Consider the following 144179-nt stretch of genomic DNA (forward strand, 5'->3'; position numbering starts at 1 on the left):
AAGCTAACTGGGCCTAATGTGACTATTGAGGGCCCCAAGATGTTTCATTAGGTCGGCTTTCCTTTGTTGTGTGCTTAGGGTAAGCTATATGGACTTATTGACTTGGGCTTAAGGATACAAGCTTCAGAGCCTATCCTTAAGTCGGCTTTCTTTTTGCTATGTGCATAAAGTAAGCTATATGGAAAATAATTTTGGGAACTACTGATGGTGTACCGGAAAAGGGTTAAACTATGATTTTCAAAAAGTTAAACTCTTTTACGAATTTGTGAGATTACTGGACTATGATTTGTACCTATTGTGATTTTATGGAAATGTTGGGACACACTGAGCCTAGCTCACCTTTTGAAAATGTTTTCCCCTTTCAGATATTGTTGGTTAGATACATTGGTTCGAGCACTTGGAGGATCAACATATCTCTTGAAGTAAATCAGATTGTAATGTTTTTATCTGGTAAGTTGACTTTATTTTGGTGACATGGACCTTATTTTAAAATATCGGATTTTATAATGATAACTCTTTTGCTAATACTGCTCGGTTTATTGTGATATTGAATTTGAAGACATGTTTTAAATTAAATTATTATTTATTGGTACTATATTTACGAGTTGGATTTTGATAGTATAATTTGTTTATAATTTCATGTTATTTATAATGTGATTTTATATTGATGGAATAACGGTTTCGAAAAATGTCTTTAATAATCATAATGTGATCCACTAGACTTAGTCGAAACGCATAGGCCGGGTCTAGGGGGTGACAAATTTTATAAAAAATATACAAATATATATTTAATTATTTTTTGTTCTCGGATGAAGCAAAAACAATTTAATCTTTAATTAAGTAATTATATAAATTAAATATAAAATCGGTGACTTCTAAACAAATAAATAGACTAGTTGAATGGTTGGATGCTAATTTTCTTGGAGAGATCTACGTCCGAGTAGGGCTGTAAATGAGACGAGACAGATCACGAGCTATCGACTCGATAAATACTCGGATCGAATGGACTTGACTCGAGCTTGAGCTCAACTCGAGTTCTTAACGAGCCGAATCAAGATACTTGATATTCGACTCGGAAAGCTCGTGAGCAACTTAAAAATATAATATATTAAGATTTTATTTTAAAAAATAAATTATTAATAATATTAATATTTATGTACTGATTTTTTTAATTAAGTAAGATTTTCATGTATTTAAAGTTCAGGTTCGAGTTTAAGGCTTCAATCGAGTTAAGTTTAAGAATTTTTTTTCCATTTCGAGCTGCTCACGAGCTTCAGTTCAGGATTTCGAGTTCAAGTCGAGCTTGAAAATTTTAAGCTAGCGAGTTTTCGAGTTGAGTCGAGTTCAGCAATACTCGAACTCGACTCGGCTCGTTTACACCTCTAGGTCCGAGTCTTATTTTTTAGGGTAAACTACAAGTTTAGTATCTAAACTATAAGTTTTAGTTCGTTTTAGTATCTAAACTTTTTATTTATTTTCAAGAACATACCTAAAGTTTAGTTTTTATTTCATTTTAGTACTCCATCGTTAAAAACTTAAAGGACGGGCTCGCTAATTGTCGTATTTGTTGCCCAATGAAGCTCAAACTTTCTAGCCTGTGCTTTTTTTGACCCCATAAACGCAATTTCAGCCTCCGTTTCACCAGGACCTCGATCTCCCCAAATCGACGATGAACTCTTTGCTTTCTTCATCCTATGATCTCCATGGTCCACCTTCGATGGGCCTAAAAATTGGACTATGTTGATCGACTCGTCATTCTCCATGGTCCACCGTTCTGATTGATCGTTCGTCCACCAGAGCTATGCCACGTTAGCCCGTCCGTTAAGTTTTTAACGACGAGATACTAAAATGAAACAAAAACTAAACGTTGGGTATGATTTTGAAAAATGAAAGTTTAGGTACTAAAATGGACTAAAACTGATAGTTCAGGTACTAAATGCTTAGTTTATCCTATTTTCTAATTATAATTTATTGTTTTATGATTCTAATACAATATTTTTTAATGGTTTGTGATGATTACAATATAATATTAGTTCATAATTTTCTTAACCAACTGACAACGCACACTTACTCTGAGATGAAGTTGCTCAAACCCAAGACCTCTAGGGAGAACATCATTCCCTCGTTAATGTGAAAATTAAAAAATATATATTTAAAAATACCATGTTGGTATAACCATTAATTTTTAACGACGGATAACCAAAATTAAACTAAAACGCAATGTTAGGCATGAATTTGAATAAAAAAATAATTTGGTGACGAAAATGGAACAAAAGTGGTAGATGGGATAGTAAACGTGTAGTTTTACCCTCGTTATATTATTGTATCATTAAATAACTAAATTTAAAATTAAAATCGCCATGATTAAATATCTAGAACATGGATAATTAATAATTTAATTCAAATAATAAAATAATTAATACACTAAAATAATATAAATACAACATAGATATATAAAAAATTAAAATATATAAAAAGAACTATTAACCTATAAAAATTGTATAAATTAATATTTTTTAGCACAAAAGCACTACATATATATTGAATACATTAAATTTTATTTAAACTAAATCACAAGAATAAATTATTCAAAATATATTATAAACTTATATATACATGGATATATATTTTTAAAAGTAAGCTACAATGTTAAAGTATAAAATATGTAAATAAAATAAATACAAAAAATTGAAATAAAGTAAAAATAATTAACAAAAACTCAATTGTAAGATTTTATTTACTTAAAGGTATAATGTCAAAATTAACCTCCAATATTGATCAAAATGGTCATTTTGACATATATTTTTTTTCTAAAACATTTTAGCTTCGAACGTTTTATTTTAGGACAAAAACGCCTATAACATTTGACAGGATAATTACTTTGACAATTATTCTTTTTTTCTTGAACATTTAGCTCTCAAAGTTTTAATTTTAGATAAAAATGCTCATATTTTAGAGCGTTAATCGTGTGTTAACTACAATTTTCATACATAAAGGGGCCTTTACCCTAAAATAAAACAGTTGAGGCCAAAACGCTTCCAAAAAAAGGTGCGATAATGACATTTTAGTAAACGTTGGAGGCTAATTTTGGTAAATTTCTTATTTAAATACCTAAAAAGAAAGAAATTACTTAATCCCAAAAAAGATTAAGCCTAAATTTGGCACGAACCAAGTGACATCGGTATTAAAAGAATTGTTATTATTCCGTCTCGAGTTCATGCACCAAGAACGTCAGGGGTACGAGCTTTCAATGTCAAATGGTTAAAAGTTTTATTTAAATAAATATTATCTTATACAAGCCTCATATTAATAAAAAAAAAGAAATTGATTATTCTAATCTAATTAAAAGTCTTAATAACCACTACTAATTATGCCTCTTAAATTACAATTTTTCCATTCACTTAGTAGTCTACAAATCATCCCGTCCCAAATCAAAATCCAACCATCATATTGGATTATGCTTTTCATTCAGATTATTATTTTAATACTTCTCTCTACTGGAATTTCACCCAAGCTCTTCTTGCTTTAGGATTTTAGTTTTGCCCTTTGCCCATTGTCATGTCAAAGTAAATTGGTCAAATAGCCATAATTATCCAACTTCTGCCCCCCCCCCCCCCCAATTTAAGCTTGGTACCCACCTCTTGATTTATTTAATAATGCAAATTTTTTCCTCACCTTTGTTGGAATAACCAAACCAATATGAGCCAACTAAAACTCAAATTTAATAATTTTGAATATCAGGAAAAAACATAAATAAAAGTATTTAAAATGAATCCAATTTAATCTGACCCGGTATTCTTTTGGGCTTACATGAAATTTTTATAATTTAAAGAATATTTTCCACTTAAATAACGCGTTCACATTACTAATTTTAATGTGTGAAATATATTATTTGTGTGCTCCAATTTTGTGTTTATGCGGCTTTTATGCTGCTTGATTAAAAAGAAAATACATCTATTTTTTAGAATTTTTAAATTGATGTGACACATTCCTAACTATATGAATACTATTCTATACATACGAATGAAATTAAAACTGTGATTTATGGATGAGAAATTTATAATTCCACAAACTGATTATTGAGACACCAATTTAAAGATAAACGAAATTTCAATTTTATTGATTTTTTTTTTCATTCATGATTATGTCAAAGATTAAATTCAGTTTTAAAGATTAGAATGTGAACCATCTTAGACTCTTCTTGCCTTAAAAATAGTTTAACAAGAAATGACAGTCGCTGAAACCCAAAATCTTTCACTTGGCCATTATTTAAAAAAAAAATCTGGCATGCATCCAGATGCTCATACATGAATATCAGAATATAAAATCTTCGAAAATAAAAAATAAAAATAAAGACTTAAGCATACCGATTTGAATATACTGTAACTGGGGTGTTAAAGTACCTGGTTCGAACTATTTGTCCCTTCAACCCTGTGTAAAATTACTGGATATTTTAGAAATAAATATCCAATTTTGTAGGTCGGGTATCCGGTCCATTATTTTTTATAGTTTTTTAATTGGGCCCAGATCACAAAAATACCCTTAATTAGATACCCTCCGATCTAGTACCATTTTTTTATTTTAAATTAAAATTTTCATTTATAATTTCAAAATCATTTCACTCTAACATTATAAATCTCTATTTTTCAAATTATTTCGCCTTAATATTTAACTTATTTCTTTTTAGTCTCCAATTATTTTAAATTTAATTATAATTTCATCATTTCATTTCATTTCATTTTTTGTATTTTTAAAATTTATTTTTAGATTATATAATTTAGATTGATAAATTTTATGTTTATGTAATATAAACTTTTAAATTTTAAATTTAATGTTTTTATAGAGATTTTAAAAAAATTAATATGAATTAAAAAAATAAAATAAAATAAACATTAATCGGGTACCTGCGATCTGAAAATGCAGATACCCGACTTACGAATACCCACCTTTACAGGCCAGGCCACAGGCAGAGTTTCGATGACCTGAAAGTCACGGGTACCCAGCATTTCGGATACCCAAAAATGCAGGTACCTGGATTTGAACACCTGTAACTGTACCCAAGACTCCACCTCACAAGTCATTGTACTGAAGCACATATTCTGGAGTCAATAGTAGTAATAAAACATTATGAAAATCAGAACAATGTAAAGTCGTGCGAGTGTTGTATGATACCGACCAACACACTCTCAAGTACATGATCTTTCCACTCGTCTATGGGGGCAATTTCTTCTGTCCGTAATGAAAAAAACACCAGTCGTACAGAATCTCATCATATGCTAATGCTATTCAATGATATCATAACAATGACTAATGCGAGGTTAGCTCATGGGAAGTTCAGCCAAACTCTTAGTGGATGCACCAAAACTATTGTAAACAGAAATCAAACTGAACAATCATACCCGACTGCCGGGGAGTATAGGTAGCAACGATTCTACAGTACAAATAGTCCCCACATGTCATCAGGTGATCCATTCTAACTCTTCAATTCAGAGTCCAAAGTAGCCGTCGGTTCATTGCAGGTGGTGCTAATCCCGGAATATCGCGGATGTCCTTGTTGTTTGGATTCACAATCTGAAAAAGAAAACCCAGTAATTGAGCATAGGTATAGAAAACATGTACAACTCGAAACGATAAATTAACACAGGCAGCTTTCAATCTGGAATTTCACTGGCAATCTAGAGAAAATGCTTTTAATCTTATACACAATCCACAATACAATATTAGTTCAGTGATCAATGTTGGAGCGAGGAAAACAATTGTACCTTCACAATTATGATGGCTATAACTCCAACGACAATAAGAAACAACAATGCCATAATGCACTTATCAGTAGCAATCTATTCACAAAAGGATAATAAAATTAGTAAATACAAGTTAACACGATACGGATCATAAGAATGAAAAGAGGTAGATGTTTCAGAGATTGACCTGCCTACCGATTTCTTTGACCAATTTAGATGCTTTCTGTATTGAGAAATGGATAGAATCCAGCTCATTAACTATCCTGCTCATTTGTTCAGTCTAGATATGATAGAAATAACATGGCTTAGTTTGAATATCGCTGTATAATCTCAAAAGATTAATACAATCTAAGTGTAAAACACTTGATGACCATGATGTTGATAATTCTTAATGCTTTTAAGTTGTGTACCTGAGCCTTGAGAGCTGCAGCAGTTTCTGATCCAACATCAACAGTATCTTGAACAACCTAATATTAAAAAGGGTCAGGCAAAATTAGTCTATCATTCTCAATAGCCCATCCATCGAGACGTGATAATGAAGGAAGGAATTAATACAAATCGTTGTACATCCCAAGACTTTTGCATTTTGTTGATTTTAAGTTTAATATAGAAAGAATATAGAAGGACATTTCAAGATCTAAGGATCTGAATGTACAACCAATTATTTCTCTCTACAGAAAATGTACGGGCTGTCATATAATCAGATGCAGAAAAAGTTTTGATACCAACCTTCTTAGCCCTGTCAATGGCTTGATCAGTCTGATCCATCATTTGGTTTCCTCTATCCATTAGCTGTTGATTTGTCATAGCTGCAGAACATACAGTTTGTCTCAGAAGAAGTTCAAAATTGAAGAAAAATATGATACCTACAAATCATTTCCAGTACATTCCAACAGCATCCCAAAAATCAATGTAAAGGAGTCAGAATTGGATCAGGCAGAACAGTAGAACAAAGCTTCATAGTAAGATTATTTCTGGAAATTCATGCTGCCATACCAACAGAATATATTAACCATTAGATACAACTCTGATCAACGCTCAAGTAGTTCCTCATAGCAAAGTTTACACTATTCCTTCCCAGTTTGACAAACACAAAATTACAAAAACAAATAGCTTGACTTTATTTATAAAGAGGAAAATAATGCTGAATCAAGTGATCAGAGGTTTCTTTGACAAGCTTCTCATCCCTCGTCAAATTATTGTGTTTGACAACATATATTCTAGCAATAGCACAAAATTACTGGCACATCTTACAGCCACTATCATTGGACAATCACTCTAAAATAAACGAGAAACTGAGAATTGTTAAGGCATGCGTAAAATTAAAAAGGAAAATAAAAGAGGCAAACAATGTTTGGCGTGAATTGATGCATCTGTGTATATTGTCAATTTCAGAAAGAAACACTGATTGGTGAAGAGCAATGTCTACCTAAGTAACTATAATAAACACATTTTAATTTTCAACTTGAACTTCACATCAGGTATAATAAGAAACTGATATACTTACATGAAGCTAGCAAGACATTTTCTTCCCCAAAGCCTTCACTAGGCCCATCAAAGAGATCAACTCGTTTGTTGTTCTCAAGATTGCTTTGATGTCTGTAACATAAGAAAAACAATGTCAGACTCAGACCAAGCCACATTACACATCAACAAAAGAACCAAACATTTAACAAAAAGTAGCAATTATGATAGGAATGAATTTATTATTGAATAATATCTATAGTAATTGCCTTTACAAATGACCAGTTTAAATCAATAACAACTTTAATTTAGTAGCACAAGATCACAAGGATGACCAAAAGAAAAGCTCCATCAATAACAACTTTAGTCTAGTAGCACAAGATCACAAAATTGATCAAAAGAAAAGCTTAAAACAGAAAGAAGGGAGAATTTGGAAATAGGGAAAGGAGCCTGTGATCCAGATAAAAGGGATAAACTCAATCAATATGAAATAAGAATGATTTATACAACTAGTAAGAGCATGATTCATGAACATGAATAAAGTTATCCCTTCATTTCACAAGAAACAAAATGGATAAGTTCTACTACTTACTGCTTCTTAAGGGCAACGTATGAATTCAACTCCTTGATCTGCAAGAGAATCCCATAAGGTTGAGAAAACTTTGAACATAAGTTGAGTATCTAACTTAAAAAATGTAAAAGAGAAAATAAAATGAAAGTTCTAAAGCACCATTGACTGCTTCTTTTCGTTCAGCATTTTGCGGGTGTTTGCATCATTTCTACTCTCTGTTTCCTTAACTTCCTTATCGAATTCTTTGATGAGCCTGAAAAGAACAAGGTGGAAACTATTTTGATTCCAACTGATGGGAAAACAGTTTTAAATAACCACACAACAACCAACAGTATGGTAGACCAATTTCTTACAACCTTAAATTCTTAGTTAAGAAACAACACAATAACAGATGGGTTTTCTAGTTCGTTTTCTTTTCTTTCCTTTTTTTTATAAAAAAAATAGTGAATAAACCAAAGCTTTATCATTGAGATTTATTCAAACTAAAGGTAGAGAGGCTTTCATAAACATAATGCGAGTCTCGTCACTGTTTTACTTCTTCACCATACAATTATTCAGGAAAACAAAAAGGAGAAGTTTCGAGGATGAATCTGAAATACCTCTTACACTCTCTCATCTTGTCGGTAAGCTCTTCCAATTGCCTACTCTGCCTATTAACATCCTTAATCTTCTCCAGTTTCTGGAATCCATTTCTGCAATAAAAAATACAACAGCAGTTTAAAAAACGTGGGAAAAAATCGTAATCGATATAAAATCCACAATGCCTAAGCTCAAGTTACTTCAAATAGAGATTTACGAAAGAAAGCAGAAGTTTACATCATAACAATCTGATCGGAATCAACATTGCAGAGTCAACGAAAGAAATATAAGAATTAAAATCTTACGATAAAGCTCGAAAAATGTCGGCGATTTGTCCTTCGATATCCGCTAGCTCTTCGCTGACCGCAGCTAAATCCATCTTTCAACCACAGAGGTAACCGGGTAACTTCTCTCTCTCAAATTTTGATTCAATGTTCACGCATTAAATGCATTCACGGAGTAAAGGAAACTTTAAATTCCTCCAGCTATTTATTAAAAGGAATGACGATTCAAAGACACGAGACGCCAAAACAGCAGATCCAAATCAAGGATATTATCCGATCCGACGGGTTTACAGTAAGCAAAACTCGAAATGCGTAGACTGTTGAGCCAGTGGAAGAGAAAACTCGAGACGAATCTTTAAATCCAGATCAAAGAACCAAACAGCATCGAGATTTCAAAAAGGAACCAAAATTTGAAAGGCGAGAAAAGAAGTACGAGATTTACATTTATTATGTGCTATGTAAAGGCTTCTTCATTTGGAAAACAAAAATGAAAAAAAAAAACAGGAAGGAAGGTTGGTTGGTTGTTTGCTTAAACGTTAGAGACGATTGCTTCTATTCCCGATCTAAAACAAACTTACTATACAATGGTCTTCTCGTGATTTACAGAAATTTTTCTATTTTTTAAAATATTTGTTTTCCAATTTTTTTAAATAATAATAATAATATCGTTAGGTGGTTATGGATTGGAGAGAGCCGGGAGGTGTCATCTGGCTGGCAGAGATGGAGGGCGAAGAAGGTTTAAATATCTTTGCGATAATTAAGGCGTTGAAACGGGAAATTACAAATTAGGAACTAGGATGAAGTGGGAGCCAACTACTTATGAAGCATTTCAAGAAATTATTAACTTCTTTAAATTTACTTAAAGGGTAAACTATCGAAATGTCTCACTTATTTTTTATATTGTGCACTTTTATTCACCAAATTCAAAAAATTTCAATTTTGATCAATGAGACATTAAATGATGTTGGTTTGATGATATGATATGTTAGTAAAATGGTTTAATTTTTTTTTGGATAAATTTGAAATTTATTCAAAAACTCTAAATCATTTTACAATGGACGCCTATACTCATATTACCCCTTACTCTTATTCTATTTTTTTTAATAATCTAAAGTGATTATAATATAATATATGTTCAAAAAAATCATCCTATTGATAATATATACCCTGAAGATACCACTCTTTTACCATATCCTCTTTTACCATATAGATCAATTGATTTGATATCGTTTATGTATGAGTCTACAGTGCACGTCGCACACCGCAACATACCACTAAAGTGACACACCGAAATACACCTTATCCTTATTATATAAATATTAAAAAGAATAATAGTTTATTGAAAATTAATAATTTATTAAAATTTAATTTTAATTTTAATAGAATTATGATTTTTTATTAAAAATAATAATTAATTTAATAAGTTTAATTTGTTTAGAATTAAAATATCAAACTTATATAATATTAGAGTTCATCCAAGTCAACTAGGGACCACCTTCACCAACCCTTGTCTCACTGAAAAATCATTTTAAACACCATTCACCCCTTTCATGGAGTCGCTTAAAGAGTAAACCGGACTTTCTAGTCACCAAATAATTTCTTCTTAACGAACATATATTTTTTTCCGGTTCAAAAATCAATTCAGTAAATAAAAACACGTTCTCTGTATTTTCATTTGGATAAATTTACCCAACTCTTTAAGAAAAATTGTTAAATAAATAAATGGAGCTAAGACCGTTATTGTTTGTTGTTTTTTAAGAATATTTTTAAATTTTACTTTAAAAAACATTTTAAAAAATATATATGATACTCAAGTAATATGCAAAAGTAATTTTTTTTCGGGTGGAATCATACCATCAACATTGAAGTAAATTTTATACATTATTCAACCATACAATACTCAATCTTCAAACAGAGACACCAATGAATACGTAGCAAACAAATCAAACACCTCCAAAGGAACATGCGACATTTTCAACAGATTTGATCTCAGCATTTTTCATCTCAACCTTAGGGACGGTAACAGTAAGAACCCCGTTCTCCATCGAAGCCTTCACGTCATCCATTTTACATTCTCCGACAACCTAAACCTCCTCGAGAACTTCCCGCTACTCCTCTCCACTCGATGCCACATGTCATTCTTGTTTTCCTTCACGTGCCTCTCTCTACTGATTTGAAGCACCCTATCGTCTTCGATCTCCACCTTCACTTCCTCTTTCTTCAGCCCTGGAAGTTCCGCCTTGAACACACGTGCGTTCGAAGTCTCCTTCCAGTCCACACGACAGTTGACGAAAACGAAATTTTCTCGGAAAAGTTGAGGGAATGATATGAGCTTTGGGGAATTGATTTCCTTGAATGGATCCCATAAATCCATCGAAAATGGGTCGAGAACGCTGTTGCTACGTCGATTGCGGAAGAAGTCAGGAATCACTGCCATTTTTTGAGCGAAAGTCAGTGTTTGGATGCCGAGAAAGTTATTTAACATTTTTTTTTCTGTTTTCGGATCGTTGATGATATATAAATTCTAAATTTGTATTAATAAAATTTGATTTACACATAACAAACAACGTTGAAGCGTTTAGTTAAAGAACACACTGAAACACGTACGATGACGAATATTTACTTTCTGGCAACGGTAACCGGTGTTTAAAATGATTTTTCGGAGAGACAAAATGATTGTCGACGAGGAGTGATGGTGATTACTTATTCATTGGGATGAACCCTATATTTATATAAGCTAAATATTTCAATTTTAAATAATTAAACTTATTAAATTAATTATTATTTTTAATAAAAAATTAAATTAATTTTTAATAAATAAATAATTTTTAAGAAACTGTTACACAATAAATAAACTTTAACTTTTTATTATGTGTTTTAATATATCGTTTTAATAGTATGTTACAGTGTATGACGTGCATAGTAGACTTTTCCCTTTTATTTATGAATTTTCTACGTTTAATATAAAATTTAAAATATGGTTAAAACTTTAACCAAAATCCGGTAGCTACTAACTGCATATACATGAGGAAAATAAGATAAGTAGTTGCAGGCTCTTTAAAACACCTTTAGCGCATTCTTCACTCGTAAGCTCAACCTATATATATATATATATATATTACCGAAGCCATTAGGAAAAAAAAGAAGGAAAACCCATTTCTTGCTCCATGATCAACCATCTTCTCGAATGATTAAACATGGTTCCAAGCAGATAACTTCTTACTGTTATAGACCGTTACGACCACACATATGACGAACAATATCAGAAACAATGCACCATTTGGGATCCTTGTATTATACAATTGCAGTTGAAGGATCAACATCATCAGTGTTGTGCTGATGCATTCGTTTTTGTACGGCTTTCACGGCTACTACTCTGGCAGCATTGGCTGCTTTGTTTGCAGCTGCGATTGCTTTGTGCACTCTCTCATCAATCTTTGCAATGCCGTAAGCTTTCTCCGCAGCTCTCTGCGCTTCCTGTACGCAGCGCAGCATATTATAAGAGAACACAGAATTTATGTGCATTATGCACATTTACATTGAATATGAACACGGAATTCTTAGGAATACACATCAGCTGCTAGTGAAGCCGGTAAATGCCAGATAAATGATATGAAAAATACCTGAACGACATTATCGACTCGAGATTGAGTGACAGCATTGGGAGATCCAAGATAGATGCTTTGTGTGCTATGAACATCAAGAACCCCATTTTGCCAGTGACCAGACTGTGTCTCTCCATTTCTGAAAGTGTATGTGCCAAATCCCTGCCTTTTTCCCTCATGCCAGGCTCCCTCATACTGGTGTCCATTTCCAAATTGATAAACCCCAAAGCCATGCATCTTGTCAGCAAAATACTCTCCTAAATATATGTCCCCATTTCTGCATTTCAATTCATAAAGCTTACCAGTCATTAAAACTGAAATCTACATCAAAAGTATGGTTATATCCCTAACTTTCTCAACGAATGATGACTCAAAAGTTCGGAATAATTTTAATCCAGTTCAATTGAAAAATAATCTGCACACCTCAACACTAGTCTCAATGACAAGTGCATGAATCCCTGGCTCAAATAGCTGGATTCAAGCCCCTTTCACTCAACACACACACACACATATATATACATACATATATGCGTGTGTGCGTGTATAACCCTGATATTATAGTACTCCCCACAAGGCAGCCATTTGAAGAAATCTTGAAGGGATTCATGGCTAAGAAGATTGCAAGGATATGCTCAACCAATGTTATGAAAATGAAGAAACAAATAGATATCATAAAACAAGACCGCTAAAACAGTTAAACTTTAAACAACAACAAATAAACTGCCTAGGATGTTACTGTTAGTAATATACACCAAACATATACCAAGAATATGACTAGAATCTATAGAGCAAAGAACCCTGATCCACTTTTTCACTTACCAAGTTTTAAGCTAATGAAGACTATTTCTCATATGAACTTATTAAATGATTAAAGAGAGATGTGGGTTAGGTGTAAAGGTAAAACTTCACCAGGTCAGAAGTAGTTCACTAATCGAAAATAGATAATCGAATTCGGAACCATCTAAAGACAAGCATAACGCAAGCTTTAACTACCACTACCAAAATCTGTAATTGGAACAAACATCATACATTGATATAAACACAAACAATGCAGACTCCAGAATCCCAAAGTTTCAGTTCTTTCCCGCCATTCGATGATTGAATACATACCAGACAAGGCAACATCAAAATCTAATACTGTTTCTTCACTCAAATCTATCCAAAGAAGAAAGAACAATAATTCACCTGAAATGGTAACGGCCAAGCCCATGTTTTACACCCCACTTGAACTCCCCTACATAGTTGCTGCCATCTGCACCAGTATGCACTCCACATCCATGGCAATGCCCATTAGACCACTCCCCTGCATAAACATCACCAGTAAAAACCTGTACACACCAATTCCATGCCTCAATCCCTGCCTAAATTGACCACGATATCGACTCCCTTTCGCCCATGTTTCCACACCATAACCATCGTATTTCCCATCAATCCAATCCCCCTCATATCTCCCTTTCATGTAGTAATAATAAACCCCACTCCCTGAACATTTCCCTTTATGAAATTCGCCCTCATATACATCCCCATTACTATAAACCTGCACCCATGTCCCTGAATTCGGCTTCTTCTCCGAATTCGGCTTGGATCCAATAGACCAAACAACAGTTTTCGAATATTTAGAAGACGACCCTAGTTGGCTAAACTTAGCAGGTAACGAACGAGCGAGAAGCAATCGAATCGAAGGCAAGCGAGGGAGTGCAAGATTAAGGGAAACCAAAAGGGTAAGCGAGAAAGCAAGCAAAGCAACGATATTCAACACGAAAACCCGCCGAGGAACCGAAACCAAAAAGTAAAGCGATGGGAGAGAGAGCAAAAAAAGGAAACGTAAGTGGAAACAAAGCAAACGGCCACGGTTCAAATGATGAACAAGTTTCCTACCAAGACAAGCAGAACAAGAGAAATACTGGGAAAGATTGAATCTTTCAACCCTTTCGCAGTGGACACGGTGATTCTTGAAAGAAGAAAGGGTAGGGGAACGAGAAAAAGAATTGTGGGTCATTATAGGCCGCTTATGAGGAGTCGAAAGAAGGGCATGTGGTGGGGAAGGGTTATCGGAGGAGGAGGGTTTTTGATGGTGAAAGTTGGGTTCTTTGTGACGGTGGGCTTCTGCTGCTGGTGGCGTTGGTGAAGGTTTGGCACTCGGATGGTGAGATGTGGCTTAATTTGAATGGCAAAATCAGGGCTTTGATGATTGAACTGAGACCAAAACCAGTGTGGGTTGTTGAAATCGGAAGAGATTATGCCTGCTTTTCTGATCTCTTCTTGTTGTTGGTCAGATTTCTTCTGATACATTTACATAATTCAAACAACTCTTCTATTTCTTGATTTCTCTGTGTTTATAACGGCAAGTGAAACTGAAAAGTGTTTGTTTGAACTTCGAAGGCAATTTCGTCTATGTTTCTTGAGTCTGATTGAGTTGTGTTTTCTGCCTACTAATTATGGGTTGTTTGGTTTTGGCTTTTCGATGTCTGGTTTTCGAATTTCGACATTCCATTCTTACTCGAGCAACATTATAAATTTGTTGGTTGACACGGCTTCTGTAACTAAACCCCCTGCTTTTCATTTTATTTTCTCAAATGCCACTGCCTCCTTTTTCCTTCCATTTCCATTTGTTTTTTGTGTTATTTTCGCCCAAAAATTACGATTAGTTTAAAATTCCCAATTTGTATAATTCCGAAAGAATAAAATAGTGAGGCAATCACATTGAGGAAGGGTTCTTTAAAATATATTTTTCTGTTTTAGAAAATATGAAAACTGGAGAGAAAAAATCTAAAGTAATTTTATAAATATGGGTACAATTAGGGGCAATTACATTGAGGAAGGCGCTTTGCCTTGGTCACATCTCCAAGTATCAAAACCCGTTCAAATGGGGGAAGTGCCGGGTGGCGTTCAACCAGTCTATCTGCTGACGAGGCCTCTTACTTTATTCCACGTGGCAGTTTAATGAATTTAGCACTCACTTTTTTAGTTTTTATTTTTTAATTTGAGAAATTAATGAATCGAAAACCTTTATAATTCCTTAATCAATACACTATAAACAAATATAAAGATAATGCATGCCAGACTTTCCAGTCTCAGAATTAATGTAAAATAAAATTTAGTTGATCTTATTCCCGTATGTAATGAGATAAGGGGAGGTAAGATAGTAGGCTGCCCCTAACGCCAGGTTGAGAACAGTTTCCGTGGGAGATCTCCAACAATCAGAATTATGAATTAATATAAAATAATAACACATAAATCAAATAAATTTAAATAAGATTAAAGTAAATCAGAAATCCACACATAGGTTTCTCGGTAATAATTTATCAGATATATATATATATATATATATCAATTGAATCAATGAAAATATAAAAACGTTAAAATTGTAAATAAATTGATATTTCAACGTTAAAATAGACCATTGTTGTTCTTAGAGATTTTGAATTCAAGTGCTACCGTTTATAGAGGTGGTTGAACGTTCATTGTCAAATAATTTAGAATTTTTAAAACATATATTACCTTGTGAGAAAAATAATTTTAAAAAAATCTTTAAAACGTTATTAAATGACATCAAAAGATTATAAAATAAAGTCATTTTATTAAAATAAAATTTTAATAAATGTAACACTAAAAGTTAATATAAAAAATAAAACCAAGGAAAAACAAATTAAATTAGATGGTTAAAAAATTCAAGAAACTCGACTAAACTGATCCTCTGGTCAGATCTCAATCTATGTTACCTTTCATTTTGCTATATTGTTGTGGTCGAAGGGGAATTGTTCAACTCTAGAGGTCTATTTAAAATTTAAGAGACTTCAAGTAAAAATATTAGATTTAAAAAATAAATTTGGATGAAAATATGAATAAGTTTAAATATTTAGATTTCAAATTCGATTTGATTCTTTACGTTCATAAAATAACATATTATTTTATTTTTATGTATTATATAATTTATATTTCGGAGAAAATAAATCTATAACAATGCATAATAGTATGGCATAAACATTAAAAATATGATACTTTTTATATTTAAAGGTACATAAAATAAAAATATTAAATACAAAAGTTAAAAGCAACATAACTATTTAATAATTAAATAAAATAATATGAAGAAATTAAAATAGAATTGAGTTAATCATTTACAAATATAATCAGGTTTGAAAAATTGTTAAAACTCATATTTCGAGTCAAGTTGAATGATTTTTATATAATTCCTAGTCTATTTGAATTTCTCATCACTTTCAAATAAAAAATAAAAAATATTAAATATTTAAATATATTCGATTTTTAAAAAAAAATATTATGAAATAAGAGAACAAAACAAGAGTTAAACAAGAGCTTCTATAAAACGACCAATGTAATCCTGTTGCAAGAGAGAAGCAACTTCCAAAGGTGGCATGGAGGACACCATATCTGCAACACCTCCTATTCCAGCCATCTTGGATAACTTATCAGCAACCTAGTTAGTGACTCTGTTGACATGTCTCAGATTCACGTTCCACTCGCAGTTTAGCAGCTTTGTAATTCAGTCCAGAAGGGTAAAAGAAGAGCATCTGTGAGAGTTTTGCTGTAACATCCTAAAAACCTTCAAATTATCCACTTTCACCATCACTTGTCTCTCGCCAAGGTTCCATATTTATTACACCATCAACAATTTCTTATCTGTTACACCATCAACCTTCAATCCACTCACCATCACTTCTCTCGCCAAGGTTCCATATTTATTACACCATCAACAATTTCTTATCTGTTACACCATCAACAATCTCGATCAAATTAAATTCAGTAAATTTAAATAAATATAAAATATTAATATCATATTTGTCACTAATGGGATTGGTTTAAGTGATAAGCAGTTTGATATCGTTTAAGCATGTTTCAAGTTTGATTCGTTGTGTGTGCAAAAAATTATTATATTAGGAGACTAACCTATCAAAATTAGAAGTGTAACACGAATCGATCTCACTAGTAAAACCTAAAAAGGTACTTTTGGATTCTTTAGTACTCCACTCGAAAATGGACCGCTAAATGCTTTGAACAAATTATGCTCATATATTGACATTAACCTTTTTTTGTCAGGTCATGAACATGTGCTAATCTTGTTTATACCAAAGTTTTAACACATATTTATATTAAAATAGGAAGAAACTAATAAAATCTAAAATGAAGTGTTTAAGACAACACATGATTAAGGGTGTTCATAATTCGGTTAAAATCAAATTATCTGAACGAAGTAATTTTTTTTCGATTAATCGACCCATTAATGTTGGGTTCAGTCCATTGACAATTAATTCAAAATTTAAAATCAGTTAATTAATCAAATTAATTAAATTATTAAATATTTAATGTATTATATATTATTTAGATTTAGGAGCATTTATACTTTGATCTTAACAGAATTAATAAAAAATATAAAAAATTAACATATATATTTATAAAATTTGATTAATTCGGTTAACTGACGAAATTAACCGAATTTAGTTTGATTCAACTATTTTTTTTTTAAAAAAAAGTTCTATTTAATTAATAATTAAAGAAAACAAATCGATTAATTCGTCTAATAATGATTCGATTCTGATAAGTGTAGTAAGGTGGTTTGTAAGTGTCTGAAGAAGTATATAATAAATGCAATTAATTGGTCAAAAAGAGGAGGAGGTGAAGCCTCCACATCCAATGACAAAGCAAGTAACTGGTCCTACCACCATGTTCCCTTATCCACATATTTAGTATATTACTCCAAAATCAAATACTACTATTTGTCCACGTCGTCCTCATCTCTTATCACTTCCTCTTATCTATTTTGGGAGCATCCATGCATGTCACTGTTTCTGTTTTCTTATCCATATTGCTATTTATTTTGGTTTTTTCTATGCCCAGTCAAATTCTTAAAGTGTGAGGTTTTAATTTAATTTTTCCTATAATTACTGATTTTTTTAATAGATTTGTTAAGTTGATGTCATTTATATTATCCATTTGTCAATATCAACATTAATCATTCTTATTTTTTCGTAAAAATTAAAGATTGACATCGGTTCGGGCCACTGTTGGTACCCTAACTCTTATTACACATACCGACTTAACGGATAGCTATTGTCAGGTACCTAATTGTTTGTGTTTTGGGTGTACAAACAAAACAAATCTGTATCTAAATGCTAAGAAGTGGGCCTCTTTGTTCAAATGAAGTATTTAAAAGCCCTTCTCTAACACCAAAAATACTATATTTTCTAAACAAGTAAAACCACTAAATTTTCCAATAAATTGGAGCCAAATATCCTACAAATAATTTTATTTTGTTATGAGATTACCCAGAGTCTTAATCTCGTTTCCATGAACACAAGGTCACACACCAGAAATCAGAAGACTAAAACACGTTCATCCTACAAGTGAACAAATTGATACAAAAATATCTTTAAGTAACGATAAACACATAATACAAAGGTAACACACGAGACCAAACAGCCATCAAATAATAATCAATTAAGACTACTTTGGAGAGTAATCTCTACCCACAAACAATTCCAGCTAAGAACACCAAAGTAAAAAGCTGCTCAATTAACACTTGCTGCTAGCAAATATGCTTTATGGTAATACTTTTTTAGAACATTTAAAATCGGCTCTAAAACATGATTTACTTGAGAGGGACTGTCAAACTATACCTCATCGTTCAAAACCATTACTTCCAAAGTAGAAGCTCGGGATACAAACTTGTGTGCCCGGAAGTGATCTTTGATTCCGATATATCATGGCTTGTGCATCTTGAACCCGAATACTCTTGGAACGTAGCTTTGTGTTGCCTTCTGTGGCTTCAGGTGCCCGTATGTCATCAGGAACAGGTGTGGAAATGTGGTCCCAAAGTAGGCTCCATCGATGTCTTACATAGAATTAAGTTCACTACAAACTCAAATCAAAACATGCCAAAGCAAAGTTGGAAATATGAATGTTTATCTTATGACAATATATCACAACATTTATGTCGTATTGGCAGATTTTCTTATCAAATAGAGTCCTTTCAACCATATTTAACAAAATGGTTCTGCAGCTCGAGGGGACTAGTTCATGTCGTTTTTTGAAGAAAATAGTCTACATCCCCCCTCTCTCTGAGGTCATGAAACAAGTTATTCCTAGGAACATTGCAAGATGCTGAGAGAAGAGGTCCTAATGCAAGCAATGTCAAGATAATATATGAATATAATAAACTTTTAGTAGTGACAAAAAAACAAAATCTATTTATGACATGCATGTTATCTCCCCCACAAAATCCATGCAACAAGAAGAAGCAAATAAGTTCAATGGCCTAAAGGATACTGCCTTGATACTTGGACCGAGGGTAGTAGATATCTTCACATCTAGGGCAGTATATTTTTACAGTGCTTGACCGAGGGATATCTGATTGACCAGCTGGAAGACAAGGTTGTCCACAGCAGTAAACTCTGGGGCATCTTCCAAAATCATAGATCTTGTACTTATCTAGCTGTAAAAGTTTTCAAAAGTATTGATATAATCTGGTTGTTCAATTTACGTATTATCAAAATATGAAATTATCACATCAAATAAAATGTCGAACATCTCACCATAGCAGCCATTCCTTTGCTTGTCAATATGTATCTGGCATGAATCAGACCATAAAGCATTTCTGCTGCAGATTCAACTAATTCATTTTGCTCCTCTGTAAACATATCTCCTATCAATTTCAGCCCAACAAAATTACGGGTTGCAAGAAAATATTAAGAAAAAGGACACTTTCCATGTTGCTAGATGACAAATAATATGTTTCACTTAAACTAAAGTATTATTATCAAGGACTTAAATATAGAAAAACGTTTTAAATTTTTGCCTTCATCAAGATCTGAAGCAGACAGATTAGAATTAAGCATGTCGTAAAACTATCTGCTTTGAAGAAGGAGAATGAGACTAGCATTTACACTCAAGTCTCCAAAAACTAATAGCAGAATGGAACAAAAGGCTTCAACAAGAACAAGAAGTAACAAAAAATCACACAACGTAACAACTTGAGAAGAGAAAGAAACAGTAAGCTTACCATGGGAAGATTCAACATCCAAAATTAAATCAAGGGCATAATCGTAATAAGGAACCTGGCTGCTTAGCCCACAAAGGTTAAAATCATCTTGTATGTAGTCATCATCCACTTCGCAAAAGAATTCATTTCCACGTAGGTTGCAAAACCATGAGATCCAAGATGTATCATCCCCATCAGAACCACTAACATCCGACTCTTCGCTGTCTGTTTCAGATTCATCTACAGTCAATGCAACAAAAACTTGCATCAGCATATGTCCCTAACAAGTAAAATTGGAAAGAAATGTCACCAAACACCAAAATTTAATCATCCCTCGCTTTGAAAACATGGTTCACAGAAGAGTAAAACAAGAATAAACTGAATTAGTAACCATGAATAAACACAAATATAATGTTACAGTTCATAAAGCTGAATGTTTAGAGGTTCATAAAACATAAATGTATTCAACATCATTTGATTTTGGAAATGCCCCCCACCCCTTTTTTCTTGATGAAGGGTAATCGCAGAACGCAAAAACAAACTTAGGATTCAAGTAATTGAAATGATGGTTCGTTTGAACGACAAACAAACATCCATATGATCTCCTCACACCAAAGCTGAGGCAATTTTATTTACATCCATATGAATAAGCTTCAATGTCTATTTGTCATTAATGTGTTTTTCCACAATATTCATATTAATAACAATAAAAAAATCGTATTTTATTTACATCCGGCTCCAATTACATATCCATATCAAGAACAATGGTAGATAACTTAATTTCTCGAATTCAAAATACTGTCAAAACCTAGATGTAGAAAGAATAAAAAAACACCTCAATTTCTCTATTTTTCTCATTTCAAAAGGGAAAAGTCCATTTTTTTAAACAAAATAATCCGAATTTAGATATCAAAAGAGGGAGGGAGAAGTTGTTACGTATACACCTTCGGCGTCTGCTTTGGGTAGAGAAACGGAGCGAGAGTCGCGATGATGATCGGTTGGGGGCTTCCCCGTGAGGAGGTAACGTGCGGACTTATCCTTGCCGTTGGTCACTCTCGAAGTGGAGGGCGACGATCGTTCCAGCTGCTTATCAAGCACCTCGTTGACCCGCTTCCGATCCGCCGCCCCAATCCCTCTGTCTCCTCTGTACATCTTCTCTCTAATCTTTCCTTCTTCGTAGGCAATGGTATTAGTCGCTCCCGTTATCGCCGATGCTAAACGTGAAATGACGCGAACAACCTTAGCCGCCGAAAATATAGGGTCTTCTTTTGGTTTTAAAATCAGATATAGATGAGGGGTGTAAACAGGTTATTTATTGTGTAGATTTTTTTTTTTGAGCGGTTTCACTTTATATTTGCTGGATGTGAAAACAAACAGGATAGAGAGAAGGGTAATTTCTAGAAAGTTAAAAGGTTAAATAGGTACAGAAGTTATATGTCCGGTGAGATGGCCGATTATCGGCGGCGATAGCTTCGGGACTGCTTTTAAGTTTTTAAAGGGCGGTGGCGTCTACTCTCCGGTACCAAAATATCACACGTGGCGCTTGATTAGCTAGTCACAACTCACCAATTGAACAATGCATAATACATATATATATATATATATATATGGGTAAACTATACTTTTAGTATCCATACTATCTCTTTTGTTCCATTTGAGTCACTTAACTATTTTATTTTATAAGGCACAATACCAAAATTAGCCCCCAATATTTACCAAAATAGTCATTTTACCTCCTATTCTAATTTTGGAGATTTTAGCCCCTAGCGTTTCATTTTAGGATAAAAACTCTAACATTTGACAAAATAATTTATTTGTCCCTTGTTCTTTTTTCTAGAGTATTTTAGCCCTTAACGTATCATTTTAGGTTAAAAAAAGCTTTTATTTTGGAGAGTGTGTTAACTATTGGTTTTTATCTAAATGGGTAAACTACATGTTTAGTATTTCTACTATCACTTTTGTTATGTTTTGTCACTTAACTATTTTATTTTTTAAAATCATACCTATCATTTAGTTTTGATTTCATTTTGGTCACTTGTTGTTAAAATATTAACGGTACTACTAACATGTCACCATAAGATAATGTCACATCTTCATTGAGGAAAAAAAAATATCTTGTTAACAGTTCTGTTTATTTTTTAACGGTAAGTGACTAAAATGTAACGTTGGGTATAATTTAAAAATAAAATTGTTAAATGACCAAAACAGAATAAAAATAATAATTGAATTACTAAACGTGTAGTTTACCCTATATATTTATGTACCAATCCAATGAATAAACAAAAATTAATTGAACTCATTACTAGAAGATTATGAGTTTTTCTATTGGGAGTACCGTCAACATTTATTACTTCTCTTTAATCATTTTTTAATAATTCAATCTTATAATCATGTTGTGATTATTTAACCATATGATAGGAATTTTAGTCCTCACATCATAATTAAGTCTATTTAATGATCCGTCTACCTCCAAAAAAAAAAAAGGATTAATTACTACCACCAACAATAAACACCTTGATTCAAACCAAAAATATCTTTATAATTTTATATGTAAAATAAAGTAAGATAAAAGTACATAAATCATCATTGAGTCTCTAACTATTAAAATTATAAAATGGCCCTCCTATTATGTGATGCTATTTTGTTGAGTATCATACTATTAAAAGTTACAAAATGATCATTCAAACTCTTTTTTTTTCTGTTAAAACATTAGTGATCATCTGAGCTAGATGTTAATATACTGATTGAGATACAATAAAATTTAATCCTAAAACCTTTTAAGTTATATTTTATGGTTCGAGTTTCTGTTAAAATGGAATTGTAATTTTTTACTATTTTCATCGTAGGTGTGAAAGTAACATCAATGGTCGAAATGAGGCAAGGAAAGAAAAGAAGAATCTTGAAGAAATGTGGCGAGTACTGGGGACGAACCAGCTAACAGGGCAAATAGGCCAGCCGGAGACCGTGTAATGTATAGATTCTTGATTTATTCTCCATCGGTCGATTCGAACAATTACTATGGAAACTGTATCCACTACCACTAATTTTTATATGTTTGTGTTGGAACCAGCTTAAGATGCAATAAAATTGTAAGAGTAGGACAGGGGGTTATCTATTAAGGACCCATGTTTCCATTCTGTCCTACATAAAATATATGAATGCTTCATTAGAATATGAAGCACAAAGCTTAAGGTTTTTTTATTATTTCTTTTTACTTTTTTCTTCCGCATAGTTTTTCCTTCTAATCAGAAGAAGAATGAAGCCGTTTATCCGAGAGATATAGATAAGTTTCCCTTGCCTTCATTCGTGATAAAAATAAATGTTATTCTCTTTGGATTCAAGCAATTGCTTTTGCATAATGTTTGTGTGTTGTCAATTGATTAAAATAATTCTAAACATATACTATTTTATAATAACCCTAAACTATTAAAAAAAAACGCACAATATAGCCATCTTTCCCAGTAATGAATGTTCTTCCCAAGATGCTTTACTTACCATGCTCTAAAATTTTCTCATCTTGTAAAACTGTTAAATATAACCTAAACTAGAACTTGTATGTACTGCAATTACATTCAAGCCAACCCATGAGACTTGTGGAACTTATTACCGCAGTGTAAAAAGCAACATTTTGAAGCTCTTTTTTTCCTCCAGATTCAAGAGGATTGCAAGTCTGTTATGAAGTAATTGAAGAACAAACTGCTCAGCACATTATATACACAATAATAGGTTGGTTCGGATGCATCTTAAGAAAAGAGTGATTCCTATTACCCTAAGCTCAGAAATGTACGATCCCAATCCCCGATCCAACTGATTCCATTGCAGTTTAATTTTGGAAGTAGGATTAATAACAATAGTGCAGCACAGCAGAGTCGGAAACAGCATCTACCTCTCATGAGTTTCAACTTTCAATAGTACACTTAAGTAGGAGCTTTTAAATCTAATAATTGATTACCAAGGAATTTTGTTTCCCTTCCTTTTGAATCTACCAACACCAAGTTGGGGTTCTTTGACTTTACAACGCTACAAATATTTTCTCAAAAAGGCTGAACTTGGAGAGTACTTTATCATGTGTGATGTAATGTTCGTCTGCAAAGTGCTGAGTTGGTAAAATATAAACCATCCTCTTTAATCCTGTATTTGAACTATCTGGATCACAAACTAACAAGAAACCTGCCAACGACTACGATTGTTCGACCTGGTTAGTAATTGCATCGGGGCAAGACTGCGCTTGTAGAAGTTCTAACCGGTTGAATGGTGGTGCGAACTGCAGTATGTAGTCCTCGTCTAATGCCCAACAAAAGAAATCAGAACAAGGAGCTAGAAAACTTCCATCATGCTCGATGTTGATTTTTACTCGGTCATACAAACAACTATACATTTTCAATTAGAAACAAAAATCAAGCACATTTGAAGGGGAAATGGAAGTTAGAATCTTACTCTCTTTGACTGTTCCGTAAAGCCAGCACAATACCTCATCAGCAAATGCCAGGCAGACTCCTCCCTAAAGATAAACAAGGAAAAAGGTTTACTTTATAGCACAATGAATCAATGAAATTCCAAAATGGGAGAAAAATCAGCTTGGTGCATGTATATAAAACCATAAAATCATTGTTGCACATGAGTAGTTCTTCACTATCACAGCGTAATATCTTTGATTATGCCAATGAGAATACAATTTAAAAAAAAGATTAATCAACTAATTAGATGCTTTTGCTGTAATATATAATACCTGCCAGTAGTTCTTCATCTTCACTCGATGAGTAATATCTTTGGTTCTTAGTCTCTCAGTACGTACAAGTCGCCCTGAATCATCCCTACATCAAACACGCCAATGGAAACTTCATTTTAATTGAAAGAGAAAAACCTACTACAAAGAGAACCATGGAACTGAACGCAGCTCAACATTGTTTTCTGGATAAATACAGCTCGGCATTTTTAGAGGAGATTGCACACACACACTGAAACAGTTTTTTTTTTTTATCATCATTATGTCTGAACTAAACTTGGTTTTGGAACAAAGTGATTTTCTAGTCACACAAGTAAAGAATGAGAGACATTTTAAGGCAATTGAAGTTAGTAGGAAATGCCAACTGAAATTACCTAAACCCAATAACAATATACGGAACACCTGCCAGGAATGATTGAATCTGTGACGACAAAACAATAAAGTTATTTTCTCCACAAACAAAGGCTAACTTGAAAAGGAAGAACACCATTTCTCAATATAAATTTTTAAAATGCCATTTCCCAAGAATTTCTGATAAAATAAAATAATGAAGTAAGAATCTGAAAGTAATATATATAATTTGCATGCAGAACTTCAAAGTAAGAACAATCCATGAACAGCCAACAGTCCATTGGAAAAAAGAACATACCCAAAACTTCAGCAGTTTCTCTCTTTCATATCTTTCCTCCGTATGATAATCCAACTGCAAAGGAAGGGACACATTCACGAATTATACCAGTAAAAACTGTTACAAATAATGAGAAGGCAGCAAGCGAAGCATTGAGCATCACGAACCATTAAGCTAGTTGCATCTTTACCTCACGGCTCGTTTTCAACTCCACATAAAATCTTCTTCCCTCATCAGTTGAATCACAGCAATCCATTTCAGCACCCATCAGAATACGGTGAGCCCCTAATTTCGTTTTAATCACCGAACAGTATTCAACATTGGCATCAACATGATGTATCTCTTCACCATCATCACTCCTTGGATCTTCAGTAGCAAGGCTCTCAAAACAATACCCCCAATAACATCTAAATCAAAAAGCAAAAGTGATGCAATTAGAACTTGAAGTTAAATAAGCAATAAAAGAAATCAGCAGGGCTACACGCCACCTCAAAGCATTTGATTCCTTCATGTTGCTGACCCATAGGGAATAATAGTAAGGAGGTGCTATAAAAGTTTTGGTACCTTCGACGATCCAACTCACTCCGTGGTCTCTCAGGCAGTTTATGCAGGTCGAGATAGACAACACCATTCCGCTTGTGAACTCCCATTTCCCAAGGCTCATTTTTAATGTAAGCAGTAGCCATTATCTGCATGACAACAAGAGACAGTCCAATGAAATACATAAAAAAATGTGGTGTATCATCCATCAAATTCATAAATGAAAACTCGGATAAATGCCATCACTTATTAGTGAAAAAGATTAGTGGTTTTGACATTGTTCATATAGAAGGTAAAAAAAACTGATGAACATAGATTCTCTATGCTTGTGTAATTCGAGTCATACAAAAGAAAGGAGGTGTGTGCATTCTTACTAGAAAGCAATTACCTTATTCAGATTGTTGCGAAAAGTCTGCAAAGGAGTATGGAATATTGTTAGATGATATCCTTAACAAAAGCATTAAATGGCAAATTCATATTTCAAAGAATATCATTTTCCATACCACAAAATGAATGTTTTGAAGGGGGATATTTTTGTCTCTTATGCAAGCAAGAAGATCACCAAAACCCTCTGAACCTAATTCTGGTCCAGGAAATCACAAGGTTGGCAGCATTGATTAGACCTCATACGAAATGCCAAAGAAATGTGAATAACATAAGAAATGGTAGCATAATGTACATCACCAAAACACAAGACAATTTCAACATGAACAATTTCCAACTTTTCATGAATAAACCATACCTTTTTTCTCAGTAAAGGTATCAAAACCTTGATTGAGATCAGCTCCAATCTCTTCAGTAATAAGACGTTTAAAAAGCCTCTGATGATGCAAACATTAAAGAAACATAAAAAAATGAGCTAATGAGAAGGAGGACAACAATGACAATATAAGACCTGCTGAAAGTTACAATGCTGATATCCATAAATCTTACCAAGCTGCGGTCATCAAAGTAGACATCTCCACCTTCTACACGGCTATAGCAAGCGAGTTCGCATGGCTGCCAAATTTGGTTACCACATTTAGCAAAAGGTAGCCCACAAAAAAATTACCTGACAACATGGTGTATGTGCATGTATACAGAAGTAAATAATTTACAGGCTTTAAAGGGTATCTAAAGGTATAAAATAACTCCAAACAAACACTACTGGTCACATCAACAAGCTATAAAAAAGTATATAAACCAAAAAAAGCCATGTGAAATATCCTGACAACCACCTTCACTACATCTAAAAGGGAAAAAGATAATTTGGTATAATAACTTTGCCTTGCTTTGGTATATCAAACTATATTATTTGATGGATCATTAAAGAAAAAAGAAAAAGTAATTTACTCACTTCCTGAAATGCGATGCATTTTCTAGATAATGTCTCTTCACTCTTTAAGAACTTTAGCTCAGAAACAAAGCGGTCATCACGATATCCATTACCAAATTTGTTGCCATAGCCATAACCTTGTCTGGGAGGATAACCAGGACGGCCAAGGATACCAGCTCCTCTATCATTGTGCCAGCGACCTCGTCGGAAACCTCCTCTGCCTGGGTTATTAGTATTACGAATAACAGGCAATACTGTAAAACAATAGTGATAAAGAAGATTAGTTACCATTTAAGCAGGAAACAAAAGGTTCAACCAAAGATCAATTCAATTATTCAGTGTATATTACAAGAATTGCAGGCGCAGCTAGTTAAAATATTCCTGCATAACATTGTCACATTTCATCAAATAAAGCAATATAATAGCTCATATTTCATTCTTATGATCTTAGAATTTAAAAACATTCAGTAAACATATAAAAAGGACTCCATAACAACTCCTCTTTAACTTATATATTAAATTTAGCTGTTAATAGCTAGCTGCCCGTATACTTAAAATTACTTGCACATTGAGATTACTCCATAAAACTTAAATAGCAGAATTCTAGCCCAAAGGTTTCTTTTTTCATAGATAAATCTCAAATAAAAGGAATTGGTACACTTCAAAATCCCTAATTACGGGTCAAAATGAGTGAATCTAATAGAGATATAATGAATTAAAGAATTACCAGGAATAGAGAAAGGGCTAGTGGCAGGGGTTTTATAGTACTCTTCATTATCAGACCCAAAAAGATCGCTTTCATCCTCTTCATAGCCAAAAATACCCCTTTCGATATTCTCATTATAATCGTAATTAATGGCATTAACATTGCTTACTTCTTCACCGTTTTCATCTTCTCCTCCGCTGCTAGCGCTTCCACTAGCACTGCTGCTGTCTCCGCCGCCGCCGCCGTTGGAGGAAGAAGAAGCCGACGACGACGATGAAGCAGAGGACGTTGAGGAAGATGATTCGCGGGAGCCATCACGATTGTCGTTGTTGTTGTCGTCTTCTCCAAAGAGGTCGACGTCTTGTTCTGAGAAATCCATGTCGGAGATTGCTCTTTACCCTTCCTTTTTTGCTGTCTCAAAAACAAAACGAGCAAAGCGAATTTCTGCTTTTGAGGTTTTGGCCCTTTTGATTTTAACAGTTCCTTTTGGTGTCGACTCGGTGACAAATCAAGCGAGTTGACTCAGTTTTACCGCAGTGCTTCATCTTTGTTGGGCTTTTACTACGCATATTCGGATATCATTGGGCCAAGATGAGGACTTCATGCTCTTGCAATCTAAAACTGATTTAATTTCAATAACTATTATTTATTTTGTGTATCTCAATATTTTATTCAAGAAATCTTAAAATTATAATAAATTTTGCAAGGAGTTTTATTGATATTTTCTTTCATTTATTATAAAAAATTTAAGTATTATTTTGAATAAAAAAAGTATAATTATAATTTTGATCAAGTTAAATTCCTGTATCTAACTAGACAAATAAAAGTTCATATACCTAATGTGACAAAAGAAAAAAGCATAGGAATTAAATCGAATCGTCAAGTCAATTTCAAGTACCAAAATATATATTAACCCTTAAAATAATATATCAACTCTCAATTGGTGTGGCGTGACGAAACGCAATATTTTTTAAACAATTTCAAGCGAACATAAAGTATATTATCTTTTTATAGCCAAATGCCTAAGTACATTTATAGTATGAAACTACACATTTAATACTCAATTATTATTTTTATTCTGTTTTGATCATCAAATCTTAAAATATTAAGAGTAGCATAACTTTATAACATACTACTCTCTCCATCTCATAATTTGTCTTATATTGATTATGCACATATTTTTAAGAGACATATTTAACCAAGAAAAATGATAAAATTATCCCAAAAATGATTGATAAATTTAGTAGATTTATTTCGATAAGAAAATATACAACAATAGAAAAGGAAATGCAAGTAATGTTATTTGTTAAAAGGATATTTTGAATGAAACAAATTTAAAAATAAAAAAATATACATTTAATGGAACAAAAGGAGTATTATGTACGTCAGTGGAACAGACAGAGTATTATTTTGTGGTGACATGTTAGTATTACCGTTAATTTTTAACAATAGAAGACCAAAATGAAATTAAAATCAAACGTTAAATATGATTTTTTTTACTAAACGTGCTAGCTTACCCATTCACGTATTTGGTAGTTGGAATTTGTTGAACCGTTTACAGTCAAACAAACTTATTTAACCAAGTCCACTACGCGATCAATCAGAATAGGATAGGTTGACTTATTTAACCAAGTCAAAGTATTCAAGCAATCCATCAACATGAAAACCAAAATCTAACATTTACAACTACAAAATCAATTATTACAAATGAGAAAGACCCGAAGTGGTCAACTTCAATGCCTGTATATTTGAGTAAAAACTACCAACCCTAATCATATTTAGCCTTTGGCTCTCTTACAGGCTTTTACTTTATTCACAGAGACAATCAGTGTCAACATATCATGCAAAAAATATCGAAATGCTAAACCGGGTACATACGCCCTTATCATGTAACAACCTCGTCTACTTTGGAATTAAAAATGAAGCTTGGAAATGTTGTTGTTATGTCCCTGCATGATTCGTATTTGTGGGACGGATGAGCTTTCAGGCAAGTAATGTTTCTAGGTAAGCCGGGAATAGTATCGGTAAAAACATACCTGAGATAAGGGAGAGTCATGATTTTCAACAACGAAGGATTACGGGCCACAAAGTTTTGCCATTCAAATATGTCTATCTTTCCATCCTGATTAATGTCAGCATCCGAGAATGTCTGCTCATAAATCCCCATGTCTCAGTAAAAAATTGCATTGGGAAACAAATAACCGTATTAGATAAGACCACTGTTTTACCACACATATTCTCACCTTATCAAGAATGGCCTCGATAATTTCATCAGCTACTTTCATTTCAGATTCACCTAAAAGTTCAATCAGCATCAGCTTGACCTGCAAAAATCACATAAAATGAAGTTGCCTGCAAAGAAGTTTGTGTGATATACAAAATAAATAGTGTATCAGGCTCAAAATACCTCATTACGCTCAATAAAACCTGTTCCATCCATGTCATAAAGTTTAAATGCAACTGCAATGTAAACAATCAAATTAAAATTGAGATGGTAGATCAACATTTTTTTTATGCGATTCAAGATTATTACACCAACTGTATACTTACAATCTGTCTTGACCTCTTGTGAGGCATTTGGATGGAAGACGGTGAGTGCACGGACAAAGTCACCAAAATCAATGATTCCCTTCTTCTTGGCATCAAATAAATCAAAGATCTGCATGTATTAGAAGGCTGCATAACAACAACGTTAAAAGAAGCTGGTCTGAGAGGCATCTCTCATAAAGCTTAGAATTATATACAAAACAAATTACGAGATAAAAGTGATAAATACATGCCCTAAAAACAAAATTCGATTCTATAGATTATTATGCAGCTCAATCATTAGTTGCTAGTCATCACATGCACCTCAAACACAATTTACACAAAAGAATAATGGAACTCAAAACTTTACATAATATTTATTTCCCCATAAGGATCTAAAGCAACAAAATAAAATACCCGATTAGCAAAAATGTTTTCCTTCTTTCTATTCATAAACAGAGCTAACTGAAACTCTTCCTGCAAATCAAACAGCAATGTCATGAAAACCATGCAACACATCAGATGTAATAATATTTATCTTAAACCACATTAAAGAAAAGAAAAGAAAATCTCTCGTTGACACAAAGGAAGCCCTGAACATTACCTTGTTAATCAGCCCATCATCGATCACAGAACCGCTGATGCTCTTGAATAGCTCAAAGAGTGCTTCAACTTCACTAACAGTAACTGCATATACAAGCAAAACCAACTGAGAAAGATTAGAACACTACTCCAAACTGAATAAACAACCCTTTTTTTTCAGGAAATAAGATTTCCAAGGTCATAAAGATCAACAAGAAACCAAGAATAATTTGGAATTTATCCTTCTTAGTTTGCATATTTGTTGACTGATGATTGAAAAATGCTCAGAAACGTCGTGTTTCACCTCATGAAACAAATCAAACAATTGGGTACACCCAATGAAGAGAAAGCTGTAATAATTTGCCAACTTACAGGCAGTTTGTGAAGCGAGTACAATGGCATCTTCGTGTTGTGGGTATTCTCTTGTTACTTTAGAATGAAAGCAGCCCATTTAAGGCAAAAAAAAAAAAGTACATAAAAAATCTAAACAAAATGGCTGTTCTGGACTATAGCTTCAAGGTTTTACTCTGTTCTCCCTGCAAAGACATTATAAACATGCATATTTATTAACAACATTAATTAAAAATGGGATACCCAGAATTGAATTCAAAAAATATATTAGAAAAAAACAAAGAAAAATAAAATAAAATCCTAAAGTTTTTAGAAAATTCATCGAAATTGTGCTGAACACATGAGAAGGATTTAAAACATAAGGTGGAGTAGCGATGTCGCGGTAACGGCATCATCGACCATCACTAAAGATCTCAACAGCGCTGTGAGCACATTTCACATCAAAAGCGACGATGAGTCGAACCAAAACTCAAAATCAGATGAACCGGAAAGATTAGGGTCTAACAAATTACCTTATATAATAATTTTCTGGTTTGGCCTGTAAGAAACTTGAAGGCAAAAGAGGGTACGGGTCAGGGACTGGAGGAGGAGAGACATAATATCGGAGGAAAAGGAGAGGTCGGTCGGGAATTTTTTAAAACCTTTTGGGTAAACTACACGCTTAATACCTAAATTATTAATTATGTTCCGTTTTGGTATTTAAATTTTATTTTTTTTAAATCATACCTAATGTTTAGTTTAAGATTCATTTTAATACATTACCGTAAATTTCTAACGTTGATATTGACATGATACCATAAAGTAATGACATGTCAACATTAAAAAAATATCAGATCAGAGTTTTATTATTTTTTAACGGTTAGTACAAATTGAAACATAAACTAAACATTAGATATAATTTTTAAAAATAAAAAATTATAAATACCAAAATAAAATAATAATAATAATTTAGATACTAAAATATGATTTACCCAAAACGTTTTCATATATCATTTTATTTGGAGGAAAGGAAACACAAAGGAATTCTTAATACACAATTATTTAAATATTTATAATATGTTAACTCTTTAAAAGTTATTGGTGTAGACGAACGTAGAATTTTATGTTAAGAAAGATAAAATAGTAAAATTTAAATTAAACATTTTATAAAATTTTAAGAGAAAATAAAAAAAAAATTCTCAAAAAATATATCTAAAATACGTGGAATGAGAACACTTCTAAAACCTTACATTATTCACCACTTGTCATTAGATCACAATTTTTTATTAAAAGGAAAATTATTTTTGATTATTCTTACATATACTTACAACGAATTTTAATCTTTTAAATATATTTATTGATCAATTGCATATAATTGTTTGATAGTATAAATTATAATTATAAAATTATAAAAAAAAAATTAATTATAAAATTAAATAACGTAATTAGAAATATTTCATTACTTCCTATTCAACCAGATCTATATATTAAGATTAAAAAAACGAGATACATAAATTAGGATAATTGTCCAAATATATCACAACTATATAATTATACTTAAATTTTAATCACAAAAAACTTTTCAAACACATTCTAAATATATTTTATAATATTTTTAGATACTTAGTGTAATTACATAATGTAAAAATTGTATTTTATATGTTACAAGTTTTTTTAGTAACTTGAGTGATAAAGATGTAGTATATGTTTAGAATTTTTTAATTTATGGGCATCTCACATATTCTGCAGACGTAATTGTTCGAACTCAAAATCTCTAGATAAAATAACATTTCTTTTTATCATTGAGACTATTTGGTAGATCCAAACCGGGCCGGGGCTAGGACGTTGGAGGCCCTTTGTAAATTCTTAAAAAGAGACCCTTTCTCGTAAAGTAGAGTTAGACCCAAAAAAATGAGATAAGTTTTATAGTTGTAGTACAGTACTAATTATTGGTATTTCTCATATGACTTTAATAAAATTCAACAGTAGGTTATGTGGTTTTGGGCTTAAAATTTTTATCATTGATCTATAATATTTTGTTTGATTTTTTATTGTAACAATAGTAATAAATCTAATTTTTTTGGGCCTTGCTATTCTGGGCATTGTTCCGTCTCGCATTTTGTGCCTCCCTAAGCTCCGCCTCTGGATTCAAATTATATATATATATATATATATATGTATATATATATGTATGTGTTAAATTTATAAAAACTTTCATATCAATACATGTTTTACGTGTTTTATCATGATAGTTTAATTATGTATCTTTATCAAGTTAACGTTATTTATGTCTCATTAAAATTATTAAAATCGTTTAGATTTTATGACAAAAAGTATAATCTCTTACACATTAATATTATATTAAGTAATTATCTTGAACACACAAATCATGTTACTTCAATAGTCAAAGAAATTGTTATTTCTAAAGACCATATATGCAAGGATCAATAAATGAATGATGTTGAAACTTCCAAATAAACAATAATTCAATTCTGGGAAATTGTTCAAAAATAATTCAATTCTGGGAAATTGTTCAAAAAGTATTAAAAAGACGATTTATTTTAAGCAATTATGGAAATAATTGACACGTCTCCAAGTTGATACTTAAAAAATAAATAAATTCTCATTAAATGAAGAAAAAAAAAAAGAGGACAGACAAAATAAAGTAACTCATGCGTTGACAAAATGCGAAACAGCGAAGTGACATTAATATAGTATTATCAAGGAAATTGTCGTGTATATACAAAAGAAATGAAAGAAAAAGAGGACAGACAACATAAAGTAACCCATGCCGTTCGAGACATGAACGAAATAATATGCCGTTCGAGACATGAACGAAATAAGTAATTTTAGTAGTTAAAAATTTGTTGTTATTGTTTAAATTTTGAATACAAGCATCACGTATATAGGGACAACGTTAATTATCAAATAACTTTAATACAAACATTACATATATAGGGATATATGAACTTTTATTATCAAATGATTTGAATATAAACATCACATTTATAGGGACATATGTCAAATAATTGAGAGACTTTGAATATATACTATTGTGTTCACCCACAATAATAATAATAATAATAATATCATTAAATTTAATATAACAACTCTATTTCTATCCAGAATTATTAAAATGATTCAAAGTGTTAAATTGAATCGTTTTAATAACCAATCAATATATATAAACTCTTCTATTCTAATTTAATTAAAAGCGTTCTTAATCAAAAATGAAATTTCAAATCTTAAAAATAAAATAAAATTACAAGAGGTATTGGTAAAATTTAAAGTTTTGTTATTTAAAATCAAATACTAAAAAGAAATCACAGTTTTAAAGAATTATGAGCATGACTCATTAAGGTTTCATGATATACATGTTCATTAGAATAAATAATTATTAAAATTTGAGATTTACAAGTTCAGTTGTGTATATCTATTTTGTTACACTTTATGAACTACATAAATATACTGACCACAATAATATAAGCAAGAAAGTTAAAGGGGTAACTAACCTATCACATGAGTAAGATATCTCCGCTTAGAAGTACAAAAGTGTAGGTTAATAGTAATTTGAGAAGCAAACAATTAAGGCATTAACTTAAGATTCACTTTTAGCATGTCATCATTTAGTGGGTCATACATATAATCACTAATCTTACAAAATAGTCAGATTTACTAATCATGCTTCATATCAATACATGGTTAAGCATATACTTGTACTAGTGTCCCAGGTTATTCTCCTATGAAGTTAATTTTACATGATGATCATTATCATAACACAAAATCAAGTATATATTTAATTTTACATTAGCCCAGATATACCAACTAAAAATACATTGGACAAGACATACATTAATCATGATTTAAACCCTTGTAACAAGATATTATTCTTAAATCAGATGCATTCATCAAACATTAACACAATCAACACATGTCCAAAATTTTACCTCTAGTGTCATCATTTGAAATAAGAATTCGTCGGGATATAAATAAGTAAACATTCGAGTGCGACGAAACTAAAAGGAATGCTTTTTTGTCCAATAAAATTGGACCATGTCTTCAGGCCCAAGACCTACCAATGACAAATAGTACTATGTGACAACATTTGATTTCACCTCTCATAACTCACCCATTCGTAGCAATCAACGTATAATTTTATATAAAAATGAATTAATTTTTATAATTTTAAAAGAAAATAAATCTATAAAATCTATAAAAATGGGTTTAGAGTTTAAGGTTTAGATTTTTTTTATCAAACTAAAGGTGTTTACAAAGTAGTATCTACTCTAAGTATTATCAACTATTTGACAATACTTGTGACATTTAGGAATAACAACGATTCCTTTAACTATTGAGGTAAGTTGGTTCATGCAGGATTTAGAATTTAAGGTTTATGATTTAGTCTATTTATGTAATGATACATATTAGTGATAAGAGGAAAAAATATTCTCAAAGTTATATATTTAAATAGTTATATCGGTAAGATATATATTATAAGTAGATTAAAAAAATTGTAAATATATATTATCTTATAATCATCTCATATGATATATATTATTAATAGATTAAAAAATTGTAAACATATATTATCTTATAATCATATTATATTATTTAAAAATATATTTTAAAAAATAAAACCGTAATTAGGTAAAACTTTGGTAATTTATTTTTTATTGAAACCATATTCTTGTTAAGGTTATTGAAAATTGTTTTTTGGTTCCAAACCTGGTTAAGATCTTGAAATACGAAAAGATTAGTGATGATGTAATAAAATAATATAGCAGTAGCACCATAGATTGGGTACACCTACCTTATCTTTCATTTTTCTACTCAAGATTGGTTGAATCAACACTTATATTCCTTCAATCATTATATTTTTAGTGTATTTTAATACAAGTTACGATATCCATTTGTATTATAATATTTAAGGTTATTTTAAAAAATATATATATTTAAAATGTATTAAAAACATAAAATAATAAATATTTAAAATAAATAAAAGTATATGTTCTACAAAACTGATAGATTAACAGTCCAAACCACAAGATAAGAAAATAAATAAGTAGGAGATGTTATTATGTCGTGATAATTCATCTCGGTCAACATAATCTCAAAAATAAATGATAACATAATGCTCCCCGATTTATATACCTAAAAAAGGAAATCCGAACTCAATTAATTACTTTTGTCTCTAGTGATGAAGAAATAACTGAATCGAATTTTTAGTCAAAATAAAGAACTCGAGAAGAAGCTATTGCCGAGAAAAAAAAATAATGAGATAAATAAAAGAAAGTGGAAATGAATTAGCAGCATATTTTGTAGAAGGGAGAAGTAGGAACAAAAAGGTCTAAAAATCTCAATAAAATCTCTTCTGGTTTCACTACAGTCAAACGTTTAGAATTTAAGAATTAGAAAGTGTTTTGATTTCACCACAACCACATGTTTAGAATTCAAATATTATTAACCATATATGCGTAACACAGCAATATAAAAATATATTTGAATTACTCACATATATATATATTAAAATAATAAATTGACTAGTCTTATCAATTTCTCTCTAATCAACCATTTTAGCTTTGCTCATTACTTATTTTTATTCGAATTTTTTGTTTTTTTAAGTGTAAAACATAGCATTTCATTCTTCCTTTCACTATTCCATCGCCTTTGTACCTAATTCAAGTGAAAATTTGCGCAAGTAAATGTGTGTATTTGTCGGTAAAACAAACACAACAATATTGATAACTTTGCTTTGTTATAACGACGTTCTACACTAAACTTTAAATTCATACTTCTATTTTAGATTTTTAAGATTTATGGAAAGGACGAAGGTTTAATTCTTTCAGCCAATGAATTTATGAAAATCGATTATTTTTAAATATTTTTCTATCAAATGAAACTCTAATTTTATTTTTTAACATTTTTTTAAAAAATAATTATTTTTTATAAATATTTTTTAAAAATATATAATGATATTATCGTTGATATAAAACAAAAGCATATATTATTATATCGCACTATTAAAAAAACTAAAATAGTAACATATAAAACTTTAAATACTGATTTAAAAATGTTGATGATAATAACTTTATCTCGTTAACTATGGCTGATTCACCTTTTCTTGTTTATGTGGAGAGTCGCAGTCGATGAGGTAATAGTCGTTGGTCAATGTTTTTCAATGGGAGAGATGAAAGTATAAGAGAAAATAAGAGTGAAGAATAAGAAGTGAAGATCCCCCTTTTAGCTTTTTCTCGGTATGAATACCTCGACTATAAGACGGTTGATGTCAAATCTATGATGACGATGATTTTATGTAGGCTGACTTAAACTAAATGGTTATGGTTGTTGGAGCATGTTTGACTTTGATAAATCATGTGAGACTGTTGAAGGTCTAATCATGGGATTGTAGTCATCCGAGGAGTATGTGACTCTGGATGAATCTCTGGAGGTATAACACTTGTTACCCTTGATCGAGGGAATACCGTAAAGTGACTTGATTTAAGACCATCTTTCAATTTTGTTAAATAGTGGAGGCATCATAACACTCTCATTCTCAGGATAAATAAGATTCATTTTCTTTTTTAAAGAACTCGATTGATAGGTCGAATCATCTTTGCATTGACAAAGGCATCTCAATGCTCATGCTCAAGCAGAGGATAATAGCTCTGTGTGGGACAGTAAATGATATGTCTTAATCTCAACACCTTATAATGACAGTGGATAATTTTCTACTACCGGATCGAAGACATCTCGACTCTCTTAATTAGAGGTGAGGCAATTCAATATTTTTCAGAAAAATCTAGAATAGGCATCTTTACACCAATAAAAGAGGTATGAACATCTAAATGCTTTGCGGAAGCGGAAGATAATAATCTTTATTTAGTAGAGGAGTTATAACTTTTTCAAAAGACGTTTCCGGAGGCATAAGCTCACTTAGATGATAGACTCTTGCAAAGAATGATTTTCTTATAAAGAACAACATCTCACGTCGAGGATAACTTCTTTCATAGAGGATAATATTTCACGCAAATAATGAATTTTTCGTAGAGGATGACTTCTGTCATGGAGGATAACATCTCACGTGGAGGATGATTTCTCTCGTGAAGGATAAGGAGGATGATGTTCGCATCTCAATGCTGCAGAGAAAGGGGTATGTTGTCAACGCTTATGATGTAAATGATCTCTACATTCTTATGAACTTGTATCCAAATTTTAGATCTGGGTGAAATTATCTCTACACTCAAATATACCCCACGAAAGATTATTAATGCTTAAATGGTATAGTAAAAAGATTGATGTTATCTCAACAATATATTTTTAAAAGGTTGTTATAACACTCCTTTTCTTTCTTTTGATTTTCATCAAAATTTCTACACCTATTTTATTCACTAATTTCTTTAAATTCTTTTCAACTGTATATCGTTTGATAGCTAAATAATCTTCTATATATTTTAAGAACTTCCAAACACTTTATTCTCTAAAAAATAAGAGTGCAATCGCACGCCATACGTCTAATAGACCACTTAGTTCGGGTGAGATACAAGCTCTCAATCATATAACCAAACATAAATTTATAAAATGAAGTTCTAGTTATCACGATAACGATATAAAAATTGTAATTGTTAAAATTGTACCTCTAATCTTATTTTCTACTCGATCAACAACCTGCTATCTTGGAACTCATCCATAATCTAACAACTTAAATTTGTTGAACACCTATTTAACATGAAAAAAAAACACATAATCTCTAACGAAAAATTATCATTTGAATAATTGTTTATTTTCATGTCAAATAAGAAATGAAATTACCTAAGTACGAGAGGGAAGACAAATGGCTTATCAACACGTGGACATAAGAAAAGGCACTCGATACCACATCCAAGGCCACAAAAGCAGTAAGCATCCACCAATAGCATTTTTTCTCAGGCTGCTTGCTTTATACGATTTTCTACAGAAAAATTTCAAAATCACTGATCTCGATTTGAATGCTCATACTTCTCTAAAATCTATGAGGTGGCACACCCACATTGCATGAACTTGTTTACAAAATTTTTTGGATATAAAAATCCTTCCTATAATCCGTAAAATAGAAGCATGTGTGAATGCTTGTGCCTTATCTCCATAACAATATTCATCCAAACTCTTTAAATTTTCGTTGGAGCGATGTTAATAGGATTCAACCACCATTGAATTGATTTGAGACATTCCCAAGATAGTTGTAGCACAAAATATCTCAATTATCAACACTTATACCAGTCACAATGCTTCCATCAACTGAGAGTCTTGATTGGAGTAAAACATCATCCGAAGTGATAGTGCACTCCTCACATGGAAGATGAAATATGTATCTTTGGTCTCTACCTTTCAATTAGTGCAAAAATTAGTGTTGGTAGTAATTTACAACGTTAGAGCACTCAATAAATATATTCAAATATGGTTTGACTTAAGTGTCTCACATTGTGATTAGAAGAAGATTTTTCACGTTGTGAATAAATACTTCAAGAATGCGATTTTTAGAATAAATTTATTCAAAAATAATATTAAATAATAAATAATAAAGTTTAATTAATAAAACTAATAATTTCTTATCACATGTGATTAATGAGTCGTAATGTATTTTGTATTTAATCTAAATATTTCAATTTTTAACTGGAAAATATATAAAAAATGATTACTAAAAAAATATTCAAAATACTATATATGAATTAAATATATATCAACTAGCTAATTAAAATAATTAAATAACTAACACTAGATAAAACATTATCAAAGCTTTCTAGAAACTCAAATGATATCTCAACCCTCTTTCATATACATTAAAATGTATACAAACGAAGAGGGGGAGGTGGAGAGGCGTGAAAGGCGAGTGAGTGAGGAAACGCTTTTCATATCTCGTTTTTTAAAAATAATTTAACATTCTTTGAGATATATATATATATATATTTGTAGAAAGTATCTTTTAAAAGGATTACTGACTAGTCTACCATGCAAGAAAAATTCTAGTTATATGGAAAACACCTTCCAAAGACGTTTATGATGGGGATCATCTTTCAAATACGCTTTTGACAGTTAACGTTTTCTATATACATGATCTAAAATAAAATTATAAATGATTAATAAAATATATGCTAATTTTTTAATGTATGATATTTAATTCGAGCCAAATTTAGATTCTATATATTTTCAAAAAAATACTTTTTACTCATATAAAATATTTAATTTATTATTTTGTATTTCTTATAAATAATATGAATGCCTAGTACAGAATATAAATAAATAATTATTATAAAATTTAACCTTTTGTTTTATTAAGTAAAATTTCATGTAAAATTATTTATTAACAAAAACAATTATTTGTTAACAATTAATTAAAATTTAAAAATAATGAATATTTAAAACTTTAATTAATTAATAGAGCTTGGCGTTGATGAGTAGATCAAAGACTCGTAAACTGATATTTTCTTAAGCATTAACAAAAGGCGGCTTTATAGACGTAAAAATTTATATTAGGAGATACAAATTTAAGAAATTTATTAAAAAAATTAAGGAGTGTGAAATCATAAAATTTCAATAAATGAAAAATTAAATAATTTAAATAAAAAAAAATTCTTAAAGTTACGACTGTACCCCCTCAATCCATCCCTATCTTCGGGGACACCTCATTATTAGAGGAAAAAGATATTCCGCGTATTTTCTTACAAAACTTTTACATTACATCATAGTCAAACAAACCCCACGTTACATTTTGTTCATTTATCAGTGGGCCCTATGCTGACATTACCCTCAGTAGTATTTCCTTTTCAAATATAGAAAAATACTTTCCATTCAACCCAAGCCGCTCTCATATGACATGGTTCATATTAAATTTTAACGTCTTTGTTCCCATTATCCGACACTTCACAAAATTACAACGACACCCCTCAATCCTATACGTGTTTTTCAAAATCCTTATTTAAGAAAAAAAAAACCCCACTTTCTAAAGGGTAAATATAGAAATGATTCTTTAATATTATTGTTTTGTTAAATCTACGTCAATTAAAAATTATAAAATAATTTTTATTTATAGAACATTGTTTTATTGAATTATTATTATTAAAGTTATAAAATGATTATTTAATTATTTATATATTTTAAACTCGTTATTTTTGTAAAAAAATTGACGATCATCTAATCTAATTTAAACGTTAACATACTGACTGTCATATAATAAATCATATTTTAATAATATTTATTGACAATGACGTTGCTTTCAAGCACTGACTATATGACATTATATTTCAAGCATTAGTTTGATGACATAATGTAAGCGGAAAATAAATCGACAAAATACAATTCAAATGATTTTGAGATAAAATTTTATCGTATCCTAATTAATAGGTTGAGATTCAGCTCAAATGACCACTAATTTTTTAGCAAAAATAAACAAATTGAAAATATTAAAATAATCAAATAATTATTTTATAATTTTTAATAATTATTAACTCAATAAAATAATATTCTATAATCAAAAAATTATTTTATAACTTTTAATAGTTAGAATTCAACAAAAATAACATCATAGGGGGAAACCATTTGCTTACTTTATTTTTTTTAACTTGTTTGCTTTTAGAGTATATGAAACGTTAATAGTTTTTGTTTTCGTCTTGTTGGTTCTGTAATATTTTTTGTTTGTTTGATAAATATAAGAAGTGTATAAAATGGCTCGACTTGTAAACTTGTAACAGAAGAGTTGGCTGGTTAGGCAGTCTTCTTGCTTTCAAGGACTATTTCTTCCTAATTTTCTCTCTTGTTTAAATATATATATATATATATATATATATCGTATTTTCTTGGTCTTGGTCTTATTTTTTTTCCCTGTAACTCCTAAAAATAACCATTTCTCTTTAATAGCTTTTCATCTCTGGCGTCTTGTTTTCAGTTGAAGTTTTCACATTTTCTTTCGGTGGCGATGGAGGAGAGATACGAGCCATTGAAGGAGCTTGGATCGGGGAATTTTGGAGTCGCAAGGCTTGTGAAAGATAAGAAAACAAAGGAGCTTGTCGCGGTCAAATATATTGAAAGAGGAAAGAAGGTAATCTTATTCTTAATTTTTATCTGAATTGACAGCAATTATAGGAGCATATAATCTAGGTAAATTTTATGTCTGATGATCGGTTTTTGACATGGAAGATTGTTTATCTTTGATTTTGAACATGGCTGACCACTTGCTTGCATATATTACAATGAGAGATTTACAGTTTATAGATGTGGTTTGCTAATTGGTCAACTTCTGGTCTTTCAGAGAAAGTTGTTTTGATTTTCCATGTCTGAAGATTGGTTAAATCAGGCTTGTTGATCTCTCTGCTTGAGCTACGAAACTTTGCACTTATAATATTCTAATAATGTGCCATAATCACATGGTGAAAGTGAAGTTATTCTTGTGAAGAAAGATGGATTGTTGAAAATTGTCAAGCTACATAAATTTACTTTTTTTTGCTTATAAATCTACTAATAATGTTTTACCGAAAAGGCGATGACATTGCATGTCTAAAGGTGCAACTTTTTAACAAGCTTTATTTTCAGTTTTGCATTTGTCAGTGTCATTCCTGTGGGAACAGTTTTTCTGATGGGGAATATGTAAACTTGAAGGGGTGTAAGATGGTTTGTGTTTTAGAATCTCTACATTTAGTTGTAGATGAAAAGAACTGAGATGAATTATCGTTGAAAGGAATTTCAAGTTCCTCAAGTTCATAAGGTGAACTATGTTACTTGAATTAGCTGGGATAAGGGTATTTTCCGCTTTTTTTCAAGGTTTCCCATGTACTTAGAGGGCATATCATCACGTTCATGTCCAATATGCCTCGGAGATCGGTACTTCAAGCAAAATGAGAGCAATATATGGTGAATGTCCTTGGGTCCAAGTCCATGATATTTCATATTCTTCTTGACATGATTTATGATGTTTTACTCTTCCCATCTGATGCTGCCTTTCTTTCTTTCGCAGTTTTCCTCAATGGTCGTGGTGCTTGTCTTTTCGGTTTTCTATGTGTGAAACAGTGTTGCCTTTTGAATGTATTTGAATCTCATTTTCACAGTACATATAAATGTACCGTTTCTGTTTTCCGATTTCAGATTGATGAAAATGTTCAGAGGGAAATCATTAACCACCGATCTTTAAGACATCCAAACATAATCAGGTTTAAAGAGGTGAGAAATTTATTTTATTAAATGTTATAGCTATACTGATGGAATTTTGGGTTCGAACATTTTATGCTTAGCTTTATACTACACATTTTCTGCAGGTTTTGGTGACTCCAACACATTTAGCTATCGTTATGGAGTATGCTTCCGGAGGTGAACTCTTCGAGAGAATATGCAGCGCTGGTCGATTTAGCGAAGACGAAGTGAGTTTCTATACACATTCAATTAAATGGGCTAATCTTTCTTCCTCACCTGTCTTGGAATTATTTTGAATTCATGTTTACTTACGATATTTTGTTTGTCGAAAGGCAAGGTTTTTCTTCCAGCAGTTAATATCTGGAGTCAGCTACTGTCATTCAATGGTAAGTTATGAAAACAAAAGTAACCTTTTCGGATTATGGTGACTTTCATGTCTCATTCTATAGTTCTCTCGCAGCAAATTTGTCACAGGGATCTGAAACTAGAAAACACACTCCTGGATGGAAGTCCGACACCACGACTTAAAATATGTGACTTCGGATACTCCAAGGTTCATTCCCAAATTCGAAATAAACCCTATCTTTGATGGACTCTACTATTCTTGCTCTATTTTTCAATATTCAGTTCTCTATTTTCTTTACTGAACAGTCTGCAGTGCTGCATTCACAACCAAAATCAACTGTTGGAACACCCGCGTATATTGCCCCTGAAGTCCTATCACGAAAGGAATACGACGGAAAGGTATATATTTTCTGTTTTCTGATCAAATGTAACACGGATAATCTCTTCCTTATTATTTGGTTAATTGGATCATTTGCTAGCTGTTATAGATTGCAGATGTTTGGTCCTGTGGTGTGACATTATACGTAATGTTGGTTGGATCATACCCTTTTGAAGATCCTGATGATCCTCGGAATTTCCGTAAGACCATTGGCGTAAGTTCTCAAATCTGGCCCTGACATGAGTTATCATTTCCATTTTTCTTGATGTGAAGTTGAATTATTTTTGTTGTAACAGAGAATAATGAGTGTTCAATACACCATACCCGATTATGTACGGGTGTCTGCGGATTGCCAACATCTTCTTTCCCGTGTCTTCGTTGCCAATCCTGCCAAGGTATCATTTCTTTTTCTTATTTGTAAACTTCGTGGTTCAACAAAAACCTTTGTTGCATCTAATTTAAATGATATACACACTTCGATTACATAAAGAGGATTAGCATCCCGGAGATTAAGCAGCATCCTTGGTTTCTGAAAAATTTACCAAAAGAACTGGTTGAAATCGAAACAAAAAACTTTGCGGAATCAGATCGTGACCAACCGTCTCAAAGCGTAGAAGAAATAATGCGTATCATACAAGAGGCAAAGATAACAACAGCAGAAGGGCCCAAAGTTGGCGAACAAGCTGTTGCTGGTACCTCCGATCCTGATGATGCTGAAGGGGATTTAGAATCTGAAATCGATGTCAGTGGTGACTTTGATGCCACTGTGTGAGAACATGATGTTTAAGTTGTTGAAGAAGATTTGGTCTGTAGTTTCTTTGGGATTACAGTTTAGGTATGCGTTTTTATAATACTGGAAAATGATGTACGGCATACTTGCACTGGATGGGTGTCGCATTGCCTTCGTGTGTGTGCAATATGGTTAATGGATGTCCCCTATTGTAGATTGCATACTTTGTGAAACATCTTTCAGATCTTGTATTGTTTTGCATTACTTTGGATGCTAACAATATTACAGTCGGATTTTGTAATCAATCCAGTTGCTTATCCAATATGCAACCTTCTAACACAGGGCATTACCAGTTCTCTCTCTCTTTTTCCTTTCTTCTAGTCGAACAACATCGTCGTAAGTCGACTAACAGCCTTTTCCATCTGCTATAAAATATAAAACCCCACAATCACAGGCTACGTGATAAGTATCAAAAGAGGATAATAGTTCAGAGCTCCATTCGAGAAGGCGAGTCATTCATAATAGTACTTACAAGCTTCCTTTGCAGGCATAAGACACTGATTAACAAAATAACCAAATTAATATTCTCAAGAAAATCAAGGTTTGAGCAATTGACTAGCTTATGCTATAGATCAACTAATTAACTTTGCTAGCATTGAGAAATTCATTAGAACACTAGAGCCTTCTCTTCCTCAATCTCTCTGATATGGCAAAGGCTAGTTCTAATGACTGGGACGCATTTAACCTGGGGTCAAAATGTGTGTGATACCGAGAGTTCAAGTCGTCGAAAGTCACAGTATTTGACCCTCCAATGCATTCTGTAACATTCTGTCCCGTCATTTCCAGATGAACACCACCTGGATAGCTCCCTTCTTGTTCGTGAACATCAAAGAATGCCCTCAACTCAGCCTGAGGGCAACGTAAAAAAAGGACAAAAACATGTCTCATTCAGCTTCGTCATGTTCCAAAAAATGTTTGCAAAAGATGCAAGTTTAAGAGTTCTTACCCTGATTGCATCAAACGGACGAGTTTTGAGACCACACGGAGCTTTAATTGTGTTTCCATGCATGGGATCACCGACCAGGTAACAATAAGCCCAGCCTGGCGGACAGCCCTAATAAGATGTGGGAGCTTTATCCGCATGTTATCAGCTCACATTCGGGTGATTATTGTCAGTCTTCCGGGTTTGTTCTGAGGGTTAAGAATCTCACACAATTTGACAAGTTCCTTTGGGTCCATCTTATCACTCACCTACATCATGCATGGACATATCAGCAACCAAAAAGTATTATTCCAACATAAGTAAAACTATGTCAATCTCTTTCTCCCTCCACTCACTGATTAGAAAAAATGGAAAATGAAAAAAAAAAAGCCAAGGTTAGGCGTTCCGAAAATAAAAAATGATGTGCACTTGGGCTTCACCTAGTCAAATCAACTAAACGACTTCAAAAATTAGAATAATGAAATCCTCAACTTGTTCACAGAATTTTTCAAGGTTTGACATCTTGACACCATAAATTAGAAAGTTAGAAACTATGTGAAACTAGAGTTGCACAGTTCCATAATCAAACAGGACCAATCGGCATATTCAATCAATACAAAGCGAAGCGCCAAATTCATGAAAGCCCCCAAGAGTTCAAATTCATGAACTAATTCTTAATAGTACACAGAAAGGAAATAATATTTCACCAAGAAGATCCAGAAAAAGGGTTAATGCCACAATGAGTCTCAAAAACAGCAAGATCCATAAAATTGTTATGCATGAATAAGATCAAGTATTTCATGCATAGATGGCATACTTACTGATCATGCTGAGTACCACATGCTTATTACCTTCAATTAACATATGGTTCACTAATAGAACCAAATTTCATTGTTACATGACAACAAATTCCATTTTAATATAAAGGAAGCAAAAGTATCTAAGCAAAGATTATAAACAATTGGAAATGCCTTTCAGGCTCCAAACATGTACCTTTATGCCAAGAGGATTCAATATGCCTCGAAGAAACTCAACATGTGCTCCATCCAACTGCCGATCCTCTCACCTACCCAAAGCAAGTGAGCAGAACAGTCATAATAGAGGCTAGTAGTAGAATCCTCTCTGGTCAAGGCTTTCTCATATGGTAAATGGAGGCATTCATGGGATGTCCAAAAATCAACTGTGTTCATTTGAGGGTCGTCAATGGCTATCCCCGCTGCAGCCATGAATCCCAAAGCTTCATCAACTCTCTGAGCAAGCTCCATGTACCTAATAACAAATCAAAAGTCAGATTCCTGAAGAAAACGGCAAGTGAAAAACATAAAAACTTAAATATAACACTAAAACCCAGAAAGTTCAAGAATTTTACCTGTCTCCTTGTTCACTATGCTTAACAAAATCGAGATTCCACTGTGAAACTCTTTGCATAGCAGCATAACCACCGGTAGCAAATGCTCTAAGGAGATTCAACGTACCAACAGATTGAAGATAAGCTCTAATCAATCTTTGAGGGTCAGGCACTCAAGATTTTTCATCAAAAGCATCACCATTTACATTATCTCCTCGATAACTCGGCAACTTAACACCGTCTTTAATCTCAAATGGGTCTGACATTGGCTTTGCAAATTGCCCCGCCATCCTACCTACCTGCAAAAACAAATTAAAGTTTTTTTTATACTCGTCTTAAAATGGGTCAAGATTAGATGGACAAAAATAGGATTTTGTTTGAATAAACAGCCAGTGATGACGGGCATTTGGGCACCAAAAGTGAGGACAATGCCCATCTGCAAAAGGACTCTGAAAGTGTCTCTAATGTTGGTCCCATTGAATTCTTTGAAACTCTCAGCACAGTCACCGCCCTGTAACAGAAACGCTTTCCCAACGGCTGCATTGGATAGCTTTTCCTCGAGCTTTCTTGCCTCCCCGGCGAACACAATTGGCGGGAAGGACCCGATTGTTTTGAGTACCGAGTCGCGCTCAACCGCGTCAGGATATTCAGGAAGTTGGTGGGCCGTTTTTGACATCCAGGAATTGAGAGACCACTGGGTTTGACCGGTGGAAGGAGAAGAGGAGGCGGAAACGGAAGCGACAATGGCGGCATTGGGTCTTCTGTTGACGTGGAAAGAAAGGAATGGAGGAGAAAGAGGGAGGCGGGTGGTAGTACCGAGAAGAGAGGATTTTGGGTTGGTGAGATTAGCGGAGCCAGAGAATGCGACGGCCATGCTTCTCAATGTTGATTGCCGGAGCAGAATTAGAGATAAGGGAATGGTGTTAGGATGAAGATTCTTATAATGGATTCGAGGTAAATTACCTTTTCTCTCGGTTCAATATATTTTCGATTTTATATAATAACACGTTCAATTAAATAAATTTTAATTAAAAATAATTTAATAAATTTAGCTTTTAATATTTATAAATGATTTTTTATTATAGTTATAAATAATTTAATAAATTTAATCATTTAGTAAAAATATCAAAATGTGTCATTTTTATATAAATAGATTTGAGAGTAAAGTTGAAACTTGACGAACAATGCTTAAAAACACATCAAGTTAAATAAATTATGGCTTCAGAAAAACACAATAAAAGAAAATAATTACATGACATAAAAAAAATATTCTAGAATAAATATCACATACCGAAATATACTACTAATATGATATATCGAAATAAATCACTAAATAAATCGTTCTTATTAAGAAAATATTAAAAAATTCAAAGATTCTTCCATGATTAATCCTTTTATAAAAAATTTAATTCTAATACAATTGTACATTTATTTATTTTATTGAAAAACATAATTAATATAAAACTTTAATTTTGCTTTAAAAGTAAACTAAAAATCAAGCTTCTCCCATCGCCGATTGTAATAGTCTCAAAATGTATAGGCAGCAACCCTTTGTTTACCGGAAAATTAAACTGGATTTTTCAACAAACAAAGGGTCGCCGACTGTAGATTTCTGACAAAATTAGCTTATCGCACATCCTTTATAAGTTATATTAATAAATTATTACATTCAAAAGATTAATTTAATTTTCCGAAATGAAATTCTAATGGGTAATGATAACAATAATTGTGAAAAGACTGATAGAAAACTCAAATAAACATCTCAGGCTACGACGACCATGACCAAATGCTCACCAATAATTTAAATATCTTTCCCCTGTGATACAATGAAATAAAAAAAGTATTGGTGAAATTTTTGAACTTGTTTTTGACTAAACATGATGGGTTACAACAAGGTTGGATACTTGGCATCAAGGAAATCTCTTAGACTCTGGGCAGCTTTTCGTCCACCCATTAGTTCAGCTAGCTTCTCTATAGGAACGACTGCAAGTTCAGCCAAGCTTTTACATCCATCCATTATCGTCCTGTAGTTCGAATCTGTAACTCCTGGGAGTCTTCTCAGAAACTCAACAGCAGATGTATTGTAGTTTTCACCTCTGTTACAGGGGAACTCGGTAAGTTTCTTATACTGGAAGATGAATTAAATCCAGATAAAGTGTAAAGAAAAAAAAAGACCATCAGCTCACCTAACATCATTTTCTATGATACCCTCTTCCGAGGGTACACCAACTCTCATGGCCTTTGTCACGTCAGGTTCATCCTGATTCGCCTTGAGTGAAGCAAATATTTCGGCAGTTGCATGCAAGCTGCGAGACCATATGATTCGTAGGCGTGGGAAATGCAGAACAAGCAATGACAGTTTGGATATTATATTAGTTGGTGTTACATCATCACCTATATCACTTGCAGACTGCATATACCAAAATCCAATAAACATTAAAGGGAAATCCCCTGGCTTTCTTTTTATCATATAGCCATTGCAGAAGATTTAATTCAGATACCTGAAATGAAAAGCTTTTGTCCTGTGAAAACTCAATTAGAAGCACAGGTATTCGGTAATAACGAACAATTGTTTCCACTTGGTGGTAAAGACGGCCTGATGTGAAACTCATAAAAAGATCTTGAATGCTTTTCCTCTCGACACAAATAAGTGGTGAGAGAACATAATCACCGACTTCTAAGGTTACTGGAATTATATGCATGCCCTTCTGGTGAAGGACATTCGGAAGACTACTCATGAACTCCCTCATGTCCACTATTACCTGCAGATAAAGTGAATCCGAATTCAACAAATTTTCAAGCAAGCAAACAAGAAAAAAGTACCTTCATTTAATTCAATTATGACAAGGTGTACTTAGGAGAGGAAAAACCATCCACCTGCATTTCCTTCTCAGCATCCTTTCTTCCACCAGCCTTTCTGGTGATTGAGTTCTGAGAACTTGACCCTTGTAACTCAGATGAAGAATTTACACCAAGGCACAAATCATTCTGAATAAAATAGGGAAAGCATGCAAGGCAGAAAAATGAGTTATCACTATTTAACCCAAATATATATATATATATATATATATAAACTTAAATTGTAAGCTAAATATTTCAGTAATTATCCGTTAGTTCTACATATAGCATTCTAAAGTTTATCAATGGCTGATCATTCAAAATGAATGCATGTCAAAATAGGCCCCACTATCGGTGACAGAAATACATAAATATAAAAAATCCATACCTGATCAACTGGGATCATCATCATTGATTTCTGCCTGATCAAAGATTCAAATGCTCCATTTTCTCTACGGATGCTTGCTTCAAACTTTTGGACTTCAGTAGAAGCATCATAGAATAGAAAATAGACCTTCACCTTTTTCCTAGGATTCTCTGCTTTGTAGACTTCAATCTCCCTAACAAAAGTCATATCTGGATGGTAAACAATTATTACATGTGGCTTCAAAACATCTAGTATAGGCTGTTTTCTCTCCAGAGCATGAAAGTGAACTGGTGGTAATTGCTTAGTGTTGTCCGTTTTTGTATCATCAATCCTGTCAATATGCTTTCCAGGGATCCCATTGCCAATAACTGGAGGGTTTATTTCATTTAGCTGGCCTTCATTTTCTGAACCATGAATTTCAGGTCTATCATCTTTTGCTACCTCAGTATCATTGAAGGCGTCGTTATTCCTAGAATGCTTTTTACACGCAGCGCCTTTTTTAGTCCTTCCTCTTCCCTTTCCTTTCCCATTGCCGTGGCTGCCAACTTGAGGTTCAGGATCTTCAGCAGCATCCTTTTCCATCTTAACCTGGTTTCTTTTTATCTCTGCTGCTGCTGCTAATAATGCTTCATGTTCCTGCTTGCATGCACTGCTAACTTCTGCATTCTGGGCAGGTGTTAACGGAACAACACCATCAAGAATCCCATAACCTTTAGGACCTTTAGGTTTTTTCTTCTGAGGCACTTGCATCCCCCGCAGTTCTACTTTGCTTAAGAGGTACTTCTGCCATTCATCCCTCATGACCTTCAAAAGAAAATATCCGCTATCAATTCTAACTAGCAAATGTGAAAACCTTATTGGTCTTTCTGTAAGCTTAGATACTCAAGCTGGAATAGCATCAAAGGTTATACCACTGTACCATTCAACAAAAAACAATACACTATATGAAAAATGTGATTTTTGGAAGTACAAGAAGTAAACCCCCACCTTCCCCTCCCCTCCAACTCAATATATATATATATATGTTTGTGTGTGTTAAAGTTTCTATCTGCCAAAGTGCAATTCTAGCCTTAAATAAGTTCCAGAATAATTTTATATGAATTTACTAAAAAATAATAAAACCTTCTGTGCACCGTTAGTGATGCAATCTTCAAGTTGCATGCATAAGCGTTCATCTTTGCATGCCACTAAAATAATGCCATTATTCTCCTCCTCAACATCCAACAATGCTTCTCCCGACGATGCTTGCTTCTGTCTTTCCTCTTCTATCTCTCCAAGGATCTCCTATAATAAAATATTTAAATTATATAAGAGAACAGAAAAGAAGAGTATCATCCCAGATTGAAGTGACTGGAGAAAGCATATGACACACAGATAATGGAACTCACTCACACGTAACACCTTCCACTTCGGAGACTCTTCCAAAACTTCTTGAAGAACAAGTCTATTATTTGTACTTGTTGATGAAGTACCAGCGATTGCTACATGTACAATTCAGTGAGAAGGGCTTACAGAATCAAAAAGCTTCAAGTGCAGCTTTTGTTTTTGGTATAACATGGTTAGAATTTTGAAATGAAAACCACATTAATGAAAACAGAAGAATGAATTCAATTGACCTGCATCATTATTATTGTCATCCTCATTCAATTTTCTCTTTTTTCCAGACACGTTCTTACTAGGCTTATTACTTTTGGTATCACCTGACCTTGCAAACAGATAGACTCGCTTTTTTGCATAGTCGAAGATCTTATAACTGGACTCTGCAAATATCCAAACGGATCGAAAACTCTCCGACACTCTAAGTGTATCCAAATACTTCAAATAACTCACTGCATCATACCTACCCACATAAATATATAAGAAATTAAATCCCAAATTCATAAACAAAATCCTTCAGTTATCAACTCAAATGCATTACAAAATCACAATTAACATGAATTTGGATAAATAAAGAAAGGGATCTTTTGTTTAGTACCTAACAAGATAATCCAACAACTTCCTCAAAGTTCTCAAATCCGAAACGAGCTGCTTCGTCTTCTTCCCCAAAGTATGCCAAATGGGATCCAATTGCCTCCTAACGATCTCATCAAACGACTTAAACAACCCATTCTCCACCGTCAGATCCTCCACATCAACCTTATTAGTCTTCCTCATTTCCTTCAAACAAGCATCCATGACTTCCACAATGGCCTTTTGAATCCCCACCATGTATTTACTCATCGGCACCCGTATATCCACCACTTCCGGCGGATACCTCTCCAATTCCTCCGACACATTCACTTGAAACCTCGGCCAAAGATGAAGCTTCTTGATGAACAAACTTTTCATTGTCCTCTCCGTCTTCGCGAACCCAGAAACCATAGAGTGGGGCTTTTCGGAGAACGCGTAAACGGAGACATTCTTATTGAAAGTCTTGATGATCCTCACAATGAAAGACTCAGTCGAGCTTTCCGAGAGCGAATGCGCGTTCAGAAAAATGATACCGGAGATTAAGGAAGTTTGTGCCTTTTGGGTTAAGAGGTCGACGATGAGGATACGAGGGGAGAGGAGGATGATGCGGTTGGAGGAGTAGAGGGAGAGACGGTTAGAGGAAGGGAGGTCGGCGGTTATTTCGGAGAGAGGGAGGTCCGGGGAAAGGGAAAGGAGGAGGGATTTGAGGGAGGAGGAGAGTTGAGGGGGTTGGAGGAGGAGGAGGGAGCCGTTGGATTGGGAGTGAAAAGAGAGGAAACAAGAGAGGAGTTTCGGGAGGGAAAGGCCGGAGGAGAGGACAACGAGGCCGCCGTTTGGGTCTTCGACGAGATCGGAGACTATTTGTTCGTGGAATTTTAGGACCATTTTTCAGGTCTAGGGTTTGGCGGCAAGACGACCGCAATGGTCAGAGAGGACAATTTGGGGTTTTAATTTGCACTTTGGATAAGTAACACTGTTCATGTTAGGGATAAATATTCTATCGAATTAAAAAGTCAAAAACAAGTTCGAATTATTAAAATTTACATATTTATTTTATAATGCAAACGTTATTTTTAATTCCTTTTAATTGACTTTGTGAAATACGACTTGTTTAAATTTAAGAGTAAATTACAAAATTAATTATTTTTATTTTACTTTTGTATATTTTTCTCGTTAAATTTAAAAAATATAATATTCAGAAAGTTTTATTTTTATTTAATTAAAATATGATTATTAAGATTAACTATGGTTAGACTTTTAAAAGATTGTTAACGTAAATATATAAAATTAAAAAAGATAAATTATACAAATAGTCACCAATATTTAAATAAATTATCGTTTTTACTATTAAAATTTAAAAAATAACAAATTGATCAAGACCATTTTATAAACATATATCCGAGAATGATCCGAACTAATTCAGAACCCCACCGACACAAAATGAAGCAGTCTAAGAATTTCCGGTGGTACATACACGTATATGTGACAAAAAGACAACCAGGTTTAGAGTATTTTCTTTGTATTAAGTTTGTGTTGTATGTATCGATGAACAACGAATGTAGGCCATACTATCGGTCCAAGAGCATCACTATTTCAGTGTGGAGTATGTGGGAAAAGATCAACAACCATTGCTTTTACAGGTTGGAAAGACTCTGAAATAGGCCATACCAAGTTTGACTTTTGTAAACGTAGACTTCCCATCACCCCTGTTAAATGCTGCTACTAAGTTCACACGAAATGCTTCGACTGCTGCTCTTTGTGCTGGAGAGATTTCACATCGATTCAGTCAATTTTTTAACATATACTAGTAAATCAAATTTTTTTATTTTTGAAATTTTAGTGAAAATATAAAAATTTACTCAAATATTAGTTACTATTTCTATAGCTTATCTTTTTTAATTTTATGCCTGCATTGATATTCCGTTAAAACTCTAATGGTAGTTAACTCTCAGTGATCACATTTTAATTAAATAAAAAATAAAGTACTCAAATATTATATTTTTTGAATTTAGCGAGGAAAAATATACAAAACTTAAATAAAAGTAATCAATCTTGTAGTTTATCTTAAATTTAATTATAAATATTTATAATATTACTGTATTAATTTATTCTAATTTAAATGATTTTTTATAACCATATATAATATACATATGTATTTCTTAATATATATATATATATATATATATATATATATATATATATATATATATGTATATTATAGTATTGAGGGACTCACTTAAATTTAAAAATTAATTCATTAATTATTCAAGTTTTATTTTATAATTCAATTTTTTTTCAAATCGAGCTTATTTAAAATCGAATTAAATCAAAAATATGATTTCTTCAAATCCAGTTTAATTTTGATCACTCACAAAATCAAAAGCTATGACTATGAAATGTCGACGTTTGGGCTGAATTTAAACTACGTCTAATTCTGCCCCAATCCCCTACATTTTGAGACTTTTTGACATTTAGACCAACCTCTTCTAGTTCGAGGAATTAAATCCTTCTACTTGCCTGATTTAAAAATTAACGCCAAACCGATAACATTTTTAACTGGCTTTTGTTGAATTCATTGTATGTGTTCTCAAATCGACTTTAATTTTTAAATCAGACCTTAAAATGGCATAATATTCAAATTTAACGAGTAGTGTTATCAAATTGGGATTGGGACTAAATTCAGTCGAATGAATCACTTTCTAGAGAAAGTCCTGGGTTAGACCAGTTACGCTTTTAAATTGTATGTAAGTTGTCAATTAGTAAAAAAACATATAATACATTGTAATCACGCCGGATTATTAAAAAAATATAACAAAAGTAGGGCATATTTAAACACTATACATAGCCATAACCATTGAAAGAAGACGATCCAAGTTTTACTCCCCCCCCCCCCTATTCTTAATGCAAACTTAGCTTAATTATCAAGAACAACAAAATGGCCAGCGCCTTCATGTTACTGTTTGAAGGAGGCAAGAAAAGGCAAATATGAATAATAAATATTATAGTGTAGGAACAAGAAAATACAAGTGTATCCCAGTCTTCACTCTGATTTCACATTTGTGTCAACATCTCCAAGACTCTTCTTCATTCTTCGCATAACCAAGGGAACAGGCTTTTGCAACACAGACACGTTAATGTTGTTCCAAATATCGGATTTCGCAGGAAGTTGAGCGATTTTCTCCGCAATCTCCATGTCTTCCGGAAGAACGGAACCGAATACGGTATACGAGTTCTTCCATTCTTCGTGGTTCGCTAGGCTTATAAAGAACTCTGGACCAGAGCCAACCCAGGCAACTGATCCCCTTCTTATGGTAGGGCAAGCCTCTGCTGGAATCTTTTTGAATGGGGTTCCTAAAGCTTCAAGAGTTCCTTGAATCAGTGCAAATGGAGGGCCGTAAGGAGCCTGTAAAGATGAGAGAAAACTTCGGATTAGAAACATATCGATCTTCAATATCTGGAAGCTTTTGCTATGAATAATTTCCATACATCTTTTATGTGATTTCCTTGTCTATCCCAAGACTGTCCTCGGCTTTCTGCGCGATATATTTGACAACCCGCACAATGGCGCAAATTCAACAACTCAAGAATGTAGGTCACAGAATGTGGAGCACAGTCCGGGAAAAGCTGCATCAAAAAAGAATAATTAGTGACTGCAAGGATCTTTTCTTTTCTCTGAGATGCTCTCCATTTATATTTGTATCTCTTATATATAACTCCAAACCTTGTTTCGAAAAGGTCGTATTAAGCCAGTGACTTCACAACAAGAATCATCTTCATTGTAAATTGAACATGTCAACCTTAAAAAAGTGAAAGAAACAGGAGAAAACAAATTCTAACTCGCAAGAGCTGATCAGATGAAACATATTAATCCTAAGTTCGTTTATGTTCATCTTTCTTTATAACTTTTCTTCCAACAACAACTAACACAAGAAACCGAAAATGGGGCTGAAAACGGCGAAGCAATATAAAAGAAAATAGCTTCTGATTGAGCTTGTAACTAACAGTGCCAAAAGATTAGACAAGATAAAACAAGAGAATCATAGAATTCTAAGAGTAAAAGTACTCACTTTTATATGAAGAGTACCATACTCTGTTTCCATCTCAACAACGCCCTGAATGGGATGGTACAAAAATGATCATCAACGCCAAAGAAATGTGATTGATATGATAAACTTCAACAATCAGATTTTACATTCAGTGACAAAAAGAACTAGTAAAAAATTAGTGAAACTTATATCCTATACCTCTCCTTTGCCGAAAATGATCCCAGACGTCCAACTGACCGATTTCCCTGCCTCTTGCCTATCAGGAGACAAAGTATCCTTTTGTTTCTTCAACCAACACTGGGGAAACAAAAATGATAAATATAAGATTATGGTTATCCTGATTCAAAATTTAGCAAGATATTTGCATTAACTTATGCAACGAATAGAAGATGACTAAGGCACTATGCAGAAAAATAAATTGCTCGGGTCAACTTAAAAGTGCATTTAGTAATGTGAATGTGAGATAGTTCCAGCTTAATTTCTTCAAAATGATGAACTATATAAGCCGACTTTCTTTGTAATAAACAGGTAAACAGTCTTGAGCAAATCTATTAATCATTCTATTACACTACATTAAACACAAGATAAAGCAAATCATAACCAATACTAATCTATTCACCAGGTCAACTCAAGCAACCATGACCAGAAACATCAAATGAAGCGAACGATTAAGAACAGTTAACAATAGAATACAACATTCCAGATTCACCTAAAAAGAAACCTTTAAAATCCAATAAGAAAAAGAAAACTAAGCCAAGGAAGAACTCACCTCTCCAAATCTCGACCCGCAAGCCTCCTTGTTCCCACAGAAAACCCAAGTATCGCACAAGCAAGGCCCATCATTTCCAGTACACATGGCCTTACAAGCCTGGCAACATTCCACGGAAGAATTAAACTTGAAGTCGGAGCCCCACTTCACAGCTGCACCCCACAGCTCCAAATTCTCAATGCCTCTGCAACACTCACCCTTCTTTCCCCCAAAATCAATACTGCCAGCCGATTCCAAAGACTCAAAGTTGGAATCCTCAGAATTTACGGTGGGATTCAATAGTGTAGAAACGACTGCATAGACCAGAAGACAGGAGAACAGAGATACCAAAAGGAGGACGAGAGAGGCGAAACGGGAGTGTTCCGGGTCGTTTGGTCTACGACCCATTTCAGATTGAGTGCTGAAGAGAAAAACCCAGAAAGCAATTCGGAAACTTTGGATCGTGAAATGAGAAAAGCGATTTGGATTCTCGAGAGAGCGTTGACTGTGAAAACAGGGGAGAAGCTGAGAAGAAGCACTCCTTGGCAACTACTATTATCAATTATAATTAACTAAAGTCCTTTTTGTTTGGCGTTTCTTATCAATATTATTATTATTATATTACGTAAACTACACAATTAGTCACTATTGTTTGAGAAAGTTTTATTTTTTTCACTTAAATTTAAATTGGTCACGAACATTATCGATTTATAACAAAATGGTCACTAACGTTATTGATTTGTAACAAAATGGTAACTTCACTATCATCTCCGTTAAAATGATGACATGATAATATTAATCAAAAGATAAATATTTAGTGTTATCCTTAAACTACTGCTAAAATATCAAATAGGTCATTTAACAATGATTTTATATCTAATTTACCCCAGAACTTTCTAATTTTCAAAATGAATTCTAAAAATTATAATTATAATTTAATAAATTTTTAAAAAAATTAAAACATTAAAAGTTAAAATTAAAATTAAAATTAAAAGATCTTGAAAATACTAAAAAAGTTATGAGTTTATAAAAAATTAATATCAAATATATTTTTATTACTTTAATTAACCCTAATTTTTATTATTTAGAATAATATTATTTCAAATAGACAATCATAACTGTCCAAATTGGGGTTAATTAAGATAATAAAAATATATTTAGTATTTATTTTCTTATACACTCGTTACCTTTTTAGATATTTTAATTTTTTAATATTTTTATAGATTTTTTAAAATTTATTCAAGTATAATTATAATTCTTAGATTTTTTTAAAATTATAAAATTTTGGGGGTTAAATTAGATGTAAAATCATTGTTCAAGGATATATTTGATGTTTTAGTAATTTAGGGGCAAAACTAAATATTTACCTTTTATTAATGTTGTCACATCATCAATTTAACGGATATGACGATAGAGTGATCATTTTGTTATAAATGGATAACGTTGTGACCATTTTGTTACAAATTGATAACATTAGTGATCAATTTGTTACTTTTAAAACTGTAATATAGACAATAAAAACTTACTAAAACGTTAGTGACCATTTGTGTAGTTTACCCTTTTCTATTAGTTGTTATTACAATGTAGTCTTGAGAATTTTTTTAATCAAATTGACTAAGATTAAACTTAGGATATTTAGAGAGAACAATATCTCTTTCTTCACTAAGGTCATTTAATCATTAAAACCATTTGATAGGTTGAATCTTTTTTATTTTTAAGTGGTGTGCAAAAAATATTTTGAATAGTGCCCTTGAATGTTATGTTTAGATTATTTAGTTTGAAACTTATATTTATAACATTGTTATAACAACAATTTTTAAATAGATTAAGTATTTATTTTAAACATTATTTTTAAAATTATAAAAGAAATAAAAATATAAACAAAGATAAATAAATAAATTTACTGAAAATTAGATTTGTGTTTTTATAAAAATTATGAATTTTAGCTTTTGATAAGTATATTTCAACCTCTATTGAAAAGTATTTTTAACATGAAGAGTTAATGTTCATTTCTTTTTTTTTAAAAAATTATTTATAACTTTAAAAACTTTTTTGAAAAGAAATACTACAAAACATGGTCTAGTTTTTGTAAGGAGTGGGAAATAGAATTGGTGGAGTTCACTTTCTAAGTTATGTAATAAGTTTTATTACTTTAATTTGGAAGATAAAATTTGATCTGTTTTGTTTAATTTAAGTTATAATTTTTATAATATAAAATGAAAATGTGTCGTATCATATCTATTTTTGAAAGCATGATTGATAAGGATCCATTTTATCTTACATGACATTTTTTTTCGTTTATTTTAATTAAAATATCATTACATAGAAAGAGTCCAAAAGTACTAAATTATTAAATTTTTAATGACTTAGAATAAGAGTGGATGTTTGATCGAGTTGAATTAATTTGTTTTAATTAGATAAATTGACAAGTCTTATTCTATTATTTAAATTTAATTAAAAATAGACTTAAATCGAATTTATATTTAATAAATAAAAAATCAAAAGTAAAATAATAAAAAATAAAAGTGTTGTGAAAAAAAATTAAAACTACATAATTTACTCTACATTAATTTAAGAACATATACTTTAAATTTAATCAAACTAAACTTAAATTAAATCATGCATAGGCAAACAAAGAAATAGACCAAATCATAGTCTAAAATTTAAAATTTAATATCAAATTAATTCAAATAATTTAAAATTGAAAAATAATCAAGTGAATTAATTTTGGGTAACTACACATTTAATACCTAAACTACTAACTTTGGTCATTTTAGTATCTAAACTTTTCAGCTAGTATATTTTCGACCCTGTTAACACGATTTCGACGTTCGTTTCATCGAAAAACGCCTAATCTCCCCAAATCAACGATGAACCCTTCGATTTCTTCATCATTTGATCTCTATAATCTACCGTCTTGTCGACTAGTCATTCTCTTGTGGTCCAACATTCGGATTGGCCGTCCATCCACCAGAACTATGTCATGTCAACTCGTCCATTAAGTTTTCAACGGAAATGTACTAAAATGAAAACAAAAACTAAATATTATGTAATATTTTAAAAATATCAGTTTAGATACTAAAACAGATAAAAAATGATAATTTAGGTACTTAACGCTTAGTTTTACCCATTAAATTTTATAGCCCCTAATTTAAAGTCAAAATGTTGGATGGCTGATAGCCTCAAATAACACACCCTTGTCCATACAAACTAAAAACTCACCATGATCTGAAACTGAAAAAGGTAAGTCATCACTTCTTCATCGTCATCATCAAATCCCCAAACCTCAAAAGCAAAACAGAAGTGAAAATACAAAAAAATAAAAAATGTCCATATCCATGGCCTTGTTTTCTCCTCCTCCAACACCCTTCTCTGTCAAACCCAATCTTACCCACAAATCCACTCCTTTTCTCCCTCTTAAGACACCCTTTCTTTTGCTTTCCACTCCCAAGTCTCTACCAGACAATGGAGCTGGAGTTTCAGCTTCAGTTGCTGCCGTTGAAGACTCGAAGCCCAACCAGGAAGATCCCGTCGTTGAAAAGGCCGTCGAGGGGTCTCTTGTGCCTAACGGGGTGGCTACGAGCGCTGAAGTCGAGGTTTTGAGCAAGTTTGAGGACCCTAGGTGGATTGGTGGAACTTGGGACTTGAAACAGTTTGAGAAAAATGGTCGCACCGACTGGGATGCTGTTATTGATGCTGGTAACTTTTTCATTTATAATTTACTTGCTCGTCGATGCTTAATGATTCTATTTTCATGGATGAATTGACCTATTCTTGTTTTCAGCTCAAGAAAATAAACGAATATAAAGTGTTGAATTCTCATTCTTTTCACTTTTCTGCATGTAAAACTTGAATCAATTGTTAATTTGTTTATTGGTTGCCTGAAAGGATCTTTATCAAACTAATGTGAAATACATTTTGATGTAATGAGAATTGTAGTTGAATATTTATTTCAGATTACCCTGAAAGGCAATATTTCCTTAAAGTTCTGAATGGTTAGATATTTGGTACTTGTTGGGATGGCAGCTCAAAATGCGTAAAGCTTTCTCCTTTTGTTGCCATCTTTGGTGCTCTACAACTGTGTTGTTTAGCTGAAATAGGGGGGGTACAAATGGTGGATTTCCTCAATAATTGTTTGTTCACATATGCATTAAGTTTGAGTGGTTGAGTATTGATTCTAAACAGATTTTCCATAAAGGCTGTATATTCTCAAAGTTCTGAAGGGTTAGATATGGATATTTGGTAGTTGTTATGTGCTATGGGTTTGTACTCATTTCAAGCTCTACTTCCTCATGTGAAACTGAATTAACGAAAATTATTACTTCAACAAACACTTTCTTTTGTTAAAGAAAAGCTTATGTGGGCTTGTGCTCTAGCAACATCTAAATAGAAAAGGATATTCATCAAAAGAACCCTACTTGGAGACCACCAACATGAAATCAAAGTCATTGGTTAGTGGCTAGGCCTGAAGATGAGCAAGAATCCTTTTCGTGAGTGTACTAATTGCCTCGAGTTTCTTTTTCTCTTGTGGAGTTTAACTGAGTTCCCGTGAAAAATATGCTCTTCACTGAATTCATATATATTAGCTTCATCAATGAAAGTCATTTGGGAAAAAAAGGCATAGGGTTTTAGTGTCTCCTATACATGTTTGCATTTATTAGTTTCTTCAACAAAAGTCATTAGGGGAAGAGACAAGCATATTTGTTGATTCTATCATTCATTTTGCCGTAACAAACTTGAACTCCTTCTCAGAGGTCCGGAGGAGAAAAGGGCTCCAGGATAATCCAGAAACTACCAGTAACGACGACCCTGTAGTGTTTGATACTTCCATCATACCTTGGTGGGCATGGATGAAAAGGTTCCATCTACCCGAAGCTGAATTGCTTAATGGTTAGTGCAAATCTATGTTAGTCTGATAGTGTGGCTCACGAAATCGCATGACCGGTTTGTTTAATCTCGATTCGTTTTTATGAGCTTTATGCAGGCCGTGCGGCAATGATAGGGTTCTTCATGGCGTATCTGGTCGATAGCCTGACCGGAGTAGGTTTGGTTGACCAAATGGGCAACTTCTTTTGCAAGACTCTATTATTTGTAGCTGTTTCGGGAGTGCTTTTAATCAGGAAGAATGAAGATTTAGATAACATCAAGAAGCTGATTGAAGAGACAACCTTTTATGACAAGCAATGGCAAGCAACTTGGCAAGATGACACCACTTCCAACAATGACTAGTTCAATTGCAGTTTCCTTGTCTTAACAATTCTCGTCTCTTTTACTTTTTGTTTTTCCTTTCACAAATGCTGGTTTTGTGAGGAAACAGAACTTGAAATCTGACTACTTTCAATATGCCTAGTGTGTGCTTGATATTAGCATTAATGAATATATGGCATGAAAGTTTCACCTATTGCTTTCACTCCTATTTAGTAAATCTCAGAAACAACGGAAAACTTTACGTTTATTTTTTTGGCTTAATATAAAAAAATGTCTAAATTATACATATTTTCTTCATTTATGTGCCTAATTTTTCCCCGGTAAATATATATGCCTAGTGTTACAAATGTTATTGTTTTAAGCTGTAATATTCGTTAAAAAATTATGTTATCTTACACGTGCCGCATGTGTCCATTTAATGATTTCTTGAATTCTATGCATATTTTTAGGTGTGAATAACCACCTGTGCTCTTACCCGCAAAACCTTTCTTATAACCTTGCAAATTGCTTTGATTCATTGTTCTTTTAAAGTGGTTTCAAACTTGCAAAGTCAATCTTCTCTTACCGCCACGAACCATACAATTTTGATCATTATTAGTTTGAACATGTTTTTCTTTTTTGTTATTGTTGATTCTCCGGTATGCACTGCTATATTCTACATAACCAATGAAAATGCAATTCAAAATTTTAGGATCTATTTTTATTTGCTTGGTAATGAGTTCATTATCTTGGCAATACTTTTTCACATTTTCAAATATTTTTTATAAAGGTTTATGATATTTTCATAATTCATATGGTGTCTTGTCTCTTTTCTTTCAGGGTACCTTATTTAAAAGGTAATTATCTAAAATGATAGCTTCCTCACATGTTTTGTGATAACCAAGAACTTCTTAACAAGGCATTTATCATCTCTTTTAGAGTCCGATTTTTTCGCTCGGCTCGGCTACTTCATTTGATTGAAGAGAATGTGATGGTGTTACTTCGTGAACAATACCATGCTACGAACAAAATTCATTAAACGGTTCAACGTATTCACCATCATGATCACTTCTCACCATCTTAATCTTTTTATCAAGTTGTTTTTCAATTTCTTGTTTATAGAGAATAAAATTCTCTATAACTTCTTCTTTGCTATTTTAACAATTACACATAACAATACTTTTGGTATCATCAATGAAGGTAATAAAATATTACTTCCAATAACAAATTCTATTAGACATATTTATTCATATAAAATTGAATAAAACATATTTATTCATATTGTTTCTTGTTTGAGAAAAAGTAGATCAAGTAACCCGTTAAAACAACATGAATTAAATTTCTGAAACTAGATTTATTTACATGATCCCACTTTACAAACATATCGAGATTTTCAAGAATAAATTTAATGATTTATTTCTTTTTATAAAATAGAACCATACTTGATTCTAAAGAAATAAATTGAACGATTTAATTTATTTTACAAACATAATCATATAAGATTCTACATAAATAAATTCAACAATTTATTTCCTTCTACAAAATAGAATCGTTCAAAATTTCTAAGAAAATAAATTTGAGGATTTATTTACTTCTACAAACCAGAATCATATAAGATTCACAGTTACAAAATTGAATCATTCAAGAGTCCAAGAAAACAACTTCAACGATTTATTTTTCTTTTACAAAATAGAATCATTTATGATTTATTTTCCTTACAAAGTTAGAATCAACGCAAGATTATAAGGTAAAATAAATTCAATAATTCATTTTCTTTTTCCAATGTTATATCTTCTGTTAAACGACAAAATTTGTTGCACTAAAGTCCAACACATATATATCAAGACAATTCAATTTTGCTTAACTAGAAAGAAATGAACTAATCATTTGATTTTAAATTTGGTAACCCAATATTCAAAAGCTTTGAATTAAACTTCGAATATATTTGTATTTATAATTATATTACCAAATAATACCATAACATATAAAGAATTACATTGATTTTTTATTTTCAATTTTATTATCAGACAAAATCAATGTTCTGAAATAAAATCAGTAATCAATGTTACTTTAACGACAATTTCTATTAAATAGATTTGTCCATTTTGAGGTTAAACAAATTCGTTAAAATGGCATGATAAATCCCGAAAATAGATTTATTTGTTATCTCGATTTTCCCACGATTTTCGAATCATCCCAAATTAAAAATAAAGGTTGAAGAAAAGAAATCTATCTTATGATTTTTAAACAAAATAATAATCCGAGATGAAAATCAAACTTGAGAAACAACAACGATTCTTTTAACCACCGATGTAAGTTTGTTCATGCTTATAAAGCATTAGATAATCACCAAAGTCATTCTATAGAATTTATCAAATTATGGTCGATAGGACAAACATTATTAAGGACAGAATTGAGAAAGAAGCAGAGGCAAGAGGGACTTGCATTTGTCTTCAAAAGTCGACATTTGACATTTTTTTATGGCCTTGAGCAATTCGTAAAACAATTTAGGATTTAAGCTCTTGCTTCCACCAAGGAAACAAGGACAAATGGAGCTTCGGTTAACACTTCTACTTGACAGAGACTCAGCGCTCATTCAGTGACAAGAAGCAATAGCTGAAATTACTTGAGTTGCAGCAATGGGTGAAAATACAGTATGTTCTAAACACTTTCTGTGTTTGGAGAAAAAGAATTGAACAGTCACAAGTTGTTCCGAGTGTTTAAACACAATGATACTTTGAGGTTGAATTGTTCAAGGCTTAAGAGGCAAAGCAATCAAGAAGAGAAAAGAGAAAAAACAGTGGTTCACATTAGAATTCCAGTCCAATGGAAAAGACCAGAAAAGTTTTTGGCATTGGATATTAAACAACGGCTTAATTAAGAAGAGAAAATGAGCAGGAAATCCATCAAGAAGGCTGAGGTTTGACTTGAAATTCAGGTGAACAAAGCGATGGAAAAACAATGCCAATTTCATGCCGAATATGAAACTGGCCGGCATTCAATAACCTACACTCTGCAATTCCCGTGTCCAGTATAATTCAGTCTCAATATGCTGTAACTTTGAACAAGAGTCAAAGAAGATATAATAAGAAACTACTTGATTCAATAACAAACTCAACTTTGAAGCTTTACATGGATTGAGCAAAAGTGTTCTAATTAATATGCAAAATATAAAAATGTTTTATCATTGTCTCTAACATACATCCCATTTTGTAGACTTAATATTCATATCCAATAGTTACAGTTGGAGAACTTCCTTAATAATGATTTACTATCTAACCTATTGTAACTATTGGCATAGGGAAAAAGGAAGTAAAATGCTCATGAAAAGACTCAACCTACTATATTTTTTAAATATTATTAAATACGCACGCACCACCGTCTCTGCCCGACTTGTACAATTACATTTTTCGACATACACCTTGTTCTTTCGGAACAAAATTCATATAATTTTGTTTTATATTTTGGTCTCTATATTTCTATCTTCAGGAGTTCCGAACCACACGAATCGCTTTTGAAATGTGTTTCTCGCAAAAAAATGCCTTTCTTACATGAAATCAAAGGATGCTAGATTGAAAAATAATCTCGATTGAGTGTCGGATTGGGAAATTATTTTAAAATGGGTCGAGTAAAAAAGCCAAGAAAACCATAAAGATAACAAATATGCTAGAATTGCAGTGAGGGCGATAAATAAATTTTAACCACGGGAATTGCCCAACATATGAACATGTTATCCATTTGACGCACCAACCATAAAAAAGATGCAGAAAACGACAAGGCACATCTTTTTTAGGTATATTACTATGGTGCTTCAGTACAAAAAGCAAGAAAACAACTTGTATTGATCATCCCAAACTTCATCTTTCTTAAAGGGAGAAAAAAAAGATCAGATGAGCAAAACTTTCCCAGCTACTGTTTTACCATGATTTAGTCACGCCTCTTCTTCTTCTTCTCACTCTTCTCAGCTGAATTTTTCAACTGAAACAAGTAGGTTCCATATTATTTCGGGTATATCGGAACAACATATATATGTCCAAAATGCTTAAGAAATCAAAAAGAAAGTCCAGCCAGATATTCTAGCTTGACTTACCATAATTATCAGAATGCGGGCAAATACAGCAACAAAATCAGTGAAAAGGGTAAGGGCATGCTTGACATAGTCGAGGTCACCCAAGTGAGCCTTCTCAATTATGTCCTGAGTGTCCACTACCATGTAACCCACAAACACCAAAAGGCCAAAGTAGATCTGGAAGAAGAATCAAATTCCGCCCGAGGAATGTCAATCAAAGCCACTAGGAGTTTTTCACGTACTACTACAAGACGAACTATATGACTAATATCACTCACCTCAAACATGAAGAGGGCTGTGGAACCACCAAAGATGGAGGAAGCAAAATGCAACCAGAGAAGCATAGACACACCAGATGAAAGCAAGCCAACAAGGAAAAGGTACTCTTGGCGCTTTGCTAACATAGCAGCTCCAGAAAAACATGCAAAGGCTAATGCTGTTCCCACAAATGCAGCTACCAGAACACTGTCATAATGCAACAACACAATAAGCACAATTCATTATTTTTCTTTATTTATTGATTGTGGAAGGGAAGAGAACACAATTGGTCACCCATCCAAAATGAAATTTACAAGTGTAAATAAGAGTAGAAGTAAAATAAAAATTAAGCATAATCATTCATCACTAGAAAGAGCGCCCCCTAACCTTTAAAAGTGTCCACTTAATCATACGTAGTATTTCAATTTAGGAAAGAACAAAACCCTCGGCAATATTAAATATGATTGCAAACACTATTCCAAACCTAAGTACTTCCATGAAATTGGGTATATTATTATTTTATTAATAATACATAGATTATTCATTGAACAGTGTAAGAGAAATACCTTGGGTCAATCTGAATGGCCAAGTCAATCAGAGGACCAAATGAAGCCCCTTCAAACACCGCGGATGCCGTCAAAAGAGAAACTCTCTTTTGCTGCAAATGTTTCAATACCAAAAGCAACATATGAGTTCTAAGCATGCACAAAGGACCATAATATTTCAAGACAAATCAAGATAGACTATTTACCTCTTGATAAGGAGGGATAGAGAGGAGCCAAATTATGGTTCCAAAGCTTGCAAATGTTGTGAGGTAACCTCCAATGTTCCAAAGGATATGAAGATAAGCCCCAACAGCAGAGCCAACCAGTGCACAGCATAAGGTCAAATAAACCTGCCAAATAAAAACAGTTCAGTTCAGATAATCAAGAAAACAAAATTCGGAAACAGAGAACAAGAAAATAGATAAATTTATCATAAAAATTAGAATCATAAGAAATAGCTAACTTTTTTTTCAGATTCAGAACCGAGGAAAGATGGAATCCAAAAACAAGTAAATTTCCGAAACCCTAAGTTACAAAATAGGGGGCATATTCAAAAGAAATGAAAATGACAGAAAATTGAATTGAAAGATTACCCTTTTGAGATGCGTCTGAACGATGGGGGAAATGTGGCGGAAATTCTTGAGAGTATCGTAACTCCAGTTGCTTCTCGATTGAGAATCGAAGAACGCGTCCATTGTCTGCTGAGAGAGAAAGCAACAGAAATTGTAAATATTGTTCGGCAGAGAGTAAGAAACCGCCTTGGTATATTGTATTAAGATCGTTTATATTTGTGGATCGCCGACATTTCAAGTGTCTCGTTTCAGATACTTTCGCGGAAATTTCTTGATGGCTAAATTACTAAAAGACCCTTGTAAAAGATATATATGGTAAACTACACCTTTAGTATTTCAACTATCACTTTGGTCACCTATTATTTGTTTCAAAATCATACGTTTTGGTTTCATTTTGGTCAGCCACTATGAAAAAATTAATGGTTATGCTGATGTGTCACTATAAGGTAATGTAACATCATCATTGATTTTTTTTATAAATATCACGTCAACACTTTTGTTATTTTTTTAAATAGTAAGTGACTAAATGAAATTAAAATGCAACGTTAAGTTAATTTTGAAACAAAAAATAATTAGGTGAATAAAACAAAACAAAAATGATAATTGAGATACTGAACATATAGTTTACCCTATATCATTATGTATTGAAATTGAAATTTCTCTAAGCTTGGCTACAGCCTATAAGAGGAATTCTTCCTTTATTTAGTAACTTAGAATACAAAATAATCTTTAAATTTAACAAGTTTGATTAAATTAGTTTTTAATTTAAATTAATCTTAAATATATTTTTAGGTCAAATTAAATTCTTATAGTAATTTATAAGTTTAAAGGATTCTTTGAAAAAATTAAAAAAGGTTTAAGACTCAATTTAATTGAACTTATTAAGTTGAGGAATTCTTTTGTATTATAAGCCCATTTATAATTAGTATTAAATTTAAATTTTAAAATATGAAATGATAGTTAATCAATCGTAAGAGAATTTGTAATGTTTTAAAATTGGCAACCAGCTAAGAACTGATATAAAGTTGATTTTTTTAAATGAAAGAATAGATTGGAGAAAAGCAAAACTCGGAAAATTCGAGTAGATGATCAATAATCACAAGTTAATCTACTTAAACTGCATTATCGGTTTTCAATAAATGAATATTTTTCTGTATTACTTTAAAAAAACTACATTGTCGGTAAAGAAAAATCAGCGTGACATAAACTAATAGAATGTTTATATTTAGGGTTTGTTTGTTTGCCGTAAAATGAATTACGAAATTGGTTTTCCTCGAAATCCTGTGTTTGTTTCACGTAGTTCGTTTTTTGGAAAATGTTTTCCGTGTTTATTTCACATAATTCGTTTTTCGAAAAATGTTTTCCAGTATTTGGTTGGAGGAAAACTGGTTGGTCAACGTAATTCATTTTCCTGGTCAACAGAATTTCCTTTGTATTTTCTGAAAAATGACTTACTGTTTGATTTTTCGTAAGTCATTTTCCGAATTTTTCACTTCAAAAAATAAATACTCAAAATAATTTTATTTTATGAATTTAATATTAATAAAATATTTTAATATCATTTTCATCAAAATATTAATTATTAAAATATTTAAAATATATTTATTAATATTTATAATAATATTATATTATATTTTTAATATTATAGTAAAATAATCAATTATATTATAATAATATAAGATATTATATTTTTATTTTAATAAATATATATTATATTTTAATATATTTAATAATGAGTAATATTATTTATATATTTAATATTAATATAATAATCTAATAATATTTCAATAAAGATATTTAAAATATACTAATTAATATTTTTAAAATATAATATAACACTATTACTTTAATAAATAATTAATATAATTTATAATATTTTTATTTCACTAAAATATACCAATATTAATATTTTTATTAATAAAATTATAAAAATTATATTTAATAATAAATAAATTATTTTAATATTTTAAAGTAATAATATTAAGTTTTATAATAAATAATATTATTTATTGTATTTAATATTTATAATAAATAATTTTTAAAAAACTCATCAACTAGTGGAAAAAATGTTTAAATAACATCTTCCAAACATCATAAAATGTTTTCCACATGTTTTTAGAAAAATGTAATTCATTTTACGGAAAATATTTTCCGGAAAACGTTTTCCAGAAACGTAATTCATTTTCCAGAATTTAAATTTCAGTAATTCAAATTCTAGTAATTCAAATTCTAGTAATTGATTTTCCAGAAAATCAATTACAGCCAAACAAACAGACCCTAAATGTAAATTAAAAATTTAAGTGTTCAACGAACTTTATTTCCCCTATGTAGAGCCCCAGCATTGAACCTTTTCCTGTCGATAATGTATGTGTATTCCCGTATGTGGCACAGACGAGGATATATACATATAATTTAGAGTGAACACATATGTTAATAATATAAATATTTTGTAGTAAACACAATTAGTAAAATAAATAAACTAAGTATTAAAGAAAATTCGAATTCAGAGTCAGAGAGAATGAATGAGTGAAAATTCTTTGCGTAGTAAAAGGTTAAAGTTTAACCCAAGGAATAGGACAAGTATCTCTCTCTTTTCCCCTTTCATTTTATTTCCCATATTCTTCAGCATGGCCAATTTTAATTTGGCAATGATGATGCATGCATACATATTATATTTATACATCAGGGAATGAGGATTCACGAGTATGTAACTTGGCAACTTCTCCTTGTATGGGGAAAGAACTTCAGGCCTATTCCCATTAAACCAAATTTTTTCATCCACACACACCAAACCATACCTTGTGTCTAAAACATTTACTTCTCTGTTCAACCATACACTTTTCCATTAAACCAAAATAAGAAATTAACAATTTATTCATAACATATCAACTTATGAATTGAATGAAAATACCTTCGGAAAAAGCACTAATACGGTAAAGATTTAAGAAAAAATACATAAAATTAAAGGAAATTTGCACTCTCCATCCAACAGTAACATTCAGCATTGTACAACCAAGTAGACAAAATTACTGGTTACCATACTTTATAAAGGGGCATCTATCTTTCTTCTGTAGACGAATCTACAGATGTGGATGCTGGTGGCGGAAATGGTGTAAATGAATCTACATATGGTGGCACTGGGGGTGGAAATGGTGTAGATGAACCTAGAGATGGTGGTGGGGGTGATAATGGTTATGATGACAATGAAAGATTCAACACAAACCCACATAATATCCCTATCAGTCCCACAACAAATGCATATATTAAGGGGAAGCCGGAGTCATTCCTACGTTGTCGTCGTCTCTTCAGAAAATCCTGTTTCAGCAAAACAGGAGTGTTTACTTATCGATCACAGCTGCTGTAGTAAGTTAATGTTGTACTTCAGAATATAAACTAGAAGAAAATCATGAGTAAGTTTGGCCTTCTTTTTTCTGGCTTCTCTTAAACTGTTAAGTTGAAGACTTTCTGTGGATGATAAGGGTTTAGTGGTTCGGATTGGCAATCTGAAACCCAAACATACCAGTTCCTGTTGCAGCTGCAGTGTTTGCCGAACGGCTGCATCTCTTTCATCCTTCAGGTGCTGCACATTCTGGTTCATGAATGCAAAAAAGGAAATGTAAAAATGAAGACATAAAAATCAGATTCTGGGTTTTCATTTTCAAGTTACCTTCACCAGAAAATAGCAATCAAGTAGAAGGCAAAAACAGAAAGCTTATAACAATCAGTTATGCAAATGCAAAAAACCAGACGTGTCTGCAAGGAACTCAAATTATGAGCATACATAAACCAGACAAGATTAATGTCTTCTTCTTTTTTTATAGGAATTGAAGGCCTCGTTAAAAACCTCCTTCATGATTAAAGGAACTTATAGATAAGCTTCTTAATCAGCGGGAGGAGGAAAAGAGTGCCTTAAGATTTCATTAATCATTAGAAAATACAAGATACAACCTGAGAGCCACCCCCAACATAAACATAACACCAAAAGCAGCCGCAAACAACCCTAAACAACAACATAGACTCAGCCTAATCCAACTTAGCAACAACATTAGCCTAAAAAACAGACTGACTATACTAAAAGCCTAAACGTGGCCTGAAAGACGCCACAAAGATTAATGTCTTCTTCATTCAAACAATGAATTGTAGATCAAATAAAACCAGGCTTCAAACATAATTGATACCACAACCGCATTAAAAACAAATAGGTTGGGAGGAAAGCTTTGAGTTGCTTATATCAGTACTGATTTCTAGGCCTATTCCAATCGTCCGGTCAATCAACTGAACCTTTACTGGAAACCTCAAATTGTATGTATGTGATTGTGAGGTTAAGCGATTGCAAGCATGTGCATATAAATATTGCATAAAACAAAAAAAATAATAATAACTAAACAGATTAATGACTAGACTCACGGAGTTTGAATCAGTGCCTTTTTCTGGATAGCTTTTAAACCCTTCATCATCTGAATTTCCTCGAGTGGAAGGAGTTACATAGAAAACTTTAAGCTTGCACTCCTGTATCTCCCTAGTGCCATCCTTATTAAACTGAATGCAAAGACAAGGATGCAATTCCAAATATCATACAGAACTATGATTGGTAACATAAATGTAGGTAATGAAAAACATTATTCTCGCTGACAGTATTCTTACAGTATCAGCCGGGAGATCATCCACATCAGTATTTGAAGGGACTACGGTACTTTGTAGAAGAAATTTGTCTTTGCATTGCATATCTGGAGGATATTCCCGTTGAGCTTGGAGAGTGACTGGCATTCAAGCAGAAAAACGAAAATCAATATCACCCATATGAGAATCTCAATGAACCAAGAAAAAGCAATGGATGGAAGCAGATTGTGAAAATTTTAATTTATGAGATGGTGTTAGGACGGAGCGGTTTATAGATAAAACCTCTAATGACAGATGAATCCAGAGGCTGTACAACACCGGTATTTGGTCGCACAAAATACTTCTTAGGTGAAGTCGTTTTAACCTAACATGATAATGAATTGAGAGAATTAAAATCACACAAACATAAAAATGTCCCAGAACGGAAAAGAGAATCCACATAACAAGTATTCGGATGCATTTGCAATGGTAACAGAAACTCTGTTTACCTTAAATGCCACATGGTGTTCTGTGTTGTTCACCACTTTAAGATCACAAAAGCTTGGCTTTTCAAGCTCAACTGAAAACACGAACAGCACAAACAAAAGGTAACTAAAACTTAAAATTTGTTCCACAAAGCTTCTCAAGAATTAACAAAATGCCAATGACATGAAGATTACGATCACAATGACATTTACTCTCAAGCATTTCAAATAAACCAGAATCTAAAACCGAAATTAAAACTAGCTAAACATTGATGAAATGTTAAAAAGATTAAGAACTATTAAATAAACTGCTTTTCTTTTCCTAGCATCCTCTAAAGAAGATTATGTCTTCACAAATTAAAATTCACTGTGGCTCTGGTTGGAAGAGATGCTGAATTGGTATGTGCTAGAATCCAAAAAAATTGGCAATGATGACAATTCGAGATCAACGGAATGAAGTAAAGAGATTAATTAAATAAATCAACATATATGTCACTAGAATCTCCACAAATCTAAATCCATAAAATTGTCAAAAAAAATAATAATCTCCAATGCATTGCATCCCTACCAATCATCAACAGAAATTCAACACAGCATTGATCTTTAGCACCTATGCATCCAATGGGACTCTACATTTACAGTTTCACGATACATAAGAATTACATGTGTGCATAGAAGCAGGAATGGACCGAGGGGGCGGTTGGCCCCAGAAAATTTCAAATTATCATATAATTTAGATTTTCTTTCTTCGTATTGATGATCTGTTATCGGCCTTAGAATTTTATAAATTCTTCCCCTTTCAAATTTTAAAAATTCGCACCTAACTTAAAATCCTAAGAATGTCAGTGCATACAAGTATAAACATAGATAGGGTGGAACTTACAAACGAACTTGAGGTCATTGGGTTGAACAGAAATCAACTGATTATTCCCATCAGCAGTCATGACTGGGTCCACCAACCTCCACCGCCAACACTAGATCTTCACTCTCTTAGGAAAAAGAGAAAACAATCAATCAAAAAAAAAAAAAAAGAAAAGAAGAGAGAGAGAGATGAATGATAAATCTTCAAACAGAACCCACAAAACATAGAAAAACCAATTATCCAACAAAGGTTTCTAGTTTTGTTTTGTTTGAAGAGAGAGGAATTGAGTCAATATTAATGAGCGGAACTAACATGTGGTGCAAACTGCAACTTACTCGGACTAAATCCGAGCCTTCTTCTTTGGTTTTTCCCTTTTTTCTGTTGGGTTTGGTAAACGGATTCACCGAAATAGCCGCCACCAAAGCTGGAGTCCTTCAAGTTGGAGAAAGATTTCAAGTTTCCTTTTTATATATAATGCATTTTAGATATATTTTAAAAAAATGGTATGGAGGTTTTGTTCAACCTGGTAATGGGTGCATTTTCCATGGATAGATGGAAGAAGGGATGTTGACAGGTGTCAATTCAATAGGGTTCATCGACGCGGGACTCTATTAAGTCACCTCTTACGTGTCACTTCAATATTATCAGATCTTTCTTCTAAATGCTTAGGTAAATGTTTAGGGTATTTATTCATCCAATTATTCACATAATATTATTTCGGTCACTTAATTATTTTTTAAAATAATATTTATTTTTATATTTTAGTTTTATTTTATTAATGATGTATAATTATAAAATAATTTTACATAATTATTGAAAAAATTAAAATATTTCACGTTAACGGTTCTATTTATTTTATAGTAATAAGTGTCTAAAGTGAAACTAAAACGTAACGTCAAATATGATTTTAAAAATAAAAATAATTGGATGAACAAAATAAAATTACATGAATAGTTGGATGACTAAAATTACATGAATATTTTTCTAACATCATCCTACTATTCTATTTAAAATTTGAATTTTCATCATATATTTTAATTTTTTATGTAATACAATTTTATAATATAATGTCATCGGCGTTAAAAAATTGAAATACATTCAAATGTTAATAAAAGTTTTGAAGACCAAATTAGAAAATGTTGATAATTTTTTGGACTGGATGTTTAATATTTAAAAGAATGTTAATATTTTTATGTTTTTCTAAAAGAAAATCTAAGAACTAAGTTATATTTCTTTGAGATGACATTGTTTAATGTTTTTGAAAAGGCGAAATGGTCATTTTGGTTCCTCAATCTTATTAGTTTAGATATATTAATCCTTAAAATTTTATTTAATTTTTCTGTCTTATAATTTTATTATATTTTTGTCTAATTAACTTTTTAACACAGTAAAATAGTAACCAACTGTTAACCGGCAGGCAACCTACACTAGACTTGTGTGCCGATGCGGACTCCGATAAGGCGATAACCCACACTTTTAGCACATTTGGGTAAATTATTCTTTTGGTCCCTCTTCCTTTGTATGTGTTATAATTTAATCTTAATTTCACTTGAATTAATTTAATCCTAATTTTTAATCAACCAAACTAATTTGGTTTTCAATAATTAACTTAACAGTTCATAATTATAATATATAACAAATAAAATTGATTGTATTCTACTTAAATTAAAATTTATCTTAATACCGATTTAATTCTAATTCTTTTTACCGGATCGTTAACCTGCAATCTATTTTTTTATAATTATCATAATCTATGTACTATTCATTAAATTGTTATCAGGTAAACTATTACAAACCTGTTTTAAGCATAGTTTATACCAAAATACTATTAATGGCTATATACATGCCAACTAGAAAATCAAAATACATCAGAAAGATGTCATTACTGATACTGAAGATATACTCCTCGATAGGTATGATTTCGAATACTCCTAAACTCCGACTTCTGCTTTTTACATACACATGAAAGTCATCACACGCTAAGTATACACTTAGTGACACAATTATAGTAATAATCAATGCAATACAACACAAAAATAAAAATAAATAAATAACAATATTAAATGCATTATGATACTTTAGTTGTATTTCAATCATGTTACCATATATTAACATGATATAAACCACATATAAAATTTCTTAGCAACATACTTGTCATTCATTCCAAAAGTTCATAAGCTTGTTCACATGCTTATCATTTAATAACCAATAAACCATAGCCCAAATATAAGCCTATGAAAACCTTGGGTACACGAGTCAAATATGCACCGAAGTGCTAATACACATAAGGTTGTGCCCCCCATAATACACATAAGGTCGTGCCCACCATATGCACTAAGTGTCCTTTATATACACTATAGTGCTAAATCAAATATGCAACCTGCTGCTGGACTCTATGGCATGCCAACTATACCACTGTCCCTCCATGACATACATGTGCATATAGTCTATATTTATTTCATCAATGGCAATTTATATCAACATAATTCAATATTGGGCAATTCATACCCGAAATAACATCCACTATAAATAACATCCATCATAAATAACTAGAGATCAATGCATTTTATATTAACTTTTGACATATTCATAACATGTCAAATATATGATTAATGACATAGATATCATGTCAATATAAATAAGGCACACTCATCGCAAGTCTTCTTAATGATGTATAAAACATCCATGTATTACGTTATGTATGTATTGCACTCACTTTGACACTTTTTATACAAGTCAAAATACAAGTCTCACTAAGCTTTAAGATCATTTTTCCTTTCTTTTGTTGCTAGTTAGATCTCGGTTTTGATTGATGTCTATAAATACATCAAACATATAACACAAATAGTCAAAAGCACATGTTAGAATTCATCTAACCCATGCACATATAGTGTAGGAAAAAATCATAATATTCATTCCAATACAACGTTGTAATTACAATGTTTCCTACACTTCATTTTCACCTTAACTTACTTGAATTCACCTTTAAAATCACAATTTCACCTTAAGCCCTTATTTGTCTCTTTTAGGCTTTAAGGAATAATCATAAAAATTTCACATTTCAATTTTAATTCCAATAATTTAATCATTAAATTAATCATTAAAAGATAACAAATATCATAAATAAGCCACTTAAATTTTCTTATAAATTTTTCCTTAAGAAACCCATATGACCTAATATAATGCATCACATTCTAAAGTGTTTTCAAGTTCCAAACAACACATTTAAACATGTATTGTAATTTTCTACCATAACCTTCATCAAATTCAAACTTTTGAATATAATTCCAAATTTTTTCTTAAAATGTCGTTTTGGTCACTATTAAGATTCAATCATTCTTTCTCATTTTTCAAGCTTGAATAAACAAGCTAACACATAAAACATAATATTCTCATCATATCTAACATAAAAATTAATTCAAAACATCAACCCTTAACTTTTCATATTTTCCAAATGGATCCCTAAAGGAAAACTAATGGATTTTTCATTACTTAGAACATGAAATCAACATCACAACACTTATATCATCATTTTCAAGTCTTGAAACCTCAAATTTCATCCCTTCATCCATCATTTTCATAAATTTAGGGTTATAAGCATGAACAACATGAACAAATGGTACCAAATGAAAGATAATTCAACGGAGAACAAAATTAGGTTTCATGTTTTAACCTTAAACCTAACTCAAAAAGCTTAAAAAAATACTTATGTTTTTGATGTACTTCACGACAGCAGTAGATTCAAGGGCGAATTTCTTGAAAAATCACCCTTATAATCATTATTTTCCCGTCAGACACCGTTTCCACTTTATTTCCTGATCTAACACCCTTTATAGGAAGTCACAGCTCCTACATCGCGCCTTACGCTGATGTGGCGCTAGGGGTAAGGCGTGCACCCTGAAACGCGCCTTGCGAAAGGTGTAAAAAATTTGGGTGTTAATTTTGTAAATATTTTTAAAATAGTACCTAATATGTAATTAATTTTTATTAAGGTGATATTTATGTAAAAAAGTCAACTTTATTTATTTTTTTGGTAAAAAAACTTTCTACCTTAAAATCTTTAAATTTTCTTTTGTAAATTATTTTATAACTCGATAAATTTTGATTTTTGTATAAAATTACACAATACGTATAATCTAGTATAGGAAAACTATGAGGGTAAGTATTTTAAAATATGAATAATTTTATAAAAAATTTATAACTAATATTTATTTTACAAAATGATGATGATGATGATAAATATTTTATAATTTAAAAATTATAAATTTCATATATTTTTGAAAATTTTATTGACTTTTAAAATTAATTGTTTAAAAATATAAAAAATATTAAAATAAACTTTTAATTACATTTGAGGGATCAAATGAATAATTATTCATTAATTATTATTTTTAACAACAGTTAATAATGTTTATTCATTTTTAATAAAATTATTTTGATTTTTGCATGAAATTACACAATACATATAATCTAGTATAGAAAAACTTTGAAGGTAAGTATTTCAAAATATGAATAATTTTATAAAAGTTTTATAACTAGGATTTATTTTACAAAATGATGATGATGATAAATATATTATAATTTTAAAAATTATAAATTTCATATATTTTTGAAAAGTTTATTGACTTTTAAAATTAATTGTTTAAAAATATAAAAATATATTAAAATAAGCTTTTAATTACATTTGAGGGATCAAATGAATTATTATTCATTAATTATTATTTTTTAACAACAATTAATAATGTTTATTCATTTTAATAAAATTATTTTGATTTTTGAATGAAATTACACAATATGTATAATCTAGTATAAGAAAACTTTGAGGGTAAGAATTTTAAAATATGAATAATTTTATAAAAGTTTTATAACTATTATTTATTTTACAAAATGATGATGATGATGATGATGATAAATATTTTATAATTTAAAAAGTATAAATTTCATATATTTTTGAAAAATTTATTGACTTTTAAAATTAATTGTTTAAAAATATAAAAAAATATTAAAATAAACTTTTAATTACATTTGAGGGATCAAATGAATTATTATTCATTAATTATTATTTTTTAACAACAGTTATTAATATTTATTCATTTTTAATAAAATTATAATTTAATATTTATTTTATGTTTTTTAAAATTAATATTAGAAAGAATATTTTAAATAAAGAGGTGATATTTTTTTATCTTTACATTATTTTTTTTATTGAATTTTAATATTTTTTAGCTTTACATTCTTTTTTTATTGAATTTTATTCACTTTCAATTATTTTTTATTGTATTTTTATTGATTTTATATAAAAAAGTGAATAATAATTCATTTAATCCCTCAATTGTAATTAAAAGTTTATTTTAATATTTTTAAATAATTAATTTTAAAAGTCAATAAACATTATTAACTAGGGTTAAAAAATAATATGACACAAAAAATAAACAAAATAAAGTTAGCTTTTTTACACAAATATCACCCTAAAATAAATTAATTACATATTAGACACTATTTAAAAAATATTTACAAAATTGACACCCTTTTTTTACACCGTTCGCAAGGCGCGTCCCACGTGGCGTAAAGCGCGGTGCATGAGCGGCATCTTCTTGCAAAGGGTGTTAGATAGAGAAATAAAGTGAAAACGGTGTCTGACAGAGAAATAATGATTATAAGGGTGATTTTTCGGGAAATTCGCTAGATTCAAGAACTCTCTTGAATTTTATTTTATTTTACTTAAATCTTTTTTGGATTTTATAACCTAAATGAATTTAAAATTCTTTTTAGTCCAAAATGACTATTATGACCTTAAAATCCGATGATCCTAATCATGCCACATACCAAATTTATCATCCAAGGGTTGAAATTAAACAATGAAGTTAGTGGTTTACAACTTTACCCTTGTAAAGTTCCAAAATTACAATCTTATCCTTTTTAATCCAATGGCTAAGATTCAACATGGAAATCAACTTAAATCCAATGGTCCACATTAAATCTTATCATTTTAAAGTTTGGAAAAGACATTTTTTTTCCTTGCTTTATCATCTAGCAAAAATTCCGAAATTTTCGATTTGATCCGATTATTCTAATTTTTTTCGAACTTTTATACTTTATAGCTTTTAACACAAAATTTGTATGAAAAATCTGAAACCACAAAAACATCATTCTTTGCGGTAAACTATTTATTTACGGGATCATGTTATACAACTTTTTAAAAATTATACTCTGGTCCCGAGCTTTCTTTATACTTTACCCACCAAACTTTCAATTTATTTATTTTGGTCACTAACCATATTTTTAGGGTATTACAGTATTCATTCATGTTCGCTCGTTAAAATGATAAACGAACACAAACGAATGATCTTAAATTTAATTGGGTTTGTATTTGAACTTTTTTTTCTTTCCAAATAATTTTAGAGTTTATATTTTCTTTAATTGATTTCAATATTTTTTATTTGGGTTTAAAATTAATCGGGTTTTAAAATATTAATGGGTTTAAGGTTAAAATTTATTAGGTCTTAATATTTTAAATGAGTTTGGCGATTGAGTTGATTATAAATTAACGAGCATAAACGAATAAACATAAATGAACAAACATAAACAAACAAAATATTGAATGTTCACGAACGTAAATGAACGAATAAGCCCTTTGTTCATGTTTGTTCATTTAATTAAATGAACATAAAATTTTGTTCATGTGCATTTGTTTAATACATAAATAAACTTCCTGCAGGACAATTCAAGAACAATTCACTAAAGATCCAGTTTATTTACAAGCCTATTCGTGGAGTTTTCCATGCTTCCGCCACTCCGCATTGTCTATGGAACTGCTTGGACGTGTGATATGTGCTTTTTAGAGGGAAAACTAGATTATAAATATATACGAGCTAGTCAAAGGTCCCTGCACAAAAACATAATCAATTCTTCTTGTGAATTTATACCCAGTAGTGAGGGTTTTTACGTGTTCGATAACGCTGTCTCAAATTTTGATATTTAGTTTAGACAATATTAGAGGAATAGAAACAATGTGAAAAATACTTGTATTAATCAAGCTTAACCAGATCGTACAATATGATAGGCTATTGAAGGAGCTAAGAAACAAATGATTAACTACCCTCCAGCTCCAGCTGCTGCAACAGCATAACAGTATGGCCAGGTATAACAACTGCCTAACAAATCAGGCACGTGTGCCATTAACCTAACCTCTTTTAATATAGGTTTAACAGACAATAACCAAAAATATTTATATTCGATCTTTTTTATTACGAGTTGCTGTTTGATTTACTGTTGCAAAAGCTTTTTGAACGCTGCCAATAATATTCTCTTGTGATTTCTTCTTCTCCCTTTTAAAGGTTTGGAGTGAATCCATGAGTTCATCAAGCCTCCATTGTCCTACTTTTTGGAATGTAATGATCAAATTAATGTCATCGCCAATTTCATCTTGGTGAGAAAAGGGTTTGTTAGAAATCTCACATGGATGAATATAGAATTCAAAAATAATTTCATCTTCATCCATTCTCAAACCTACAAGTAAGGATTTGGAGTTTGACATATGAACAGCCTTCAATTTTTTTTATAACGTAGGACCTCCCAAGGCCAGGCCGAAGAACCCGACCCTACAAGGCAACCTCCGGAGGGGCTCAAAGAATCCACCACTCCGTCCCCCCGTTTTTTTCCAGGATTCCCAGCCAGCGCGGTTCGAACCTAGGAAATGAGACCAGCTCATAATCCCCGGAACCCTTGCTTTGCCAACTGAGCCACGTCTGCGGTGATTCAGCCTTCTGTTTTAGTTTTGAAGAATAGTCCATAATCGACTAATACATGAAAAATATAAATCAAGTGAGCTCAGTTGTTAAGAGATTATTATTCTCTCTTAAGATCCTAGGTTCGGGCACTGTGTAATGTACAAATTTTGTTGTCAATTTTAAATAAATATAAATTTTTGAACAAATAGTATCCCCAAACTAATACATAAAAATTATTTTAAGCTTTTCACGAGAGAATTCGATGAATGAGATCAACAAAAGAGGTTGTTTAATTGGTGTTTTACATTTTCAGATGGTAATACCAATAATGAAAGCTTTCTGTTTGGATAGCTCCAGAGCAGACATTACCATCAATCGGTCTGCTGGAATTGAAATCTCTCTTTGCCCTCCTCTTCCTTGTCTGTCACATGATTCTCTCTCTCCCTAAATATGATATATTTGTTTCTTTAAGAAAAGAATTAACAATTTCATCCTCAACGTATTTCAATTTAGAATTACAGTGTCTGCTTCCATATTTTCAATTTTGTACAAATTTTCTTCATTGTGTGTATGTTAGATAACTATACAATGTCAATGGGAAGTGATTATATCGATTTAGATTTAAGAGGAGAAACAAACCCAATAAATTGAAGGTACAGTCCATAGAGATAAGAGCAGGGATCGAAACATACATCTGACATCGGTTCCCTACATTGGACCACCATGTGTTTCTTGTGCCAACCAATTATCATTCCTCAAAATTCGCATCTTATGTTTTGTTCTACGATTCAAAAGTGGTTTACAAATAATGAAATATATGTTAATAAAATTTTAAGATAAACCTAATTAATAAAATATATAATTAATCGAAGGAGATGCAAATTTTAGAATATGCGTCAGTTTGCTACCCCAAATAGTAGTGGTTATAAATTTCAAGCATGAACATCTATGTAAATATCAAAATTAATAGTGAAATATTTTTAAATAAAAAAATCTGAAATCGAACGTGAAATATTTTTTTTATCATTTTTATTATAGATTTGATTATTAAGCTTTAACACTTACTAAGAAGATAATATATACCCACCATCTACTATATGCATAACCATCTTTCAAATTTATATCTAATGTAAATGTTGTAAAAGCTAAAATCCATATTAACTAAAATTTTGCATAAATGCTTTAAAATAAAATAAATTATCTTCATATTATTCTGTGCTTGCATATAAATGTAGACCACAAAATTTAAAAAAAATCATCTGGGACACGCGTCAATTATTGTTTCGAATAGCATGAAATGATTCTCAAACTTTGGTACCTCTTTGCCTTCATCTATATATCAACGTCAGGACCCTCCCTCCCTTCACTGCCATACCTCACACGACTTAACTCATCATTTTCAGGCTTCATTCTTCAGCTCACACATTCACGAGTTAACTGCTAGCATGGCTGGTTCCAGTGCCATGCTCCTGCTAACTTTGGGCTTGCTTCGCTATCATGTTCGATGGCTCAAAGTCCGTCGATGCTCCGATGATGCCACCTACTATGCCACCGAGTTCAAGCTCCACTCCACCACCACCACTATGACACCTCCCCCAGCCATGACACCTCCCCCGGCTATGACGCCAACTTCGTCACCCACGGCCAGCCCTCCAACAACCACAATGGCTCCTACCCCTACATCAACTCCTATGTCCCCAACCCCATCTTCTACCCCAATGGCACCAGGACCACACCAATGGATACTTCGCCACCTTCGGCAGATTCTCCTCCCGGTCCGATGGCGCCAAGTATGCCGCCAGGCCCGCCACCACCAAATGTTGCTGCTTCTACACCTGCATATAGCATGTCCTTGTTAGCATTGCTTGGAGGAGTTGCACTCTTGTTTAGAACACTGTTTTGTTTCCAGTCGTTTAGTTTTCGTTTACTTTTATGTAGATTGAGCTATTTATTTGTGATTCATTTTTTCTTGTTCTATTTTCTGTCTCTCCTTGTCCATTCCTAGAGCTGCTTCATTTGTGAAAGTGAGGAACTGAGGGCTCTTCTCTTTTACATATTTACTTTGAGTGTTACACCTCTTCTGTAACATTTTTACTTGGCTTAATAAGAAGAGACTGTGATTCTTGTTTGTGTTACTACAATAATCAATTAACAACGAACTCACAAAACACCTTACAGATATACTATTCCAACTCATATCATATGAAGAACAACACACCCTTTCATATAGGAATTTGATCCTCTAAATATATCTTCCCGAATTCGACTAACCTAATAGAGATGTACATTTGCATGAATCCATTAAAAACCCATCCTGCAGCTAAAAGTTAGACGAGTATGGGTTGGTGTGGATAAAAGGAATAAGAGCAAGCAATAAGTGGTGGTGAATGGATGATGCCAATGAATATCATCAGTGGAAGAAAAAGGTTAGGTGCTAGCTGTTATGGTAGACTTTGTGTGGACGACAGATGGGTGAGTAATTAGCTTTGGTGGAAAGGTGAAACCAAATTGCCTACAGATATAACTATTCGAACTCATAATCTATAGGAAGAACAACACACCCTTTCATATAGGAATTTGATCCTCTAAATATATTCTTCCCGAATTCGACTAACCTAATAGAGATGTACATTTGCATGAATCCATTAAAACCCATCCTGCAGCTAAAAGTTAGATGAGTATGGGTTGGTGTGTGGATAAAAGGATAAGAGCAAGCAATAAGTGGTGGTGAATGGATGATGCCAATGAATCATCAGTGGAAGAAAAAGGTTAGGTGCTAGCTGTTATGGTAGACTTTGTATGGACGACAGATGGGTGAATAATTAGCTTTTGGTGGAAAGGTGAACCAAATTGCCTTCCTTATTAAATGTAAAATGGAAAAATAATACAAATATATCAAAACTAAATAGTAAAATTGATTAATGGAATCAAAATTCATATAAATAGAGTATATTAAACTTTTTGAGTGGCTTAAGTGATTAAAGGGAGTACGGTTCTCTTTTGAGGTCTTGAGATCGAGCAACTGCGTCTATAAGATGTATGTGCATCGTCAATGATTAAGAAGATTATAAACGTATATTACCTTATAATCCCAGAGTATTCAAATATATATATATATAATACCTTAAATACTACTATGATACCGGTGACTTGAGGGAGAATGAAATGGATGTACGTTGGGTGTTGTGGGCCTAAAACTCAAAGAAAAATCAATTCTAGCATGAAAGTGATGTGCACATGGAGTGCTTGCTTTGTCCCCACAACAATACATATTCTTGTAGTCTATGTATCTCAACCTTAACTTCTGTTAATTGGAATTAACTATCAAGTCAACATTAGTGTACAGTTTTCATGATCAGTTCACCATCTTATGTATTGTTTAATCAGCTTCTTAGTTAGTCTTTCAGAACCTTTTCTTGGAGCTTGGAGCTTGGAGCTGCTGGGTGATATTTTCAGGTCTTCCAGGAGTATCTGACAAAGCGACTGTTTCTCCTCCATAAGCTCCTCGATCATTCGCTGATGTTTCAGCACCTAAATGAAAAATAAAGTTTCAGCATGATTATCGCAATGGTCCTTCAGGTAGCTCGGGATTGAAACTCGATTTAGATTGAATATTTTACCTTTCGGAGTCACCATCAACCTTTTTGGAATAGGTAAGGTCGGATACTTAAATTTTACCTTTAACAGATTTACACTTACCGGAGATTCACTTGAAAGGGTTCGAGAGTCAATTACATGTAGAGAATGATGAACACCCTTACATCATATTTTTATACTACACGGTTACGAGTTGTCTTAATAGAAAAAATTAAAGTTTGAGCTGAAATTTAAAGAAATATCTAAATTATTTACATTTGATTTTGATTATTGTAAAATACAATAACTTAGAATTGTACAAAAATTGAATGAATTTAATTTTTGATTTAAAGTTGCATCCATTAAATCATATAAAATAGTAACCAGAGAACATTAATCAGACAAGCAAGCTTAAAACTTTAGTAAATCAGAAATCAAGCTTGAAACTGATAAATCATGCGAAATTAAATCAGATTAGCTAGCCATATTGCAAATCAGGTAAAATAATCATGTGCACATGATATTTCAAACATATATATATATATATAGCACACAAAGAACATACCTCTTAAAAAGAATCAGTCTGGTAGATCTATCGAGCACCAGTTTCACTACGCTCATCGGCTGTACGAGACATATCATGTAATACCCCCAAACATCGGTCAGTGACTAAAGAAGGATTTAAAATTTAAAGATTAAATTTTGATAAATTGAAAAGTTCAAGGACTGATTTGAAAATTTTTGTCTAGAACCTATTATTGAAGATTGAAGGATGGAAAGACAAAGTGATCTTTTGACATGAAATGAATTTAAAATTCATTTTTAAAGGTTATTTAACATGTGAAAAATAGAGAATAAGGAAAGAAAAGCCTAGAACAATTTGGTCATCTTCTATTCTTCTTTCTTTCACCGTGACTCCATTGCTAAGGTGAGAGAATTTTTAAGTTGGTTATTTCTTATAATTTTGAATTGGTTTTAGTTCTTGGGTAGTGTAGAAGCTTAAGGAAGAATAGAAAATAAGAGATTGGTGAATTAATGACAAATTAGTAAAATGGATTTTTAAGGGATTTGATAAGATCAATTAGTATTTGAATTTTTAAAGATATATTTAACTTGTCAAAAGTCTAATTAAGATATTTGAAGTATTAGAAAGGATTGGAAACAAGTTGGAAGAATGAGTATGATTTTTAGCTTAAGTATTCTATGGAGAATTCTGGATGTAAAAAGGGGATTAATGGATATAAATTAGTTGTGATAAGTGTTAATGAGTTTAAGGGCATAAATGGAGTTAATAGTAAGAGATTTATGTGAATTTTGGGTAAGAGTATCGGTACTGGAAGAACAATATATATACTATAAGGTTAATTTGAAGGAAATAGTATGAATTGAATGAACAATATCGATACTGATTGAAGTAGTATCAATGTTGATGTGGAGGTATCGATACCAAAGGTAAGGTATCGATACTGTAATTGAAGACGAAATTCCAGAATGTCATAATGGTATCGATACTGAAGTAGGTATCGGTACTATAGAAGAGAAGTATCAGTACTGTGTGTAGATTATCGATACTATACAGTTTGAAATTTTAAATTTGGGGTTTCATTTCATTTATGTAAATGTTAATTGGTTAGTCGTTAATTGAGATCTAGTATTTATCTTGGATAAGTTGATGTGTAGATTTGGATCGAAAGCGTACAGAACGAATCGACGTAGTCAAGAGATTGAACGAAAGTTAAAAGAATTTAATTTAGGACTTACGCGAGGCAAATGTGATTGCAACTTATTTATTTTATATTAGATATGAGGACAGCTTGCAATAAGCCAACCTTAAGGTTTTCGATAGAAAACAAATTTATTTATTTTATGCAATATCTTTATAATGTTTTATATAAATCGTAATTCTGAAGTGATGTTTTGATTTTATTAGTATGTGAAATATTCTACGTGAAAATGTTCTATGTGAATATTTTCTAGATGAATGTGTTCTAAGTGAATAAACGACACTTTGAATAATGTAATGTGAAATAATTATATGATTAAAGCCCAAAGTATATGTTATGAGAATTAGAGGTATAGTTGACATGCCAAGAGTCGAGGGTTTTACGCGGTCCTTCGGGACAATTCTACGGTGTCCTTCGGGACAATTCTATGTGGCATTTTGATGCAAATTCTACTCGGCAGTTTCGACTGCAATTATAGTGTATATTGGTTTCTATATGCAATGTTTTCTCTGAAATGTTTAAGCAAATGTTTTTAAATATTTTATTATGTACATTTATGCCTCACTAAGTCAACGACTTAGCGTGTGAGTATTTTCACACGTAGGTTCGAAGAGGTCCGAAGATTAAAGCTAGGACATGACATCATACACTTTAAAGACGATCAGATCAGAACGATTGAATTGTAGGTGTTTCTTGTTATTTTGAAATTTTGTTGGCATGTATCATAAAGGTTTTAATCGTAATGCTCTGATCAGTTTTGTAACCATATTATTTTAAGCTTATGAAATTATATTAAGTATTTATTTTCATTGTGAATTATGAATTTTCAATATTAACTTTTTTATGAGGGTTTCACCACTAAAATCAAAATAAAAGTTTAAATTTTAAACGAATTTTCAAATAGTCAAAGTTTTGAAAAGTCAATGTGACACCTCAGATTCGTACCCGGGTTGGGGGCGTTACATATCATATCAAAATTATTATCTGAATAGTACACTAAACTGAGTATTTAACATGTTGCAGAACTATACGAGTAATCATGGGCTCTCGCAGATGAGTGGATCAGGAGGAACTTGGCCGAGCAGACAAACGGTCGGGAGAAACACAGGTACCTTAATATACGATAACATAAATTAGTCCTTGACCATCAATTTAATTAGACACACTTAATTGAATCACTTAAATAAATACTTAAATTATATATACATGTTCAAGTTTAACGGGTCAATTCGGAGGCTTTCAGGTTCAAATTTGACAAAACAGACTTCGGATTCAGACTTAAGATGTCGAAAAATATAAAATATGACTTTTCAAAAATTTTGACTTTTTGGTCAAAGTCAATGGTCAAACTAGTCAATGATCAAAGTCAACGTGTATGGTCAACGGGAAGGTCAACGATCAAGTTAAAGTCAACAGGTCATATCGATTTGGGTTGACTCAGGTCGATTCAGGTTGACTCAGTTCGGTCCGAGTTGACTCGAACATGTTCTAGGAGGTTTCAAGACAAGAGAGGAGCCCCACGCGCACGCGGTGGCGCGTGACGGTGCGTGACAACAGTGACGGGTCAGGGGTGGTAGTCGAGCACTACGAAATCACTAAAACATCAAGATCGAGCCATAATAACACTTAAAACAAGCTAAAATCATCAAAATCAAAAGAAAATGGTCAAAACTCTTACCCCGATGGCGAATGGACGAAACCACCGATGGCACGGTGACCCACCGGTTGGGTTTTGAGCACACAGAGGTGGGGAGTTCAATGGTGCAGGCGGTGAGGCGAGCCGATGACCGGGGCGATCAAAATCGAGGAAAGATCGAAGCGGTTGGAGGTTTTCGGTGGAACTTCAACGGCTTCTTCATGGCAATCGGTGACACATTTCGACGATCAATCAGAGGGGTTTTTATCGGGTTGAGGCGACGTCTTCACTGGAATGGGCGGTGACGTGCACCGCTAGCCGGAAGGGGAAAATTGACGAAGAAGAGCACAAATGGGTTTCTACCTTCTTCTCAACGAACGGTGACTGACTTTGGTGTTTCGACGATCAGGGTCAGGTCGCAGGTGGACACCAGTTCAACTGGTGGTGTCGGTGAATGCCACGAACGACTGGAGCGGTAGTGGACGGTTGAAGATGGTAACGGTGGGTGGTGGGTTTTTAGGAAAAATGAGTTTGGGGTTTCATAAGCACTAGGGGTTTTGAAAAATGGGTTAACACCAGTTTATTAAATATAAAATAAAATCTTATTATTTCCAATTAAAAATAGTAGCCTAGCTTGATTAGTAAGGGCATGGTCTACCATGCAATAGGTCAGTGGTTCAAAACCCCTCAGTCATACATATTTTTCCATTTTTTCCTCTACCGACCCAAAAAGGGAAAATTCAAGGCTAAGTTCATGAACTTCCCAAACATTCAAGATTAGCCTAGAATTTTCAAAACTGTCCATTTTGGTCCCTTAATTAAATTAAATAATTAAATATATTTTAAATTAAAATTTTGGAGTGTGACAATGAGATAGACGTTATTATCGCATTTAATATTATTAAAGCTTGGAAGCATTCTGAATTTTTCATGTCAGAATTACATCTTGAATGGATTGTCAGATACATCATATGAAGTGTATAGTATCCATAAGATTGCTAAAGAATTATGAATGGCATTTGGCCATGTTCTAAGTTGTCACAGAACATGTAGGGGAAGCTAGTTTATCAACAAATTACCTTTAAATAAGGTAACCCACAAGAAAATATAGAAGACACCATATAAGTTATGGAAATGTAGAAAACTTTCCTACAACTACATAAAAGTGTGAGGGTGTCTTGTATAATATATAATGGAAAGTCGAGATACATACATCATCGATATAATACCATTAGACAACTGATCTCAATTAAAGTTATCTTCATTGATTTTGTAAGATCAAAAGATAAAATTGCAGATCCGTTAACCAATGAGTTAAATCGAGATCAAGTTGATAAAACATTAAAAGGAATGTGACTAAAGCCCATTAATATTTAAGGTGCCATGTGAAGGAAAACTCAACCAAGTTGACTGTAGATCCCTAGATCTAGGTTCAATGGGACAACCTACTTGCATAGACCTTGTGAGGTCACTGTGGGAGTTCTTATCCCAAGTCCATTCCTATTATGAAAACAATGACTAAAATGTGGATGAGGTTAAGCAATGCTTTTAATGACCATTATGTGTTTGTTGAACCGAACAACATAAGTCACCTATTTGAGTGGAGCCGCTTCAAAGAGATGATTGGGTCATAGTTCTCTAAGCTCATGCAGAACCAGGAGATGCCCACAGCTATATGGACATAACCATGAGAATCAAATTATTGTCATTGAGATATTTGTGTGAGGTATGTCATTACCTACACCAATGGCAGGATAGTTCAAGGAGATCACGTCTATTGGACAGTCAGTAAGGTAAACATATTTTCACATGGGAAGGTTCAAAGGGAGACGTCTACTTATCCTATGCAAATATCGAACGTAGAATCTATCACCATATCAAGTCAATGTTTGAACCATCAAGTTCATTCATGTGGGGGATTGTTGGAAAAATTGAATGAATTGATGTTATTTATAACTAATTAATTATAAGTCGTGCCAATTGGTGAATGAATTTAACTTTTGGTTTAAAGTTGCATCCATTCAATCATACCTATTCAACCATTCTCTTCATGAAAAGATTAAATCCTTTCATGAAAAGATTAAATCCTTTCATGAAAAAGTTAAGCCCTTTCATCAAAAGGAGAAGTCTTTTAATCAAAAGGTTAAGTCTTTTCATCGAAAGATCTTAACCTTTCAATCCATTTTCTCTCTCTATATATAGGCTAGTTTAGGCACAATTAGACACGAGTTACAAGACACAACACACAAGTTTAGAATTTTGGAATAGGAAAACACTTAGAAAATTCCTGTCAAATTTGTCCTTTCCGGTGATAGAGTAAGGCAATATTGTGTTCGACTAATCACTACTATTGTGTTCGACTAATCACTACTATTGTGCTTACTGTTGTGATCGTTTATTGGTATCTTGTGAGACCGACGTCCAAAGTTACTTAAAGCACCTGGAAAGAACGAATATGTCTTAAGGAAACTGTTTATACAAACCTCAACAAAAATCCTTCTTCGTTTTATCTTACTCTACTCATCTGATTCCGTGTCTATACATGAGTAACAAGTTCCACTCTTCTATTTTAATTTTTTATAATTATTTTGTTTCGTTCGATTATATAATAATATTTATTTATTTATTTATTATTATTATTATTATCTGGATTAACATTTTGTCTAACAATGATGTTGAAGCATGTTGTTTTCAGATCGCTACTGTCCAGCCTATAAAACAACCAAAACCAAGTGAATTATTGCTGCTTTGCTTTCCGTTGCAATTACCAGTGACCAAAATCAGTGCAAAAAAAAACTGCTTGTTGTAGCATCGAATTATAGACTAGGTTACCAAGAGATATAAAAAAATTAACCCAGCCTTGAAAATTGGCAGTTTCTTATAGGATGTTTATCGTTTGGTTTTAACCTAATTAATCGACTGAATTAAAATTTAGTTTGGTTAATGGGTCAGTTAATTTGATATTAATTAGATTAACAATTATTATTTTTCAAAGTCAATTAATTAACCGAATTAATAAATATTTAATATTTTTTATATATTTACATATATATTTTCAAAGCCAACTATTTTTAAATCACACTAGAACCATTGTAGTTTCAATACTCAATCAGAATTTAACCTAAATGAAGAAAAATGCCTCTAATAAATTTAAATTAATCTAACTAAAAAATTTACAAAAAGTTTCGGTTAATTTAGTTAATCGATCGAATTAACCAAACTTTGTTCGGAGCAATTAAATTTTTTTGGAAAAAAAAATCAATTCGATTAACAATTAAAGGAAAAATACTTCGATTAATAAATTATAGGTAGTACGGTTCAATCGGGTAACTGAATCGACCAATTGAACACCTCTAATTTCATATATCAAAGCAATTCAATTCATTAATAGAGTTGAAATCACAGTATTTGCAGAGTGCAGTCTAGAAGACAGATAAAATATGTAAATTTTAAGATTTGAGTCAAACGTTACGATGGAATCTTAGAGATATATTGGGATTGATTACCTATAAACCACAGTTGGAAGTTTGAATTTTGGATGTTCATTCCGAAGCTATTTGTACAAAAAGAAGTCGAGAAGCAGGAAGATGTTGCTCTAACTTTTGATCAGATTACATTTAAAGCATTAAGAGTAGAAGTGCATGAATATGCAAGAAGAAAAAGAGGCAACGTCAAGAGCTTGCCTAAGCCATTCACGGCCAACATGTTCAAAACTAATTCTCCAAATAGCCATTGAAACATGAAGCAATAGCAAAGAAGCTTTGGAAGTACCACACCACAAAACCCAAAAGCAATCCCAATAACCATTCGGGTGTTGATCGCCCTTGTACCGTCCCACACTTCCTTGGAAAATAATTGCATGTCAATAGATCATATTGAGTATCAATTTAATTTAAAATGTATTTTATTTAGTTTTATTAAAATTGTCTTTTTCTTTTTTTTTAAATTAACCATCATTATTTTAAATAATTTAGTTTTATAAAAGCTAACAATTGATGGTTTTTAAATATATTTTTTATTTTCATCAATAATAAATTTTAAATAATAAGAAATTAAAAATTGATAAAAACCAATAAGAGACGATTTTAATAAGACATAAGAAATAATATTTTTATTTTCTATACTTTCATATAATATTTAACGTTAGTTAATTAGATCGTCAAACTCTTAACCTTAACGTTTTTATTGTAAAAAATTGTTTTCAATTTAATCACTCAAATTTTAAAATATTTATATTTTTGTTATCCAAGCGTTAAATCCCTAATGGTGTAATGACTCAAAATTTCAAAGTCATAGCAAGCAAGTAATATGGGTTTTGCTCGACCCAAATTCTATGTCTTGTTGGGCTAAGAAATAGATTTATTTAATTGGGCTTTAGGCCCATTTGGAATGAACTTGTACATTTTTTTTGAGGAACTTGAGGGTTTAGGGGGCAAGAGCTTTAATTCCCCTACAACCCTCTTCTCTCCTTATCTAATTCTTTCTTCTTCGAGATTGAAACTTTAGCCTTACCACTCAACCAAACACCTCACCATAATCTTTCCTTGACCATTCTAAAAATGTTGTCATGAGCAAATCTAAGTTTAAAGAGGATTGCTTTTTTATCTCCTTTATTTTATCATTCTAACATGAAAGACAATATCTCTTTATTACTATCTTTGTTTGGTTTGAGTAGTGAGAGAATCATCAAAAGACAAAGGAAATGGGAATAGGATCTAGACAAGACTTATTTCACTGCCAAATATGAGGTAATGCACTCCATACTCTTCGTGTGCATCATGATTCATGTGCTGAAATGTTTGAATTACTTAAATATGCCATTTATTGCGTTCAAAATGCTTTCAAGATCCTCTAATGGTGAAATTTAGTTGGATGAGGCCAATACCCCTTTGATGCTTCTAATATGATCCCTTGACGTGTTAGAAATGAAGTTTGGGGTAATTTCCAAACCCAATTTATGAATTTTTGGACTTGGGTTTCAAAATTGAAAGCATCACTTTAGAAACTTTCCTTCAAAATCATGTATGGTTTCAAAACTAGGCTAAAAGATTTGACACCCTAAGTTTTTGAAACCACCATTTTGGTTTTAAAATTAACCATTTTGGTTTTAAAATTAACGGTGATATCGTTATGCTACCATAAGATAATGCTATGTCACTATTGATTTTTTTTTAAAATGTCAGGTCATCAATTCTATTAATTTTTTAACGATGGACGACAAAAATGAAACCGTAATGTTAGATATGATTTTGAAGAAATAGTTGAGTGACCAAACTAGAACAAAACTGATAGTTAAAGTACTGAACCATTTATCCTAAATTAAAGTACAATTTATTCATAATTTGATTTTATTATGTTTTTCTAATAACTATAATATTAAATAAATTAATACAAAATCAAAGATAGTTTTAGAAGTGATAATAGAACTTCAATTCGTTTTTTTAATATAAAGTAAATTAATTATCGATCATAAATTAGATTTAAATTGTAGGAGTTGAAATTTTTTATTTAATTTGTTCTTTTTACAAATATATTAAAATTTATCATCGACAATATCTAATAAAACATATAACGAAAATATATAAAAGAGTTGAATAGTATTACTAGTTTAAAGATTGAAAATTATAAAAATAATATTATAATTTATAAATATTAAAAATCTATATTTAATACTATAAATATAATAAAAAATTATGACATAATAATATTATAAATAAAAATATATATGTGCATTAGATTATGATAGAGATTTTAAGTTTGAACAACAACGTCTATAAAATATGTGTATTATTAATAATTAAAAAAATAAACACATTATCTTGAAAAACAATCTTCTTAATTCCTTGAACCATTCTCACGCAATTTTGGCCTTTCAACTTTTCCTTTTCTAATGAACATTCCAAGCTTTGAGAATTGATGTTTGTCCTATTCAGTTGTTCTTTTTAAATTGTCAATTATTTTAAATCAATTTCAAATTCACCACTGTAACGTAAATCATATAAATATACATAATATTTGAAATATAAATAAACACGATTCCGATATCTTGACAAATTTGTCATAACTTGTAATTCTATCATCTTCTTTACTCGGGTAAATGTGTAATTTTGATAAAATATTTTTCATTGATTTTTTTTTTGAAATTAAGGAACTTTGTATTAAAATAGATACAAAGTGACCATCCAAAGGGCATCGATAAAAAACCTTCCTACACCTATACAGAGGAAAAAGAGTGTCCCTTTAGATGGAAAAGAGTCAAGTAGCAGAACACATAATACAACCACAAAAACAGCCATGCATGGAAACAGACATAGAACAGAAGCTGTAAACCAAAACAACCATTTAGAGAAGGTATAAACAATGAGTAGCCAGGACCGGACGGTTTTTTTTTTGGATTTTTTTAAGAGATTTTGGTCAGTCATTAAAGGTGAAGTTATGAACTTTATGGAGGCATTTTATTGGGGAAGAGTGTTTAAAACACGTGTTAAAAAATACCTCATATCTTCTTATTAATAACTATTCCAATACACTATATTTATATACAATTCGATTACATCAGCTAACATACTAACTACCTTATAACCAACTGCTAACTAATTGACAAATCTGTTAACTAACTCCTAACTTCTCAACACTCCCCCTCAAGTTGGTAGTCTAAAGACATCTTTGACTCCCAACTTGAAAATTAAATATTCATGCTGCTGTGCTCCCAAAGCTTTGGTTAAAACATCTGCCAACTGTTTTGCTGATGGAACATAAGCAGTGCTGATCACCCCTTCATGTATTTTTTCTCGGATGAAATGACAATCTATTTCAATATGTTTGGTCCTCTCATGGAAGACTGGATTTGCCGCCATTTGCAGTGCTGCCTTGCTGTCACAGTAAAGTCTGGCTAGTTGAAGATCCTTTACACCCAACTCTACTAACAAGCCTCTTAGCCACACAATTTCAGCTGCCACCATTGCCATGCTTCTGTATTATGCCTCTGCTGATGACCTTGCTATAGTATTTTGCTTCTTTGATTTCCAAGAAATTAAGGAATCTCCTAGTTTAACACAGAATCCAGTAACTGACCTCCTTGTCATCAAACAAGCTGCCCAGTCAGCATCACAAAAAGCTGTTAGCTGACATTGTCCTGCAGAAGACAACAATATTCCCTGACCAGGACTCTTCTTTATATACTTAACCACTCGAAGGGCAGCTTCCAAGTGTGATCTTTTTGGTTGCTACATAAACTGACTCAAATGGTGTACCACAAAAGTGATATCTGGTCTTGTATGAGTGAGATAGATCAACCTTCCTATTAACCTCTGGAAGACTTCTTTCTCACCCTGCAATACTTCATCATCTAACTTCTCTTTATCATTTTCAACCAAACCAGAATCATAACCAGTAGAAGTAAGCTTCACATTCTGTTCCATAGGAGTACAAACAGGTTTTGCACCTCCTAATCCTGTTTCTTCTATTAATTCTAGTGCATACTTCCTTTGGTTCAACATAATTCCTTCACTTGATCTAAGTATCTCAAAACCAAGAAAATACTTAAGTTCCCTTAGATCCTTTATTCTGAAACTAGCATGCAAGATAACTTTCAACTCTTCTATCATGGCAGCACTATTTCCAGTAATCAACAGATCATCAACATATATAAGCATGACCACTATATTTGTTCCTTCTCTCTTTGTAAAAAGAGAGTAATCGAACTTACTTTGAATGTATCCAGCAACAACCAACGCTTCAGTCAGCCTCATGTTCCACTGCTTAGATGCTTGTTTAAGACCATAAATAGACTTCTGCAGCCTACACACCATGTTCTCCCCCTGGCTGCAGAATCCTTGAGGTAGCTGTATGTAAACCTCCTCAAGCAAATTGCCTTGAAGAAACGCATTATATACATCCATTTGAAACAAAGACCAACATTGCAATGAGGCAAGCGCCAAAACAGTTCGAACCGTGACAAGCTTTGCAACAGGCGAGAAAGTTTCAACAAAATCCACACCTTCTCGCTGACTGTACCCCTTCGCAACCAAACGTGCCTTGTAACGTTCAATCTCACCATTGGACCGAAACTTGACCTTATACACCCACTTGCATCCAATGGGAACCTTACCCGGTGGCAAAGGAACGACACACCAAGTGTTGTTTAATTCTAATGCTTGAATCTCCTCTTGCATGGCAGTGACCCATAAAGGATCTTTAATGGCATCACTATAACTAGTAGGTTCAACAATGGAAGTGGAAGAAAGAAAAGACTGAGTGTGAAGTGGAAGATGAGAATAAGAAATATGATCTGAAATGGGATAATAGCTAGAAGTGGATGATTGGCAAGAAACATACTCATTTAACCATAGTGGAGGCTTAGACACTCTAGAAGACCTCCTAACAACCGGATTAATAGAAACAGTAGAAGACCGAGAAGTAACAGATGTAGGAGACGCGTGATTACCAACACTAGGACTAGATTGAGAAGACAAATTAGAAAGATTATTATGTGCTGAAGACACATCTGACATAGGCAAATCAATGACAAAAAACTCTGAATCAGGTATAACAGGTTGAGAAGGAAATAACCTAGACACCAATTCAGGTGAATGAAAAGGAAAAGAATACTCATGAAACCTAACATCCCTACTAACAAAAAAAGTTTTAGAAACAAGACTAAACATCAAATAACCCTTTTGAGTAGCCGAATATCCCATAAAAACCGAAGGAATAGCTCTCGGAAAAAACTTATCACGAGGCTTAGTATGAGTAGCATAACCTAAGCAACCAAAGACCTTTAAATGTAACAAAGAATGAGGCTTATGATGAAACATTTCATATGGAGATTTCCAATTAAGAATAGCAGAAGGAAGCCTATTAATTAAATAACAAGCAGCTAAGACACACTCACCCCAAAACTTAATAGGTACCCGAGACTGAAAACGAAGTACACGAGCTACTTCTAACAAATGTTTATGCTTCCTTTCAGCTACCCCATTTTGCTGAGGAGTATCAACATAAGAGGACTGATGAACAACCCCAAAAGAATAGAAAAAAGAAAAGCATTCTTTGCTGAAAAATTTAGACCCATTATCACTACGAACTATTTTTATAGAAGCCTCAAATTGATTAAGGACCAAAGAAAAAAACTTCCTTAAAGAGACAATAACATCTGACTTAAGTTTCAGTAAATAGAGCCATGTCATTCTTGTACAATCATCAACAATTGTCAGAAAAAATCTATGACCACTATGAGTAGAAATTCTATATACAAATCTATATGAATCAGTTGAAAAGGAAGACTAGACCGAGACTGACTAATTGGGAAAGGCAACCTAGCTTGTTTGGCTAAAGGACAAACCGAGCAAGAATGAATAACAGAAGAATCCAATTTGCAATCACTTAATGACATATGATACAATTTGAGAAAAGAAGCATGACCTAATCGAGCATGCCAAATGGAAGTTTTATTATTAACAGAAGACATACAATGAGTTGTAACATCGAAAGGCACCTTAGAAGCAATACTAAGAAAAGAACCAAGAGACTGAAGAATATACAAGCCTCCTTGTTTCTTACCAATCCCCAACATCTTGCCATTGAAGAGATCCTGAAAGATACAAAAATCAGGATAAAACTGAACAACACAATTTAAGTCTATTGTCAGCTTGGAAACAGATAACAAATTGTGAGTGAATGAAGGAACATATAGTACGTTTTTTAAACAGTGAGAAGAATCAAACCAATAGGAACCAGTATGTGTGATAGGAAGGGTTTTACCATTCGGAAGATGAACAAATCGAGAGGTACAGGCAACAGGATTACTCAAGCATTCAAAACTAGACAACATATGGTTAGTAGCTCCAGTGTCAAGAATCCAGGTAATTGAATTACTTTTAGAAGCAGGTAAAGCACCATGAATCATACCTGCAAAGTTAGCCGCAGCAACATTACTACAATCATGAATATCCTTGTTGAGGAGCTCCAGCAATCGATTATACTGGTCTGTGGTAAACATTGGAGCCAAGGGAGCCGGCAACAGGGAAAACTCAGAATGAGTATCATTCTGATCAGAGTTAGCCACCATGGCAGAAGAAGTCTTCTTTGCCTTTGTGAACTTGAACTCAGGAGGAAAACCATTGAGCCTATAACACTGTTCACGTTTATGGGCACGAATCTTACAGAAGTCACAGACTCCATTAAACCTTGCACAGCGAGGATTAGAGGAATTGGAGTACATCACCGTCGCATCAGAAAGTGGTGAAACGCCTGAAGACAGATATCTCTGTGACTCCTCCTGAACCACCATTGAATACGCCCGATTAACAGAAGGGAGCGGATCCATAAGAAGAATCTGGCTCCAAATGGCATAATACGTCTCATTCAATCCCATTAAAAACTGAAATAATCGTTGTTGAAGAACATGATTCAAGGCTTGCGAAGAATCGACACAGTTACACGAAGAGACAGGAACTAAAGCACTGTACTCATCCCAAAGTAACTTCAGACGCGAATAATAGGTGGAAACCGATGAATCACCTTGAGTAAAGAGAGCAATCTCTCGATGTAAGAAGAAGATTCGTGAGCCATCAATCTTGCTGAAACGCTCCTTCAAATCTTTCCAAACAAGTGCAACAGTGGAAGCGAACACTAATCCCGCAGAGAGGTCAGCACTTACAGTATTCAAAATCCACGAGAGAACGATTGCATTACATCTATCCCACTACGATTGCAAGAGTTCAGCGAAATTATCACGAACACAGTCACCGTCGATGAACCCTAACTTGTTCTTTGCTAGCAGCGCGATTCAAATCGAGCGGCTCCAGAGGTTGTAATTCTCAATTCCCATCAGCTGATGCGAAACCAGTACAGTGCCAGGCGTATCCGACGGATGAAGATAGAGAGGATGCGAGAAATCGATCGATTCTATGGAAACGGAGAGGAAAAAAAGAGCGAATCAGTGAAGAAAGAGGGGGAAATCAGAAAGGTCGAGCCCCCACACAAGACCTTTCCTCTGATACCATGTTTAAAACACGTGTGAAAAAATACCTCATATCTTCTTATTAATAACTATTCCAGTACACTATATTTATATACAATTCGATTACATCAGCTAACATACTAACTACCTTATAACCAACTGCTAACTAATTAACAAATCTGTTAACTAACTCCTAACTTCTCAACAAAGAGTATCTGATCTGTCTTTCAACAAATCCTTTATTGCGCTTATTTCGAAGAAATCCAATGCTATTCATCCAGACGAGTTCAGACCAATTTCTTTGGTTGGGAGCATGTATAAGATAGTTTTCCATTTGTTGGCTAAGAGGATGAGCGGCTGCCTTGCATAAGTAATTGGAGAAAATCAATTTGCTTTTATTGCTGGAAAATAGATTGTAGATTGTAGTTTGATTGCTAATGAAGTCATCGATGGGCTTTTGAAAAGTAAGAAAGAAGCAGTGCTGTTCAAGGCTGATTTTAGCAAAACATATGATACGGTGGATTGGTTGTTCTTGAACCTTATCCTAAAGAAAATGAGTTTTGGTCGAAGATGGAGAAATTGAATTAAATTCATTGAAAATAATTGATTTGTAGACGTGATCAAAATTCAACTCAACTCAAATAATTAATATAATTATAAAAAATCGTTTAAATTAAAATAAAATATTATCGTAATATTATAAATATTTATAATTAAATTTAAATAAAAACTAAAATAATTTAATTCGTTAATTCAAATAATTTAATTTTTAACTCGATTCAACTCAAATTAACAACGTGAAAACGTCGACCCCAAATTAGTGTTTTGTGACGCTACGTCACCCAGAATTTTAAATTTAAATCAAATTAATTAAACAAAACTCCAACAAGCCTGGCTCTTTATTTATAACATCAAAAACCACAATAACGCGTACGTGCCCTTTTTAACTTCCTCCATTTCCCGGCAACGAAAGATCTCTTCCTTTTTCGTTTTCTCCGGCGGCCATCTCAAATCACCGGTATCTCTAGCCGTAAGGTACAATTTCCGGTTCCCTCTATCATCTGCTTCGACATCTCGTGATTCGGCTTATTCTAACTCGTCGCAGTCATGAATCCCGAATAGTAAGTTTTCTTTTTATTGTCTTCAAATTTTAGGAAAAACCGTTAACCTATTAATTTCTTTTATTTTTGTTTATGTTAATCACTCGTTTTTAGTTTATTTTCTATAGATTTGTTTTTTCATTATTATTCTTTCGAATTAGCGGTTGTTTATTTCTGCTATATTTGTGTTTCCTTCTTTCATGGCCTTATTAATCAGATCCGATTATTTGAAGTTTTAGGCGTGTTTATTGATTTTCTTATGAAAAATTTGATAATGAGTAATAATTGTGGCTGCAAGTCGTGACTTATAGAAGTGAGTTCTTAAGTTAGGTAACAGTTTAGGGAGGAATTGAAGGTACATAATTTTTTTTAAGACTTAAAGATATAAGTAATCAAATGAATTTTGATGACACGTTCTGAGTCAAATAAAAGAGCTTTATATGCTAGGGAGAAAAATGAATCTTGATTGATTAGGAGCTTTCATCGGATGTTTGCTTATAGATTGATATTTTGACTATTTTCAATATTTATTTTGATTTTTTTTTGTTTATGTCAGTGATTATCTGTTTAAGCTTTTGCTTATTGGAGATTCTGGTGTTGGGAAATCGTGTTTACTTTTGAGGTTTGCTGTAAGTTCTTGGTTAATCTTTGAGTTTCATGCCTTTTGAAGTTAGCTTCATGATTTGAGATGTTCCTATTATTCAGAGGTTTATGCGTTTGAACTCATTTTCTGTATCTTTTTTCAAACCAGGATGATTCATATCTGGAGAGTTATATCAGTACCATTGGTGTTGACTTTGTACGTATTGTCTCAGTACTTTATAGCAAGTTTGTTCATTATAATCTTGCGAATGGTGGGTTATAACAAATCGTATTCCCATTTGCAGAAAATCCGCACTGTGGAACAAGATGGGAAAACCATCAAACTCCAAATAGTAAGTTTGTTATTGGTTGGCTATCATTTCGTTTGTTAATCAAGATTTATTTGGAATCCATACTCCAATTGCACCTGTTTTTTGCCTTTTCTGATCATTGTTGATTGCCTTTACATGTTTGTCTCTGGATACTCAGTGGGACACTGCTGGACAAGAACGTTTTAGGACAATAACTAGTAGCTATTATCGTGGTGCTCATGGTATAATAGTAAGCGCCATATTTTGCATGTAGTTTCTCCCTCTTTTTTCTTTATGCATTTATCAGGATTGAACTCATGCTGCTAACCTCTTGGCAGGTTGTTTACGATGTGACAGACCCAGAGAGTTTCAACAATGTCAAGCAGTGGCTAAATGAAATTGATCGCTATGCCAGTGATAATGTAAACAAGCTTTTAGTTGGGAACAAGTGTGATCTAACAGCAGACAGAGCTGTGTCCTATGAAACAGCCAAGGTAAATTGATTGGACGCATTTGTTGCAAATTTATACAGAGTGTTGGTATCGGAAAACTTCAGGAATTTCGTCATTCGTGAGTTATTTTCTTTTTATAGGCCCTTGCAGATGAAATCGGGATTCCTTTTATGGAAACAAGTGCTAAGAGTGCCTCGAATGTTGAAGAAGCTTTCATGGCCATGGCTGCTTCAATCAAGACTAGGTACACACACATGCATATATGGTAGATGGATTTATTTCTTTAATTGATAAGCACTCATTTTTTAAGTTTATCGGTCCTTATTTCCTTACGGTTGTTGGCAGGATGGCAAGCCAACCAGCTATGAACAACGCGAGACCTGCAACAGTGAATATTAGAGGACAGCAAATCGAGCAGAAGTCTGGTTGCTGCTCGTCTTAAGAAAAATAGTTTTTTAGTGGGACTCATAATGCTCTTTTGTGTTTTTTGTGTTGCATGTAAAACTGGTGTCTTTTAAATGCTTTTGATATGAATTTCAGATGGTTCAATATATTTCCTATTCCTCTGTTAAATTTCTATTCTTTTAATTGTATTTGATTATAAGAATACTTTTGTACAAAATAGTAATATCAGGTTTGAAATTTAAGTTTTTATCTTATAAAAAAAATTATGTTTTTAACAAAGTCATGGAAGTTCAGAAAATTGTACCATTTTGCCCAGGTCATTTATCCTGACAAAATTTTATATTATATATTTGATTACACAATGAAATTTGAATTCTTAACATGAATGTACACAACTGTTACAATGCAAGGACAAAGCAGAAAAATAACATTCAAGGGGAATCTTTAAACCTACCAGTAATCGCCACAAGAACAGCATCCATCCTTAAAATGGTGAAACCTAACGGTATCCCTAACAATAATATCTCTTCTTTCTATTGCTGAAATGTACTTGATGGCACGGTGGCAATCGCCGCAGACTCTCAAGTTCTTGAACACCCTGATCGGAGTTCCATATGAAGTATTGATAAGGCCAAAGGCAATCACCAGCTTCTCACTATGTCGTAATAGAAGCTGTTCTTTTTGCTCTTCCCCCACATCATGCAATGCAAAAAATTCAAGATCCGAAACATAACCGGCCAACTTCATTTTCTTCTCCAACTCATTCAATTTCCGATGTATAGATGCTACTTCGGGGTGCACTCTATCCCCAGACCTGAACTAATAAACTGTACTCTTTATCTCAATCCAACTATAACCTGGTGTCTTTATTACCCCATTGTCTTTCATCGATCGGCGAACCCTAGCAACATGGTCCCATTTGCTCATTGCAGCATAAACATTAGCCAGCTGCACATACCCAGCTGCACTTTTAGGATCAAGATTGAGCAAATTCTGAGCCGCAAACTCGGCTATCTCCAAGTTCTTGTGGATTCTACAAGCACCCAAAAGGGTTCCAAATATGGTGGAATGTGGTTTAAATGGCATTTTCTTTATTAAATCTACAGCTTCACGGAGTTTCCCAGCTCGACCGAGCAGGTCCACCATACATGAATAGTGATTCGGTCTAGGTTCAACCCCATAATCCTTCACCATGGAATCAAAGTATCGAATCCCGACATCTACCATCCCCGCATGGTTACAGGCTGAAAGAAAAGCCACGAAAGTGATCCAATCAGGCTTTGTTCCTTCACTCCTCGTATCCTCAAACAAATGGAGAGCTCTCTCACCAGCACCATGTTGGGCGTATCCAGAAATCATTGCATTCCAACTAACAACATCCTTCCGATTCGTCTCGAGAAACAGTTTCCAAGCATCATCCAACACTCCACATTTACAGTACATGCTAATCAATGAAGTAGACGTTGTATCATCACGTAAGGGAGACTTACAAACAAGCTGGTGAACTTGTTTTCCCAATTGTAGAGCGGACAATTCACTACAACCCAGTATAACACTGCTCAAACTCGAATGATTCGGCCGAATACCATTTCTTAACATGATCCTAAAAAGCTTTAAACCATCCTCAGCTCGACGATTCTCCACAAAGATCATAGCATTCCAAGTCACCAAGTTTTTAACCGGCATATCTCTAAACAATCTCTCAGCTTTTTGTATCTTCCTAAACTTCATATACCCACTTATCATTGCAGTCCATGTCACGACACTCTTCTCAGCGGCAAACTCAAAAAACTCCTCAGCGAATTCCAATGCCCCACATTCAACAAACCCAGAAACCATTGCACTCCAAGTAACGCTATTCTTCTCCGGCATTGCCAAAAACAATTCCCTTGCTTTCCCCATTGCGTCATTTTGAGCGAAACCAGATATCATCGTATTCCACGAAGCGGTATCCTTAGAATTAAAGAAAGACCAAGCCGTTTCCATCCAAGAATTTTGTACATAACAAGCCAGCATGATATTATACGAGACAATGTCCTTTTGAGGAATTTGATCAAATAGTTTCTGGGCTCGTGTCATTTTCCCGGGTTTTCTCGAGTACGCGGCTAAAATTGTATTCCAATTAACAGTCGTTTTAACAGTCATGTTTGTGAAAACTAGGAGAGCGGAATTCAAATCACCCGATCGAATATAACTAGTGATAATCTTATTAGAAGAAATGATATCATCGAGATCATTTTGATGCAAAGCTGGGTGTTTGCTTGTTAAGTTTATCGGTGGGAACCAAGTGGAGTCTTCGCGGTGAATGGGAAGGGAAAGCAGAGGGAACAGCTTCAAGGGTGGGATTGGCATTTGGGGGCTGACACATTGGTGGCTGTGTTGCCTCCGTATCCGCCTCCTCGCCACGCCCACCTCCATAGTACCTCTTCCCTTCAGCAGGCTTTAGAAACTCGTTGATGCTGATAGCCTACAATGACAATAACAAAAACGATTCCCACCATGCAATAACGGTGTAAGAACTTGATTATACCAACAAACTCCAAAGGCGAATCAATACTTCGCTTACAAATCCAAATTAAGTTGATAATAACAAAAAGATAAATGTATGCAAACCTTTATTTCTTCTTCTGTATCAGCATCTTTGTGCTTGTCCTTTTCGGAACCCTGACAACCAAAAGCATAGTCAACACGCCAGCACAAAATACAATATAACTAGGGCAGAAAATTAAGAAATTTTACAAGTTCGATAAAGATGTCACCATTGCTCTTCTTATTCGAAAGTTGTTGCATAGACTCAAACTCTTTCCCATCAACTTTCCTTCCTTCAGTCTTGAGGGCAAGAAAAGCTTTCCTCTTCTCCTCAAGAATCTTCTCATATTCGTCCAAAGTCATCTCCTAATATCGACAGATCAAAATTAGAAACGTTAACATTTTGAAAGACTTATTGTACCAGGCAAATCCAAACTAAGTTGATTAGTTGATAACCCTAAAGCTGATTTCACTGGCAAGTATTGGCCAGTTCCGCAGTTCATAATTATTGGATGTTAAATTTTACCAATATTTCAGTATTAACATAAATTCATATAACATTTTTTACCTGGTCCAGAGGTCATTAGTAGCAAAGAAGTAAAAACAGAGGGGAATCACCAAAAATAATTTTGTTACTCAACTAACCACATTAGAAACCAAAACCCTAACTCTGATCAAGGAACTACCTTATTTTCAGGTTCCTTCTCCTCGACTTCATTTGCAGCATTCTCCTTCTTGGCATCCGCAGCATCTTCCTCTCCCTTCTCAGTGCTTTTCTTATCATTTTCAGAGGCATTTTCTTCGGTCTCCCTAATTTGGGCCAAAATTGCAGATATACAACTTATGAGCTTGCGTCACATAAATATATACACATGTACACATAAATAAGCATATAGCATACAAATAAGAAACTTTTTTGTCCATGCAGCTTATAATACTGACAAAACAAATACTCACGAAGCAATTTCATCAGTACCCACCAATTTCCACGCCCAGCACCATCACGTTTGAATTCATTCCTGTATAGAAAAATGGAGTGACCAATGGTTACAGAAAACAGAATGCAATAGAGAGACCGTAGATAACAAATCATGCAACCAAGAAAGGAAAATATTAACCCACGTCCAGTCCCACTGTGGCGATCCTGCAAGGGTGTTCCCCTTCTCCAGATTCTCCATTGTTAAAACCCCCACCGCGACCTCCACGGAAAGCACCTCTAGGCCCAACATTGCCGCGCCTTTCATACTGCCTCCCTCCTTCTCCCTCTTCATAGGGCCTGTACCCTCCTGAAAATCCATTGGAGTAATCACTACCTCTCGAATCACGATTGAACCCATTGCTGCCTCGTCCACCACCACGGCCACCACCACGACCTGGCCCAGTCTTCGCCTCTTCACTACATAAAAGACATAGGGGAAAAGAATGCAGGATAAATGAGCAAACACACTGCATTTCGATGACTAAATATTAGTCTATACTCTATTAACAGGGATGGAGCAATGATCAAACATCAGAAGAGGCCAGATAACTAAACTTCAAAAAAAAAAAAAAAACTGATTAAGTATTTAAACTTGAAATTGGGGGGGGGGGGGGGGGAGGCCTAATTTGCCTATATTTATCCCAATAAAACCATAGAAGTCTAAAAAAAATTAAGCTTCTCATCGAGAAAACATGGAATATAACTTTATAGCAACTGCAAGACAAATAAAGATTGCACAAAACACATTTATCCATAGAAACGCTTACAACTTCATAGCAATAGATACTCCTCTGTTAAATTTTCACAAATATCTCCTCTTACCTCATTTCAATATATAATAAGCAGGCGTAAGATTTAATCAAAAATATAATAAGTTTCAGAAATGGATTTTATTTTACTAGTTCTCTAATCCTACATCAATCCAACAACCACTACCAAAATAGATACCCCACCCACAGAAACAATACATGATAGAGAAACAAATTTACTACTTTTAAGGATGTTATCTTCAAATCAAAACACTATTAAGAAACCACCAGCTTGAGCAGGAGGAAGTGGCTTGGAGGGGAGCTTGGCAGACTTAACAGGCTGAGCTTGAGCTGGAGTAGAAGCAGGAGCTTTCTGAGGCTTTTCAAGAGATCAAAGGAGTTCTGGGTTGCCATTGTTAACTCAAAGAGATTATACAGAAAAGTTCAGCTTTCTTTTTGAACTTAAAAAAGAAACAGAAACCAAGATAACCCTACAATATGGTTGAAGCCATGGATGCGAATAATTGTGAATATCTATAGGTTTTGATGTTTGGAAGGTAAGAAAATGACGCACACACACAGGAAATGCAATGCGACTATGCGGCAGAGAAATAAGATTGACGCTACACCTAATCTTGAAAACCCTATTGGTTTTGTTAATTTGTGCACGACTTCATTTCACGATTTGTTCATTTTATTTTCTATTTTAAGATTTTTCCTTAATAAGCAAAATGGCCCCTAAATCATTTTTAATTTATTTTAACAATTTTTAAAAAAATTATTAAATTGTTTTCTTTATAATATTTAAAATTTATAGAAATTTATGATCTCATATATATAATAAATATAATTATTACATTAAATAATATATTCAAAATAATAGATAAATTACATTATTAGTCATCAATTTATTAATATATAATTAGTATTTTTAGTATTTTTTATTTAATTTTTGAATATTTTCATATTTTAAATTGAAAATGATTTTTGTTAATGTGTGCACGAGTTCATTTTATTTTCTATTTTAAGATTTGTCCTGAATAAGCAAAATGACCGCCAAATCATTTTTATTTTATTTTAACAAATTATTTTTTATATATTAAATTTATATTTATAAAAAAATATTAAACTGTTTTCTTTATAATATTTAAATTTTATAAAGAAATTTATGATCTCATATATATAATAAATATAATTATTATATTAAATAATATATTCAAAATAATAGATAAATTACATTATTAGTCATCAATTTATTAGTACATAATTAGCATTTCTATATTTAATTTTTGAATATTTTTTATTTTAAATTTAAAATGATTTTTATTTTTTAAAATTAAATAAGCCCATAAAATTTTTAAAAATCAATTTAACCTTTGACCTCAATCAATTAGCATATTTAACACATCAACATCGTAATAATCAATTAGGGAAACTGTTAATCAAAGGACCATATTGAATTTTATCTAACTTTGAGTATCATATTGAGTTCTAAAATAGTTTGAGGTTCATATTGGTATTTTTTGTAAATGTTTAAGGACCTTATATACTATTAAGAAGCGATTGATTTGAAGGAATAGTTTAGTGTTCATAATGGAGGTCTTCTACGGAAGCTGTTTTTAACCTGGAGTTGGGGGCAGCCTCATATCCTACCTCCTCCTTATCTCACTACATATGAGAATAGGGTCAGTAAATATTTTATTAATTTATTTAGTTATGTAAAATATTTGTTAACTTTTTTTTTTGTTATTGGCAAAAATTAGTACTGATTGAAAGGTTATTGTGTGCAATTTGGTAATGTTTTCTTTAATTAAGTTTAAATTATTTTTTTAAATAGTTTGATGTAGTTATAAGATAATATTTACTCATAATATATGTGTATACACACTATATAAACACATATATTTGAATTCGAGATTTTTAGAAAAAATAGCATTTCTTTAATTAAGTTTAAATTATTTAACATAAAATAAACATAACCAATTCAATTTAAAAATTCAACCTTCAAACATTAAATAATCTAAAATAATTCAAATTTATACTAATTTTAAAATAAATTAATTATATTCAAATTTTCCTATTAAAAACTAATCCAACCCAAATGTACCCATAATATTTCATTTATTGATAATTGAAGCGATACTAATCTGGACTGATCGGTGTTGCATATCTGATTTTGATAGATGAGTCTGCGGAAATTTTTTGTATACATAAATACTCAAACTCGAGACCTACTTAAACGATATTAAGTTAATTAGCGGTTGAACTAACCCGGTTGGTTAAGATGGTAGATTTAAGAGCAACTAAATACATAAACAATGATGGATGGCTGTCTTTGCCATTAAAGATAAGGAAACCGAAACTAGAATAAAAGAAACAAGAAGTTACGAATGCGAACCGGAAATTAATTATAACTTGGGAAGAATCATAAAGCAACACTGGAACAAATACAAGTAGTACAAAGTTATACGATATGAATCCAGAACCAGAAGAGTAGAATAATGGGAACAATAATGCGAACTGGAAATGAAATATATAACTTGGAAAGCACGAAATACAGGGAGAGGAGAATGAAGATTAGGGACATTGGAAGCCAGATGGAACCTTCTTTGAGCGGACGTTGAGGAGCAAGGTGAGGGTAACGGGGACATTAAGGTTGATGCCCAAAACTTTTCCTTTGATTGCGGTGCAAAGGCAAGCGGCAGCTTCAAGGTCAGCAAGGTCTTTGATGAGGGCGCAGCATGGCTACACTGGTGGTGAACCAACGGTCACATTGACCAAACCAAGCACGTTAGCACATACACCTAGTTTAAGGGTATTTATGGGGCATTTGCCTTGTGCAGACGGAGTTGGGGAAGGAGTGGGCTTTGGTTCTGGGCAAGAACAATTAGCAGTGACTAGAGAGAAGAAGAGAATGTTGAGTGCGAAAAACAAGGCAAACGATGCTGATGTTTTGGAAGCCATCTCTCTCCTAAAGTATAATTTTATGGATGGAGAATTTGGAGTGACAGGAGGGGGTTTTATAGAGGGAAAATCAATCAAATTGTAGTATACATGAAATTACTTTTTGCGATTTGAATTGGCTAGGGCAGAAGATAAGACACAGTGTGGATTGTTGACACGTACTCAATGGAATTTTTGTAGCTTGAAAAGACTCTCACGGGCGAGCCCAGAACCTACCATTGGTCCACCACAGATTACATTTGGAATTCTCATGATTTTTATACTCTTCTAACTCAAACCACATTTTTCTTTGAACTACAGATACTGCTGAAACACAATGGAGTATATATTCCAAGTTAAGGGAAGTAAATCCAAAAGAGTTTCATTTATATTTTGCCACGACCGCGTGCTGAGTAATGAAATCAGACGAAAAACGTAAAACAGTGGCGACAATGTTGCCCCCCACATATATGTATGCCCTTTGTTGACATCTTCTGGTAAACTTGATCGACAGCTAATGTATTCCCTTTGACAGGTGTGCTTCAATGAGACTTACGATAACACCATAGAAATCAAATTGTAAATACAGAAAGAACAGTTGATGTAGTTCATTATGTACAAGTTAGTTTGGTTAGTTGTAGTATAAATGTACAGCTTATATAAAGTTATATGTGAATAAATGAAATATTCAGATGTATTCTTTAAAGTAATTTCTATGGTATAAGAGGTAATACTCGATGATTTAATATGGTTTCGGGGTAATTGGTAAAATTAGAGTTTGTTGATTCCCCCCCCCCCCCCGGATTCTTCGCTGTTTCTCCCATTGATTCTCTTATTGATTTCAGTCAACTTCTTTATTTGCATTCGTCGGACACATTGAGGAGACTCCTTGTCTCTCATCAGCTCATCGGAGTTGATAACTACAGCCTTTGGAGTCGTTCGATGAGTATTGCATTATTGGCTAAAAATGAACTAGAATTTATTGATGGTGATTGTTGTCGTGATGGATTTTCAGAATCTTATCGTCTTCAATGGGATAGGTGTATCGCTATTGTTTTATCTTGGCTTCCCAACACAACAACTCCTGATCTCTCTGTTGGATTGCTGTATGCTTTGAGTGCGACGATTGTTTGGCATGACTTAAAAGAGCAATTCGGTAGGGTTGATGGCTCATGAATTTATGTGCTTCATCGATAAATTGTTGTTCCCACTCAAGGGGAATCATCTGTTTTTGCATATTACACGCGATTGCTTCTTTGGGATGCGTACGTTGCCTTGGTTCCCATTTCTTTGGGGAATGCATCTCTCATTATATTTAACTTTAATCATTATCCTAATTTGTTTTCGGGCCTTTGAATTTTGTTTGTTATTGTTGTTAATTTTTAGTTTTATTAATTAAGTTTACATTTTAGCTATTATTTCTACTATCATTTGTTTATCGCTTTGTTTAGATTTCAGCATTAAAATTTTGTGATATTCATTTCCTCAGTGTTTTCCTTTAAGTTTCTATCATTTCTGTTATCGTCCTTAATTTTGAATTCATTATATTGCAATCCTTGCTTTAGTATTTATATTTATTAATTCAAGCTTATAATTCTATAACTATTTTAGTTAATCTTTATAATTGTTTAATCTGCTTTAATTTTTTGGTTCTTATTTTCTTATTTTAATCCTAGAATAAATTTCTTTGATTCAGATGGAATTCTTTAAATTTAGTCCTTAAATTTAGAGGAATTTTTAATTTGGTCATCGCTCTTGCTCGATGTTCCATTTTAATTATTCAAACCAAATAATTGGTCAAAATTGACCAGGTTAATAATTAGAGCCTCTATTTTAAGTTTAATTTCAAACTTAGTCATTAAATTTAGGAAAATTTTTAATTTGGTCATCGTTTTTGCTTGAGGTTCCATTTGAAACATTCGAATCACATAATTGGTTAAAATTGACCAAGTTAATAATTAGAGACTCCATTTTACGTGTAATTTCATACCTAGTCCTTTAATTTTAGGAGAATTTTTTATCTGGTCATCGCTTATGCTTTAGGTTCCATTTTGACTGTTCAACTCAATTATTTATTAAAAATAATTGGATTAATATTAGAGCCTATATTTTTTTTTATATTTAATCCCTTAGGTTCTTTAAATTTCATAATTTGACACTTCAAGTTATAAGGAATCCTTAATTTATTCGTTTAGTATAATTAAGTTACATAATTGATCGTTTGATTGCATTTTGTTTTCAAAATAAGGCAATGTTCATTTATTAGGAGTTAGTAGTGTATCTCCCGCTTTTACCCGGGGTGACCGCTATTGATTTCCGAAGTAAATAATCATCATTTTCAAAACCCGAAGCACGATTTATAAATTAATAAGGTAATATCCATTTATTGGGATTAGTAACGAAGCTTCTGCTTTTGCTTGGACTGGTCGTTTTTTATCTTGGTAAATCGACATCTTTTTTTAAATTTTGCATACATAGTGGATTTTAAATTAAAATTTTGAACCTAAAATTTCTAATTTTGAGATATAGGGTAATAGACTAGGTACCAATTTTGGACGCTGTGGGGCTGCTAATCCTTCCCCACGTGTAATTGACTCCCGAACCTAATTTCTGATTTCTCAAATCAAAACTTGGTATTTTTAGTAAAATAAATTGTTTTATTAAAATTATCTGATTTTAGGTGTTCCAATCTCACCTTAAAAATGATTGGTGGCGACTCTCATGCTTTTGATAACTTATATTTATTACGACAGACATGATGACGTGGCTGGCGGCTGTCGACGTAGACACCTCGTAAAAACGATATCGTTTTGATTCGACTGTTAACGGTTTAACAACTCAATGATATAATTGAAACGAAAATCAAAGTTCAATGTTATAATTGGCAAAATTGAAAGTTCAATGGTATAAACAATACAATACCTAAAGTTCGATGATATCTAATATATTTACCCTTAATTTAATAAAAATGATTATTTATAACAAACTCAAAAAATATTTTTTATTGAGGTAGCATTACACATGGATATGTCGCATTAGCATTCTAGTCCACATGAATTTGTCTAGTTAACATGAAATATTGATTGTTAATCGACTAACGGTTTTTATCCAATCAGGAGACAATAAAAAATAAAACATAAAGGTCAAAATGTTTCAAAAAATAGAATATGAGTCAAAATAACTATTTTGTCAAATGTTTAGTATTAATGTTATCATTATACCTAAATTTTAGTTTTACATAGATTTAAGACCTTGGATGAGTGAAAATAGATGGTTGAGATTAACAATAAAAAAATGAGAAGATATTCACTGGAAAAATACAAGGAGTCAATCTTAGTTATCTATTTTCACTCATCCAATAGTCCTTAATCTATGTAAAACTAAAGAGTTTTATATTATGTTTGTAAGATTATATTAATAATTTAAATTAATTTTGTGGTTATGTTGTGGCCTTTGATTCTAGAGGCTTAAAGTTCAAATCTCCCCGAACATAAGATTTTATCAATTTTTCTTTAATAAAACAATATCATTTCGAGTCTTTCGAGGTGTCAAAACAATAACACCAAAATAATATTGTTTTGATGTGACAACCACGTCATCAATCGACAAAATGACATAATTAAAATTTAATGATTTACTACATGGTTAATCACTTTTTTATGTGTCCACTTTTCTTCACTAATTTTAGAAAACATAATATGTGGTCACTTACGTTATACTTTTATTAAGTTTAGAATTTAAACGTTAAAGTCTAGGATTTAATATTTTAGATTTTAGGAGTCAAAATAGGAATATTATATACAAAAAATCTTTTACGCGCGACATGTGTCAAATAATAACTCAAAATTAAAACATTTATTTTAGTTATGATGTTGGAAAGTAAAAATAATGATTTAATAATGATTCAAATCTTAAAATATAATTTTTAAATACTTCTTAAACTTTAATTATAAATTAATTATAAAATTGAGTTTCAATATATACTCCAAATATTAAAATCACATATAACCATAACCCTTGCAAATCCAAATATATAATTCTAGATATTTTATTAAAAATTGAAAATTTAAAAATTATGCATCCCATATAAAGATTACAAAAGAACGTACATATATATACCAATATAATTTGCACATCAATAAAGTTGTACATTAACTACTACAACTGAGGAGGCTAATTTTATAATTTCACATCAACATTAACTTCTAAAGCACTTAAAACCAATTTCTTGGTTTGGTTGGAAAGCCAGTTTAAAGGGTAAAAGCTAATTGTTTAGTTTTGCTATTGTTGTACCAAAGTAACCATGAAATATTTGGCTTGGATCCATGCCTATGTCATCAAGGATAGGGACTTCTGGAACATGGAAGGAGGTGCTAGTCTAAGTTGGAGCTTTAATAGAATTCTTAAACTTCGTAATGTAGCACACCCTGTCCTCTCAAATGGAGCTTCCACCATTAGGGAAATTTGGCTCGAGACTAGATGCAAGGAATCTAAAGTTCTTTGGCACACCTTGATTTGGTTCCCTCAACACATTCCTAAGCATAGTCCGATAGCTTGGATGGCGTTATTAGACAGACTTCCTACTTGCGACCGTCTTCTTCGTATGGGAATTACCACCAATGGGATTTGTGTTTTGTGTAACGAAATGCTGGAAAATCGGAATCACTTGTTTTTTGACTGCCCCATCGCTTCTTGTTTGAGAGGAAAAATTATGCTTCTTATCGGTCTAAACAAGAACATATCTTGGGAGGACATGGTAAATTGGGCTTGTAACTCATGGAAAGGTAAATCTCTCATCTCTACTATTCTTAAACTTGCTTGGTGTGCTAACATATATGTTTTATGGGAGGAACGCAATCGAAGAATCTTCAAAGGATGCTCCAAAACTGTCGATGATCTTCTCAACAGCATCAAAGATTATGTTGGAATCAAGCTTAGGGGAAAAACCATTAACAGAATTGACTATGTAAACTCCAACCTCTGTACTTCTTGGGGTATTTATTAAATGATCGCTCTTTTGTATATTATCTGTAATTCTTCTTTGTGATTGGTAATTGTTTTGTAGCAGACATTGCTTATTTGGGTAATAAAATTTTATTTATCCAAAAAAACCATGAAATATTTGCACTCACCGCAAGCATGTTTCATGAAATCTTTTTTCTTAATAGTGAAGAGTCACTATAGAGTAATATTTATTCATAATTTTTCTTAATTATTGATTATGTACAAATATGTTGAAGACGCAGTCAGGAGCGGAACTAGGATACCAGCTTATGGAGGGCAAAATATAATTCACCGTAAAAAATGAAGAGACAAAGTGTAATTAACAATATTCCTTTAACTATTAAGGTCACGATGAATGCTTTTTCATAAAATCTAAAATAACTAATTTTTGTTTTCTAATAAAATAACAGCCGTTTCTCACATCCGATCATCGTATAAATTGGGTTAAGAGTGAATGGAAAGTCGAATCCAACATAGTTTGATGTGGGTTTTGCCATCCAACATAGTCAAGTATAATGAGGCATTAAATTCTTTAAGTAAAATTTAAAATTTTAATTTTATGAAGGTAAAATGTCAAATTGAAAAACCTTTATAAAATTTGATCTAGATTAACTGACCAATAAATTATATAACAACGATGCTACTAAAATTCAACTGTCATACTAAGGAAAGAATTGTAATGATATATATGCTTCTCTTCAAGTCTTTCTCCTAGTAAAATATTAATAAACTAATTTCTTAATAATAACCAAATAATTAACGACGATAACAATATTACCTACAGAAGCAACCCGTGACAGAGATTTAATTTAAGATCTAAGATGTTAAATCAGTGTAGGACCTAGTATAAATTATGATTTAAAATCAAGGACTGCATCTCCTAATTCCATGGCCTGCATATATGGGTCTTAACAGGGAAATAGTAGTGAAATATACTTCCCCAAACTAAGTCAAAGCACAGATTTGATCAGTTTAGATCTTGTCAAAACTTTGAGCAAATCCCAATTAAACAAATAAAAGAAGAGAAGATAGCGTTAGATCAATTGCTAAATCTAATTCCCCATTAACAATTTTCCCATTGTTGTGTTTTTAAGGTTTAAGGAACTTCAACCTACCAGATTCTCATGTTTACATGCAAAATTAGCATAAAAAAGGATAAGTAGCTTAATATCCTTTAAATAGATATCGAATTCAATGTCTTGCGTAAATAAAAATTCATGTTAGAATATTCATCCATCAAAATCAGGAGTGATAATAAAAAAAATTACGATAAACAGTACCATCTAAAAAATGATTTGCAAAAACGCATATTTCATACTTATCTAAGACAAAGACTAGACAAATAAATGCTTCTAGATTTTGTGGACCATTTTATTATAATATCATTTCCCGAGTCTTTAAGCAATGACTTTAACCATCATGATCGTTTCAACTCAATGCTTTCCCTACAACTCCAGCTAAGAATTGGTAAAACAATACTCTTAGATTTGGTTTAAGCTTCCATGAATCCACTTGCATTGGTTAGGTTTGAAAATGAGCTCACTGACATTTCCCAAAACTATTATCATATAAAAACGATGGGAGTGGTTGAGAGTTCGGGATCAGGGATACTAGAGTAGGGATGGGCATGGGACCAAATCCGACGGGTTCCAACCCGATCCGATCGGGTCGGTTTTTTTTAAAAAAAATCGGGGTCGGGTCGGTTTTTTTAAATGTGATGTTCGGGTTGGGTCGGGATTAGTTTAGGGTGAAAATATCCGACCCGACCTAAAAATATATATAATTTTACCTTTTATTTAGTTATAATTACAATAATACTCTTTGTATATTATTTTTTTCAATTAAGTCGTAATTTTTATTGAATAAAAATAATATTTTTTATTATTTCGAGTCGGGTCGTGTCGGGTTTTTAAGTTGTATATCGGGTCAGATGAAATTTTGTTTTGATCGAATCGGGTCAAGTCTCTGGTGGTAGATTCCTTGTTCTCGAATCAGGTCGGGTGGACCAAAAACCCGACCTATGTCTATCACACTAAAATCATCAACGACAAATTTAGAAATATTTTTAAGATAAGCGCTATCAATAACACATATAACTTGAAAAGATGTGGATCCGCTATTGAGAGACGTGGAAGTCGAACCAATAATACAACACTGGAAGTTGACTACTTCTCACGCAAACATAGGTCATGCAGTTTTAATTAAAACAATATTCGGATGAGATATCACAAAACTAGCATTGATATATATATGACTTGGCCAAAACGACACCAAAGAAGGAAAAGAAAAATTATTTCATTGCAGACCTAGCAATAGTGACAGAAGAATAAAGAACAAATTACAAAACCCATTTGTCTTTCCTGCTATTATTAATCCATTATTCCATCAGTTCTTATAATTGTCCCAATATGTTAGGTTTGTCCGGCCATCATATTTTATCCTTCTACACTGTTCCACGAGAAAACGATCAAGAAACTAGGGTTTTAATTTGAACATATCAGCATTTAACAGGAGAATAAGTACACTCACCACTTCAATTTCTAAATTCAAAAATATTAGAGTTTGATTCGAATTCAATATAATACAAACTAATTATTAGATAAATGAGGAAATTTGGAAGAAAACTTATACTCTTTTACGTGAAAACCTACTTTGAGAATATTTTTACTAAACATGTTGAGCATTTATCTCTATAAAATGATATTGTGGATTAGAGTTACAAATCTTTTTATATTATTCTATTTTCCATATTAGTAAAAATCCATTACTGTATTCGTGATATTTTTCGAAAGAATTTTTAGTCTTAGTATACATTTTATTATCATATTTTCATTATAGCAGAAAAGAAATTAGATTGCATAAGCTAACCATTTCAAGGACCTAGTTCTTTGCTTGTAAGGTTAATAGAAATATTATAAGAGTAAAATATTAGTGTCTTCCATCTTAATCCATGTTTACCGCTACATCAGCTGACCAAATCATCAGACAATAAAATTTGTCTTTTAACGCAATCATTAAAATAATTATTATTTTATCAAATAATTTTATCCAGAGCAGAGCAGGGAACCTTTTTGGGAAGCAGACAAGAAATGCAAGCAACAAGAAAGCAACGATGGAGATAAAAACAAGAATAAAGCACTTACCAGATAAGATTACCTCCGTCTGATCCTCCATTTGACCTGCTTTTCTATGAACCAACGGTGAAAAAAACAAAATTTGTAAGTTCATTGAATCTTCTTCATCGTCGTTGAAATGTTTGACAAGTCTTCCTTCGTTATGCGCTATAAATACCTTTCCACTCTCCCCTTTTACTCGCAGCCCGGAAAACTGAAAATCATATCTTCTTCCATTCAAACCCTTTGCTTCTTTCTCTGAAATTTTCTCTATTTATTGCTAATGGAAACAAGCAGTGAAGTATCGAGCGCGCTTCAATATATCAAACATTACTTACTTGATGAACTTTCTCCTGTGGGATTGGGCAAGTTTTCCAGTGAAAACCAATGGATAAATGAGGCAATATCTCAAGTTTCTACCGCCAAACCTGAATCTCTTTACTCGCAAACTTCGAGTTGTTGTTCCTCTCTCACAGAAGCTAGTTTTAATTGCCTTGAAGAAGATGATTTCTTTAAATTCTCTCCCAATTTCTCCGGATTCCAGCCAAACGGAAATAATGTTTTCGAATTTGAGTCGAAACCTCATATTATAGATCTCACAACACCTACGCCCCTCTCATCCAACGGAATTTCCTTAGAATTTGAAGCCAAACCTCAAATCACTCAAGTTTCTTTGAGTTCTGACTCTAGGATTCGAAAGCCGTCGCTAAAAATCTCTCTACCACAGAAGGTGGAATGGATTCAGTTCGATAAACCGGATTTAACTCGGCCAGAGCCGAAGGAATCAAATTCCGGTGACAAGAAGCACTATAGGGGGGTCCGACAGAGGCCGTGGGGTAAGTTCGCGGCGGAGATCCGAGATCCGACCCGAAGAGGTTGCCGGATATGGTTAGGGACCTTTGACACGGCGATCGAAGCCGCTAAGGCTTACGACCGAGCCGCTTTTAAGCTACGCGGCTCTAAAGCGATCCTTAATTTCCCGCTTGAAGCCGGGAAGCTGGATTCATGCGCCATTTACGGAAACAGGAAACGGAGCAGAGATGACGGCGCAGGAGAAGAAAGACGGGAAAAGGTGGTGAAGAGAGAAAACGAAAACGTGACAGAAGCGAGAGATAACGGTGATGTGCCTTTGACGCCGTCAACTTGGGCAGCGCTTTGGGATCTGGAGAATGACATGGAGGGGGATTTTAACGTGCCGCTATTCTCGCCGTTAGGGTTTTCGCACATTATGGCAATATGATGACGAGGCTAATGTCTGAAGTGGAGGGCAGCGGGTGACGTGGAATTTTTTGGGATGTATATTGTTTAATTGTTTTTCTGTTATTTTGATTTTATACTTGGATTCAATTTCAATTACTTAAATAAAGTATATCCCCTTCCATTAAACAAAACATGAACTAATATTCCAAAATAATTAAGTAAAATATTAAAACTATATTTGCATGTGAATGCGTTTGCTGTTACAGTTTGTATATGAATATTAAAATTTTGATACAAACATATACTAGTTACAAATTAAGTCTGACTAAATTTTTTTGGTTAAATTTTTTAATGTTAATTGATTCTTATTAGAAATTTTGATAAGATTATTGATACTTGTAAATAGATAAATAAATGTTCAGTTTTGTTGTTTAAATTATGTGTTCGAAGCACTTTAATGACAAAAAGTTACTATTATCCTTAAAGATTATGAGTTCGAGTAGTTGCGCCTTTAGAGAATATGTTGTTCATTACTAAGAAAGATATGGATACTATCTTAATATCACCTCAGACTATGTTAATCTAGTGTTTATAAAGACGATAATATAAATATGTTTATAATTACTAAAAAAATATATCCGTGAATGTTAAACTAACATGTTTATGAACATATAATTAAACATGTTTTCAAACAATTTAAATTATATTAATGAATGGTAAACAAACAAACCTTAAATGCAAATATTTATTATTTTTATAATCAACTATAAAATATTAATAATCTCATTATAAAAAAATAAAATAAACATAAATATTTGAAGTATATTTAATTTATATAAAAAATATAAACTCCAAATAAAATGATTTTTATTCGTAAATATAAATGAATCAAACATATCTTCATTTAAACTCGTTTGTTTAATAAACGAACATATATATTTTTTTGTTCATATTCGTTTACTTAACAAACTAACAATATACAAATATTTTGTGAATAATCCTTTACATGTTTTATTCATTTACAACCCTAGTTATAAAAAATCTAGGTATCGCACAAAATAAGTTGTGTTCTTTTCTTTTATTAAGAGTACAACTTGTATAACGTATATATACTAAACAAATAAGTTCGAAATGAAAAACTAAATTAATAAAATTTACAAGGTTTTATATTTTGATCTTGCTTTTACTTAATTCTTTCGTTTAATTTGTACGATCCTTATTTATGGCAGGAATGAATCATAATTAAAAGAAATTATGGATTTTATTTACTTAATTCCCTAGTGAAGATATGGTTAGTTTAGTTTAAAATATTATTAAAGAGAAAGCAATATCATTCAGTCTAAACTTAATTAGGTTTTGTCTTCAAACGACCTTTGCTAATGTAAAAGTGGTTGGAGTCAATGAACTCATTTAGAATATAATTTTTTAATTGAAAATGAAATTTTACGTTTCAAACCAATATTTAAACTAAAAACAATTTCATAAACTACCCCTTTAAAAAATAATAAATGAAAATCACGTACAGATTTGTGGAGTGTACCATGAAGAGGCGGAGTAATTTTCACTTTCAGCACAAGTTTGAAAATATAAAACATTGCATAGGTAAGGATTTAAGCGGTAAAACTCCGTTCTGCTTTGACACACGGCTGTATTTCTTTTCTACTTTCACGGTCAAATTCGACTACATCTTTAGTAAAAGTATTTTTTTTTAAGAATTTTATTTTATATAAAAAGAAAACTCAACTTGTAAATCATGCTCTCTATACAACATGTAACTTTGCAACTTTACTCTCTTGAATCACATATAACATTATCAATAATAGATATCATATAACACCTTGATATGACTCATAGAGTCAGATAGTCCCTAACGCATGTAAACGATAATAGCCAATGATATGACTCCAAGAGTTTGATATGACGATGTTGATACAATATCAATTTTGCTTTATGTCTCCAGCTCTCTTTTCAAAATAAACATGTAGAGTATGCTCAATCCTATGGTATGCCACTGTATTTAAGGGTCTCGAAGGAGTTGATTAACCAATAAATCTATCTGCATATACTATTTTGAAATACAACAATCACCGTTGTAATTTCATTTGAATTCATGCATTTTCCACTTCATACTTATAAAACCACATATTCCATCATAGATAATTTAATAAATCATGTCAGATACATTAAAAATAATGATCCAACCATGTTCATCATACTGGAAATTTCTCTCAAACTCATGCATTTCTTAAACATGTACACTAGAAATTAAATCAAGGTAAGGACGAAACCATTTACTAGAGAACTTAGAACAATGGTTTAACCTATTCCTAAGTCTTTAAATAACACTACGAGTTGTGCAATAATCCATACTACTCACCGATACGACTTTCACCTTTGTCTTGCATGACACTGCTCAACTAAAATAGTTTCATCGTTTTGCTCTCTATCATTCAAAAGAATAATTTATTAAATCTGAATTTACTTTATAAAAATAAATCTTGACCTACGTATCATCCTTCAAGTTACTAATTTGTTTTAGAAGAAATGTTGATATGGCCGATACCCAAATGGTAAAGAAACTAACACGATCTAGAGATATGAACGTGGTCTTTGGGGGGGGGGGGGAAGGCAAACAATAAACATAATGTTTCTAAGTTTGAACAAATCAAATAAATAAGGTATTTTTTTTCAAACGACTAATTCTTTATCTGACCTTCTTTTTCTTTTCTTTTTTGTAATAAAAGAAACAAAGAACAATAAATGGTTTGATAATATTGTAGGAGATGATGATGACTTGTATTTTGGACATTTTGAATCCTGAGCTACCGGTACCGTCGGATCTCTACCAGGCCTGCTTTTGGTTGACCCAACTACAACTTTCAACTAAATTATTGATTCCTTTGTCTTCAATTTCACCCTGTCAACTTTATATTCCCAAATACGTCATTGGTCAATTACACATGTGGGTTAAAAAAATCAACTTTGTACTATAACACGTTTTTTCTTTATTATTAGAATCAGGGATAAGCAAAATTTTACTCAAGATTAATTTTTTTTAAATTTGATTTGATGTCAATAAAAAATTTGATTAGAAAAAATTCAAATAAAATTTGAATTGTTAATAAGATTCATATAACTTGAAATTTCTAGTAATTAGTAGATTGATTTTCACGTTCGAATCGAATTTCTCAACTCTTCATGAAGTATGTATATGCAACTCTAAATAATATTGTAATCACCAATTTTTCCACTCATATTTATATATATTATTTTTATAAAAAATACAAAAAGTAAAAAAAAACAAAAAACAAAAGGAACATAATCCCTTCATATCAGCTGTTGCCTCTGTCATCTATTGTTCCTGCACCAAGGCAACACCAAATTGACAACCATGCAAAAAGGAAAGCAAAATGATGTTAAGACAAAGATAAGATTTTTTAGGCTTTATTATCATCCAACATTATAATGAATAAAAGGAAGCAAAGTGTAAAAAAAAAAAGCAAAAGCAGATTCAAAAATTGATTCAGAGAAAAAAAATCTAAAGGTATTTTGAAGTCTTTCTTCGTTTTTATCATTTTCATGCACTGTGTTTGTATGAAAATATTTATCTTGTTTTGGGGGGAAAGTTTCTTGCCTTGCCTCTTGAGTTTACCAAAATTAAACACTGAAAAGCTATTACTTTTCACTGGTTTTGCTCTGTGACTGTAATTAATTCTTGGGGATTTCTAAGGTTCATATATATGCAGAATTAATGACTTAATTTTGTTGATACAAGCCATATATTTGTTGTTATTGGGGACGAGGAGGTTGGATTTAAGGGAACAATGCGGTTGTTTCCTTCAAATTCGAGTTCGACCCCTACTTTGTTGTATCCCAATGTATATGATGTCAAGAACTACCTTTACTGGTTTGGGATGGGGATTGACTCGGAATATATATATATATATGGGTAGTATTAAGTGGAGTGACATTGTTAGTTTCTGACACTAAGTTTAGTTATTTGATAAGTAACTTCAATCTTGTTTCTTTATGGCAGTAATTAATCTTAATTAGGTGACGAATCTGTCTGCTTTCATTTTAGTATTATCCATCAAGCCTTAATTACCTAACAAGATGGATTCTAATCGCTCTTGATTGATTGCATACTCCTATGCCATGGTTCAGATTGCCTGGCATGGATGTTCCAATCATATTTGAATGTGTATAAACTATTTTATCTGATAACCAAAATATTTTCAAGTTTTGTAGCTGTCTACTTCCAGAAAACATTCAGGTTACTGCAGTTCCACATCTTCCTGATCACCCACCATGTTCGGGTAAGCTTTTTCTGGCATTGATTTGGATGAAAATGGATGTGCCCATTGTTTATACAAATATTTGATCAATTTTTGTTCTTACTTGTATAAAAATATTTTATTTTTTAATTTTAGATACAAGTATTATTTCATTTTGATCTTAAACATTATCAATATCGGAAATGATAGTTGAAAATAATGACACATTAATAAAAACGCACTCTTTAAAGTACACCTTAATAAAAGAATGCTACTTCTTTAAAAAAAAAAAAACCGAAAGTATCATTAAAAATTATGCAAAGATGCGTTATGAATCACAAATATTTAAATTGACTTGTAAAATATTATATTACATGAAAAACAACATTAATATAACACAACCCTCTTGAAATCTATAAATATAATTCTAAATACCCTTAAATGTATATGCAGAAATAACAAAACACGTCTATTCCCCCCCCCTCCAAACTAACAAATCTATTTAAAATTTTGAAAGGAGAAAACAAAAAAGGAACATATCAAAAATTTCTCTTATGTTTTCTAATTTTCTTCCATTTATGCTTAAAATCTCTCTTCATACAAAATTTAAAGGAACTTATTTTTATTTTTTAGTTTTAGGGGAAAAAAGAATATTATACTAAAAATATAAGGATATTATAATTATTTTTAGGAAACCCTAAAGTTTAAACCATTACCTCAATTTCTCAAAATAGTTAACTCCATTAAAAAAGCAAGAGTAAAATACATATTTAGTAACTCAATTATTCTCAAATTTTTGTTTCGGTCACTTGATATACCCTCTCCTCTCCTCCACCGTCTCCATCCTCTTTGCTTCCTATTCTCTCAGTTCTTCTTCGCCGCTTTGGATCTCATCGAAACTTGGTCAGGTCAAGCCCCTGCTGATATACATAACAACCTCCATTTGGAACCTCATTTCACAAAACCCCAAGCTAACAAAGGACGTCTCTTCAATCACACTGCCACTTCCCCTCTTTCCCTTCTTGTTTCCGAACCTGTATGACAATCAAGAGCCTCCTCCGTTTTCGTTGTCGTCGCCTCGTTTGTAGTTCTCAAGTTGAAGATTTAGTGGTTCTATTCAATGCCACACAATTTCAGATTCATCTCTCCCAGAAAATTTTCTTCGCGTACTTGGATTTTGCGTGAAAATGAAGTAACCTTTAATTAATCTCTCTCTCAGGTGGACTTAGTCGAATATGAATCGGGACATTTGAACCCTCTCCGCATCTAAAACCATATGAATTCAGGCCATTTCCATTTCCATAAACCTGAGAGCTGAGACATAAACCCTGACTGATTAAGTCATTGGACTTGGTTAATTAAGAAAATTGCATATTCTCCTGATGAATGAGGTTCCCCTGAAACAAAAAAAGAGAAGGCACAATGTAAGTATAACAATGGAAATGATTTGATTTTGAATAACAATGTAAATGAAAACTCAGCTAGTGTTGTTTTGGAAATACCTTTCGGCTTAGTTATTGTATTTCATCAATTAAGATCTGTTCTTGCAAAAGGATTTTTTTTAAATGAATCTTATGTCAAGTTTATTACTGCCAAAAGATTGTCTGAAAATTTCTTTAAAAACCGTGTTTTTGTTACCTTTTTCATTCGAACACCCTTCAAACTCATCTTCAAATGATTCTCTAGATTTTGTAGCTCTTCAACTCTCTAACCATAAAACTGTTCACCCATGAATTGCGTGGTTTGTATCAGATTTTAAGCATTGGTTAATTACCCATGCGTGTGCATATGAGATTGTTTAAACAATCCCCCGTAGTAATATTATGAAATTTTAAGCTATGAGAGAACTGCCATATATATACGGTTTTCTTGCAAATTCTTCACTTATTGTCTTATGATTGCAGCCTCATTGCCGAATAATAAGCAACAAATCTTAAGCTTGTTTAGAACATAAAAACATCTCTTGGGTATTGTTGTTGTTGTGATTCTTTATTTTACCTTGAGTTTTCGTGTTCAATACGAGGACAGTGGCACAGTCCTCCAATATATATGAAAAAGCTTATTTCAAGCCTCAAGGGGCGGTTATTAATGGAACAAAACTTAAGTTTAGTTACGATTTAAAAAAAAATAGTTGAATGACCAAAATGAAATCACATGAATAATTGAGTGACTAAATATATAATTTACCTTTTTTAATGAAACTAACCGTTTATGGCAAAAGAGGTAGCAATTTAAACTTTAAGGGATAAAATGTCTAAAAAATACTTTAGAGAATAATCCGATATAAATGATATAATCTAGGGAGCAATGACGCATTTAAGCCTTATTTTTAATCCTCTTATTAAACTTTTGCCTTGAGTTTTCTTTTGAGAATTCATCTAACTTTTTATTCCTAATTTTACCCCTCATTTATTTTCTCATTAATGATATTAGTGTTAGTGATTTGGCTTCCAAATGAGATAACACATTAGTGAGAGATTTCTGGCATTTAATTTTGAAAAGAAATCTTGTATAATTTTTAAAGCAATTATTAAATTTGTTTTTATCAAACACAATGTTAAAAAATTCTTGGCAAAGACAAAGATCCTAAATTGGCTAAACTCACTAAAAAATGCAGAGGAAAAAAATATTTCACGTGATAATCCTCTCCAAGAATTAATTGTTCAAATGGTGCGAATGATACAGTGCTCGTATTGGTCGCCATGAAGTCGGGGCGAAGCAAGTAGGTCACCATGCAGTCGGGCGACCTTGTAGGTCGCCATACAGTCGGGGCGACCAAGCATGCTCCCACTGTCCCCTGCCGTTGTTGCTGCTGCTCCCTCATGCTGAGAGAATTCCAGGTTATCCACCGAGTGAATCGAACAGCAGGGAGAGAGACTGTTGCACATCGTGGAAAGTTTGAAGACGATCCAGACATTTCTTGTTTTGAAGAAGAGCGTACTTTAAGCTTTGACAAGCAGAGGCCTGCTGATGTGATGGAGTCTGATGAGTTGAAGAAACACAATCCAGCAAGCAAGAACATTGAAGCTCCGATTCTAAACATTGGCCTCAATGCAGGCTTAAACAAGAATGGAGACTCTATCGTATATGTTGCTGCTGCTAGTCCGAGAGCATTAGCAGACCTGAAAATAAAGACGAATACCCTGGTTGGTCACTTTCTGAAATTGAGAAGCTGGCCATCAATCCTGTTCTAATTGCTAATTCAAACAGGGAAATAGATGAAGACTGCTGCTAATCATTTCTTATTTTACTTTCATAAAATATAAAACATTTAAATAAGTTGAGTAAAATCAATTTGATTCATATAATGTCTAATCATCAACTAATAATTTTAAGCTTTCGTTTATTTTTTAAATAGCTTTCATTTAATTTTAATTGTAAAAAATATGAACATTTTAATATAAAATTATTCTTTAAGGTTAATATTTGATTAATAGTAAATAATTTGAGTTCACATTAAAATAAACTTAGATAAGAAAATATTAAAAAAAATGACGGTTCTATCTAAAGGCGAGTCTAATCAACACACAAATTAAAAACGATTAATTTCTTAAAAATGAATTTTAAAAATATAGAGGCGAGTAATTGGTTTGGCACTTGAGAAATGAATAGAAGGATTTGTATTATGGTAATGTGGATGTTAATTATCATTATGCGAATGAGGTTAATAAATATGAGTCCGGGTTTTGTTGTATATTGATTTTATGAACCCTAAATCTTAAAATATTTTGATTATTGCTGAAAACCTTTATAAATTCATGATATGTTGAGGGCAATGAAAGGGGTAGAGGACGGTGATATTACCATGATGGTGGTTACATATTTGTTTTTTATAAGAAAAAATTGATTGGAGGGATAATGGTTAGGGTTTAGGGTTCATGTTTAGGTTTTAGGATTTAGTGTTTAGGGTTTTCAATAATAACCAAAATATTTTAGGGTTTAGGGTTTAAAGTTCACAAAATCAATAGTTACATATATTATTTGTTGTATATTGATTTTGTGAACCCTAAACCCTAATTTTTTTATTATTACTGAAAACCTTTATAAATTCATGGTATGTTGAGGGCAATGAAAGGGATAGAGAATGGTGATATCTACCATGATAGTGGTTACATATTTGTTTTTTTATAAGAAGAAAGTGTTTAGGGTTTTAAATAACAATCAAAATATGTTAGGGTTTAGGGTTCACAAAATCAATAGTTACTTATATTATTTGTTGTATATTGATTTTGTGAACCCTACACCCTAAATTTTTTTGATTATTACTGAAAACCTTTATAAATTCATGGTATGTTGAGGGCAATGAAAGGGGTAGAGGATGGTGATATCTACCATGATGGTGGTTATAGATTTGTTTTTTATAAGAAGAAATTGATTGGAGGGAGAATGATTAGGATCTAGGATTTAGGATTTAGGGTTTAGAGTTTATAGATTAGTGTTTAGGGTTTCAACAACAACCAAAATATTAACCTTAAAGAATAATTTTATATTAAAATGTTCATATTTTTTACAATTAAAATTAAATGAAAGCTATTTAAAAAAATAAGTGAAAGCTTAAAATTATTAGTTGATGATTAGACATTATATGAATCAAACCGATTTTACTCAACTTATTTAAATGTTTTATATTTTATGAAAGTAAAATAAGAAATGATTAGCAGCAGTCTTCATCTATTTCACTGTTTGAATTAGAAATTAGAACATGAATGATGGCCATCTTCTCGATTTCAGAAAGTGACCAACCAGGGTATTCGTCTTTATTTTTAGGTCTGCTATCTGCTCTCGGACTAGCAGCAGCAACAGATACGATAGAGTCTCCATTCTCGTCTAAGTCTGCATTGAGGCCAATATTTAGAACCGGAGTTTCAATGTTCTTGCTTGCTGGATTGTGTTTCTTCAACTCATCAGACTCCATCACATCAGCAGGCGTCTGCCTGTCAAAGCTTAAAGTACACTCTTCTTCAAAATAAGAAATGTCTGAATCGTCTTCAAACTTTCCACGATGTGCAGCAGTCTCTCTCTCTGCTGTTCGATTCACTCGGTGGACAACCTGGAATTCTCTCAGCATGAGGGAGCAGCAGCAGCAACGGCAAGGGACAGTGGGAGCAGGCTTGGTCGCCCCGACTGCATAGCGACCTACAAGGTCGCCCCGATTGCATGGCGACCTACTTGCTTCGCCCCGACTGCATGGCGACCAATACGAGCACTGTATCATTCGCATCATTTGAACAATTAATTCTTGGAGAGGATTATCACGTGAAATATTTTTTTCCTCTGCATTTTTTAGTGAGTTTAGCCATCCTAAATTATGGAATATGTTCCCAATTAAAAATAGGGTAAAGTATAGTAATGGTCATTAAACTTTTCTAAAGCTTTCATTTAGGTCCCCCAACTTTTAAAACTTATAATATAATCTCCCAACATTTAGTCTGTTTGTAATATGGTCCCTCAACATTTTTTTCGTTTGCAATATGGTCCCAGACCTAATTGTTGGGGGACCATATTGCAAACGGATTAAATAATGGGGACTGTATTGCAAGTTTTAAAAGTTGTAGACCTAAATGAAAGCTTTAAAAAATTCAGTGACCATTAATATACTTTACCCTTATTCTTAATTACCTTTGCACCGCTCAACTCATCTCTAATCCGGCGACGAAACAGGGGCGACGATCTTTAAGCCCTTCCTTGAACGACGATGTTTTGGGACTAATAGTTTTCAGAGGAGACGTTCAAGACCCAAGCCAAAAGCTTTCATCTTGGAACGAAGACGATGACACTCCTTGTAACTGGATTGGCGAGAAATGTAACTCAAGGTTGAACCGTGTTACCGAGCTCAACCTAAACGGTTCTCTCTTTCGGGTCTGATCGGCAACTCAAGTTCTTGAGGAAGCTTTCCTTAGCGAGGAACAATCTTAGTGGAAATATAAGCCTCGACTTGGCAAAGCTTGAAAGTATAAGAATCATTGATTTGAGTGAGAATTACCTTTCGGGTTTTGTCTCTGATGATTTTTTTCAAGCAATGTGGGTCTGTGAGGTCCATTTTGTTGGCTAGTAATCGGTTATCGGGTAAGATTCCTTCGAGTTTAGGCTCTTGTGTTACACTTGCTGCTGTTAACTTGTCATGGAACCAGTTTTCAGGGTCTTTGCCTGGTGGGATTTTGGGTTTGAGTGGTTTAAGGTCATCGGATTTGCCTGCCAACTTGTTGGAAGGTGAAATTCCACAAGGGATTGAAGCTTTGAACAATTTGAGATCCATTAATTTAAGAAAATAGGTTCACTGGGCAGATTCCTGATGGGAGCGGGAGTTGTTTATTGTTAAAATCAATTGATTTCAGCATGAATTTACTTTCTGGGTCAGTTCCACACACAATGCAAAGGCTTAGCCTTTGTAGTTATCTTAATTTGAGTATGAATTCATTCGGCGGAGAGGTTCCTGGATGGATAGGATATTTGTGAAGTCTTGAGACTTTGGATTTCTCTGTGAATAATCTTTCCTGTCAGATTTCTCTGTTAATAGTTTAACCGGAAGCTTGCCTCCGTCTATGGGAAGCAATGTGAATCTTCTCGCGTTGGACTTTAGCAAGAATTCGATGAGCGGTGATCTTCCTGGATGGATTTTCAAGACTGGTTCGAGTCAAGTATCACTTTCGGAGAACAAGCTTGGTGCAAAGTTGAGTAGTCCAATTTTAGCTTCACAAAGAACCTCGCTTCAAAAGATTCAAGTCTTGGATTTATCTCACAATTCGTTTTCGGGAGAGATAATGAATGGTATTGGGGCTTTAACCAGCTTGAAGTTCTTGAATCTGTCGAGGAACTCCATCGTCGCCCCTGTTTTCTCGCCGGATTAGGGATGGGGTCTGCGGTGGAGGGGGAATTAAGAAAAAAAATCATATTAAAAAGGGTAAAGTATAGTAAGGGTACTTAACTTTTCTAAATATTTCATTTAGGTCCCTAAACTTTTAAAACATGCAATATAATCCCAAACATTTATTCCATTTGCAATATGGTCCCTCAACATTTAGTCCGTTTGCAATATGGTCCCTGACATAACTGTTGGGGGACCATATTGCAAATAGACTAAATGTTGGGGGACTGTATTGTAAGTTTTAAAAGTTTGGGGACCTAAATGAAAGTTTTAGAAAAGTTCAGTGACCATTACTATACTTTACCCTTAAAAATATAAATCTTGCTCAAATACTAAGTGTAATGGTATCCGTTAGGGATAAACATTCGGTCAAGTCGAGCCAAAAATTTCAAGTTATTTGAATTGACGAATCATATTTTTATGACTCGAACTTAACTTGAAAATTTTTCAAGTCAAGTCGAGTTTAAGAAATTTGAGTCGAGTAGTTCAAGTTTATATACAAATTTAATTATAATTATTTATAGTATCATAATATAAATTTATTCCAATTTTTTAATTTTCTCTAACAATATAAGATATATATATCTTCACATTATTTTCACATTACAATGTTATTTTATTTTCACACTACATTGTTATTTGATATATCACGTTTAATCTAAAATTATAAAAAAATTTATAATATTATATTTCAAAAAATAAGATATTATGAGGATAAAAGATTAATGAGAATATAAATGAGTCCAAGAATTGATGTAAATCAAATCATAAGTATATCAAAATATTCATCCAAACTTTTAATTTCTTAAATTACTCGAAATTTTAAAATTTTAACTTAAATCAAAATCGAAAACCGATAATCAAATTGACTCGAATAACTCAAAATTAAAAAAAAATATATCGCTCACCATAACCCACACAATCTCAAATCTCTTAATATATAAAGGAAAACAAAATGGGATTGAATTAGAAATTTGAAAAACCAATATTTGATTTAAAGTTGAAATTTGAAATTCTCCTTGAACTAAAATTTTCCAATATTTTTTCAGTTAAATATAAAATGATATCTAACCTAAAATCATTTAACAATAAACAATCCTACTAAATACACAACACTTTAATTAAAAACTCTAAAGAATATAAAATCTCATAATCACTGTAATATAATCACTGCTATATCTGATTTGAAGTAATTGAATAAGCATTAAGGGCATCTCCAACGTTGCTGCTCTGTGATGCATATCTCCACTTTGGAGTGGTCCAGCCCATCGCAAAGCTGCAGTTCTATTGTGGCGATATGCTATAGTACACGTCAGATGTGACGTTGTACTGTAGCTACGCCACATTTAATTTTTATTTTTAGTAAATTTTTTTTGTAAATTTAAATATATTAAATTATAAGATAAATAAAAATATATTAAAATTAAATAAACAAACATATTAATTTGTAAAATAAATATTCTAATTCGAAGAATTAAACAACTTATATTTTTTCACATTACTATTATTATGAAATTTTTTTATTTATTTATATTTTCGTAATACTATTTATGAATATTTTATTTATACTTTTTATCTTGATATTTATTAAAAATATATATATATATATATATATATTATTTTATCTTTATAATAGATATAAAAATGATGTAGAATAGAGATGACTAAAAATTAAACTAAGCAAATATGTCATAAATTAGGGGTGAAAAATAGGATTAGATTTAGGTGGGTCCAAAAATACAAAACATGATGACCCACCAAAATCACAACTCTAACAAACCATATCTTTGGACCTTCTAAAGGAATCGCTAAGACTCCCTTGATACTATTCTCCGTACTCATCAATGTTACATTGACAAAATTAACCTCCTGTAACAGTTATAATTACGATCGATGATGAAGAGCATCGAACGGTCCATGGGAGATTGTGACAGCTGGGGCCCATGGGTTGATCGGGACGTTCCTATTGTGGGATCTGGGATCAACGGTGGAGGAAGCGTTGCCCACTCGCTCACATGACGGGCACATGGTTAGGGTAGTTGGTGGGGTCATGTGCATGTAGAACTGAGGGGAAAGTTTCAGTGCTCTAAGCTCCTGAACCTCCTTTTGCAACCGCCTGTTCTTCTCCGTCAGATTCTCACAGCACCGCTTCAGGAGCTCACAGTCAACCTCAGTCTGCTTCAGCTTGGTCCTTCAAAAAGGAAATAACATATTTAGTAAACATTCAAAAGGATTTTAAATAACTATTTAATATTGAAATATTAACGGTTTTAATGCTGTCTGGAACCTTATGATGGAAATAACACTCAGCAATTTAAATCCCTACAGATAACAGTAAATTCCATTTGTATTCTAAACCTCTTACCTGGCCCTTCGGTTTTGGAACCAAACTTCAACTTGTCTGGGTCGTAATCCCAGCTGCTTAGCCAACACAATCTTTTGTTTCTGAAAACACGATTTATTAGTTTCTTTACCAAATATACCCTTCAAATATTTTCTGTTTGGTTACTCAGAAAATATTTATATCATGTTTTGAAAACTAACAGGTTTATACTACTTACTGGGTTGAGAGTGTTGTGTTCCTTAAAGCTTTCTTCGAGAATAGCAGATTGATCCTTGGAAAGTCTAAGCTTTTTCCTAGCAGTATCGCCATCTTCTTCGTCACTGATGCCACGAGAACAAGCTCTTTCAATATCAATCTCATCTCCACGAGTGCCTTCCCTTTCGCTCCTTTTCCCACTCACACTCGATATCGTGCTGTTTGGAGACGAAACTCCGGCCTCCTCTTCAAAATCAACCGTCGACGGCAAACTGTTTACGTCGATTCCTCTAAGAAACGATCTCGTCTCGGCCGGTAATGATTCTGAGTTAGCATCTGCGTGCAAATAAAAACTTTCTCTGAATATCGAGAGAAAATAAGAAAGATTTTTCACGCTTAGATCTAGAGAAAAAGTAACGGATTTAAAGGGTTTTTTTTCTTTTGCATGTGAACAAAATAACAGAGTTTATGTAAACGATTGTCAAAAAAGTTAATTGAATCATGAGTAAAGCAACCAAGAAAGTAATGACATTTTTTTGGTTGGGGGATTGAAAATAAATAAAAGACGAAAAAGAAATCAATCACTTTAAGGTTCGTTTGGTTCTGGGAAAACAAACCTGTAGGAGCAGAAACATCGTTCCATGAGGAATTGTGAAGGGAAGAGCAAGAATCAGTCGAGGATGGAATCAGAGAGGGACTCAGATTTAAGTGTAAAGAGTGGTGATTCTGGGGGAAACCCAAGCTGAGACCCAAACCCAAATCTTCCTTTCCCACCATCATTTTCTCAGCCTGCCAAACAAATCTCAAGTCCTGGCTAAATTACCAAATACAGAGAAGGGTAAAAGAAAATATTCAAGCTTTAAAAAAGAAGGAAGGGTGGGGGGGGGGGAAGGGTATTATATAGAATGGAGTGCAAGTGAAAGTCCAATGATGACATAGCATTCCATTTATTGCAGTTTCATATTTATCCCATTATTATAATAATAAAAGGGTTTTAAAAAATCAAAATAATGAAAATATTTTTGGCTTTTCTTACTTCATTATTATGTAATTTTTGGCAAGTTAATTAATTATCCGTCTACCTAATTGACAACCAAGCTTATTTCCATTCCAATTCATGCAGGATTCTTAGCGGGGGATGGCATTCAACACGCTTTGGTGGCCCATTAAAATCTTTGACAAATAAATGCATTATTAATGGCATGATTCACAACTTTGACTACCATAAACATGATGGGTCTTTTAAAACATTTTTTATTTTCTTAAGTCAAATTATGAACGATTTATCATTTTCAATATGTCAAAAAAATCATTTTCAATTCAAGAACAAATGTTACACACATACTTCTCCACTTCTCCTTTATTTTTTCAATATTAATATTAGGTCTTGTGATTAAAAAATATTATTTTTTCTTGTGGTCATAGATTTGAATAACTACATCTATAAGGTGTAAATATTTTTTCAATAATTAAATGAAATTATGAATATATATTATCTTATAATCACTTTAAATTAATTAAATAATTATTTCAGATTAAATATTAGAAATTAGATATGAGTATTATTCAATATTTTCATCCTATCTAAAATATGCTCGTATTCAATTCTAAATATATTAGGTAGTTCTGCTGTACGACAGTCTAATATAAGGCTAAAGAAATACGTTACCAGAAATGTTAATATTTTTTAATATTTTCGGTAGAGCGCTACCTAAAATGTTATTTTTTTTACCGAAAATATTAATTTCGATACTTAAAATGAATATTTTTTATAATCAGACGACTATTTTATAATATTTATACTTGATTTCAATTTAAATAAAGTTATATGTAATTTTAAATAATAAGGTAAAAATATACACAAATGACTCATGACTATAGGGTATTGTTATCGAGTCATCTACTATTAAAAATTATAAAATAGTCCTCTGATTATAGGACGTTATTTTGTTGAGTCTCGTGACTATTAAAAGTTACAAAATGATCAAATGTATATTCATACCAAACTCGTCATTTTTCATTAAAAAAGTTGACGCTCGTTTGAGGTGGATATCAACTTGTTGAATGTGATATGATAAAATCCTATCCCATAATTGTTGTGTTGTATTTTGTAGATCAATTCTCTGTTCACATTATGTCGTTGAGTCAGTGCTTAGAAGCAATGGTGATATCAATAAACATCATTAAAATATGATTTTATTATGTCACAATCAACATATTAATATTTAACTCATACAACAGTTAATTTGTAACGGAAAAGAATAAGTTTGTGACTATTTTGTAACTTTTAATAGTCAATAACTCAACAAAACATCGTCATAAATGATCATTTTGTAACTTTTAATAATCAAATGATTTAATAAAATATTGTCATATAATCGAATGACCAATTTATGATTTTTTTATAATCAAGAGACTCAATAAAATAACACTATAAAATCGAAAATCATTTATATATTTTACCCTAACTAATATTAAAGGCCATTAAAATCATTGTTTGAGTTTCATTATTAAGGTAAGGGTGAATTGTGTTTGGCAGAACCAAACCAACCAACCAAGAAATTAAATGCAACCAGCATTACTCTCATTATTTGTCTTTCCGAATCCCAACGAGAAAGACCACATCAGGAAATATGTAATAATAATAATAATATGATATGGTATCACCATGATCCAGTACATGAATCTTATTCATTCAACCCCTGTGGGTCATACCCCCACCTGAACACCACACTTTCCATGCCCCTTTCAACGGCCCTGATCCCGCCTTCCCTTTCATGATACATTGTTTGGGAATCAAAGCCAGCCTCTCTGATGATGTCTTTGGACAACCATTAAATCGTGATGATTGGAACCAGACAGATCAAATCCATTCATTTATTATTTATCAGAGTGGGACCCACCCATTTATCCTTCTGGAAAAAAAATCTAACATCACTCCCATGGAATTACCACGAGGTGGGGAACGGCGTCGCTTTCTTAACCTTTTCTATTACAACAGAAATTCTAAATTCTTTTCTATTTTTTGTTGTCCCATGCGCATCATATTGCGTAAGATTCACGCTCGATGATGCCGATGGCTTGGATTGATCGTATCGCCAGACAGTGAAGTGTGGTCATAACGCGATGACAAGTGCGTCGGTATGGAGTGATGGTGTTCCTTAATAATTGTGTATGAAACTTGAGGACTCGGCTCGGTGGCTGTCAATATAAATCGGCTTCATTCAACATAACACAAATTATTGATTTTGGCATATTCTGAATTGTTTAGAGAAATAATTTCCAAATAAATGGACCAAGATTATATTTTATTGGCTAAATAGTTTAGACGGATTATTTTAGAAAAAAATACATGTGTTTAATAATTATTTTAATATCTAGATCATTTGTTGTAGTACGAATAATATTTTTTTACTAGAGGAAGATGAATTTCATAAAATATAATAAATAATTAAAATTTATTATGAGTACATAATGGATTTCATATAATTTTTTGCTACACATGACGAATTCTATTTTTTATATTTTGTGTAACTTTTCATTCTCTTATGATGAGTTTCACATGCATCGTAATAAATACCTTAGATTTCAAAAAATAATTCTCGAACATATGTATTTTTTTAATTTTTTTATCTAGACTATTTCCAAATTTTATTGCAAATAATATCATATATTAATTAATTTTATATTATGTACTTTTTATATTATTGAATTTATAATTGATTTAATTTTAATATTTAATTTTAGTTTAAATTTTAATTATAATATTAAGTCATGAATTCAAAAATAATATGATCACGTGAAAGATTAGAGCCGTTCAAAAGTTGGTTTTAACCAAAATAATTGATTGAATCAAAGTATTTTTTTGGTTAATCGTTCGATTAATTTTAGACTCAATCGATTAATAGTTAATGATTTTTTCATACTTCGATTATCGATTAATTTGCTTAATTAATTGAATTAAATTAAATTATTAAATATTTAATATACTATAAATATTATTTATATATTACTTAGCTTTAAGAGTGTTTAAATTTAGGTTTTAATCTAAATAACCGATCAAATTAATTAAAAATATTAAATATTTCATATTTAATCTATATTATTTATATATTTTGGTTAATTTAGTTAGTTGATCAAATTAATCAAACTTTATTCGACTTGATTAATATTTTTTTGAAATACTTTGATCAGATAACAGTTAAAATAAAAAAAATCAATTAATAAATTTTAGTTCATTCATTTCATTCAATTAATCAAACCGATTGATTGAATATTCCTATCAATGATAATTATATCAATATGATGATAATGTCCAAATAACAATATTATAATAAATAAATTATAGAATAAATGTCATATATTGATATGTGGTGTTTTTCCATAAAAATCATCTTTTTAATTTAATATTTTCGATCAGATACTGATCAGACTATATTTTTCGATCTAACACCCTTTGTAGTAAGGCGCGCCCCTTGCAGCGCGTTATACGCTGATTTGACACCACGTGGGGTACGGCTGGCCTTATGCTGACATGGATACACGTGTGTATGGCGCAGGGTAGGTTGGTAATTAAGGGTATAGCGCGGCAGGGGCTGCGTCTTACCTGTGATTCTGATACGCGTCAGAAAGGCGTGACCCCTGCGGCGCGCTATACTCTTAATTACCAACCTACCCCCGCCCGTTCACACTTATCCCTCCCTATAAATACCCCCATTCTCAATCACTTTCATCACACCAAATCCTCTAAACTTCTCTCAAATACTCTTATATTCTCTTATTAAGGTATATTTTATTATATTTAGCATTTTTTAGTAATTTATTTAATTATTTAATATTTAATTTAATTAATTTTTTGCAGATATAAAATGGAAGGCGATCTACTTTGGTTGGATGAAAATCATATATCTCGACACTTTGCTGATACGATAATATTTTAACGTTTTAATTAATTAATTAATTAATTTAATGCATGATTATTAGTTTAAAAATTAATTTGTGTAATTATTTATATTTTAGGAGAGATACCGTCTTTTAGATCCTTTTATTAGAAACCTTAAGTTAGTTATATCTACTCGTGTAATGTCGTATTTAATAGAGGTTGGATTCGGTCACCTAGGTAGATATCAGGGTCACTGTAAGATATAACCAGACCTTATTTCTGCCTTAGTAGAGCGGTGGAGGCCGGAGACCCACACATTCCATCTTCCGTGCTGAAAGTGCTCGATCACGCTTGAGGATGTTTCTATGCACCTGGGTCTTCCGGTAGATGGAGGTGTGATATCAGGGATAGCTTCCGGTTCTTAGACTACTTTGTGCCGGGTTAGTCTAGGAAGTGTCCTGAAAAATTTTAACGGTGGACGGATACCGTTAAATTGGTTAGATGCCAATTTTCGAGAGTTGAACGAGGACGCGTCTGACGATAAAGTTAAACAGTATGCACAGACATGCATACTGCAGTTGATAGGAGGGTTGCTGATGCAGAACAAATCACGCAACCAAGTTCACCGTATGTGGTTGCAACATCTTGGCGACTTTCATCTGGCCGGATCACTCAGTTGGGGCTCGACATTTTTGGCTTGCCTGTACAGGGAGATGTGTCGAGACATTGACTACAGGCGTAATGCTATCAGCGGATGTTTCCTGCTGCTGCAGTCTTGGGCATTGTATCGATTGCCCTTTTTATGTCCCATTGTTAAGAACTCATTCATATTTCCGCTACTCCTGAGGTAATTATAAAACTAATTTTTTATATTAATAATTTTATACAATGAATAAGAAAAAAAATTTCTTGAATAGGCGGTCTACTGATAGGAAAAATCATTAGGAGCTACCTGATGATTTAGAAAAAATTAGGGTGTTAATCGATCAGAAGGTTGGCACACAGGTATGAATTTTAATATTTAAAAATTGATTTTATATTATAGTTATATAATTTGATTATTATTTTGATAAAATTATATATATTTGTTTTAGTTTGAATGGATGACTTATTCTACTGATGATGTGAGGGCGGTGATCCCACCTAAGTTGAGGGGCCCATCAGATGTTTGGATGGCGATAGTCCCTTTGATATGTTATGCGACCGTCGAGTGACACTCTGCTGATCGCGTACTCTGACAATTTGGTTGTTTTCAACCAATTCCGGAAGCACCTCGCAATATGGACGAGTTGCATAGCACAGATAGACGCGGCAAGACAGATACAGATTGGCTGGTGAGGCATCATGCGTGGGTCGTGTTGTGGGAGGATCGACATCGGTGCCTTCCCCGTAGAGATCCTATTTTACTTGACCTCTTGATGGTTACTGATGGTTATTTCGAGTGGTTCAACAGTAGCGGAATATTGTTTCTGCTTCCCGAGGATGCACGAGGGCATACCTTTCTGTGACGTCGACAGAGACATTCACCGACACAGCACCATCGTTCCCTGACTCGTGGACGGAGATCAGGTGCTTTCGGTTCATCCTCAACTGCACCAGCAGGACCTTCACAGTAGCCATTGTATCCACCGACTTACATACCGTAGCCATATATGATGCCGCCACCTCCTTTCCATTACCAAATGTCACCACCGCCGCCTTCACATGGTTTTATGACCCCGCCGCCGCCGCCGTCATAGAGTTATATGACCCTTCCTGGAGGCTATTATGGGTCTATGTTTGCAGATCCGACTTGGGGTTCATATGCTCATATTTTGGCGGGTTCAGCCGCAGCAAAGACACCTCCTGTACAGTTTTCATACTCAGCGATGTCTTGGTTTTATGAGTTTTCTCAGTTTTCGCAGGCCGGTCGGATAGACAGTCATACACATCGAGGGTCCTTATTCTATGGAGGTGCTTCATCGTCATCAGATCCTCATCAACAAAATGTAGCTGCTCAGGACGACGACGACGACGATGATGATGGTGATGACAGCGAGGAGTCACAACCAGTGATACGAAGAAATCCTCCTCGAGACCGACAGCCACCGCCCTGCGGAACACATTTGTGTTGCATGCATCGATAGATTTTGTTTTTTTATACTTGTATTTAGTACTTTTTTTATTGTAGTTGTTTATTGGACTTTTTTACTGTAATTTTTTTTATTTATCATTTAATACTTACTTTGTTAATTTATCATTTAATATAAGTTATTGTAATTTGGTTATCATTTATCATTTAATACTTATTGTATCGTTAATATCAATTATTTGTTAATATAACGCCAACGTCTAATCTCATATAATTGTATCGGTTTTTTAATCTTCATCAGCGGTTATCGAATAACATTAACTTGAAGTAAATGCAAAGTAAAGTACAAGAAATATTATTTGATAAACAACTACATCATTTCCTCATCAATTGTTACTTGATGACAACAGAAGTGGACATGTTTTTCTAGTGTGTCATTAGTTTCTACAATGCCCACATCTTCTGTCTTGTTTAGATCATTCTCGAATATCCATATCGCAATGAATTCGATTGGATTTTGGACGACCACGCTCCCTCAATAAACTCAGATTTGGTACAATCGGAAGCTAATCTTGAACCTCATCAGAGTCTTTGTCATTACCTATGGGGGGAAACTCAAATTCGTATACCTTAAAAACTTCAGATAGTAGGTATACAGGATCCACAAAACGGTTATAGTCTTGACGTGTATACGAGCAAGCTGCTATCACATGAGAACATGGATACTTCAGTGCTTGAAAAAACCCGCAGTCGCACGTTCTGTCCCTTAGATTTACTCTTAACGACACAGCTTCAATCTCTCGAAGAGGTTGCAGCAACTCTGTGGCACGAAACATTTCATGCCTTCTAGAGAATCTTGTTACAGACATTCCATTTGATGCAACAATATTTTTCTGTATATCTGCAACTAATCTAAGGTGATAGACATGACCGCCTTGCATCCAGGTTTTAGTTTTTCCCCCGAGCTTCGCAAACAGCGCCCCAAAACAAAAATATGTAGTTTTTACCAAAGCCGCTACAGGTAAGTGACGTGCACCCTTTAAGGTTGAATTGATTACCTCAACCAAGTTGGTCGTCATGTGTCCATATCGATATCCACCATCATATGCGTTCATCCACATTTCTTTATCGATGAGGCTGATGTAATCGTATCCTTCCTCGTTCTTCGCCTACAAATCTTGAAGCATTAATTCAAATGTTCGAGAAAGTAGTTTGTAACCTGATAAAAAAATGTATAACTTAATAACTTGATTTCTTTGTAAAATTAAAATGATCAAAAAATGTATAACTTATTAACTTGCTTTCACTTACCCATTCACACAATTAATTGATGCTCATCATTCTTCTTGTACCTTTCATGATAGTTCGCAGCAATATGTCGGAGACAATACCTATGTTGAACAAAGGGTGGTTGCCACATTGGACCCAAAGACTCCATTGCTGCTTTGATCCCAGCTTCGCGATCTGAAATGACAGAGATTTTCTCCCTCGTGATAACATGTGCACGTAAGTTTCGGAGGAAAAAAGCCCAAGAATATGTATCTTCTCCTTCGACAAGAGCAAAAGCAGCTGGAAGAATGTTGTGATTGTCATCTTGGACAATTGCCAATAATAAAATTTGCTTATATTTTCCATACAATAAAGTCCCGTCGATCTGGACCACAGGCTTGCAGTATTGGACAACATTAACGCACTGTAGGTAAGTCCAAAAAACCCGGTAGAATTGGCATCGATCGCGTAGAACTCGATCATTATGGTATGCATAGGAGGTTTCGAAGTCCACAATTATCCCAGGATTGAACGTCCGCACCAGCCTAAACAAACCTGGAAGTTCGTTGTAAAATGCATCACATTCGCCATAAAGTTTGACAATGACATTTTGTTTTGCCAACCAAGCTTTTTGATATAAGACATTGTACCCATACTGCGACTGTATAGCTGAAATCAACACTGTAACAGCTATATGAGAGCTTGCTTTTATATGGGCATGATGGCTTGGCATATCACATCAGATTCCAACTTGGGATGATCTTGGTTGACCCCTCCAGAACAACATGTGTGAGGACCATTGTATACTGTTCCATAAAGTTTGACAATGACATTTTGTTTTGCCAACCAAGCTTTTTGATATAAGACATTGTACCCATACTACGATTGTATAGCTGAAATCAACACTGTAACAGCTATATGAGAGCTTGCTTTTATATGGGCATGATGGCTTGGCATATCACTTCAGATTCCAACTTGGGATGATCTTGGTTGACCCCTCCAGCACAACATGTGTGAGGACCATTGTATACTGTTAGTTCACATTTGTTGTTTTTCCTCTTCTTCTTCGATACGCGAACCATCCAATTGCATCCATTTTCGCATCGAGCACAATAGCATACATATTTTTCGGTCGTGGAGCGGTCAACTTTGGACTGAACAAAATTACGGATATTGTAAATTTTGATAGCCATCATCGCTTCTTCATTTCTTGAAAACTCCATGCCTAAAGATAACTCACCATTATTTATTGATGAGTAATATCCATAGTCACCGAGATGAGGCATATCCGTAAATTTTGGCCCGTACATTGCATCATAATCAGCTTCATACATGTGTGTTGGAGGATCAGTTTGTGCCACATTTGCTGGAACTTCAGCACCATCCGCACCAGACTCACGAAGTGGTTCTTCTGGTGGAGATGATGGTTCCTCCATGCTCTCCACATTTAAGTCGAAGAACCTACTACTGGCACGCCTTCCCCTTGAACTAGAAGGCATATCTGGATTGAGATTGAAAAAGCTCACAGTCGAATGCCTCCCCCTAGAGCTTGAAGCCATCGTGTCAAATGGAAACTGCACAGATTGTTGCGTCGATGTCATCTCAATATTAAGGTCAAAGAAATTTGCAGATGAATGCCTTCCCTCGAACTGGACGCAATATTGCCATACAGATTGTTCGTGGACCCACCTCGGTACATATCGTAAGGAGTTACAGATGAATATCTCCCCATTGAAGTTGATGTGCCGACACCATGATGTAGATTTCCCATTATGGCATTAAAAGCATTACACATTACTGTAGTCGGGCTTTCAACTTGATCAACTTGTTCAGCCAGCCCATAGTGTGAGCTTAATGGTTGACCACGAACAGAGCGCATTTGAACAAACTTTGCATATATCTAAATATCGCCGTCTGAATAATTACTTTGAGAATCAACCATCATTTCAACATCATCATTGTTCGATAGTTCAAACGCTGTATAAAGTAATGACAACAATGATGTTGGAAATCTGTACTGCAACGACGATATTTTTCTATTACTTCCAACATGAACCTTCCTCGAAATCTTCGTTATCAGCTCCTCAAGAGTTATGTTTCTCTTAAATGATATTTTAACACGCTCATTTGATACGAAAACAACGTCGGTTTCATATTCTTGGATTTTTCCATCATAATAAACAATAGCTGAAAGTCGCGTCATTCTTAGAGTTTAAAAGTACAACAATATTATATTTGTAAAAAAACAAATGAAACAAACCAGATTAAATAAATAATATATGACCAACAATATAACAGAATAAATTTTTTACACATAAGCGTAAATAATTTAAATAATATAATTTTATATTATTATTTGCACCGCAAAAATATTTCGACATATGCTCCCACTTTCTAATTCTACAAACACATAAATTAATTGAAAACAATTAGTATAATATTTTTTCAAATAATCATATATAACTATAAAATAAATATTATAACAAAATTACCTTATAACGAAAGATCGAGCAAACTTCTGAATCAAATATAAGATGATTGTCGGATGTTATTTACTGATTCAAAGGATTGTTGGTGGGAGAGTTTACGAGAGACGGCTATTTATAGCCGAAAGAGGATGCATTAAAGCCAAGAAGTTTGGAAAATAATGCAAGGCGTGGTCCTTGCACCGCGCCTTGCATTATGCATGTTTGATAATTGAATAGCGCGGCCCCTGTCCCGCGCAATACACACGTGTATCTACGACGTGCGCCTTACCCGACGTGTGGCTAAATCAGCGTATAGCGCGCTGCAAGGGGCGCGCCTTACTGCAAAGGGTGTTAGATCGAGAAATATAGTCTGACCGGTGCCTGATCGGGAATATTAAATTAAAAAGATGATTTTTCAGGAAAAACACCTTGATATGTATCACAATTTGTTTAGGTAAAATTTACATATGATCATTAAATTATGTCAAAATATATCTCTTCAGATACTAAACTTTTAAAATTTACATAATAGATATTAACTTTTAAATTCCGTTACAGAATGGGCATAATATCATTAATTTTCATTAAAGAGGCAACGTGACATACTAAATTAAATAAAAACATCTTATTTAATCTTTCAGTTGTAACTAAAATTTCATTTTTGATGTTTTCTTTCTCAATATTTCTAGACAATAATTTCATTGTTTGATATTTAATTTTTTTGGATCTCAAAATTTATAAATTATAAAATTT

The 144179-nt window shown here is 32.6% G+C and overlaps 14 protein-coding genes and 5 pseudogenes across 23 annotated transcripts; 5 read left to right on the forward strand and 14 right to left on the reverse strand.

Annotated features, from left to right (window-relative positions):
- Positions 1 to 5148: 5148 nt before the first annotated feature.
- On the reverse strand, positions 5149 to 9058 carry LOC120164375 (novel plant SNARE 11-like). Of its 2 annotated transcripts, none has more exons than XM_039174114.1 (10): positions 8661 to 8734; positions 8376 to 8468; positions 7936 to 8029; positions 7798 to 7835; positions 7249 to 7340; positions 6471 to 6550; positions 6152 to 6208; positions 5929 to 6021; positions 5763 to 5837; positions 5149 to 5571 (listed from the first exon to the last, which is right to left on the reverse strand). In XM_039174114.1, the coding sequence occupies exons 1-10, from the start codon at positions 8732 to 8734 to the stop codon at positions 5482 to 5484; spliced, it is 786 nt and encodes a 261-aa protein (XP_039030045.1). In that variant the 3' UTR covers positions 5149 to 5481. The 2 variants fall into 2 exon arrangements, 1 of the variants encoding a protein (XP_039030045.1); XR_005519725.1 differs by having other exon boundaries at positions 5500 to 5571; positions 5937 to 6021; positions 8661 to 9058.
- Positions 9059 to 10582: 1524 nt separating this feature from the next.
- Positions 10583 to 11128, reverse strand: LOC120164395 (annotated as a pseudogene).
- Positions 11129 to 11772: 644 nt separating this feature from the next.
- Positions 11773 to 14595, reverse strand: LOC120164402 (annotated as a pseudogene).
- A 4175-nt stretch (positions 14596 to 18770) lies between these two features.
- LOC120164403 (casein kinase II subunit beta-1-like) lies at positions 18771 to 21534 on the reverse strand. 2 transcript variants are annotated; one of them, XM_039174146.1, is made up of 5 exons: positions 21188 to 21534; positions 20265 to 20483; positions 19798 to 19907; positions 19532 to 19697; positions 18771 to 19097 (listed from the first exon to the last, which is right to left on the reverse strand). In XM_039174146.1, the coding sequence occupies exons 1-5, from the start codon at positions 21393 to 21395 to the stop codon at positions 18967 to 18969; spliced, it is 834 nt and encodes a 277-aa protein (XP_039030077.1). In that variant the 5' UTR covers positions 21396 to 21534; the 3' UTR covers positions 18771 to 18966. The 2 variants fall into 2 exon arrangements, with proteins under 2 accessions (XP_039030077.1, XP_039030075.1); XM_039174144.1 differs by having other exon boundaries at positions 18776 to 19097; positions 19798 to 19892.
- Positions 21535 to 24349: 2815 nt separating this feature from the next.
- LOC120164379 (NAD-capped RNA hydrolase DXO1-like) lies at positions 24350 to 28567 on the reverse strand. The gene is made up of 13 exons (XM_039174117.1): positions 28180 to 28567; positions 27474 to 27706; positions 27071 to 27136; positions 26880 to 26958; positions 26641 to 26720; positions 26526 to 26549; positions 26162 to 26286; positions 25788 to 26004; positions 25619 to 25672; positions 25344 to 25390; positions 24973 to 25057; positions 24681 to 24744; positions 24350 to 24527 (listed from the first exon to the last, which is right to left on the reverse strand). Exons 1-13 carry the CDS (start codon positions 28535 to 28537, stop codon positions 24424 to 24426), a joined length of 1536 nt encoding a protein of 511 aa, XP_039030048.1. The 5' UTR covers positions 28538 to 28567; the 3' UTR covers positions 24350 to 24423.
- Positions 28568 to 29961: 1394 nt separating this feature from the next.
- Positions 29962 to 31905, reverse strand: LOC120164369 (calcineurin B-like protein 1). Its single transcript, XM_039174108.1, has 8 exons — positions 31639 to 31905; positions 31289 to 31371; positions 31102 to 31161; positions 30709 to 30817; positions 30566 to 30618; positions 30402 to 30482; positions 30195 to 30307; positions 29962 to 30107 (listed from the first exon to the last, which is right to left on the reverse strand). The coding sequence occupies exons 1-8, from the start codon at positions 31715 to 31717 to the stop codon at positions 30044 to 30046; spliced, it is 642 nt and encodes a 213-aa protein (XP_039030039.1). The 5' UTR covers positions 31718 to 31905; the 3' UTR covers positions 29962 to 30043.
- A 10418-nt stretch (positions 31906 to 42323) lies between these two features.
- On the forward strand, positions 42324 to 45453 carry LOC120164384 (serine/threonine-protein kinase SAPK3-like). Its single transcript, XM_039174120.1, has 9 exons — positions 42324 to 42667; positions 43708 to 43782; positions 43878 to 43979; positions 44085 to 44138; positions 44213 to 44305; positions 44404 to 44496; positions 44586 to 44690; positions 44773 to 44871; positions 44967 to 45453. The coding sequence occupies exons 1-9, from the start codon at positions 42545 to 42547 to the stop codon at positions 45246 to 45248; spliced, it is 1026 nt and encodes a 341-aa protein (XP_039030051.1). The 5' UTR covers positions 42324 to 42544; the 3' UTR covers positions 45249 to 45453.
- A 227-nt stretch (positions 45454 to 45680) lies between these two features.
- Positions 45681 to 48425, reverse strand: LOC120164382 (annotated as a pseudogene).
- Positions 48426 to 49092: 667 nt separating this feature from the next.
- On the reverse strand, positions 49093 to 74538 carry LOC120164387 (vesicle-associated protein 2-1-like). 7 transcript variants are annotated; one of them, XM_039174126.1, is made up of 10 exons: positions 74375 to 74525; positions 74084 to 74180; positions 73225 to 73295; positions 73019 to 73100; positions 72761 to 72876; positions 72515 to 72655; positions 71637 to 71705; positions 71095 to 71431; positions 65683 to 65685; positions 49093 to 49107 (listed from the first exon to the last, which is right to left on the reverse strand). In XM_039174126.1, the coding sequence occupies exons 2-8, from the start codon at positions 74142 to 74144 to the stop codon at positions 71309 to 71311; spliced, it is 663 nt and encodes a 220-aa protein (XP_039030057.1). In that variant the 5' UTR covers positions 74145 to 74180; positions 74375 to 74525; the 3' UTR covers positions 49093 to 49107; positions 65683 to 65685; positions 71095 to 71308. The 7 variants fall into 7 exon arrangements, with proteins under 7 accessions (XP_039030057.1, XP_039030054.1, XP_039030058.1 ...); XM_039174123.1 differs by having other exon boundaries at positions 74084 to 74189; positions 74375 to 74524; XM_039174127.1 differs by having other exon boundaries at positions 72524 to 72655; positions 74084 to 74189; positions 74375 to 74519.
- Positions 49267 to 53652, reverse strand: LOC120164381 (DNA repair endonuclease UVH1-like). Its single transcript, XM_039174118.1, has 9 exons — positions 52717 to 53652; positions 52358 to 52581; positions 52134 to 52222; positions 51864 to 52025; positions 50763 to 51545; positions 50414 to 50524; positions 50038 to 50298; positions 49723 to 49946; positions 49267 to 49632 (listed from the first exon to the last, which is right to left on the reverse strand). The coding sequence occupies exons 1-9, from the start codon at positions 53574 to 53576 to the stop codon at positions 49422 to 49424; spliced, it is 2925 nt and encodes a 974-aa protein (XP_039030049.1). The 5' UTR covers positions 53577 to 53652; the 3' UTR covers positions 49267 to 49421.
- LOC120164383 lies at positions 55448 to 58034 on the reverse strand. The gene is made up of 5 exons (XM_039174119.1): positions 57507 to 58034; positions 56936 to 57034; positions 56759 to 56803; positions 56178 to 56315; positions 55448 to 56094 (listed from the first exon to the last, which is right to left on the reverse strand). The coding sequence occupies exons 1-5, from the start codon at positions 57891 to 57893 to the stop codon at positions 55732 to 55734; spliced, it is 1032 nt and encodes a 343-aa protein (XP_039030050.1). The 5' UTR covers positions 57894 to 58034; the 3' UTR covers positions 55448 to 55731.
- LOC120164385 (light-harvesting complex-like protein 3 isotype 2, chloroplastic) lies at positions 60687 to 62886 on the forward strand. Its single transcript, XM_039174121.1, has 3 exons — positions 60687 to 61184; positions 62238 to 62375; positions 62470 to 62886. Exons 1-3 carry the CDS (start codon positions 60812 to 60814, stop codon positions 62712 to 62714), a joined length of 756 nt encoding a protein of 251 aa, XP_039030052.1. The 5' UTR covers positions 60687 to 60811; the 3' UTR covers positions 62715 to 62886.
- Positions 66337 to 68294, reverse strand: LOC120164386 (bax inhibitor 1-like). The gene is made up of 6 exons (XM_039174122.1): positions 68138 to 68294; positions 67751 to 67894; positions 67566 to 67657; positions 67020 to 67206; positions 66763 to 66918; positions 66337 to 66650 (listed from the first exon to the last, which is right to left on the reverse strand). The coding sequence occupies exons 1-6, from the start codon at positions 68237 to 68239 to the stop codon at positions 66600 to 66602; spliced, it is 732 nt and encodes a 243-aa protein (XP_039030053.1). The 5' UTR covers positions 68240 to 68294; the 3' UTR covers positions 66337 to 66599.
- Positions 74539 to 100662: 26124 nt separating the features above from the next.
- On the forward strand, positions 100663 to 102696 carry LOC120164378 (ras-related protein RABD2a-like). The gene is made up of 8 exons (XM_039174116.1): positions 100663 to 100812; positions 101348 to 101420; positions 101543 to 101590; positions 101679 to 101726; positions 101863 to 101934; positions 102023 to 102178; positions 102277 to 102380; positions 102482 to 102696. Exons 1-8 carry the CDS (start codon positions 100799 to 100801, stop codon positions 102576 to 102578), a joined length of 612 nt encoding a protein of 203 aa, XP_039030047.1. The 5' UTR covers positions 100663 to 100798; the 3' UTR covers positions 102579 to 102696.
- Positions 102697 to 102912: 216 nt separating this feature from the next.
- LOC120164389 lies at positions 102913 to 107394 on the reverse strand (annotated as a pseudogene).
- A 1975-nt stretch (positions 107395 to 109369) lies between these two features.
- On the reverse strand, positions 109370 to 109762 carry LOC120164392 (annotated as a pseudogene).
- Positions 109763 to 114044: 4282 nt separating this feature from the next.
- Positions 114045 to 114746, forward strand: LOC120164396. Its single transcript, XM_039174135.1, has one exon. The coding sequence runs from the start codon at positions 114045 to 114047 to the stop codon at positions 114744 to 114746; it is 702 nt and encodes a 233-aa protein (XP_039030066.1).
- Positions 114747 to 118054: 3308 nt separating this feature from the next.
- On the forward strand, positions 118055 to 119176 carry LOC120164390 (ethylene-responsive transcription factor 5-like). Of its 2 annotated transcripts, XM_039174132.1 has the most exons (2): positions 118055 to 118954; positions 119027 to 119172. In XM_039174132.1, the coding sequence occupies exons 1-2, from the start codon at positions 118142 to 118144 to the stop codon at positions 119096 to 119098; spliced, it is 885 nt and encodes a 294-aa protein (XP_039030063.1). In that variant the 5' UTR covers positions 118055 to 118141; the 3' UTR covers positions 119099 to 119172. The 2 variants fall into 2 exon arrangements, with proteins under 2 accessions (XP_039030063.1, XP_039030062.1); XM_039174131.1 differs by having other exon boundaries at positions 118057 to 119176.
- Positions 119177 to 131868: 12692 nt separating this feature from the next.
- LOC120164391 (homeobox-leucine zipper protein HAT4-like) lies at positions 131869 to 133610 on the reverse strand. Its single transcript, XM_039174133.1, has 4 exons — positions 133354 to 133610; positions 132759 to 133072; positions 132563 to 132642; positions 131869 to 132388 (listed from the first exon to the last, which is right to left on the reverse strand). The coding sequence occupies exons 1-4, from the start codon at positions 133514 to 133516 to the stop codon at positions 132082 to 132084; spliced, it is 864 nt and encodes a 287-aa protein (XP_039030064.1). The 5' UTR covers positions 133517 to 133610; the 3' UTR covers positions 131869 to 132081.
- Positions 133611 to 144179: the final 10569 nt, after the last annotated feature.

The sequence above is a fragment of the Hibiscus syriacus genome, unplaced genomic scaffold, assembly GCF_006381635.1.
Source record: "Hibiscus syriacus cultivar Baekdansim isolate YM2019G1 unplaced genomic scaffold, ASM638163v2 tig00111513_pilon, whole genome shotgun sequence".
Classification (NCBI taxonomy): domain Eukaryota; kingdom Viridiplantae; phylum Streptophyta; class Magnoliopsida; order Malvales; family Malvaceae; genus Hibiscus; species Hibiscus syriacus.

Bases quoted from the DNA above. Each gene is read 5' to 3' on its own strand.
- LOC120164384 (XM_039174120.1), top strand. From the start codon at position 42,545: ATGGAGGAGAGATACGAGCCATTGAAGGAGCTTGGATCGGGGAATTTT. The intron at 42,668-43,707 runs GTAATCTTATTC...TTCCGATTTCAG, and splicing joins ATATTGAAAGAGGAAAGAAG to ATTGATGAAAATGTTCAGAG. The intron at 44,872-44,966 runs GTATCATTTCTT...GATTACATAAAG, and splicing joins TCGTTGCCAATCCTGCCAAG to AGGATTAGCATCCCGGAGAT.
- LOC120164390 (XM_039174131.1), top strand. From the start codon at position 118,142: ATGGAAACAAGCAGTGAAGTATCGAGCGCGCTTCAATATATCAAACAT.
- LOC120164385 (XM_039174121.1), top strand. From the start codon at position 60,812: ATGTCCATATCCATGGCCTTGTTTTCTCCTCCTCCAACACCCTTCTCT. The intron at 61,185-62,237 runs GTAACTTTTTCA...ACTCCTTCTCAG, and splicing joins GGATGCTGTTATTGATGCTG to AGGTCCGGAGGAGAAAAGGG. The intron at 62,376-62,469 runs GTTAGTGCAAAT...AGCTTTATGCAG, and splicing joins CGAAGCTGAATTGCTTAATG to GCCGTGCGGCAATGATAGGG.
- LOC120164383 (XM_039174119.1), bottom strand. From the start codon at position 57,893: ATGGGTCGTAGACCAAACGACCCGGAACACTCCCGTTTCGCCTCTCTC. The intron at 57,035-57,506 runs GTGAGTTCTTCC...TTGTTTCCCCAG, and splicing joins GCGGGTCGAGATTTGGAGAG to TGTTGGTTGAAGAAACAAAA. The intron at 56,095-56,177 runs GTATGGAAATTA...TCATCTTTACAG, and splicing joins AAGGAAATCACATAAAAGAT to GCTCCTTACGGCCCTCCATT.
- LOC120164403 (XM_039174146.1), bottom strand. From the start codon at position 21,395: ATGTACAGAGGAGACAGAGGGATTGGGGCGGCGGATCGGAAGCGGGTC. The intron at 19,908-20,264 runs GTAAGCTTACTG...TGAAATTGATAG, and splicing joins GGATGTTGAATCTTCCCATG to GAGATATGTTTACAGAGGAG. The intron at 19,098-19,531 runs GTATCCTTTAGG...ATTCTATGTAAG, and splicing joins TCGGTCCAAGTATCAAGGCA to ACATCGATGGAGCCTACTTT.
- LOC120164386 (XM_039174122.1), bottom strand. From the start codon at position 68,239: ATGGACGCGTTCTTCGATTCTCAATCGAGAAGCAACTGGAGTTACGAT. The intron at 67,895-68,137 runs GTAATCTTTCAA...TTTATTTGGCAG, and splicing joins TTCAGACGCATCTCAAAAGG to GTTTATTTGACCTTATGCTG. The intron at 67,207-67,565 runs GTATTTCTCTTA...GCATTATGACAG, and splicing joins GCCATTCAGATTGACCCAAG to TGTTCTGGTAGCTGCATTTG.
- LOC120164379 (XM_039174117.1), bottom strand. From the start codon at position 28,537: ATGGATTTCTCAGAACAAGACGTCGACCTCTTTGGAGAAGACGACAAC. The intron at 26,287-26,525 runs GTAATTGCTTTC...GTTGTCATGCAG, and splicing joins TTCGCAACAATCTGAATAAG to ATAATGGCTACTGCTTACAT. The intron at 25,391-25,618 runs GTATGTTCTTTT...TTGTCGTCACAG, and splicing joins AGAAACTGCTGAAGTTTTGG to ATTCAATCATTCCTGGCAGG.
- LOC120164375 (XM_039174114.1), bottom strand. From the start codon at position 8,734: ATGGATTTAGCTGCGGTCAGCGAAGAGCTAGCGGATATCGAAGGACAA. The intron at 8,469-8,660 runs GTAAGATTTTAA...TTTTTATTGCAG, and splicing joins GACATTTTTCGAGCTTTATC to AAATGGATTCCAGAAACTGG. The intron at 6,209-6,470 runs GTTGGTATCAAA...TTTTAATATTAG, and splicing joins CCATTGACAGGGCTAAGAAG to GTTGTTCAAGATACTGTTGA.
- LOC120164391 (XM_039174133.1), bottom strand. From the start codon at position 133,516: ATGATGGTGGGAAAGGAAGATTTGGGTTTGGGTCTCAGCTTGGGTTTC. The intron at 133,073-133,353 runs GTTTGTTTTCCC...ATTTGCACGCAG, and splicing joins CGATGTTTCTGCTCCTACAG to ATGCTAACTCAGAATCATTA. The intron at 132,389-132,562 runs GTAAGAGGTTTA...TCCTTTTTGAAG, and splicing joins TTCCAAAACCGAAGGGCCAG to GACCAAGCTGAAGCAGACTG.
- LOC120164369 (XM_039174108.1), bottom strand. From the start codon at position 31,717: ATGGGCTGCTTTCATTCTAAAGTAACAAGAGAATACCCACAACACGAA. The intron at 30,619-30,708 runs GTAAGTATACAG...TTTACATTGCAG, and splicing joins ACAAGAGGTCAAGACAGATT to TTGCATTTAAACTTTATGAC. The intron at 30,308-30,401 runs GTGAGAATATGT...ATTTATGAGCAG, and splicing joins TCGAGGCCATTCTTGATAAG to ACATTCTCGGATGCTGACAT.
- LOC120164396 (XM_039174135.1), top strand. From the start codon at position 114,045: ATGAAATATTTGGCTTGGATCCATGCCTATGTCATCAAGGATAGGGAC.
- LOC120164387 (XM_039174126.1), bottom strand. From the start codon at position 74,144: ATGACTGCTGATGGGAATAATCAGTTGATTTCTGTTCAACCCAATGAC. The intron at 73,296-74,083 runs GTAAGTTCCACC...TCGTGTTTTCAG, and splicing joins CAATGACCTCAAGTTCGTTT to TTGAGCTTGAAAAGCCAAGC. The intron at 72,656-72,760 runs GTAAGAATACTG...CTTTGCATTCAG, and splicing joins ATGATCTCCCGGCTGATACT to TTTAATAAGGATGGCACTAG.
- LOC120164381 (XM_039174118.1), bottom strand. From the start codon at position 53,576: ATGGTCCTAAAATTCCACGAACAAATAGTCTCCGATCTCGTCGAAGAC. The intron at 52,223-52,357 runs GTCAATTGAATT...TTGTACATGTAG, and splicing joins TGACAATAATAATGATGCAG to CAATCGCTGGTACTTCATCA. The intron at 51,546-51,863 runs GTTTTATTATTT...TTTCTTTTGAAG, and splicing joins TCACTAACGGTGCACAGAAG to GTCATGAGGGATGAATGGCA.
- LOC120164378 (XM_039174116.1), top strand. The intron at 101,727-101,862 runs GTAAGTTTGTTA...CTGGATACTCAG, and splicing joins AAACCATCAAACTCCAAATA to TGGGACACTGCTGGACAAGA. The intron at 102,381-102,481 runs GTACACACACAT...GGTTGTTGGCAG, and splicing joins GCTGCTTCAATCAAGACTAG to GATGGCAAGCCAACCAGCTA.